This window comes from Lactuca virosa, chromosome 5 (assembly GCF_052849685.1).
Source record: "Lactuca virosa cultivar CGN04683 chromosome 5, Lactuca_virosa_CGN04683_v6, whole genome shotgun sequence".
In the NCBI taxonomy this organism is placed as follows: Eukaryota; Viridiplantae; Streptophyta; class Magnoliopsida; order Asterales; family Asteraceae; genus Lactuca; species Lactuca virosa.
The window spans coordinates 418,468,991-418,613,169 of NC_136430.1; the positions used below are offsets into that span (position 1 = coordinate 418,468,991).

General features: G+C 35.6%; 4 protein-coding genes and 4 long non-coding RNA genes across 9 annotated transcripts; 6 read left to right on the top strand and 2 right to left on the bottom strand.

The window, feature by feature from the left end:
* Window positions 1-14,207: 14,207 nt before the first annotated feature.
* LOC145114048 (putative mitochondrial protein AtMg00820) lies at window positions 14,208-14,540 on the bottom strand. Its single transcript, XM_079050059.1, has one exon. The coding sequence runs from the start codon at window positions 14,538-14,540 to the stop codon at window positions 14,208-14,210; it is 333 nt and encodes a 110-aa protein (XP_078906185.1).
* Window positions 14,541-22,077: 7,537 nt separating this feature from the next.
* LOC145112413 (GATA zinc finger protein) lies at window positions 22,078-24,105 on the top strand. The gene is made up of 3 exons (XM_079048575.1): window positions 22,078-22,946; window positions 23,195-23,363; window positions 23,569-24,105. The coding sequence occupies exons 1-3, from the start codon at window positions 22,218-22,220 to the stop codon at window positions 24,021-24,023; spliced, it is 1,353 nt and encodes a 450-aa protein (XP_078904701.1). The 5' UTR covers window positions 22,078-22,217; the 3' UTR covers window positions 24,024-24,105.
* Window positions 24,106-53,415: 29,310 nt separating this feature from the next.
* Window positions 53,416-55,426, bottom strand: LOC145112416 (Pentatricopeptide repeat (PPR) superfamily protein). The gene has a single exon (XM_079048578.1). It carries the CDS (start codon window positions 55,397-55,399, stop codon window positions 53,519-53,521), a length of 1,881 nt encoding a protein of 626 aa, XP_078904704.1. The 5' UTR covers window positions 55,400-55,426; the 3' UTR covers window positions 53,416-53,518.
* Window positions 55,427-56,881: 1,455 nt separating this feature from the next.
* ABCB29 (ABC2 homolog 12) lies at window positions 56,882-60,135 on the top strand. Its single transcript, XM_079048579.1, has 10 exons — window positions 56,882-57,567; window positions 57,682-57,768; window positions 57,861-57,968; window positions 58,088-58,345; window positions 58,647-58,730; window positions 58,814-59,036; window positions 59,130-59,215; window positions 59,302-59,489; window positions 59,606-59,735; window positions 59,893-60,135. The coding sequence occupies exons 1-10, from the start codon at window positions 57,010-57,012 to the stop codon at window positions 60,043-60,045; spliced, it is 1,875 nt and encodes a 624-aa protein (XP_078904705.1). The 5' UTR covers window positions 56,882-57,009; the 3' UTR covers window positions 60,046-60,135.
* Window positions 60,136-67,232: 7,097 nt separating this feature from the next.
* On the top strand, window positions 67,233-69,794 carry LOC145112206 (uncharacterized). Its single transcript, XR_013710469.1, has 4 exons — window positions 67,233-67,365; window positions 67,437-67,525; window positions 68,229-68,311; window positions 69,377-69,794. It is a non-coding gene; the product is annotated as an uncharacterized LOC145112206 (long non-coding RNA).
* Window positions 69,795-89,199: 19,405 nt separating this feature from the next.
* On the top strand, window positions 89,200-90,976 carry LOC145117052 (uncharacterized). The gene is made up of 3 exons (XR_013712474.1): window positions 89,200-90,134; window positions 90,777-90,864; window positions 90,947-90,976. It is a non-coding gene; the product is annotated as an uncharacterized LOC145117052 (long non-coding RNA).
* Window positions 90,977-91,718: 742 nt separating this feature from the next.
* Window positions 91,719-96,205, top strand: LOC145117051 (uncharacterized). Of its 2 annotated transcripts, XR_013712473.1 has the most exons (4): window positions 91,719-92,273; window positions 93,219-93,282; window positions 93,366-93,423; window positions 95,982-96,205. It is a non-coding gene; the product is annotated as an uncharacterized LOC145117051 (long non-coding RNA). The 2 variants fall into 2 exon arrangements; XR_013712472.1 differs by lacking the exon at window positions 95,982-96,205 and having other exon boundaries at window positions 93,366-93,598.
* Window positions 96,206-96,371: 166 nt separating this feature from the next.
* On the top strand, window positions 96,372-97,368 carry LOC145114505 (uncharacterized). The gene is made up of 4 exons (XR_013711055.1): window positions 96,372-96,626; window positions 96,872-96,919; window positions 97,007-97,068; window positions 97,156-97,368. It is a non-coding gene; the product is annotated as an uncharacterized LOC145114505 (long non-coding RNA).
* The last annotated feature ends 46,811 nt before the right edge of the window (window positions 97,369-144,179 follow it).

Below are 144,179 nucleotides of genomic sequence, written 5' to 3' on the forward strand. Positions count from 1 at the left end.
CGCCTCTACCTCAATGGGAATTACCAAACGAAGTATTGGTCTTGTTACCCCCTTTGTAACTGAATAATCTATGCATGCATTTGTAGTTCGGAAGAATAATCACAACTATTTATGTAATCAAGTTTAATAGTCATTTTTATGTTATAAGGCTACGTGTTATACCCTAATTTAAGCTTTTATTTAATTTCTAACAATAATACATGGTAGAAGTACGGTTTTCCGATATCTATATGAAAAATGGTCATCTTTGGAAAATTTTCAGAAAACATCAACTACCATATTTTGGATCTTACATAGTACGGATTTATGATATCCAAAATTCAAGTGTGATATGTGTATGGAATGCCTTTATTACAAATAAATAAATGAAAAAAGCAACTTAATGGAGTGTGTATAAGAAAGTTATGAAGGTTTAAAGGTGGATCATTTTTCATATATTTCATCAAATAACCTACTTTAGAGCTAAAAATTACGACTTTCTGACATCAAATTTTGAAGTGTGATATGTCAATGAATAGCCTTTGTTACAAAAAATCAATAAAATAGATAAACTCAAATGAAGTTCGTATGATAAAGTTATGAAGTTTCAAAGTCGGCAAAACTGTGACATTTTCATAGGTTGGCACTTGTGAAAATATGAGATTTTAGCAAATATCCATCTGCAAAAAATATGGCTATTTGGATCAATTTGCTAAATTTTTTAGTTAAATCTTTGTAAATGGTTTGTCGGACTAGCATAATTTAATTTTTTTTCTCTTTAATTTTTCGTACATTCCAAAAATAATGATATTTGGTGATCATCATATGATTTGCATGGCGATATTATGAAATCTATATTAATGTTAATTATTACCAAAATCGAACCATTGTTCTATATTTTTGGTAAAATCATCATTCGAGCAAGACATAGTTTCATGTCTACACCTAGCTAGATGTGTTTTGTTAAGCAGTTAAGCTACAATATTTTCATACAGTTTGTTAAAAGGGGCTTCATGTAATGCTACGTATTTAATAGATATGAATCGTCCGTGTCATAAACCAGTTTAACATAAATAAGTAGGATGCAAGCGACACATGTCCTAGATCTATGTTAGATATGGTAAGAGTTAGGAAATGATCATTTTTGTCACATGTGCTACTAAAATACATTCTTGTAAGTTGTAACTACATAGCTTAGCGTTTGGGTCTTATCTTCTAGTCTTCTTGATAAATAAATATTAAATGGAACAACTCATAAAAACACAATATATTATCTCAATACTTAAAAACCATCATGTTTTTTTTAGTTTGTCTATAAAAATCATTTTAGTTATATTTTTGGCCATTGAAATCATTTTATTTTGTGATTTTGTCTAAATTAATGTCTTGTGACCATTTTATGGTCTAAATGTCTAAGATTTTTTTGGTGACTTCTACAAGGTTGTTGTACTAATTTTAAAGGGTGCTCGAATGAAATCATATTTCTATTTTCTGATTTTAATGAAATCAAATTGCCATAAAATAGTGACAGAATTAATTTTAGGCAAACTCAAACATATCATTGTTTTAACGGAAAAAAATATAATATACTGGTTTTCTTTAAGTATAGAGATAATAATTTGGGCTTTTTATAATTTTTCCATAATAAATAAACATATTATCTAATCCTAACAATTAGAAATAGAACATTAAACTTTTCTAACTATATATAAGTTTGATGTGTTATTTTTAAAACTGATAAGAGCACTTGGCTAACGTAGGGTGACAAATCGGGCAGTAATGTCGTGTTTTTGTCTGACACCACCAGTGGCAGAGCTACATGGGGCGTTGGGGTACTACAGCATCCCCAGAAAAATTCTGTTATATATACAGAAAATTTTATTTGTAAACATGTTCTATGTTATTGTACCCTCATCTAAAGAGACTGTACCGTGTTTTTAATGTCCATGATAGGATAACTACATAGAATATATATATATATATATATATATATATATATATATATATATATATATATATATATATATATATATATTGACAATGTTTGTACCCCCATATCAAAATATATGGCTCCACCACTGGACACGACACGACAAAATTTTATCTAACTCGAACATGGCACGACACGATGTTGTGTTTTTCCTAACACGAAAACAAATAAATTTAAAAACAACAAACACGACAAAGATAACATAAAATAACAATTAATTTATTTAATTAATATTTAATCATACATAACACGACAAACACATGCTTAATCGTGTCAATTTTGAGTCGAATTTTGAACACGAACACGACATGACACGACATCGTGTTTTTTACACTTGACATGAACATGAAATTGAATTCCAGTTTCATCCTAATTTCATTTCATATTGTATATTTTTGTCGTGTCGTGTCATCAATTGTCACCATTAGCCTAATGTTATTGCTACTTTTGTGTTTTCTTTATCATCAAGGTCTACGTTTGACCCCTAACACCTCCAATAATATGGATACTCACCAAATGACCATATTTTGTAAACCAATATCATAATTTCTGTTGAAATCAGACAAGATAAATTCCCCAGCATCTTCATTTCTTATATCATTAGAGGATTAAGAAACAGAAGGTTTTTATGTACTTACAACTGAAAACTCACTACACAACCCTAATCTACTCTCACGACTTAACACTATCATCCTAATCTAATCAGACAAACTGATAATACACACCTGAACCAATACTCAAAATAACAAGAGCAAACAATTCTCAAAGATTACAGATGAATATCACACTCAAGAAGCGAGAGAGAAGCGAAAGAAACCCTAAACTATTAACCCTAACTTTGAACTGAAAGATAAGAACTGATTGACCCTTCACTCTCTTTCTTCCTTTATACATCAGTCACATGGATACGGTGTAAACCCGAAGAGAACCGACCCAAGCATATGACCCGCGTGTTTTCCCTGCAGTTACACTTAACAACCAAGAGAATATATTTTGAACACAAAACACCCTTCATCAACAATAACTTTTCATTTCAACCCAATAAATATGAGATTGACTATGTATTATTATTTTCAACATCCCCCCTCAATCGAAATATTTATTTTTATTTCTTAAAAACATCAATAAGACCCATTTTCTTAGATAGAAACTCATGTTGTTTTATATTTAAAGATTTAGTAAGAATACCAGCATTTTGTTCAAAAGAACCAATCTTAACCAGTCTTAAAATTCCATTAGAGATTTTTTCTCTAACAAAATGTAAATTGATTTCAAAATGTTTTGTTCTTTCATGAAATACAGGATTAAGAGCTAACTTAATCGTTGAGTCATTATCACAAAAAAACAGAAACTGGAATAATATTTTTAATTTCCAGTTCAAACAAAATTTGTAAAACCCAAATGATTTCACAAGTAATAGAGCCAAGAGCTTTATACTCAGCTTCAGTAGAAGACCTAGAAACAGTAGGCTGTTTCTTACTCTTCCATGATATTAGACAATTGTTAAAATAAACCATGTAGCCTGATACAGACTTCCTTGTAGTCAAACACTTAACCCAGTCTGCATCAACAAACCCTTTCAATTCAAATTTATCAGATTTAGTTATTGCTACTCCTCTTCCAGGACTACCCTTTAAATATCTTAGTAGCCTGAAAGCAATTTTCAAATGAGATTTTCTAGGTTTGTTCATAAACTGATTAAGTACTTGAACCGCATAAGAAATATCAGGCCTAGTAACAGTAAGATATATAAGCTTACCAATAAGCTTTTGAAACTCTATTTTATTATCCAACAAATCATTTCCTTTATCAGCTTCACCTGTACTTATTATAAAATTTGTTTCTAAAGGTGTATTTACAGGTTTACAACCAAGCATAACATATTCATGCAACAACTCTAAACAATACTTTCTTTGATTTAAGCACAAGCCATTATCAAAATTTACCACTTCTATACCTAGAAAATATTTAAGAGTTCCAAGATCCTTAATCAAAAATTGAGTTTTCATAAAATCCTTAACCTTTTTCAATTCAGTTTCACAATTACCAGTTAATATAATATCATCCACATATGCTAGTAACACAGTTATTGAACCTTCAAATTTCCTAACAAATAGAGAATAATCACTTATACTTTGTTGAAAACCAAACATAAACAAAGATGCACAAAGTTTTTCATTCCATTTTCTAGGAGCTTGCTTTAAACCATATAGTGACTTGGTAAGCTTACAAACCCTAGAATCATTAGCAGAATAATACCCAGGAGGAAGGTACATGTAAACATCCTTTGTGAGATCACCATAGAGAAAAGCATTATTTATATCTAATTGATATAAAGGCCAAGAATTATGTACAAATAACGAAATAACAATGCACACAGTGACAATTTTTTGCAACTGGAGAAAAAGTTTCTTCAAAATCTATTCCCTCTCTTTGATTATAACCTTTAGCAACTAAACGTGCTTTATATCTTTCTACTTCTCCATTTGACTTGTATTTAATTTTGAAAACCCATTTGCAGCCAATTGGTTTTCTATTTTTAGGTAATTTAGTTATTTCCCAAGTATGATTACGATGAAGAGCTTCCATTTCTTCATTCATTGCCTTAACCCAATTCTGATCAGACAAAGCTTCATTGTAATCTTTAGGTTCAATAGACTTATTGAGATTAGAAATAAAACATTTTGTGTCAATATCAAGAAAAGAATAGTTAACTGACCTTTCTATACCATATTTATATTTCCCTTCAACAACATAATCAACAAATTTAACTGGCATATGTGACTCACGCCTAGATCTAGAAGCACCTAAAGACTGCTCTACAGAGGGAATTAAGAGTGAATGACTACTTTCCTTAGACACACCAGAGGAAGAAGGAATAGAACCAGAAGTAGGAGGCACAACTGCCTCGCCACTACGGTTGATAGACTCATTAGAGCTAACATCATCCAGGTCGATGGCTGCACCAACACCATCCAACTGAGATTCTACTCTCAGCTCATCAGGATTAATAGAATCATTTAAGTATTTATTCGTGTCAAAAAAATCATAGGAAAAAGGATCACAAGGGCCAAAGTTATCTAAAGTTTTATCAATAATAGTTGATTTTAACTTGTAAGGAAACACGGACTCATAAAATTTCACATCCCTGGATACATTCACATCCCTGGATACAAAAGAAGTGTTAGTATCCAGACTAAGAAATTTATAAGCCTTTTTATCAGAAGAATATCCTAATAAAACACATTTCTCAGCACGTTCAGAAAATTTATCAGTGACATTTTGTTTAACAGCAAAACAAAGACAACCAAAAACTCTTAAATGATAAAAATGGGAGTTCTTTTAAAAACAAGTTCATAGGGAGATAAGCCATTCAAAACAGAAGTAGGCATCCTATTTATTAAGAACAAAAAAGTTAAAACTGCATCTTCCCAATACTTAACAGGAACTCCCGACTAAAACATAAGAGATCGTGCTACATTAAGAATGTGTCTGTGCTTTCTTTCCACAACTCCATTTTGTTGTGGAGTGTAAGCACAAGACATTTGATGAATGACACCATGTTCGACACAAAAAATTTCATTTGATTATTCACAAACTCAGTACCATTATCTGAACGTACAATCTTAACATTAACACTAAACTGATTTAATAGAATATTCACAAATGACTTAAAACAATCAAAAACTCCACTTTTAGATTTTAAAAGAAAAAGCCAAGTGGCCCTAGTAAATTCATCCACAATAATTAGAAAATACTTAAACCCATCAACTGAAGCAAGTCTATAAGGTCCCCAAACATCTAGGTGAATCAATTCACCTAGTTGAGTTGAATTATGCTGACTATGAGAGAAGGATTCTCTAGTCTGTTTTGCTTTATGACAAACATCACAAGGAGGAAGAGATTCATTTCCAAATTTTAGCTTATCTTTTAAAGTACTTAAAGTCAGGTCGGCTGGATGACCAAGTCTACTATGCCAAGTCAATTTTGAAACACAACACTTAGAATTAGGTATACTAGCTGAATTACCTAAGGGAACATGATCAAGATAATACAATCCCCCAGATTCTCTACCATTATCCACCATCTCCTTTGATAGTGAATCCTGAATTTTACAATTATGCTAAAAAAACAACCTCCCACCCACTGTCCTTACAAAGTTTATGTACAGACTAAAGATTAACATTAAAGTCTGGAACAACAAATACATCAAATAAAGTGAGGTGAGAGGATAACTGAATATTCCCTATTTTTATTTATGGGAGCTGAAGAACCATTAGGATGTTTTACAAGAAGATTAAGTCTAGACACATCCACTGTATCTTGAAGTTGTGACTCAGAGGCTATCATATGTTGATTTGCCCCGGAGTCAACAATCCAACTTTGAAAATTATTAGGATTGACAAAAGATTTACAACATATAAATATAGATGTACCTACCATATTTGCAGTAGCAGATACATCCTCACTAGTAGAGCTTTCACTAATGAGACGAAGAAACTTAGAGTATTGTTCACTTGTAAGATAGTGAGCATCACTACTATGAACAGACTCAGAAGAAGCTACGGTGTTACTATTAGAACCAACAGAAGATGAATTCACAGAAAAGGACTTATTCTGATTAATGTTTTCATTATTTTGTTTAAAATCTTTTGGATAACCAATTAACTTATAACACCTTTATGTTGTATGACCTTTAAGGTTAAAATGTTTACATTGTAACCCCTGATTTCTGAACCTATTTTGACCTTGTCCCCTATTAAAATCATTAACTTTACTATTAAAAACAGAGACATGTGGTTTTGAAGAGATAATAGAACTCAGAGAACCATTCTTTTGAAGAGACTCTTCTCTAGAGAGAATAAAGAAGGCAGTTTTAACATTGGGCAAAGGCTCCATCAAAAGAATGTGACTTTTAACTTGATTATAAACATCATCAAGACCACTCAGAAACTGCATTAGCTTCATCAACTTAGAATGATCACTAAGCTTTCAGTTAAACTAGTTAAACCATCGAACTCTTTCCATAAGAAATCAAGTTTATTATAGTAATCAGAAAGAGAAGAGCCATTTTGTTTTAAGGTGTTAATTTTTTGATGAATATTAAAGATTACAGATCCATCAGCCTTATTATAAGTCTCAAACAATTCATCCCAAATATCTTTAGCTTTATCAGAATATACATGACTAGCATATATAGTTTTAGAAATTGACCCTAATATCCAATTGCAAACAACAGCATTAACACGTTCCCACTTAGAAGCTTTAGAAGTTTCAGTTTTTTCAAGAGTAATAGTACCATCCACAAAATCCAATTTATTTCTAGCCTTAAGACCTCTTGACATAGCACTGCGCCACAAACGTTTCATTACCGGTCAGCTTGATTGTTATAATAGAAGTTACATCATTATCAGAGGGATGAACATATAAAGGGTCATCAAAGTCAACAGGACTATCTTTAGGAGTACCACTCCCCTAAGGTATATCACCAACCATAATGAATCACAAAAGATACAACCAAATCAAATAACAAATAACAGACCAAATCAAATAACAAATAACAGACACATGTGTTGACTTAAAGTCCAGATGGTCACCACAGTATGTCGGGGCCCAAGACAATCAACACAGAGTCAAAAACAGTCAAGAAACAAATTGAGAACACAAACAAATAACTGGTGTACTCAAGACAACCAGGATCTCCAACGTCTACAACTAAAAAAGGAGAATGAAAGGAACAAGAAAACCTCACATTGCAATAGGCAAAAAAAAATGTTTATTGGAGTCGACTCCCTAAATATGTTCCCTTCAAGGGTTTATCGGTGATGAAATCTGACCCCAAGAGGGTTATTTCAGATTAGAGGGATTGATCGATTAACCTTCAGAGTTTTAATCCAAAAATCGCAACAGCAGTACCAAGGAAACCAATCTCGTCAATCTGCAAGATCAACCAAACAACTCGCAGTACCAGGATCTCATAAAACAGATTCGAGTCTAGGGAAAATAACAAATGAAACCCTAAACCTACAGAGGTTCAATCGCATAAAAAAAACTTAAGCGAACAAGAAAGAATACCTTTCACAGATCGTCGAAAACGGAACCACCAAACGATGAACGAACAACAACCGAAGCGTCAGGATCAAGAATCACGAGCCTTACAGCTTTGATACCATGTTGAAATCAGACAAGATAAATTTCCCAACATCTTCATTTCTTATATCATTAGAGGATTAAGAAACAGAAGGTTTTCATGTACTTACAACTGAAAACTCACTACACAACCCTAATCTACTCTCACGAATTAACACTCTCAGCCTAATCTAATCAGACAAACTGATAATACACACCTGAACCAATACTCAAAATAACAAGAGCAAACAATTCTCAAAGATTACAGATGAACATCACACTCAAGAAGCGAGAGAGAAGCGAAAGAAACCCTAAACTATTAACCCTAACTCTGAACTGAAAGATAAGAACCGATCGACCCTTCACTCTCTCTCTTCCTTTATACATCAGTCACATGGATATGGTGTAAACCCGAAGAGAACCGACCCAAGCATCTGACCCGCGTTTTTTCCCTGCAATTACACTTAACAACCAAGAGAATATATTTTGAACACAAAACACCCTTCATCAACAATAACTTTTCATTTCAAACCAATAAATATGAGATTGACTATGTATTATTATTTTCAACAATTTCCATATTTTTCGGACCTAGTTTTCTAAAATAAAACTATTCAAACAAAAATTGATTTTTCATAATATTAGAAATCCCTCATCTTTTTTCAAATTGTATATTCTGACAAAAGTTTTTTTTGAAAATTGTTTTTTTTCTGCATTTTTGAACTATATTATGATTTATAAAATACTTTTTCTCCTTTTTAGTCTATCTACTAGTGCCATTTTTGTGATTTGTAATTCCAATTTTTTTTTAGGAATCCATAAAACAGTTATGTAACGTATCATTGTAGAATGTCATCGACACAACCACGATGGATTTTCATGTCAAAGACATGCAACAGATGGTTCAGAATAACGACCTAGCGAATGGGTGAAACGTTGTTTTAAGCACAGAGTTGTCCAAAATAGAGCCTATCGGGTGACTGATTGATCGCCAAATCCGGTCAAGAAGAGAAAATTAGGCATTATCATGTCTTTAAATTATAACACATGATTTGCAATAATGAAATCTCAAACTAAAGAAAGTCAGTCTTAATGAAAAAGTTGGTCTAAAAAGAGTCACACATGTAGGTTCTCACATATGATTTGGCCAACAATTGGAAGATGACATAAAAGTTAAGAAACAACTAGTTAGCTGGTCTATATTTGTAGATGGTAGAAAAGACAACAAAACAACCAAAGAGTTAGAAATTTATATACACTTCTTAGTTCAATAGCAACTTAGGTGAAAGTGTGTACAAGATTAATATTTCATGTGAGTTGTGACCCTCTAAGAAGTAGCTATTTGTTCCTAGCTTATTTGAATAAATTAAGTCAACAAACGTTCTTTGTAGGGGAACCGTTGTAGAATGTACACATTTGTTTCGAACTGTGATATGTATGTATTAATTTCAATAATTTATTGTGACTTATTATTTATATTATTTGACATTTGTTCTATATAATTTAAGGAATTTGACATCAAATAACACACGAGTTATTATGTAATACTAAATTACATAATCTCAAAATTTTATATATAATAATAAAGTTCCATACATAATACATTTTTCCTAAATAATCTATATCATTGTCCAAAAAATTTGAATAAATTTCTACTACTGATTTGACCACTCATGTGAAATATTAGTCTGAAACACACTTTCACCTGAGTGGGAATCACAGCAAAAATATATAAACATTATTGAGTTTTAGGTATAACATCTTTAGGGACATTGGGAGAGGGCTCGTTATCCAGTCAATTAATAGCAAGAAGGTTCATCATTCAGTAAATGAATAACAAGAGACCTTTCTCTATATGTAATGTCAGCACCAAGTGTGGGCGCATAATATTGAAAACAGTTCGTCTCTAACTTCCATTCCCATTGTTGGTGCAGCTAAATGCATCATGTAATATTCATTAATACCTAAGAGATTGTCTTCATATTTATTGGTTTGATGATCATGTAAACACAAACATCCTGAAATTGTTTATAAACAAAATAGTAATAAAAGGATACATCTTCATCTTTGAACATGAAGAATTTAATAATTCTTATTACTTCCATTCAATCAACCCAAAACGGGTATATAAACGATTACATTAAAGACTTATCTTCTATTCAAAACAGAACGCTAAAAACTAGGCACAAACAAAATAAGATAAATCCTAAACTTATAGGATAAAAGCTAGAGAACGTATAAAGATAAGCTAGACTAATAACACATAAATCTTTTACTCCCCCTCAACTTGGAGTATGAAGGTCTCGAATGCCTAACTTGCCAAGTAAAAATCATAAGTGTTCTTTGCCCAAACCTTTGGTAAAAAGATTTGCAATTTGATTCTTTGTGTCAATATTGCAAGTCTGAATTTCTCTTGATTCCACTCTTTCTCGAACGAAATAGAAATCTATCTCAACATGCTTTGTCCTCTCATGGAAATCTGGGTTATTTTTTTATATGCCTCGCAGCTTGGTTATCACATAATAACGGTGTCAGACCATGTTGTTATGCCTGTAATAGACCTAACAACCAACACATCTATAAAATCTTGCTAATGGTGGTCGCCATTGCCCGATATTCTGCTTCAGCAGAATACTAAGACACCACTGACTGCTTCTTCGTCTTCCAGGAAACTTGTGCTCCTCCAAAAAGTAAAAAGAAACTAGTCCGTGATCATCGCGTATACGTACAGCCAAACCAATCTGCATCGCAGTATGCAACGAGATTTAGACCACCATATTTAGGAATAAAAACTCCTTGTCCTGGTGTCATTTAAGGGTATCTCAACACCCTGACTGCTTCATCCATATGACTTTGTCTAGGATCATGGACAAATTGGCGGAGCATATTAACCGAATAAACGGTATCTGGTCCTGTCGCTTGTAGATAAGTTAATCTTCCAACAAGTCGACGATATTGGCTTGCATCAATGCGAGGACTTTCATCACTTTTATCTAACTTCAGATTTTGTTCCATCGGGAATAAATTAGGTCTACATCCTAGTTGTCCACAATCTTCTAGGATATCAAGGGTATAATTTTGTTGACGAAGAACGATACCTTCACTTGTTCTAGCAACCTCAACACCCAAAAAATACTTCAAATGACCCAAATCTTTAATGTTGAATTATTGATCAAGAAAAGTCGTCATTTCTTCAATTTTTGACACATCGTGTGTGACATCCTCTAATTTTCAGAACTAATTAAAACTTTTCTTTACGCTTTTAAAATCATTTATTTATATTTGCGGAAAATCCCAATACAAAAAATCATTTTAATTACAAATGTTTGTTTCCAAAATGTTAAAACCCTAAGGATGTCATAATCAATACAGATACAAAAGTTACAACATAAATACCTGATGGTCCTGAATACTATTACAGGTTCTCTCTTAATCACTCAACATCCTAATCAAGGTCCACTAGCTTAATCCTTGATACATGTGATACATATAAAATGAGTGGGTCAGGTTGGGAAACCTGGTGAGATACATAGGGATTTCAATCCCACGATATTTATATGATAATATTCCTTAATTATCAGACCCGCAAATCCCACCGTTACCATACTAAATCTATATAGGATTTATTCTTACATATCTATTCCTACCGATCCTCACAGATCCTAGTCCAAGATTATCAGGGAGAAATTATCTCGCCTGATGAACCTTTAAAAGATTGACTACATGGCTACGGGATTCCTTTGTTGGTGTAAGTCATAAAGGCTTACTCGCCGTCATAGTATTTGATGAATATGGTTATCCAATTCATCTACGTCAGTGAGTAATGGGCTCACACTAGCAACGTAATTCACAAGACCGTCTAGAATGATCAAGTGTTGTCACCTACTTTGTGGTGTGACCATACATACCGCTAACAATTGCCTGATTGGGACCCACCATTTCTGGTCATCCCGTACGGAGCTACCGTACATCGACACCTGATAGTGTCATGAAACAGAACTTTACTCTCCGTTCCTAGGTTACGCACATTCTCCTAATGAGACTACCTTATATCAAACTTAATTGAGCTAGGTATATTCCATGAGTCCAAGTTTATCCCCCGACTAGATTACAGTGTTTGTAACTAACTTTTAATACCAACTCTATAATTTGGTGACAATAACCTATCTCTAGTGTATTTATATTCCCTATAGAGCATTAGGTATTATTATTCTTTTATCTTCTCAGCAATGCTACTTTTAATACAATTATATGATATTATCTATTTAATCCTAACATAAAATAGAACCTTATCTGGTTCGCACATAGCACAGTATATACATATATTAACATATAATACAGGCAACAAGCATATAATTCATACACGATTCCCATCATATATTTAATTCTTTAATTTAATACTTGTATTACATCATGTTCATGAAAGGGACTATGCACTCACCTGTCTTAGGTGGGTGACTGGTGATCTGGGAAGAGTTTCGCCTAGGGATGAGCATTTGGACCGGGGAACCGGCCGGAACCGGAACCCGATGGAACCGGTCGGGACGAGACCGAGAAATATTTTGTGGATTTTTGGAACCAGGAACCGGTAGAACTAGCAAAAACCGAAACCGTATGTTGCTATTTCTCGAGGACCGGTTCCAACATTGAAGGCACGACAAGAACCGGGAACCAGTAGAACCGACGATCCGGTTCAGTTCCTATTTTCCACCAAGTTCGGTTACCGGGCCGGTTCTGGTTCGGGGCGGTTCCGGTCGGGCCGGTTTATATTATGACTTGGAATCATTGATAAATCTTATTTATAGGTTCATAATAATGACTTATGACTATAAATATAAGTTACACTGAAAAGACTAGAGTGTAGCTTAATTTATAGAGGTTCTTCCTAACAAAAGTTAGGAAATTGCACGGGCAGAGCTTCTACTCGCTAGCCTACTACTACTTAAGAGGTCGTATGGCTTCGCTGAAGGCTAAAACTAAGTGAAAATGGGCTAGAAGTGAAAGAAATTGAAAGAGAGTGTTTGGGAAGTTGTGGGAGAAAGAATGAGGCTTGGCCCCCTATTTATAGTCGATTTTGGGGTGCAAGGGCATGCAAAAGGGGTGAACGCCGTGCATTTTAAGGTGATGAATCCCCAACCATTTTGTTCCACGTGCCAGGCTCTCCGTGGTCAGCGTTTTCACCTTCTAGATCGCGCGTCGCGCACCGCGTGCTCTACAAAACGCAAATTTTGAAAATTATGTAACTTCTTCATACGAGCTCCGTTTTTGAAGTTCTTTATATCCCCAGAAAGCTGTCGACGAGATCTACAACTTTTTTTAGATTCCATTAGCTAATTCTGATTTTATTTTTAGCCCTTATTTTTATAAGATTTAATGATTTTGCAAAAATCATAACTCTCTCGTACGGACTCCGATTTTGGAGTTTCTTTAACCAAAATTTCTATCTTAAAGATTACTACGATTTTTATTTCGGTGACTTTACCCAAAATTCAATCATTCTCTTCGTATCTTTTGACGTTAATAATTTTTAATTATGCGGTTGATTTTTATATCGTATAAAATTCATATCTCCTTCATATGAACTCAGATTTCTATGAAATTTATATTTTTGGGATCACGTCGACGTATACTCTCAAAATATTATATATATATATATATATATATATATATATATATATATGTGTGTGTGTGTGTGTGTGTGTCGACACACTTATTTTTACGATTTACGGGTCATTCGGCTGTTTTTTCCTATTTTTCCTTAATACGAAACTTGTATTATATAGTCTACAGCGCATACGATTATAGATTATTCTATTCAAGGATTTAATTTTAGTAATTATTACTTATTATGTGTAGCCTGAATTTTCGGGCGTTACATCGTTTCCTTTAATTATCACATCGTCAACATAAATAAGGGCAGCAACGAAGATTTTTCCCTTATTATAAATAAACAACGATGCATCAGCCTTTGATTTCTAGAAACCAAGTCTTGTGAGTGATATGGTGAATTTTGGGTACTAGTTTCGCGACACTTGACGAAGACCATACAGAGATTTTCGCAACATGCAAACTCGTGTGTCTTCTTTGTTTGAGAAGCCATCTGGGATCTTCATATAGACCTCTTATTGAAGGTCTCCATGCAGAAACGCATTGTTCCGTTGATTTGATGCATAACCCAATCTTTCTTTGTGGCAATGGTGAGCAAGGTTCTAACAGTTACCAGCTTTGCAACAGGTGTAAATGTGTCATGATAATTAACACCTTCCATATGCGTAAACCCCTTTGCGACAAGTCGTGATTTGTACATTTCAACCTCACCATTTGGCTTGTCTTTTATCTTGTACACCCACTTTGATCCAATAGCACATTTTCCTTTTGGCAATTCCTCAAGGGTCCACATACCATTGTCTTCAAGAGCTTTAATCTCATTTTTCATAGCCATTATTTAATTTTCATTTTGAATAGCTTGTTTAAAAGACTTTGGTTCTTCATTTGAGCTGATAGCATCAAGAAAAGCTTTATGACTGTCAGCGAACTTATCAGAAGAAATATAATTAGTAAGAAAGTGTACCGTCAAATATGCTTGATGGCTAGTAGGGCGTGTATGGTCTATCGAAGGAGTAAGCTTTACTACAAAATCATTAAACTTCTTCGGTGAGATTTTGGTTCACTTTTCTCTCATGTTGCACGTATGTTCATGATCATGATTTTCTGTGGAGCAAGAGGTTCCGTCGAGACCTGGTGTACCAGTGGTTTCGACTACCATTGGTTCCTCTACATTCCTTTCATCTCCTTCATTTATTTTATGCTCGCTACATTCACCGCCTGTCATTGCTTCTTGGTTTATTTCGATGTTAGGTGACAGTTCAAAAGATGCCAACTCGTCATCTTCTCTATCTGTAACATCCTGATTTCCAAGTATTTTCCAATTTGACCATTGGTTGGTGCTTATTTTGCAAAGTTGGTCCCTAAGGGTCAATTTCGTAATTTTGACCATTGCTTGCGTACGTTGGGCATACTCTGAGTACGTTGGGTGTATGCAGCCAGGGTGTAAACCCTAATTTTAATTATTTCAGCCTCTAACAACATGAAAGTGCCTTCACATGAGCCATCTTCAAATCAACAATTGTACAAATGAGTCTAACATGACATATTATTTTTGTTGGACTCATTTGTATCGACATAAGCAAAAAGGCAATTGATTTGACCACTTTGTTAGATATGGTACCCACAGAGAAGGCAATTTAAGAAGATGGTCCACAAACTACATCTTAGTTGCTTACCCTTGAAATTTTCAATTGAGCAACAATATTAATTTCTTAGCATTCTTGGAAGCTGTGGGAAGACAAGGGGTAGGTTGAAATGAAGAAAACAAAGAAAACAAAAATGGAGAAACAACTCAATAGGAAGGTAGAAGAAGGTTGGAGAAGGAGTTGTGTTGCATCTGATTGGTGAGGCAAGGCGGTGGAAAACAAAAAGTCGTAGAAGGAAGATAATAAGGGAGGTAAGTGCAAATTTTTAAAAATTATGCGGCAAATGTCTAAAAGCCAAAAAAAAAGTTGTGGCACAATTCTAAACCTCAAAAAGAAGGTTGGAGAAGGAGTTTGTTGCATCTGATTGGTGAGACAATGCGGTGGAAAACAAAAAGACGTAGAAGGAAGATAATAAGGGAGGTAAGTGTATAATTTTAAAAATTCTGTTGAAAATGTCTAAAAGCCAAAAAAAAAGTGTCGCAAAATTCTAAACCACAAAAGGTTCCTGTTCAACAACCTTTTGTTAATTGATATATATATATATATATATATATATATATATATATATATATATATAATGAAAAATGAATATAAGAGTCATTTTTGTAATTTATATTTCAATTCACTAATGTTAGGACGTATGATTCAAAGGTATGATACAATTAAAAAAAAAATTGGCTATAAAAACTCTATAGTTGTAACATCCCGGGTTTTCAGGTATTCTCAAATCATTCCTTTGCTTTTAAGTATGTCATTTTGGTCCTTTGATTATAAAGATGTAGCCCTAAGAAGCCCTAGTGGCAAAATGGTAATTTTGGGAGCGAGAGTTGTACGCTGGGCGTACATGTGAGTACGCTGGGCGTACACATATGTACGATGGGAGTACTAATGTCCGGGTGAAACCCTAATTTTTAGGGTTTGAGGAGTATTTAAACACCTTTATGGATCGTTTAGCCTCACCCTTTCAGCCTCCAAGCCCTTGAGTCGTTCTTAGCAAACCCTAACCCCATAAGAGAGTGTTTTGAGCTTTAAGTGTGTTATTTGTGTGCTTAAAGGAGAAGGAAGTGCATCAAGGAGTCTAGAATGGAAAGCAAGCTTGTGGATCTTGGATCATCATCTTCTTGGGAAGCTCCAGATGGTAAAAAGTTGCTACCTTTATGCTTGGTTTGATTAGATCTCATCTTGGTAGCTTTATGATGTTCCTTTGTCCCAAAAAGTCCCATTGTTGTGCATGTTTGGTGTTGGACGTTTTGGGTTGTCCTTTCAGACCCTAGGAAGGGTTCTAAGCCATAAAAATAAGGTCCCTTTAGCTAGTTTTCTCTCCATGCTTCTTATGGAAGGTCTTAATGGATTAAGACCATGTATTAAGGACTTTTTGGACGTCTAAAGTCATAAAGTTGGAGACTTTATGACTCTAAGGTGTATTTGGACCATGGATATGAAGTTTGGGCTTAAGTGCTTAAGCCATTAAGCACTTATTGATGTTTTGGACTCTGCGAGGGTACGCCCCGCGTAGAAGGGAGTACGCCCCGCGTACTTGGTCAACGTACCCGTTTTTCAGTCAATGCGAAGCTTCTGTACGTTGCGCGTACATCCGGAGTACGCCCTACGTACTCGCATGGTTAAGCTGTTTGCGAGTTAACTCGGCTGGGTTGACTCGGTTGGGTTGACCCGACTGGGTTGACTCAGTGGGTTTATGGATTTTGACCAGTTGACCTTGAGTTGACCATGTTTGACCAAGTTTGACATTTAAGGGTATTTTGGGTATTATTGGGTTTTGATGGAATTGGTCACATGGTGGTTGTAGACATTTGAGTTGTGAGATGAGATTCAGAGTCGGGCCTTATCAGTTATATGCTGCTTGTGAGGTGAGTTTTCATCACTGTACTTTCGGGTCAAAGGCACCAAGGTCGGCCCTTTGGTTTGATAACCTGATATTGTTGATATGATGAGTATGGAATTGATATGCATGCTACTCGTGATATGCTAGTCTGGTAGATCTGTAGGACTACATGTGATACTGTTTATTTATCCGAATATGTTATTATCTGTTATATGTCGACATATTGTGTGGGTTGGGTTGAGGTTGTTAGCTCCGTGCTGTAGCCAACAAACCCTGGATCAAGCCAGATATGAGCTGAGGGCCGGGAAGGGCATGCCAGACTCATACTGAGGGCTCATGAGCATTCCAGATACGAGCTGAGGGCCGGGAAAGGCATGCCAGACTCGTACTGAGGGCTTAGTGGTATTCAGTCCGAGGACTGATCAGGCCGGGGAGCAAGCCAGACATAAGCTGTGTGCCCAGGGGGCAAGCCAGACTTATGTTGTGGGCTCGGGGGTAATCCAGTCTGTTAGCTGTGGACCCATTGCATGTTGTTATTATATTTGTGCTATTTGTTATGTATTGGTATTTTGGGGAAACTCTAAGCTTTGGGCTTACAGTTTTGGATTATGTTTCAGGTACCTCAGATGATCGCGGGAATGCGAATGCGTGATCCTGCACCTCCTCATGTTTTGTTTTATGATTTTGGGATTACTCTGATATTGAACTCATTTTGAAAACAATTTGTAAACAAAGATGGTTTTTGGGTTTGTTTAAATGTTTAAATTTTTTATGAATTTTATGGATGTTACAATAGTTTTAAATGATATAAGTGTTTGCATGGTTTGTAAAAAAATAATAAATAAAAAAAAAAAAAAAGAAAGTCAAGAGAATTTCTATAATTTGGATAATATATGTATAATGAAAAAGAATATAAGAAACATTTTTGTAATTTAGATTTCAATTCAATTAAGTTAGGAGGTATGATACAAAAGTACGATACAATTAAAAAAAATAGTAGAAGAAAATGAGCCCCATCATACATACTTATAAAGCTAGCATTTTTTCTTGAATCTCATGCATTTGAAACCCCCATAAAAATTTTCCAACACCTCATGCATTTGAAACCCCCATAAAAATTTGCCAACACCTCATGCATTTGAAACCCCCACACCCTTTCACCTTCAAAGTAATTAATCACACATAATCCTATTCCAAGAAAATCACACACTCTATAAGCTCAACACCTCATGCATTTGAAACCCTCACACCCTTTCACCTTCATTATATATGTAGTTATATTAGTACATTTTTCTTACAAAAAGTCGTCATTTGGTTGAAGATATTATGATTCAAAAGTTTTCATATAGTTGAAGCATTCTTTTTCAAGAAAAACACTTTGATTGCAGGTTAGTGAAGAATTGTTATCAAGTTTCTATGGTTGAATGGTGTTAAATAAAGAAAGAAGATTCAGAAAACGAATATAGGTTGTTTTTTGTTTGAGCATAGTAGACGACTGTTAGTTTTTTCTTTTGATTTAAACGTATATTTATGTAACATTTTTATTTATATATTCAACCACCGAATGTTCTTATTTATTTGATTATAGTTTTTCTATTTTGATTATGTTTATTTTCTATTTTTTTTGTTGGGTTATCCTACACAACATATTTACAAGACAATATTTAAAAAGATAACATAATTTTTAACATTTGATATGTAATTATGATGACTTATCATGATATGTTCTTCATATGAAAGTAATTTATCCATATTACTACGACAAGAATTACATATGACATTTACGAAAATATATATTATATGTGATTTGTTTAACATATATATATATATATATATATATATATATGCACCTATGTATGTTATAAATTTATAATTAAATATATTTATGTTTAATAATTGAATGGATAAAAATAATGCATCAAAATCAATTATTTAGACGAATATAATAATAATAATAATAATAATAATAATAATAATAATAATACACATTTCCAAATAACGTATTCATTTGAAACTCACACTACAATTCAAGAGTTTTCTAATTTATGTATATTTATTAGTTACAACTCAAGAGTTTTTAACTTATGATTATTAATTAGTAATCACTAATAACTTTTTATTTTCCTTTCTTTTATAAGGTTGTAAAGTTTTGCTCGTTAAAAACATTAATGTATTTGAAGAGATTTGCGATTTAAATATGAAAAGTTAATATAAATGTTATAATAAATGTTTTAGTGTTTTTATGTTATTAAAAGTTGTAGTGTTTATTTTTCATATTTTTTATTATTCGTTGTATATATATCTTTTTAATACAAATGTTATAATAGATGTTTTTTTTATTTTTATGTTACTAAAAGTTGTAGTTCATATGTTTGTTCATACATTTTGTTACCCGTTATATATAGATTATCATACGTTTGATATATAATTTACACAATTTTAAACGATTTATAAAATTATCAAATAATTGTATATATCACAATGACTTAAAAATTAAAACTATAATCATCATATCATATCATACTATATTATAAATGAAACATTTTTTCTTTCACCACATTCATTTGAAACTCTCAACTTTTCATATTTCCCTACAATATGCTTAATTTATTAACTTAAATATGCTTTTAGTTGTAAACATTATCATAAATGGAAGAATTTGTGAATTATCAATATGATATACTTAATTTGTTAACTTCAATATATAGTTAAATAAATAACTTACATTAATATATCAAATAAGCTTAAAAATTTAGTGTAAAATTTAAAACCTAAAGTAAAATATTAAATAATGTTTAAAAAAATTCAATATATATTTTTTAACATAGTTAAAAGGAAAACATTAAATATAATAATAATAAAAGAACCTAAATTGATGAATCGAATTAACTAAAAGGTGTCTGAAAACTATATTATAACAATATATTTTTAGGGAAGTGATATTGCCACAGAAACTTTTTATACTTCCACTGGAAAATAATACTGATTGACAATTTTGCCCTTCTTTACTTTAGAGAGAGAAATACCAATGTTTCCCTAAAAAAACACAAGATCTTCAAGCTGATATCAGAATTGGGATTTGACCTACGAAATTCTCACCGTAAAACAAAAAACGAGTATTTTACATAACAGAGCTAACATCACTCAGACGTCAATTCTCGCCCAGGCGTTGAGGTTCAACTGGACGTCGCCGGAGTACAAACATATCCCGGAAACGGACTTGCACTCGAATGGGTAACTCACTAAGTAGGTTGCCGTCTTCGTCATAATAGATTACACCGGAGAAATACAGGGGCTGATATTTATCCCCTATCAGTATCTCCTTCCGTCAGCCCGTCGCCTCCGTGCTCACCTCCTTCTTCTCATGTTCTCTTCATCCGGTGGCGCAACTTGATAGCTTTGTTGCTTATGGAGGAAATTAGTTTCTTCGGCATCCCCAGATAGATCTTTGTATTGTTGTTCAACTTTTTCGAAGCTATAATCGTTTGCTTAGCATAGAGAAGCAGCATAGATGTTATCGATTGCAAAACACCGGTGAACATATGCTTAGCCTTGACATCGTTGGAGCTTGCGTCGTTGTTACCGGGTTTGCTCGCCATGTCGGAGGAAGGGCTGTGATTTGATTCCAATACGAGGAGGATGAGGGAATACATATAGGGAGGTGATATTGTCATTGCAACAAACGAATAAAGAAGGCTACATGGTGGTAAAGTTTGAACCTTAATATGGGAAATACAAAATCAATCAAATCCAATCCTTTTGTCGCCATGGCTGTGACGAAAGGTAGTTTACTGATGTATATTTATGACAAGGTCTCCTTTGCTTTGAGTGATATAAAGTGGTCTTCCAGATATGGGATGCTTATTTGAAAACAGAAGCTACTAAGGTTCATTTGTTTTCAATTCTTAATTTGTATGATCACGCTCTAAAACTCCAAACGATTCCTCCATGGGATGTGAGATTATGGTGGAATACAAAGATGTTTTGAAAATATAATTTTCTTTCAGTAAAAAAATACTATTGTATAGGAGCAGTTATTATCCTGGATTTATGGTGTGCGTTTTGAAAAACTAAAACAGGTTGCTTTCTTTTAAGTAAATAGGGGCAAAACTGTCAATTCATATTTTTTCAGTGGAACTATCAAAAATTGCCGTGGCAATATCACCACCCATATTTTTAACCTGCGCCGCACAACACGCGAGAATTCGTCTAGTAATAAAATAAAGCAAATGTATATAAATCTAAAAGTTGCATATAGGAAGATTCGAACCTGGACTATTATAATAACATGCCGCGTTTAAAAAAAATCTCTTAAAACCAACTCACCTACTAAAACTTTGTTGAATATGTTAACAAAAATTATATATAATATGATACAGAATTAATTTTGGGCCCCAAACCATAACGAGGCCCGGGACCTTCGTCCAACTTACCCATCTACCGCCAGGCTTTTTTGCCAACGTAATTATTATCAGAATTTAAACTATATATATGGTGCTTGAGATAAGGATGTCAAAACCTTAACAAACAAACATGCAAGTAAAAAAAAAAAATTGACAGAATGTGAGTAATATCAGTCTGAAACACTGTTAAGTCCAATTTATATCCGATAGAGTACATCTTTTTTTTTTTTTTTAATATGTTAGTCAAAAATGCTAATGTCTTAAATATTTGAAGTCTTGTCCTATCAGCAAACAACCGATAAGTTTTCCGTTTATTAAAAAAGTAACATTTTTTTAATAACATGATCCAATTTTTGGAGACGCCTCGGGTGATTTTCCAATATTCAATAATAACATTTGGTATTTTTGTGATTATCCTAATTAAATATATATTTAGAAATATAGGTTTAAAAAGTAAAATGGTGATAATCGATGGCAAAATATGACTTTAACCCTCCTCTTTTTGTCCCAATTGAAAAAGGTTTTCGATTTCATGATGTTACAAGAAAATCAGAAACGCTCAATCTCCGATTAGTGTATCTGTCGTCTTCTTCCGACTAACTCCTCCTCCATCACACCAAATGTCAACAGAATCTTCGCCTGATGCTATGTCGCGCTCCGTCGGCGGCACCGAGTACAGCTGGTGCAGAGCCGTTCCCGGCGGCACCGGCGTTACTGCCTTAGCCCTACTCTTCTCCAAACCTCCCAATCTATCGCATCTGCAAGCCTCCATTCAGAAACTCCAAGACTCCCACCCTATCCTCCGTTCAAAACTCCGATCCAATCCCTCCACCAACACTTTCTTGTTGTTCACCCCCTCCGCTTCCACCCCCCTCGAAATCCATACCTCCGATCTTGCCCAATCATACTACCAAGCGCTCGAGCACGAGATGAACACAAACGCCTGGCGCAATCAAGACAATCGGGTTACTGAAAAGGACGTGATGTTCGCGAGCCTTTACAATTTGCCGGATCAGAAATGGGCGGTGGTCCTGCGGTTGCATACGGGTGTGTGTGACCGAACAGCAGCGGCGTTTTTGTTGAGGGAGTTATTGGGGTTAATTGCCGCCGGAGAAGGATGCGTTGACAAGGAATTAGTGAAAGAAGATGGTATGGGTTTGCCGATCGAAGATTGCATACCTGCCGGAAAAGCTAATAAACCGTTTTGGGCTCGTGGGGTTGACATGCTTGGGTACTCCGTGAATTCTTTCAGATTTTCGCATTTGGATTTTAAAGCTACTGGTTTGCCCGATTCGACTCAATATGTGAGGATGCAGATCGGATTAGAAGATACCGAGCAGATTCTTGGGGCAAGTGTTCTTATTTTCAAATCACATTGCTTTAAATTTCATCCTTTTATATCATATCATCCTATAACATATATAACCACTATACTCAATTGGGTATATAGATCTTGAACTTGTTTCTTCCCAATATTAGCTAATCAAAATGATCATCCCAGTTAATAGAACTTTCCAGGTGATCCAAGATCTGCAAATTTGTAATGTCTTCTTCTCAATAATTAATATCAGTTAACTAATGACATGACTTTTTTCAGGGCTGCAAATCAAGAAAGATCAAACTATATGCTGTGTTAACAGCAGCTGCATTTATCGCTTCTCGTGCTTCTAAAAACCTTCCTGATGACAAATGGGAGAAGTATTTACTTGCAACACTCATTGATTGTCGTGCACTTCTTGATCCAGTTCTTAGTGATCATCATATTGGTAAAACACTAAATTGGTAATCTCTTTGATTGTAGAATTGGATGGATAGTATCTATCTTCTCTCCTCTCCATGACATGACATGACAGACTTTGTCATACATTGATATCAGTATCAGTCTCAGTCTAATGCAGGTCAAACACATTGTGTCCTGCATAACAAATAACAAATAATTGGCATTAACTTGAAATTTGTCAAATGATGTAGGATTTTACCATTCTGCCATCTTAAACTCCCATGATGTGAAGGGAGGGGAAGATTTGTGGGATCTAGCAAAAAGAATCTACTCGGCCTTAGAAAATGCAAAGAACAACAATAAGCACTTCACGGACATGGCTGACTTAAACTTCTTGATGTGCAAAGCCATTGACAACCCTGGTTTGACCCCTTCTTCTTCATTGAGAACTTCACTCATTTCTGTATTTGAAGAGCCAATAACTCAAAACTCCAGTCAGTTTCACAAGGACATTGGTTTGCTTGACTGCATTGGTTGTGCTTCTGTTCATGGTGTGAGTCCTTCACTTGCAATCTTTGACACGGTTCGTGATGGTGAATTGGATTGTGCTTGTGTCTATCCATCTCCAACACATTCAAGGGAACAAATGCAAGATTTTGTAGATCAAATGAAGAAAATTCTTTTAGGATCTAATGTTTCTCAATGAAAATTGTTGTAATTCAAATTGCATGTGTACTGTTTTGGATTCGGGTACCCTCATCAATATTCTTGCATGATTTTTTTTTCTATCTTGAGAAGTAGAACAAACATTAGTTGTCCTCATAAGTCATAACTTGCATCCCTTGATATGGTTCTTGCTTATAACATCACATTCAAGGTCTAAAAACCTTCCTAATAATATCTTATACTTAAAGAAGATAAATATATATACCAATTCAACATATTTTATACAAAGTTATGATTAAATAATGGATATTAAAATTACATCTAAAATCTAACTCAAAAATTTCTTTTAAAAAAGTATTTTATATAAGAAAATCCATAAGTCCACTTCTTAAAATTTAAGATCAAAACCGGACCCGGTTCTATTCTGGTTCCAAAATTTTGTAACGAGGTGATTCCACTTATATAGGTTTCAGGTCCAGAGTGGGCGGTGGATGCTCACCCCTATACAAAAGCGTTAGTGTCATTGTATTTGAAGTGTTTGCCATTGGTTTTACTAATTGTACATCTATATATGACGGTTTGCAAAATTGAAGGATCAGACGAGTTGAAAATGGTTAATGTGGTAGGATGTTCGAGATCCCTGTCATAAGGTATAAATGGGGTATAAAGGAGGTAAAGTATTTTGCAATCTACCATAAGGCATATAGACTACTTTGTAGAAAACTTCCAACAAAAAGGAACAAATATACAAAAGCATATAAAGATATAAAAATAAGGGAAATTGACATTGTAGCACAACAAAGTTTTGGCTTTATCCCGGATTGGTCACTAAAGTTTTTTTTTTTTTGCACAATTAGTCTATAACAACCCAAAAACCAGGATACATTTTTCATTTTAAAAACAAGAATTACAATCATCACATTATTCTAAAACCATCACAAAACAATAATGTCAAATCATCAGAGTACAATATCAAAAGTGCGGAAAATAGTGAGGAGTGTATGTTGTGTCATCACGACGGGCCCTTCTCTTTAGTACCAAAAGTACCTGAAAACACAAATATAAACTATAAGCAAAAGCTTAGTAAGTTTCCCCAAAGTACCACATACCAAACATAAATAAGCTAGTGTTATGGGTCAAACCATAGTCTTACAAACAATTTCCTGCCGAATGCCAAATCCCGGTCTTTAATACAGTTGCCAGGGGCCAGATCCTAGTCTTTCACGCAGATGCCAGGGGCCATATCCTGGTCTTTCATACAGTTGTCAGTGGCCAAATCCTGGTCTTTCATACACATTTCTCAAATATAGCTAACACCCTATATCACAAATAATGGGTCAGCCTTGGTGCCTTCAACCCATTGATAAGAAAACTCACCTCAGTCTGCTGATAAATAACTAATTGCTTGGCTACCGAACCGGAAGATCCCACACTGAATATACACAATACCCTAATCAGAGATAGGTTATAAACCATAATCGTGCTCCTAAACCCCAAGTCCAAACTCATAAGATAAAGGCCCATTTACCTTTCCCATAATGGGTCTAATCAACCTTGGCCCTAAAACACAATAATGGACTCTAAGGCCTAAAAGGCCCAACTCAAGCAACTTAAGGCCTACTAACAGAGTTCTGAGGCGCACCTACTCTAAACAAGCCAAAGCCTAAAAACTAGCTAAGGCCCAAAGGTTCAAGGCCCAACCGAAGTCCAAAAGCCCACTGAGAGGGGTACGCTCGGCGTACTCGTCCGCCTGCCAGTATGCGATGCGTACCCCTTGGTACGCTCAGCATACTGAGTTGCTTGCCACCTTAAGCCATTTGGTGCTTAATCCTTACAACCATGCAATACAACTTTAAGATCTCGACCATTATGGAATTCTAAGACGTAAAGTTGGCAACTTTATGCCTTAGCATGTCTTAATGGAACCCAACATCCATTTTTGTCCAACAAAGCTCACATTAAGGACTTAAATTCATGCATGGATTCATATCAACCATCAATATGACATTTTTATGCATCTAGAACATCAAAGGGACTGAGATCTAACACCTCTAACTTCTAGAGTTGCCCAAACTCACAAAAAGAACCCATGGGACCAAATAAACTTATAAACAAGCTCTAAACTCTAACAATCAACATGAATCATCAAGGTAATGACTTTTTACCTTCAAAAGCTTCCAAAGTTGATGAAGACTTTGGATCTAGGAGCTCAACCTCAACAAATGCTTGGTCTCCAAGTTTCTTCTTCTTGAATACACACTAAAATGCCACAAATCACTTCAAAGCTCAACAACACTCAAAGGAGGGTGAACTAGGGTTAGAAGGGACGTAATGAAGAGTGGAGGCTGATGAGGGTGAGTGTCCAAAGGCCATAATGTTGTTTAAATAGGGCTCATGACCTAAAAATTAGAGTTTAGTCTTTGGCTACGTACACCCTGCGTACATTATGTACACCCAACGTATGTGGCTAAGCTCCCCGAGCCAAAAGCGTACATGTACGCTAAGCGTACCTAAATGTACGCCTAGCGTACGAGGGGACCTTTTCGCAAAAATTTTAAACTTCAAGGACCAAAGAGGAAAATACCTGGAATCGAATGTTACATAATCCCTCAAATTTCAAATTACCTGTCAATTATGCCTTTATCCTCAATTTTAAAGGCTTAGCCGGTTCCGACGCTTCGTTGGCAAGGCTGACCTGGAAGCTTCATCCCTCGTGTATGACACGACATCAGGGGCTTATTATATGAAACCCTTAATCGACACACTTCCTTCACCTTTATTCCCGTATTCGAAGCCCCAAAAACCCTAACACAACTCAACCATTATTGCACAATGTCGTCTTCTTCTTCCTACAACTCATCCCTTCCCCACTTTGGTAACGAGGACGAAGTGCAGAAATGCTATTGTGACTTGGAAGCACCGGAAAGGACATTGTAGACGACAAAAAAACCTGCACATCGCTTTTTGAACTGTCCCAACTTACTAGTACTCTCCTATTTGATCAATATTTGTTTATTTCTTTATAATGTGATAAAAGTTAGCTTGGATTTTGGTAACTGTCTTGTATGATTTTACTTTATGATGTTTAGGTTAGTTGAAATCTTGATCAATGATGTTTGGTGACTTGCGGTGATTGATCTGTGAATGTTTTGAGCTGAAATTTGTTAAATTTCTTTGATGTTTGATTTTTAATGTTCGATTTGAGATGTTTGAATATTATTTTCTTTTTGACTTGGATAGATGACTCAAAGGAAGAAATGTAAATTCTTCCATTGGATAGATTCTTGGCTAGAACCAGGATACTACAAGGAGAAGTTGTGTGAGATGAAGTAGGAATTGGAGTCCTTGGAGGGTTTGCTTGTCCAGGCCAAGAACAACAAAAGAGTTGCTCAACTGGAAAGGTTTGTGGCTAATCATGAAGCTACGATTCCAAGGTTGAAGAGGTTGGTTGATGTGGACGGTGTTGCTTTGTATCTGCTTTTTTTGTAGGGTTGGTTTGGTGTGTCATAAAGTTATGGAAGTGATAACATAACTTTTAAGTCTTTTTTATGGTTGGTGTAAAAATTCCAACCAAGATGCATGTCTTTTGTACGGTTGATGTATAATTCCAACCTATATGCATGTCTTTTGTTAGATTATGGTAGTGGGGTCAATGTAAGCTTTTGGATGATTCATTCTAGGTTCATTGGTAGTGTTTTGGTCCTAGAAATCAGTTTGTAATATACTCTTTTATGTAAGTTAATGGAATATGTAGTTGGAAAGTGTAATTGTAAATTTCTTGCCCTTACTATAATGAATAGTGTTGTATAATTTTACCTTATTTTATTTGTGAAAGTGTGTATCAGTATATGGAATATGCAGGAGTGGACCACTATGTTCCCTTTTAATGTGCAAAAATTGAGTAACTTTTAAACAATTGGGACCACATTGTTTTGGTGCATGTACATCATACACAAATATTGTTAATGTAACATAATACCCATTCGTGTTCATGTATGCAATAATTTAGTCAACCAGGTGTCTAACATGATAAAATCATTAGATCTACATTAAAACAACTGTAACGCCCCGATTCTCAGGTATGGATTTAAATAAAAGGTTACTTGGTTTTAAGTCCTACTCGACGAGTTGGTTGCCCTACTCGTCGAGTAGCAGCGGGGTGGGATCGTGTGATTACTGACCTACTCGTCGAGTCCATGAAGGGACTCGACGAGTAGGAGATGGCAGATGAAACCCTAAATCCCGGGGTTTTGCACCCTATTTAAAGGAGCCTCAGCCTCCTTTGGCCTCTTTACAGTCTTTGAGAGCTCAGTGAAACCCTAATTCGTGTGGTACTCTTCTTGGTGTGATTTAAGCCTTGGAAAGAAGGTTGGCTAGGAGGGAAAAGCTTAAAGAGCAAAGGAGTTGAAGCAAGGAAGGTGTGGGAAGCAGAACTTACCTCAGCTAGCATCTTCTGGAGGTATCAAGTTGCAATCTTTACTTCCCTTTCCTTCTAGATCTCTTTTCTTTTGGTTGAGTTTTAGGGTTTTATGGATTTTGAGTTGATTTGGTGAGCTATGGGCTAGATCTGAAGTTGTAACTTCAGATCTGGACCGTTCCTAAGTCCTAGAGTCATAAAGTTGCGGGTTTGGGGGTGATTGAGGCCCTCCTTGTGCATGAAACCCCATTAAGAGCTTAGAATTGCCATTAAGAGCCTTTTTAGTCATGCATACACGTAAAGTTTGCAAATTTACGTGAAAAGCATGCTCTAGAAGCTTGGATCTATAATTTGGAGCCATTGCATGGCTTAAATGAGTCTGTTTGGCTTAAGGACTGAAGGAACTCGGTGAGTCGCAAGGTTGACTCGGCGAGTCGTATGAAGATGGCCTTGAACTCGACGAGTTGGATGAGCAACTCGGCTAGTCCGATGAAGATTGCCATAGACTCGACGGGTTGTATGAACAACTCAGCGAGTCGGATGAGTTTTCCCCAAGTTATGAATGCGTGTGTATCCGTCGTGTTGCCAGTAGGAAACTCAACGGGTGGCTTTAGGGTTCGATCGAAAACCGTTGGAGCTCGACGAGTCACCCCGTTGACTCGGCGAGTGGGAAAGAACTTCAAGGAGCTCGACGAGTAGCTGAGGGTACTCGGCGAGTTAAGGTCAACATGGACTGTTGACCTTGACTGAGGACTTTGACTTTGACCAGGGGTTGTCTAGTTGGCTCATGGAGCACTTTATAAGGTTGAGGACTTTTGAGTATGATTCGTTCTATGGTAATAGGTGGTGGAGTCTTTGGCAAGTGATTCGAGAGTTGGGATTTATCTACCGAGTCGTCATCTGCAAGGTGAGTTATCCTCACTATATCGATAGGGTCTAAGGCACCAAGGTCGGCCCTTTAGTTGTTATCATTGTGGTAAATTACATGTGGATATGATCTGTTAGATCGGAATCAGGTTAGACAGTATGTTATGCTCTTATGATCCGTAGGGATTAATATGTTAGTGACCTGCTAGGTCAGTGCTCTAGTTATGAGTGATTGCTATGTTTGGTGACCAGTGAGATAGATATGTTTGATGATTGTATATGCCAGTATATGTTAGTTATGCGCACATGATTAATTGTTTGTTGTTTGGGTTGAGGCGGTCCTGCTCTGTGCTGAAGGCCAACACACCCTATGAGCGGTCCGGGGAGACTGTAGGCGCACGTGGCGGTCCAGTCATGCCGAAGGCTCGGTATAGATTCAGTTGGACTGTAGGCCCTGTAGGGCGGTCCAGTCAGGCCGATGGCCCAGTATGCATGTTGATCGATTGATTATTACGGATATGGTATTATCAGTGTGGTATTGGTATTTTGGGGGTAGCTCACTAAGCCCTCGGGCTTACAGTTTTCAGTTTATTGTTTCAGGTACTTCAGGAGATCATGGCAAGGCGAAGGCGTGACCGTACCGCTCCTCATCCTTATGATCTGGTTATTGGGACACTCTGATGAATAATGATTGAAAACATTTTTGTAAACAAAGACTATTTGGTTTTGAATTATGATTGAAAAAGTTTAAATTTGGCGTAAAATTTTTGGATGTCACAAGTTGTTATCAGAGCCTTGGTTTGAGTGAATTGGGGGAAACACACGTGTGAACCCAGTCTCAAATCAAGGAAATTTTCGAAATAAATTCTAAAATGGTTTTCAAAATAAAGGATGGAGGATGCAGAGGGTACGATCAGCCGGAGCCTGTAAGTAAACCCCAAAATACCATACAGTTATTATGATATGTTAGAACAACATGTTAATGCTAGGCTAGGGATCTTCAGGAATCGCATGATAGACTTGCCTGATTATATGATGCCTACTAGCCTAGGGTTTCTTGTATATGGAATTGACATCATTATTGTAGTCGTTAGTGTAGGCGCCATGGCTGTGCGTAATCAAGATCTTATAGCCTGAGAATGTTTGATCCAGTCTTCGGATAGGATTGGGTATTCGAAAGTCTATTGGGTCTAGTGTTATGTGCGACTAGCCTGCACCAGCACTGCAGGGGTTGATGAAAGTTTCATGGATGTGTGGGTAGTGAGGAGCTGAGAGATCAGTTGTGGGATGGGCGATGTTTTCCCTAGGAGTAAGGGTTGAGCGCATATTATGTTGATGATAGTGTTAGGGTGTTGTGGTGATACTTGAGACAAATATGGGTAGGTGTGGAAGCTAGTATGGGCCCGTACTACTGAAAACACAGGACCCATACGCGTAGCAAGGAAGTCACAACCCCTAGGGTTTGTGGGTTTTGGTCTCCCGATATTATGTTATTTATCTGATGATTTGAATATATATTTCAGTATGGTGGTGACGAGACGTGTTGCTACTGGATCCGGGTCAGGATCAGGATCAGGATCAGGATCGGGAGACGGAGGGTCAGAGGTGCCGATAGCACCTGAGCCCGTGGTACAGATAGTGACCGAGGAGTTGGATGCCAGGATCCGGGAGATTATGCACGACGAGATTGCTGCAGCGTTCCGAGCGCAGCTGCCAGAGATGTTTGGGTCGATTAAGACCGCGATGTTCGAGTACTTTGATGAGCGATATGCAGCTCTAGTAGAGACAGCTGCCGCTGCAGCCACTTCGGCTGTAACTGCGGCAGGGGTTGGAGGAGGAGCCAACAGGTCTTTCCAGTACCGGGACTTCGATAATACGAAGCCCCCGACGTTTGATGGTACACAGGATGCGATCAGGGCTATGAGGTGGTTATCTGACATGGAGGGATGTTTCTTCACGTGTTCATGTCCTGCTGACTAGAAGGTCAGGTGTGCCCTGAACCTGCTGAGGCTTGGGGCAAAGGACTGGTGGAGATTGACGACAGGGTCGTAAACGAATGATCAGTGAGCTGCTGTTACTTGGGAGCAGTTTCGGGATATGTTCCGCACTCGCTACGTTCCACGTGTTGAGCGGGAGCGGCTTGCTCAGGAGTTTTTGACATTGAGACAGGATGGGGAGTCAGTGATGGAGATCACTCGTATGTTCACGGAGAGGGCTATGTTCTGCCCGGAGTTTGCTTCAAAGCAGTCTCAGATGACTCGTTATCTGAATATGCTCAAGACTGATATTCGACAGTTTGTTGCTACGCAACGTTGTGAGACTCTTTTGGATCTTCAGGAAGCCGTGAGGCGGCGCGAGTTGGAGATAGAGCTGCAGTTGAAGGAGCAGCGTCAGGTTCCGGCACAGTCTCAGCCGGCACCTAAGCGGTCCAAGACCGCTGATACTCGGACCGGGGGTCAGCAGAGCCGCACTTGTGGAAAGTGTGGCAGGGGTCATTCAGGGATTTGTCGAGCAGGAGGTGGTTGCTACAAATGTGGCAAGGAGGGGCACTATGCCAGGGACTGTCGCCAGTCCGCCCTTCCAGCAGATATGAGGATTTGTTATCATTGTCATCAGGTTGGTCACGTGAAGACCAACTGCCCGCAGCTCGTCGCCAAGTCGGCGCAGGGATCCGCACCGGCTACTTTGAGGATTGGGGATGGGAGGCCAGTCAAGGCGGAGCCTCCGAAGGCTCGAGGGCGCGCCTTCCAGCTCACGGCCGAGGAGGCCAAGGCAGCACCGGATGTGGTTGCTGGTATGTTTCTATTTTCTGTTTCAGTCATTTTATCTATGTTGTGCTCATCGTTGGTGCCTGTGTTTTGGTACGTTTTTAGTAAACTCCTTGCCTGCATTGGTTTTATTTGACTCGGGGGCGAGTCAGTCGTTTGTATCTCAGACTTTCAGTAGAGAGTTCAGTGTGTCGGTAGATGAGCTTGAGTGTCCGTTGCGAGTTTCGATCGCCAACGAGCACGAGATTTCTGCTTCGTCAGTTTACCGGGGATGCGAGCTGGAAATTTTCGGGGTATCATTCCCGATAGATTTGATTCCTATTCCCATGGGGGAAGTATGTGTGATCGTAGGGATGGATTGGCTCAGCCGGTTTGGCGCCATGATCGACTGTGAGGGGCAACGAGTAATAGTTCGAACCCCAAGTGGGGGAGAACTGGTGGTATATGGTGAGGGCACCAGAGTACGATCAGGGTTTTGTTCGGCCGCCAGAGCTCGACAGTATATTCAGCACGGATGTGCAAGTTATTTAGCGTGTGTGGTGGACATGCGGGTCAGGGATCAGACTTCGGTTTCAGAGGTCCCGGTGGTTAGAGAGTTTGCTGACGTGTTTCCGGAGGAGTTACCTGGAGTGCCTCTGGAGAGGCAGGTGGAGTTCAGGATTGATCTGGTGCCGGGGGCGGCCCCTATCGCTAAGGCGTCGTACCGACTGGCACCGCCAGAGATGCAGGAGTTGTCATCTCAGCTGCAGGAGCTGCTGGGTAAGCAGTTTATTCGTCCGAGTAGTTCCCCATGGGGAGCACCGATCCTCTTCGTCAGGAATAAGGACGGTTCACACAGGATGTGCATTGACTATAGGGAGTTAAACAAGCTAACGGTGAAGAACCGTTATCCACTCCCAAGGATAGATGATCTTTTTGATCAGCTGCAGGGTGCATCTTGGTTTTCCAAGATCGATTTGAGATCCGGGTATCACCAGGTCAGGGTGAGGGAGGAAGACGTGGAGAAGACCGCGTTTCGGACTCGTTATGGTCATTACGATTTCGTGGTGATGCCGTTTGGGCTCACCAACGCGCCAGCATTATTCATGGATTTGATGAATCGAGTCTGCAGGCCGATGCTCGATCGCTCAGTCATTGTGTTCATAGATGATATCTTGGTGTATTCCAAGACCCAAGAGCAGCACGAGGAGCACCTCAGGGAGCTGCTGGAGGTTCTGCGACGAGAACGGCTGTATGCCAAGTTCTCGAAGTGTGAGTTTTGGTTACGAGAGGTCCAGTTCCTCGGGCATCTCGTTAACCAAGAGGGGATTTTGGTCGACCCGGCCAAAGTCGAGGCGGTTATGCAGTGGGAGATTCTGAAATCTCCCTCCGACATCAGGAGTTTCTTGGGATTAGCAGGGTACTACCGGAGATTTATTCGAGATTTTTCCAAGGTTGCAGTACCCCTCACTCGTCTAACGAGGAAGGGGGTAGATTTCCGGTGGGGGCCCTGAGCAGCAGAGGGCTTTTGAGACCCTCCGGCGATGTTTGTGTGAGGCGCCAGTGTTGACGCTCCCCGAGGGAGTCGAGGATTTCGTAGTATTTTGTGATGCGTCCATCACAGGTCTGGGGGAGGTCCTCATGCAGAGGGGACGGGTGATAGCCTATGCATCACGGCAGCTGAAGCCGCATGAGACGAGATACCCTACACACGATCTTGAGTTGGGAGCGGTGGTTTTCGCTCTCAAGATTTGGACGCATTATCTGTACGGGGTCTGATGTACTATATACACGGATCACAAGAGTTTGAGGCACATCATGGATCAGCCGAACCTGAATATGAGGCAGCGCAGGTGGCTGGATGTAGTCAAAGACTATGATTGCGAGATCCTTTACCATCCTGGTAAAGCGAATGTGGTTGCGGACGCTTTGAGCCTCAAGTCAGCTGGGTCTTCTACCCCGGCAAGGTGTATGAGAATAGCGGTGGATTCCCCGCTAGTGAGCTTGATTAGGGATGCTCAGGTCGAGGGCATGAGACCAGAGAACTGGAGATGGAGCGGATTAAGGGCGAGAACGCCCGATTTGTTCAGGATAGCCGCAGATTATTGACCGGACACGGTCGGGTTTGGGTCCCGATGTTCGGAGGGATCCGGCAGACAGTGATGGAGGAGGCTCATAAGTATCACTTTTCTATACACCCAGGGGCCACCAAGATGTATCGGGATTTGAGTTTGAGCTACTGGTGGCCGTGCATGAAGCGAGAAATCGCTTGGTACGTCGAGAGGTGCTTGACTTGTAGGATGGTCAAGGCCGAGCATCAGAGGCCGCATGGTAAACTGCAGCCCCTGGAGATTCCCATGTGGAAATGGGAACAGATCACGATGGACTTTATTACCAAGTTGCCCAGAACGGCGAAGGGGCTTGATGCTATATGGGTCATCGTGGATCGATTGACCAAGAGTGCCCATTTCTTACCCATACGGGAGAGTTCGTCGGCCAAGAGATTGGCCGATATGTATGTCAGCGAGATTGTCTCTCGCCATGGGGTTCCAGTCTCCATTGTCTCCGATCAGGATGTCAGGTTTACTTCCCGTTTTTGGCAGACGTTCCACGAGGAACTGGGTATGCGGCTGCACTTTAGTACAACTTTCCATCCGTAGACCGATGGTCAGAGCGAGCGGACCATTCAGACCCTCGAGGATATGCTGAGGGCGTGTGTTATTGATTTCGGTGGGAGCTGGGATTCTCACCTACCGCTGGCAGAGTTCGCCTACAACAACAGCTATCATTCCAGTATTGGCGTTGCGCCTTTCGAGCTGTTGTATGGTCGGAAGTGTAGAACTCCAGTCTGCTGGGGTGAGATTGGGCACAGGGTGATGGGATGGACAGAGGTAGTTCTGCAAACTACCGAAAAGATACAGCAGATTAGACAGCGTTTGCAGACCGCTCAGAGTCGGCAGAAGAGTTATGCCGACAGACGCCGATCTGAGTTGGAATTTCAGGTGGGTGACATGGTACTCCTGAAGGTCTCACCCTGGAAGGGTGTGATCCGTTTCAAAAAAGGGGAAAACTGGGTCCCCGTTTTATTGGGTCGTTCAGGATCATTGCCAGGGTTGGCAAGGTGGCTTATAGGCTGGAGCTTCCGGAAGAGCTTAGCCTGATTCATAGCACGTTCCATGTTTCGCAATTGCGGAAGTGTATCACGGACCAGGAGGCAGTGGTATCACTGGACGACATTCAGGTCGATGAGCGCATGAATTATGTGGAGAGGCTGGTGGCCATTTTGGAAAAGAAGAAGAAGATCCTTCGGAACAAGGAAATACCTTTGGTGAAGGTGCAGTGGGAACATCGGAGGGGATCTGAGTGGACATGGGAGCCGGAGGCGGAGATGCGTGAGCATTACCCGACATTGTTTATCCCAAGGGACTTCGAGGGCGAAGTCTAGTTCAAGTGGGGGAGAATTGTAACGCCCCGATTCTCAGGTATGGATTTAAATAAAAGGTTATTTGGTTTTAAGTCCTACTCGACGAGTTGGTTGCCCTACTCGTCGAGTAGCAGCGGGGTGGGATCGCGTGATTAGTGACCTACTCGCCGAGTCCATGAAGGGACTCGACGAGTAGGAGCTGGCAGATGAAACCCTAAATCCCGGGGTTTTGCACCCTATTTAAAGGAGCCTCAGCCTCCTTTGGCCTCTTTACAGTCTTTAAGAGCTCAGTGAAACCCTAATTCGTGTGGTACTCTTCTTGGTGTGATTTAAGCCTTGGAAAGAAGGTTGGCTAGGAGGGAAAAGCTTGAAGAGCAAAGGAGTTGAAGCAAGGAAGGTGTGGGAAGCAGAACTTACCTCAGCTAGCATCTTCTGGAGGTATCAAGTTGCAATATTTACTTCCCTTTCCTTCTATATCTCTTTTCTTTTGGTTGAGTTTTAGGGTTTTATGGATTTTGAGTTGATTTGGTGAGCTATGGGCTAGATCTGAAGTTGTAACTTCAGATCTGGACCGTTCCTAAGTCCTAGAGTCATAAAGTTGCGGGTTTGGGGGTGATTGAGGCCCTCCTTGTGCATGAAACCCCATTAAGAGCTTAGAATTGCCATTAAGAGCCTTTTTAGTCATGCATACACGTAAAGTTTGTAACTTTACGTGAAAAGTATGCTCTAGAAGCTTGGATCTATAATTTGGAGCCATTGCATGGCTTAAATGAGTCTGTTTGGCTTAAGGACTAAAGGAACTCGGCGAGTCGCAAGGTTGACTCGGCGAGTCGTATGAAGATGGCCTTGAACTCGACGAGTTGGATGAGCAACTCGGCGAGTCCGATGAAGATTTCCATAGACTCAACGGGTTGTATGAACAACTCGGCGAGTCGGATGAGTTTTCCCCAAGTTATGAATGCGTGTGTATCCGTCGTGTTGCAAGTAGGAAACTCGACGGGTGGCTTTAGGGTTCGATCGAAAACCGTTGGAGCTCGACGAGTCACCCCGGTGACTCGGCGAGTGGGAAAGAACTTCAAGGAGCTCGGCGAGTAGCTGAGGGTACTCGACGAGTTAAGGTCAACATGGACTGTTGACCTTGACTGAGGACTTTGACTTTGACCAGGGGTTGTCTAGTTGGCTCATGGAGCACTTTATAAGGTTGAGGACTTTTGAGTATGATTCGTTCTATAGTAATAGGTGGTGGAGTCTTTGGCAAGTGATTCGAGAGTTGGGATTTATCTACCGAGTCGTCATCTGCGAGGTGAGTTATCCTCACTATATCGATAGGGTCTAAGGCACCAAGGCCGGCCCTTTAGTTGTTATCGTTGTGGTAAATTACATGTGGATATGATCTGTTAGATCGGAATCAGGTTAGACAGTATGTTATGCTCTTATGATCCGTAGGGATTAATATGTTAGTGACCTGCTAGGTCAGTGCTCTAGTTATGAGTGATTGCTATGTTTGGTGATCAGTGAGATAGATATGTTTGATGATTGTATATGCCAGTATATGTTAGTTATGCGCACATGATTAATTGCTTGTTGCTTAGGTTGAGGCGGTCCTGCTCTGTGCTGAAGGCCAACACACCCTATGAGCGGTCCGTGGAGATTGTAGGCCCACGTGGCGGTCCAGTCATGCCGAAGGCTCGGTATAGATTCAGTTGGACTGTAGGCCCTGTAGGGCGGTCCAGTCAGGCCGATGGCCTAGTATGCATGTTGATCGATTGATTATTACGGATATGGTATTATCAGTGTGGTATTGGTATTTTGGGGGTAGGTCACTAAGCCCTCGGGCTTACAGTTTTCAGTTTATTGTTTCAGGTACTTCAGGAGATCATGGCAAGGCGAAGGCGTGACCGTACCGCTCCTCATCCTTATGATCTGGTTATTGGGACACTCTGATGAATAATGATTGAAAACATTTTTGTAAACAAATACTATTTGGTTTTGAATTATGATTGAAAAAGTTTAAATTTGGCGTAAAATTTTTGGATGTCACAACAACTTTCATAGAAACAAAGTGAAACATTCCAATTTAGGAAATGCACTTTCTTACATGATAAACACCATTTTCCTACAATAAAACAAATTTCATACAAACATTCCAATTTAAACAACCAAGTTTCTTAAATTTAGACTAACAAGTTTCTTAAATGACAAAATATCCAAGTTTCATAAAAGACAACCAACTATGACAACATTACCAAACACCATGCTACTCTATAATAAGAGCTTTTTCCTTTGAATTACCTGGATCACCATCATTACCAACTCTTTTACCCACCTTCAGCTTCAAGATTCGCTTTGACTTTCTTTTCCTCATCCTCTTCAACAAGGCTAAAATGTATGGTACGATTGGGACCTCTGGAGCTTGTCCATTTCCAACATCCTCTTCAACTTGACCCTCCTCTATTGCCTCTTAAACTTGCACGTCCTATAATGCCTCTTCAACTAGCACCTCATATAACAATTTCTCTAAATCCACCTCAGTCTGAACATGTGTTGCTTGTGTTTGAGTAACTTCCACCTCAAATGGGTGACTTGTATTTCTTCCAGGTGTTCTCCTTCAACCTGTATAGCATGGAAAAATATTGGTATTTGATGAATGAAAACCAACAAAACAACTAAAGTAGTTTTAGTGTATTACAATTACTTCCTGGTTCACATTAACATTTTGATTCCTTCTCTTCTTAACATTTAGTTTGTGGGTTAGTCTTCCAACTGAACAAGTTGCTTTATTGTGACCTGGTTGCTTGCAAACATTGCACTTGACCCCCTTTCCACTTTTGGAAACCTTCTTGGTGCCATTATTAACAGTTGAATTCTTTCTCTTCTTTTTTTATGTTATTCCCTTGTTTTCTATGGCATATCTTTTCCTTTTCATAATTGTGTTGGATTAGATGTCTAAGCCCATAACTATAATTGGTATGTTCTTGACCCTAGAGTAGCATGGTCCATTTCGGGTTGCATATCACCAGGACAATTTGATAGGATGGATACTTGGGTAAGAGGTTACTTATGATTTATTAATATATTATAAGTTCTAATATATTAATATGAAATCATATTATTTAATTAGTATTGATTAAGAATTAATTTGGAATTAATTTTGTCATCAAAAGAGACTAATTAAATATATAGGGATTGATTTGGTAAATCAATGATTCTTATAGCATGGGCCAATTGTTATTTAGGATGGGCTAAACAAATATGATAGTCCATGGATGGTCCATGGAGGTTTAACCCATGGAGCCTAAGTAATGTGAAAGGTCATGGTGCATTAGGGTTTGCATGGATGTAACCCTAGTTTTGCCACACTATAAAAGGACTCCATTAGCTCCTAAAATCGGCCTTGAAGTGTTCTTGGAGTTCATAGGAGCCGATTTTGAAGCTAGCAACCTCTCACTCAAGTTCTCCTTTGTCCTAGGTGTGTTGTGAACCGTTTGAGGCATCACACTTGGGGTGCTAAGTTCTTAAAGGCCAAACACAACAAGCTACATCAAGAGGTAATCTTATAACTCATTCTTATGTTGTTTATGTCTATTGTATGCTAGCTGTAGGTTTAATGCTTTGGAAACAATATTGCATGTATAATTAGAGAAAACATAGATCCAAAGCTTTTAGGGTTGTATGTGCACCATAGGATGTTGTAGTATACTAAAACCCAACAGTGGTATCAGAGCTATGGGTTGTTTTCTATTATATTTGATGCATGACTTAATTTTCAAAGTTGAAAAAAATCGATTTTCTGGCCTCTGACTGATGAACTCGCCGAGTCCACTGACTGACTCGACGAGTCCACTGGCTGAATCGACGAGTCCACTTAGTATAAGGTCAACTCGGCGAGTCATGTTCATGTAATCGACGAGTTGATGCTTCTGATGGAAAATTTTCGGGTTTTTTTGGCCTGTTTTGGATTAGGATCATTACCACAAAATGTTTTAGTTCATAAAATTTGATTTTGTTGATATGGTAGTGATCATGCTTATCCAATTAAAAGATAATTGACAAAATTTTCAAGATTTGTATTAGTTTATATGATTAGGCTAATTTTCTTGTAAGTTGTTGATATGAATTGTCTTGTCTTATGAGTTAGTTTAGATCATGATTAAAATTATATGATAATTTTTCCTTGTTAGAATTGATCTAAATGTTCCTTAATGAGATCCATAACTTGTCCTCAAGTTATGGAACATGAAAAGTTTTTCATAAATGTTTTAATAAACTCCATAACTTGTCCTCAAGTTATGGAAAATCAAGAGTCTTTTCATAAAACCAACACTAACTCATAAGTTATGGAAACCAAGAGTTTTGAAAAGTTTCAAAACTTGCCCTCAAGTTTTGGAATTTTTAAAGTCTCACTTTTGAAACATTAATTCCAAACCTATAATTTTAAAAGTTTAAAATTTAACCCTTATACTATTATAATATTATAAGTTTCATAATTTTATATATGTATAAGACAAGTCAGTCTTACCGTTAGTAGGCCTCATTCATGAAGTCGGTCTATAAGGGGGGTATAAGGTTACTGCCTATAAAGTGGCAGTTTAATGGGTGCCCACTCTCACCCACCGCTTCCTTGACTAGTGGAGGGTCGTTAGCCGAACGGGTAGGATAGGACATTAATTTTCATTAAAAGTATAATGATAATTATAAAGTAACTAAACTTTTATTAAATTCTCAATCTTAGTTACTTTAGGAAAAATGTGAATATCGTGCTATCCCATGAAATTGCACTTTGGTCCTTGTTAAGTCGTTAGTGGAGCGTGTGTGGTTAACCGACACACTAATCTGGGACTGACAGTGTGTGGCAAAGGGTAGCTTGATGTTAATCATAGATCAATGGAGCGCGTGTGGTTAACCGGCACATTGATTAGGTGATTTGTAACATTAAGAGTACCAAGCACATTTGCATGGTTATTTACACCTTGTTTGTGATCCTCGGCATCCCAATCACAAACTTGAAGGACACAATCGAGATTTAAACATGCCATTGAAAAGTTCAATGAATCTCAAAGGATCTAGGAATTTCAATCCAATTAAAACTTAATAATCAATTTCGTTTTTCATGGTGGAAATTGGTAAATCGTCATTTACCTACCTTCAAATATTTTACAATTGGATTACGGCATCCCTCTTCCGAATTGTAAAATGTTGTGTTGGGTCCTAGCCTTAATATTTCATTTGGGTGTTATATTAAGGACTTAAATCAACTAACTTGAATTTCTCCCGTTATAGATGTCTAAGTCAGACAACTATGGTCTTCCCGAATATTTTCTTTATAAATATGATATTCGACAAGACGATCAAGGTGAAAGATTAATCCCTTCTTCATGCTATAGTGGTACCTCACTTCCTCCACCTCCTCCAATAATTCTCCCTAGCACACAAGTTCAAAGACTTGAAAAGTTCAAGGTCACTCAAGCCCTATTGGTTAACAAACACCAAGATGGAAGGTCTATGTGTGCACATGTATTGGAGATGAAGTCACACATTGACAGGCTAGGAAAGTTGGGTGTCGTTGTTTCAAGGAAGTTGGTTGTTGACTTGGTTTTTCGATCACTTCCTAAGTCATATAGCGGGTTCTTTAAGGACTACTATATGGGAGATCACGACATGACTCTTATTGATCTAACATATTTTCTTGTTGCTGCTGAATCAGGAATGATTTGGCGTACCGGTAATGTAAATTTGATTGGAAGATCTACTTCCCAAACTTCCATGGAAATTGACAATGGCAACATTGGAAGTCCGGAAAAGATTTCTTTTCCCAATGGAAAGGGATCGGCCATGGTCAAGTCATTTGACCAAATGGTAAAGAGAAAGGCTAAGTCTGAGATAGTCCTGTGTACCATTCCCAAAGAGTCCATATGTTTCTATTGCCAAGAGAAGGGGCATTGGCTGCGAAGCTGCCGCATCTACCTGAAGGACCACAAGGATGGTAAAGTCAAAATGTTTGACTCTGCTTCAGGTAAGTCCACTATCTAACTCTATTAAGTTCTTATTTGGAGATTCTTAATACATGATGTAATGTAATTACATTTTTATGTTTTGTAGGATCAAATGAATGAAAGGAAACTTAGAAGAAGAGTAAGCTGATTATGATCGCGAAGAGATGGATTTCGATCGTATGGTTCGATGATCAGAATTTTGAGCTGCTGCTTAAAAGTTATGATAGATTGCTTAGGAATAGATAACAACATAGTTTTCATTTGTATTTACATTGTAAGGACTAGTATTCCGCACTTTTTAAATAAAGAAAAAATTTAGATTTTTATTTTATTTTAAGTTTCCTTACAATGGCATTTGTGAAAATTGTTGTTTATATGTTTCCATTGATAGCAAATATTGGAAAATGGATTTGATTATTTCGTTTGTGGTAGTGTCAAGATTTACCAAATAAGGAAAGATTCTCATCACCCAAGTTTCAGTTGGATAGAAACTTGGAATCATGCAACTTGTATTGTGTGATGAATGAGAACTTCATCTTTGGTAAATTAAGATTAATTCCTTGTTCACATGTATATGTGAGTCAAGTGAAGGACAAGGGGATTGGGTGCACTTGGTTGTGTGCTAATCAGGTCCACCACAAAGAACGATAAGACTATTCGTTATGATTTACTAAAGTTTAGTAAATATGGTTATGCTTACAGGTTTAAGTGTAATTCTGAAACATTAGAAAAGTTTCAATGTATGGCAGAACGAATAAGAAGAATCAAATTAGACAGAAAGATAAAAGTTTCTCCAATCTGAAAAGATGGGAGAGTACTTTAGTATCGTGTTTTATGATCATCTTAATGATTATGAAAGATCATATCACAATTGATAATCTAAGGACATCTTAGTGCATTTATATGGCTAAGAAGAGGAATCGTGAATTATTGAAATGCTTAAATCAATTAAGGTGAGTCATACTTCGTTCCAAAATCAAGTCTTAGAGTCATACTCCAAGATTAAAACTTGAGTAACATATATTAATAAGGTTTATAACACTCATCAAATATAGAGTAAAATGTTTCTTACTCTTGTACATTTGAAATTGGTAAGTTGTGATGTTTTTGATAAGACAAAGACCAACTAAGACCAATTGTGTGAAGTGTTTGTCTTGATAAGAAACCGCACTAACTCTTGAATATTTGTTTGTCAAGTAATGTTCCTTGACAAAGTGAATCTTATATGTCAAGAGGTCAGTGGGAGTCTTAAGGATCTTGAATAGCTTCAAGAATTAATCAAGAGTAAAACTATTGTTAATCACTAGCACACGACTTGAGGTGTTTTAACCTATCGTGTTGACATATTATTGTTTCTGTGCCCATTCCAGTTAAAGTTGACTATGCATGTGAGTTCTATGAGTGCTCAATTGTTTGCATAACAACTTGGAAGCGATGGTAGGCCCTTGAGCTGCCAGGTGGCAAGAAATTAAGATTGAACAAGTTCAGTCCATATGAGTTTGAATTTGTCATAGACCTTGTCATATGATAATGGTTGGGAATGACAGATTCACATGGATATGAACACATACACCATAAAATCTAAGTGTCATAAGGTTTCTCTCAAATTCATGAAAATGATTGTGAGGAAACGCTTTCACTAAGTAGATTTTAAGGAGATAGCAATTGTGATATTTGCATTCTCAAATTTGATTATGATTACGGCATCCCTCTTCATAGTTCGAATTGTGAGAAATGGAAAAAGGTCTAAACATTTGAGACTTATTGCTGCAAGTTCTAAAATTGTTTAGGCACACATGTGTGCTACCTAAGGAAAAATGTATGAGTTTGAGAAGCTTAGATAAAGGCTTATCAAAGCATCTCGTGTCAGAAATCTGAACGTTGGTAACAAAGTCAATAAGTATTGATTTCTAGAAGTCCAGCTGATTTCTGGTTACATGTCAAAGCTAGTGGGAGCATAAGTGTTATGCTAGTAAGATAATAATTATGATACTAGTGGGAGCATAATAATTATGGCGAGTGTTGCAAGTTAGCAATGTTAGTTATAGAAAACAAAAGTTTCAATTTGCAAAGTTACAGAGTTTGAAAGGTTGTTTTGCTATAATTAAGGGAGAGGAATTTATACTTCATTTCAATTCTAAAAGCTTAGATTGTGAGATTTTGATCAAATTTAGTCAAGGACATATATGAATGTTATGTTGAAAAGATTCGACATAAGGAAATTCTATATATGGAAATGTTATAGCAAGAGACTGGTAAAGTATCCGGTCTTTATGTGAGTCATTATGAATCGTATTCCATATGCTTCGGATATAGGATCGATTACATATGCTATAATATTAATATGTTCTAATTTTCCAAATGCCTATAGCATTAAGAGGGAAAAGGAACTAGAACGAGATATGACTAAAATGGTTAAGCAATTGTCGACGACAATCTGAGGTTTACCAAAGATTGGTTGCTCGTGGACAGTTGGAAGTATATTGTAAATTTTGGAAGGACCATATTGACATACTCTGAGAAGAGGTAACTCTTGTTCATAAGTGATAATCAAAATGGGATTATGGAAATGTTCCATAAGTGGAAGTTAATCATTAAATCTGTGTAAGATTAGAAAACTTAATGCAAGAAGGATGTTCAAAGGAATGTACTTTGAATGTCAGACTTCGTTTCCATAGAATTTCTCTCCATTGGAATACTTTGTAATGTCTGTTTCCAAGTCTCTGTGACTTTTGTGCATAGTCATTACAAGAGGATCAATGCATATAAGTTTAGAATCTAATAGATTTCAGTAAATGGCAAGAATTTGGTATTCTTACATTTATCATAAGGATTTGGAATTGTGAAATAAGCATCATTGAAATGTTGTTAATTGATCTATTTCACAAAGAGAGGACCATAGGTAAACATAGTGTGCATGATTGGAGCATGACATAACTATTGTTTTAACTCAAGTATTAAGTTGATAAATCGAAACATTATACAATGAATAATGTGTAATCAATATGGTGATTAAATAAAAGGTGTTTTATTTATATTCACAAGCTCTGAGACCATATTGGATTCGATTATTCTTGTGTTTCACTTTGCATGTTTTGACTTCCCGAATAACTAGGTTATTCAAACCATCCATAGTCGATCATACTTTGGAAGTAGGTATTGAGGCAAGACTGTCATGAATCTGGCTGTAGATTGTCTAGGTGTTTTAGACATAACACAAGTTTGCTGCAGTGTTCATGAGTACTCCTGGAATAAGATTCGAGTATTGGATTAAATCCACGCTCATTTGAATCACTTCATGGATTTTATCACGAGTGATTGTAAGAAGATAATATCTTATATTCTTGAAACCAAGACATGTGAGTTGTAATTTACAAGTCGGTTGCACATTGACGTATGTAAACGCACCAGTAACTTGGTGTTATAAAACATATTGTTGTGTGTAATTTGATGAGTAAGTACAAGCAAGCATTTGAGTCGAATTTTATCCGTTCCTTTTACCCAATGTGGGATAAAAGCGATATCTGTAGGCCCCTCGATGATTTAGTGATAACACCCTAAGCGCTTGGCCAAGCCTGGACTGATTTGATTTGTTCAATTAGTCAGTTGTCATAAATCGGAAATCGGGAAACAACAGATGGACAGAGAGAATGATTATAATCCATGTCTCAGTCCATATGATATCTTGTAGAATAGAGGAATATATAATCCCTTATCTAATGGACGTGTCATTGACTAGGTCAGAGTTCGACAGCGGCTTTTAAGAGCTACGATTGCTAGTCGGGATTTTGGAGTCGTACTTGCAATAATAGTTATTAGACTTATCCAAGTGGTAGACTGTTGAATTAAATGTCTAAGCCCATAACTATAATTGGTATGTACTTGACCCGAGAGTAGCATGGTCCATTTCGGGATGCATATCACCAGGACAATTTGATAGGATGTATACTTGAGTAAGAGGTTACTTATGATTTATTAATATATTATAAGTTCTAATATATTAATATGAAATCATATTATTTAATTAGTATTGATAAAGAATTAATTTTGAATTAATTTTGTGATCAAAAGAGACTAATTAAATATATAGGGATTGATTTGGTAAATCAATGATTCTTATAGTGTGGGCCAATTGTTATTTAGGATGGGCTAAACCAATATGATAGTCCATGGATGGTCCATAGAGGTTTAACCCATGGAGCCTAAGTAATGTGAAAGGTCATGGTGCATTAGGGTTTGCATGGATGTAACCCTAGTTTTGCCACACTATAAAAGGACTCCCTTAGCTCCTAAAATCGGCCTAAAAGTGTTCTTGGAGTTCATAAGAGCCGATTTTGAAGCTAGCAACCTCTCACTCAAGTTCTCCTTTGTCCTAGGTGTGTTGTGAACCGTTTGAGGCATCACACTTAGGGTGCTAAGTTCTTAAAGGCCAAACACAACAAGCTAAATCAAGAGGTAATCCTATAACTCATTCTTATGTTGTTTATGTCAATTGTATGCTAGCTGTAGGCTTAATGCTTTGGAAACAATATTGCATGTATAATTAGAGAAAAAATAGATCCAAAGCATTTAGGGTTGTATGTGCACCATAGGATGTTGTAGTATACTAAAACCCAACAAATTGATCCTTCAAGCATTATTCTATTCACAGGGGTAAAGGTAGTGTGTATTCAGTTTCTAGCCACATGTTACACCCATTCATCCCTGAAATTCTATACATATATGATTTCATGTAGGTATAGTTACTAAACATCTTGTCCACATATTCATTTGCATTCCTATTGAGATACATTACACTAGCAACATAATAGACACAACCATATCCATTAAGTTTTGATAACCTACATGAGCAAGTTCTATTCTCTAGATTAACCTCATATGCATCTCCAATTCCTCTTACCTCAAACTGATTCAAGCCACTTGGTAGTGCAGTGTAATGCCTCTGTTGAATCTTTAATTTATTGAGTAGCTCTCTTATTTTTGGGCATACTTGATTTCCCGCATGCTTGTCCCTTCAAGTTTAACTTGTATAATCTTCCTATTATATACATTCTTAATTTCTCTAACATTGTGATAATAGGTTTTTTCTAGCATCAACTATGATGGCATTGACACTTTCACACATACCATTCTCTACAACAACACAACATCTTCCAGTTTGGTAAAATGCCAATGACCAAGTCTTTAGGTCTATGTCTATCACATACTTATGAGCATTTGGATTTAACATCTCAAGCTCTTTCATTGCAGTTTTGAATGCTTACTCAGTTGTTGATCTTGCAGCTCTCTAGAATAAATTAATGTAATGGGCACCACTATACCTTTTCTGCAAGTTTTGGTTGATGTGCCTAGCACATTGTTTTTACTCTGTAAAGGGTAGCATCTATTTCATAGCCTCTATCAAAACCTATAACAACAAACATTAACAAGATTATGTACCGAAAAACAAAGCATAGATAATCCATAATTCTATAATAAAAAAAATAGTAAATACATTGTGCTGATATGACATTAAGCTGTAGCCATTTCCTAAATTCAATTGCAAATCATCAATCAGATTATCCAAAAACCACTTCCAATTCTCTTTGTTCTCAACACATACTGTTGCCCATGAAATGGGATAAATATGATTGTTTGCATCTCTGCCAATAGCACATAGTAATTCTACCTTACAAATGCCTTTCAGAAAACAACCATCAAGTCACATTATCCTTTTGCATCCCTCTATCCATCCTTTTTTCACTCCATCAAAGAAAACATAGAGTTTACTAAAGTACTTCTTCCCATCTGGCATGTTGTTGATATCAAGTTTCACAGTAGAACCTAGATTTAATCATCTAATATCTTATCCATATGACCATAACTTTGCATAATTTTATCACACTCATCTTTTATCTATGTAAGATTTGTTTGGTATAATGACTTCCAATCCATGCATATGAAACCAATGAACCTAACTTAAAGTTCCCAGCACAATTATGTTCTAATTTCAAAGATTTTATCTGGACGTTGTCTTCATCACTCATCCATGATACATATAACCTGAAGGTACACTCACCCTTGCAACAACATGCCAACAACCTTTTCCTATCATTTTTAATAAAGCACAATTGGTACCTATTGGCTACGATATAGTTGCACAACATAGTTTTTACTTGAATTGGATCTTTACATCTCATACCAAGTATGGGATTTTTGTTTCTTCCAGTGTGTTTACTCATTAAAAATGGCATGAACTTGACTTGTGGGTTCACTTTCATCCTCATCTTCTACATCATGGTTGGTATCCTCCTACTACCCTTCACTTTCATCCTCATCCTCTGAGTCCCTTCCGACTTTCTGAGTTCCTTCCAACTCCTTGAGTCCCTTCTGACTCCCTCAGTATCTTTCAACCGGTACGGGTCTATTTCACCCCTACAACTAGCATACAATCATATTGGTAAGAGTCATAAAGACAACAAGAAGTAAGTGTCACAAAGACAACTATCATCCTACAACATAATCTAGTGGGTCGGTATTGGTACCTTCGACCCACAAGTACAGTGAAGAGACTCACCTCAATCTGATGATAAACAAATCATACACTCGAGCTGCTGCTACCACGACTCATCACACTGAACATATCCAAAATCAACCTTAATTAATAATCAGGGTAACAACTCATAATCAATGGTCCAAATCATATTCTATCTTACTAAGGATAAAAGACCATTTTACCCTTCCCATACTTAACCCAACTAATAATGACCCAAAACCCATAATGACCCAAGTCCTAAAAATGGACCAAAAGGACTTCGGGGAGTACGCCATGTGTACTTCCCCATTACGCCCAATATATTGGGCTTCAACAGGAAAGGAATTCGGGATAAACCCGTTACGCCATGCGTACCTAGAGGGTAAGCCCGACATACTCCCCTGTTGCCCAAAAAGCACCTTTAAGCTCTTAATGCTTAAAGATCATACGTCCAACTCATATTTCTTAATCTTGGGAAGGTCTTAACTGATAAAGTCGACAACTTTAAGCTTTTGCATGGCTTAATAGATCCCAAAACCAAACCCTAGGTTCATAACTTCACAAAATGACCAACAATTCATGCATCTAGGGGTGTCAAAAAAACCCGAACCCGATTAACCCGACTCAACCCGAACCCGAATAAGGTACTTAGGGTCGGGTTTAATATGGTCAAAATTCTAAATCGGGTCATTCGGGTTAACCCGACATACCCGAATTGCATTTAGAGTCGGGTTTAGGGTTGATTTTTAAAAAAAAATCGGGTTGCGGGTTAACCCGATTAACCCGAATAAGGGGCATACTATAATTTTTTTACATATTGTATCCCCCACATGTGAAGTACAAACACATGTTCTTTGAAATAATAAAATTATTATGCAAGCTTATAATTTTGAGCGTCAGAGATGAAAGAAAGGAAGTTTGTTTTGCCAATTCAACAGTTATTTTGGATATAAACACTTGATTTCAAATTCATTTTGATTTTTGTTGCTAATATTTTAAATTGTTGCTGTGACGTAAATTTTATTATTGAATGTTTCAACAAGTATTTAATATTTAAGTTTTTACCATGTCAATTTATAAACTAAGTAACTAATTACAAATTACTAAAATACAAAAAAATGACATTTTTGATAAATGCTATGTTAACAGAGAGTTCAAAAGCTTATAAAAATTCTTTATATATAAGTCACAGAGAGTTCAAAAGGTAACAAAAATTATGTATATGTAAGTTACAGCAAGTTTATGAACCCACGTTTTTTAGTTTTTTAATTCATTCTATGTACAAAGAGTTTACTTTTTAAAACGTTACATTTTAGGTCCTTATATTTATAAGTTATTTGCTAAAATAAACAAATATTACTTTATTTCTATTTAAACCCGATTAACCCGACTAACCCAACCTGGTTAACCCGAAACCCGTCTAACCCTAACCCGACTAACCCAAACCTTAATAGGGTCGGGTTTAGGGTCAATTTTTTTTAAGAAAAAACCCGATTAACCCGACCCGTTTAACCCGAAACCCAATCGGGTTGACCCGATTAACAGCCCTACATGCATCGGTGGGCTATAACCCTCAAGATCTGATTTTTATGACTTAACAACCTCAGAAATGGCTAGAAATGATGCTCAAGGGTTTTGAAGTAGCTCATACTCACAAAAACCAAAGCCATGGGACCAAAAACACATAAGGATTCACCAACAAACAAGATCTAGCAAATGAACCATCAAGGTGAGAACTTTATACCTCCAAAAGCTTGCAAAGGTGAAGGAAACTCTGGATCTACAAGCTCCAAGCCCAAAAATCCTCAATAGTGTGCTTCTCCTTCTTCCACAATGCTCCAAGAACACTTTTAAGGTTCAAAACGAACTCTAAAAGGTTAGGGTTTCGAAATGACAGAAATGAGGAATGGAGGCTGGTGATAAGGGAGGTATCAAGGGTTATAAGTGTTAGATTATGTGTCTATGCCAATAACTAAATTGGTATATACTTGAATTATTAGCAAAGTCCTTTTGGGTTGCTCTCAAACCTAGTAATTGAATAGGATGACTTCTAGAGAGAGTGGCTGATTTATTGATTTATTATATGATTAATAAATAGCAATAAATGATTTATTAATATATTATGAGAATAATATATTAATTAGAAATAGTATTATTTAATTAAGAAATAGTCAGAAATTAATTATAATTAATTTTAGGATTAATTAGATTAATTAAAAGTACAATTACCTAAGCTGTAAATATTCAGTAGTTGAACAAAAGGGTTCTAGAGCCTTCCCCATAGGAGGTTGACGGTTTTGGGGGAATATTCTAGGGTTTTAAGAATATCCCTTGAGGATAATTAGGAAACCACATAATTACCTGATTTGAAATATTATTATTTTACTCAAGTAAGGATTATCCTGGGTTTTCCTAACAACTATAAATAGGGTCTTACACCCTTCACATTTCGGCCATCACTTCTCTCAAAAGGATAGCCAAAAATATACCTCCCATCTCCTCTCTCTTCAAGTCTCATAGTTGTTAGGGTTTGGGTGTGAACCATCAGAGACACGAGATTTCTGGTGCTTGCTTCCAAGAGCTATTGAAAAAGGATTTGATTAGTTATTTACAACAATAACTAAAAGGTATGTAAACCCGAACCTTTTATGTTTTTTGAAATTAATAGGGTTTCAATAGGGTTCTTTTGATGTTCATAGTTTATAGCTTTCTATAGTGAAAACATAGTTCCAATTAGGTTGCAAGTGAACTTAAGGGTTAAGTTATTTTCCACTACATGATTTTGTAACATATAAAAACCTAACAATAAGACCTTTAAATAGGGTCTTAACCCTAAAAATTAGGGTTTTGGTTCAACGACATTATGCCCTGCGTACGCATGGTACGCCCGTGTACTACATGGAATGGCCACGTCCAACTTCCTTAGCTATGCCATGCGTAGCTGCAATCTACGCTCCGCGTAATGGACCAAAATGCAAACAATTTTATAATTTAAGTCATACATGAAAATACCTGGGACACGGGTGTTACAGATAAGGCTTAAAGGCCTCCCTACTTATGATCGTTTCTTTTTCCTTCTCCCCGTTATGTATCATGGCTCAAAACTCACTTAATATATATATATATATATATATATATATATATATATATATATATATATTCAATTTATCTAACTATTTTACTTTAATTATTATTTTCTCAACCATCTTAATTTTGTTTTCGACATATAATATACCAAAACGAAAGTATCACAAGAAGAATACAAATATATAACAGTTTATCCACTTGAATAATGTTTTGGTTCAAAATCCGTGTTAAAAAATGAGAAAGAAAATCATTTGTTGAAAATTGGTTAAACCAATTTTTCAAACAAAACCTTAAGTAGATGTATATGTTCTCAAAACTTTTCATCATTCTCCTCCCTCCTCCCTATCCCCCTCTACCACTACTCGTTCCCTTAATGTTATTCGGTTTTGGTCCATCTTTCTTGTCACATACCTAATGTTTAGGGGTGCCACCATCCCCCTTACGGCTTTACATCGACCCACGTGCTTTTCCATTCACGATTCCTCTGCTACTAGTCGTTCCATCAAGTTCCCTTGATGTTGCTACTTCAACTTACAACTTATTTGATTTTTGGTCCCTCTTCCTTGGGTTTTGTTAGTGGATAACAAAGTTTTGTCATGGTAAGGGGAGACGACAATGAAGACACAAGAAGAAGTGTTCGTTGTCGTTTTCAACTTCTTGACAAACAAGTTTGTTAATAATAACAAAATAAATAAATGTTAGTAATAAAACGAATATAAATTCCAGTTATTTACCTATTAAAACGAATATAACCGGAAGTCTAGAACCCACTCTTATATATGTGATACAATATCCATAGTGCTTTTGCGCACAATAAACCCTGCAAATTTTCGTTTCATTTCTATCGCATTTCCTTTGTTCCTCTTTACACTCCGCTCCCGAGTTCACTAAAGGAAAGAAAAGAAAAGAAAACGAGAGAAATGAAATTAAAGTAGTCGATCTTCCTTTCCTTTCTCTACGGTTCCTTCTGATTTGGATGATTTTGGAGGATAGTGTGTAGGGAAAATTAACTTGAATATTCTTTTCCTTTCTCTTCCTTTCTCTCCTTAAATGAAACTCGGGAGTAAAGATCTTTCTAAATCTTCCTGCTTCCTTTCCTTTCTCTCGTTGGAGCGGAGTGATAGGGTTTCGCTTTTGCCATGAGCAGATCAGGTCAACGTCCGGATCAAGCATGAAACGTATGCTAATTGCAATACATTTGAGATATCAGTCAACGGAATGGATTGATCATCGTCGTTATTTACAAAATTAGTAAATTAGGGTAAGAAATTTCTTTAGTATTTACAGTCGTACGGGGCTAATATATTATCTAACTCATGCAAATGAAATATCTCCTATTAAACTGGAATTGTTCAATGGTAGTTACCTTTTTGAAGCATTTTAGTTGTCTTCGTGAGAGTTTTCATATCATGTATGGAGCATTAAGTTTTTTTCTTTCCAAGTACATTTTAGCTTGAATATATAGTAATAGTGGACATGAAATATAGAGTTTTACATTCTCACTAACATTATTGTTTTACAGTCAAGCTGAATGCCAATCGGACAGTGATTGGAACATTTGGTGGTTTTGACGAGTTCATGAACCCCGTCATTGGCAATACAGTGGAAGTCAATGGTGAAGAAAAAAATGACATAGGCATGGTGGTAAGTGGATTTTTTTTATCACAAGATTAATGTGGTGTTTTCTTTTGACCTAATAAAAAAATAAATGATTTAATAGAGAAAGTCAAGAGAAAAAGGAATTTTCGCATAAAGATTAATCCTCTTTTTTTTTTTTTTTATTATTATTATAAATTTATCCTCAAATTTATTTTTACCTTCCATTTCCGTAAGTATATGGTCATTTTCTCAAATATATTTTAAACATAATTTACCAAGACAAACATTTTATGGATATGGCATTGGGGAAACAAGGTCTAAACAGTAATTGGCCTTGATAAATTGACGAAAATCTCCCTGCTTTGTTTACGCAAGTCATAAGAGGGAATAGCGTAGCCACTGTTGAAGCACTTGAGCCATTCAGCAGAGCCCAATGACTCCAAAATCTGGTCTTTTGCACAAACGAAAGTTCTTGTCCCATCTTTTTTTAGATGTGACAAAAAATTGTAATTTTATGTAAACTTTGTGGTAATGTCAATGATCAGAATCTACTAAAAGCAATCAGAGTTTGTTTGGTTGGATGGAATGACACGACATGGTAATTGAATGGATCATTACCATTCCACGGTCATGTTTATGTTGAGTTACTTGGGTGGAATGAATGAATTGAATCATTAACTCATGTCGTGTGGTAGGTAAGAAACAAGTAATGGAATGAATATTATTGACAACGACAAAAATATCCATGTAACACAAGATGTATCATTCAATATTATCCTCGAAAGAAATCAAAGTACAATGTTGTAATAGAATGAAACAAAAGTAGGGTGCTATAATACAAAAAATAAATAAAAGTAAATTACTATTGTATAGACCAAGTAACAACCTTACCAATAGTCCTTACACGAACAAACCCCATCTTTAAAATGATGGAAACGAGTCGGATCCCTAACAACAAATCTACGATCCACAACCTTACTAACCAACTTTATAAACAAATGGCAATCTCCACAAACCCGTAAATTCTTTATCACAACAATCTCCTCCCCAATTTCAGTACTCAATAACGCAAACGCAATCGCCAATCTCTCACTATGAACAAACCCATTTTCACCCCTAGATGACACATTCACCAAATCATCAAGTCTATCCAACATCACATATATCTCCTCACTCTCCGGATGATTCATATCACCCGCTATAAATACATGAGCCCGACCTTTATGCTCAAAATAGCTATACCCGGGGCCCTTTCTAAGCCTTCGATCTCTCATCATCACTCGAACCCTTAATATTCCTTCCATGTTATTAACTTCCGTGTATAAATTCGATAACAAAACATAGTAACCGATATTTTTAGGTTCGAGCCTAATCACATGGTCAAAAGCTAACTCGGCTAAGTCAACGTTCTTGTGGATCTTGCAAGCACCCAAAAGAGCTCCCCAAACTGCTCCATCGGGTTCCATTGGCATTGTGTTAATGATGTTGTGAGCATCACCGAGTCGACCCGCCCGGCCCAAAAGATCCACTACACACGAGTAATGTTCTGGGCCCGGGTTTAGCCCGTGATTTACCTTCATTGTATTGAAATAACCTAACCCTAGATCAGTTAATCCAGCGTGACTACACGCGGATAATACACTAACGAAAACCGGCCCGTCGGGCCGGATGTTGGCCCGTATCATCTCGTTAAAAAGATGAACCGCGGTCTCGCCTTGCCCGTGCATTCCGTATCCGCCTATAATCGCGGTCCATGATACTAGATTTTTTTCTGTTAGGGTATCGAAAAGCTCTTGGGCTTTTACTAGGTTTCCACATCTAGCATACATGTTGATTAAAGCGTTGTTCAAGAAAATGTTGTGTTTGTAGCTACTGGTTTGTATTTTCTTTTCTATGTTCATACCGATTCTTTGGGCTCCAAGATGAGCACAAGATGAAAGAACTCCAACGAGTGTTATAGGGTTAGGTTCCATACCTGACGATTCGAATTTTGAGTAGAGTTCCAAAGCTTCTGTGGCGTATCCGTTTTGTGCGTATCCGGAGATCATAGCGTTCCAGGTGGCTAGCTCTTTGACAGGTATGTTATCGAAGAATTTTCTCGCAAGTTCATTTGAATTACATCGAACGTACATTGTAAGCAAGCAATTCCCGACGCAGAAGTCGTTGTCTAGTCCAGATTTAGCCACGAAACAGTGTAGAGATTCAGCGAATTTCAAGTTTCCAGGATCGGTACAACCTGGAATCAGACCTAAAATGGTGACAGCATCAACGCGAACACCCAAAAACCTCATCTGACGAAACAATTCATACCCGGATTGAAACTGATTGTTTCGAGTGTACCCAGAAACCAGAGCATTGTAGCAAACTGTAAGTTTTTGGGAGTGTGGACTTTCGTCGAACAGTTGGCGTGCGTCTTCGATAAAACAACATTTCCCATAGAGAGAAATCAATCCCGTTTGAACGAAGGGTTCTGAGTTACAACCGGTTTTAATGACGTGACTGTGGAGCTGTGTGCCTGAGATTGGGAGAGATAGAACGGCGCAGGACTTGAGAGCAACGGGAAAGGTAAATGCGTTTGGAGAGGCACCGGATCGGAGCATTTGGCGGTAGAGATCGAGGCATTCTTGATAGTTTCCGTTTTTTGTTAGCTCCCGGAGCTGGGTGTTCCATGATGTGCAGGTGCTGTGGGTTCTACTGGCGACGGTGAAACGAAGGTGGTGGGAAAGGAGTTTGTTTGTGGAATGGAGAGCGAAGGACCGTTTGGTCATAGCATGAATCCACCGGGTGCTTTCTGTATATGTTTTTTGTGATATATAGTATATACGCTCGATTTTTTATAAATTTGTAAGCTAATCACTTATACTTATACGTTAAGAAAGCTAATTAATTTTTTTTTTTCATAAATTTGTAGTATTTTATAGAATAATTTATATAATTATGGATATGGTTTATCGTTTTTCTTATTGCCTTTTTTTTGTCCATAAAATAGAAATTGTAATATTTCCACCCTATAATATAATCCATAATACTTTTTGACTTTTTTTTCGAAACCGTGATTTAACTCATATCCATTAAATCCTTGAAAATTACAATGACACCCTCGTCTTTTTCATATTCTTTTTCCAAGAACCTTAAAATGAGAATTCACATAAACGTCCAAACTTAACAGTTAACACTTAAATAATTAAGTCCATTAATATTACAATCATGTACTTTTATCCTTTTCCAAGAACCCGAACATCAAAAGTAAATTTAACCAAAATTCCCAAATCAAACTTTAAATTGAAACAAAATTACTTTTTAATTTGTATATTGATATCAAAAACTCCTTTTACACCTTTTTTTGTCTAACTCAAGCAAAGAATCCATTGTTATTGATCAATCATCTCCAAACACGGAAAATCCTTCTGAATTATCTCCACAGTTTTGTTACAAAAAAAATGCTCCTCTAATCTATGTTTACTCTTCCCTTCTTCTCTTCTTTAGTTTCTTATCCGCGGCCTCTCTACACCTCAATGAATGGAGGTCATAAAAATAATCATTTGTCTTTTGATATGTCTAAATTAGATCATTATTTTTTCTGTACATAGTTGTACTTTAAATAAATAAATACCATATACATTAATGGAAATCCATCTGAAACTTTGTAATAAACAACCATAGAAGAAGAATCCAAATTGTCATGATTCTTTATAAGGCTATACGGAGTGATGGATGGCAATAGGATGACATGGATGACATCCAAGGGAACACCCGTCCCTTAGGCTATGCAGAGTGGCTTCGACAACTAATCGACAATAGTCTACTCAGCACTTGGCACACCGCCCCGCCACTTCAACATGCCCGAGTTCAACATCCCTGTTTGGCGATAAATTGCCAAGCATTCTCCCCATTTGATTTTTGACCAACCAATCACAAAACTTGTTTTATTTTATTTTTTCAATTTTAAAACTCTAAAAATCATACTTTCTAAATTGCAAGAAAATTAAGTGGTGTGGCAAAAGTGAAGTGGCGCCTATATGGCAACAAAAAATATATGACAAGAGTGACATCACTCCCTTTAGCCTTAGGCTTCAGGGAGTGAGAGGTGCTAAGCATGCGCTACACCACATCTGCATTGTGCTAAGGACACGTCAGGAGGAGTTCGCCAAGCAGGCATCAAGACGAGAGTGGAGAAAGAAAGTTAGTTGGTGGGTTGTGATTTGTACCGTGAAGTTGAAGTAGCAGCACACTATGTAGTATGTAGGATCAAGGAAATATTGTTATTTCTTTGAGGCTTTAAAATATCTAAAAACTAGATATTCGGAAAATAAAGTAACATCCGTTACTTTTAGCAGTTTTCCGGCGGGAACACCCAAACCGTTTTTAGTCTTTGCCGATGATTCTTCTAATTCCACCATCATCTTCGTTGCTCAAATTCAAACAGAGAGAATTGAATCGGTTAAATTTGATCAGTACCCGCAAATCACCTTTTACGAACCGTGATCATCTTAAACCCTTCAAATTCAATTCCATATCTTGTTCACTCAAGCTCCCTACTTCACTCGATTCGGTTAAGCCCTACGTCCAATCGGAATGGAAAACGATTGTCAAGGGTTGGATATGCAGCGCCGTTTCGGTTTATTCGTTATCGACCATCGTACCCAAAGTAGGGAAATTCTCTGCCGTGATGAATGTCGAAGGGTTGAGGCAGGAGGGTGTGCTGATTGGGGTTTTGTTTTTGGTTCGGTTGATTTCTAATTACTTGCAGCAGTCTTTACTTTGGGAGGCGTCGCTTCGGTCGGTGTATAAGATGAGGGTTTATGTGTTTGAGAGGGTTTTGCAGAGAGATTTAGGGTTCTTTGAAGGTGGCTCTGGGAAGTCAGTGGGAGATGTTGCTTACAGGATTACTGCCGAGGCTTCAGATGTAGCTGATACCATCTACGCTCTATTGAATGTCAGTACTCAGTATTTCTTTTTCTATTTCTTGATATTTATGCGATTGTGTGCTCGACTGCTTTCTCCATTTTTGAAAGTATACTCTTTTTTTCTTCTTGTTTCTGTATTGTAGACCATTGTACCCAGTACACTGCAACTATTAGCAATGGCAACTCAGATGCTGGTTATTAGCCCTGTTTTGTCCTTAGTTTCTGCCTTGGTAAGTAAAACTGCAAAAGATTCTCTTTGTTTGTTGTTACAGTATCACCTAATTTGCAAAATGAAATTGAAGGGTGCTTGAAATGTTTGAAGGTGATACCATTGATGGCCTTTGTAAATGCATATTTTGGTGAAGAGCTTCGCGAAACATCAAATAAAGCAAATTTCAGCATTGCTGCTATCTCGGCTTATCTGAATGAGGTATACTTCATGGAGTCAAGTAACTACTACTACTTTATCTGATATATATATATATATATATATATATATATATATATATATATATATATATATTAATTGTAAATATTGATTTGGTTTAGGTACTCCCATCAATCCTCTTTGTGAAGGCAAACAATGCAGAACACAATGAGTGTATGAGGTTCAAGAAACTTGCTAATGCTGACCTATATGAACGTTTAAATAAGAAGAGATTAAAGGCCTTGATTCCTCATATTGTACAAGTAACATTTTGTGGGGCTCTACTTCTGATTTTTGTTGGCTCATTGGTGACCTCAAGTGATTTGTCTAATGTGGTTTCGTTCATAACATCATTGGTTTTATTGATTGAGCCAATTCAGGTTGTTCCCTTACCTTTTTCTTATTTCATATTCATACTTTACTTCCATTATGATTTGTGATGTTTACATATTTACTTATTTACGATGCTACTCATCTGTGGAACCCATGAAATGGAATATAAATTGATTTTAGATTGTATGAAGAAATCATTATCCATGTAACCCATTCACCTTCTATTTGCAGTTTGAACACAACTTCTGTCTTTATCGTGCTAATAATTCTCTTTATCATAATGGTGAATTCAGCCTTGAGGAGTTTGTCTAAAAAAATTATGAGTCTGAATTTAAGAAAACCATGCAGGATGTGGGAAAAGCATACAATGAGCTAAAACAAGGAGAGCCTGCCATTGAACGTTTGTTTCAGCTATCGAGTTTTAAGCCCAAGGTAAGTCTTGAGCTTTATGAGCTTGAATTATTAATTACATAAATTTACAAACAATCTTATATGACATGTGATGTGCATAATAGGTTATTGAGGACATAAATGAAGTTGATTTAGAGTCTGTTGCAGGAGAGATAAAATTCAATGAAGTCTCATTCAGATATGGTGATAATCTGAATATGCCTCTCATATTGAACAAGTTGGATCTTCATATCAAAGCTGGAGAAACCGTTGCTCTTGTTGGGCCTTCAGGGGGAGGAAAGACAACCCTTGTCAAGTTGCTTCTTCGCCTCTATGATCCTCTATGTGGTAAAAATCAAAAGTCAAAACCCTCTAAACACTAGTTATTTCTTTTTCTATTTTTTATTGTTATTATTAATGGTGAAATTTTGTTGATAATAGGTTGTATTCTCATCGATAACCATGACATTCGAAACATCTCTTTGGGAAGTTTAAGGACACATGTTGGTTTGGTGACTCAGGACACTGTAAGTACCAGAAAATTAAATTTTAATTATATTTGTGCAAAATGACTATAAAAATTGTTACTATATAACAAATGAATTGGTATCAGACACTGTTTTCAGGGACAATTGCGGAAAATATTGGGTATAGAGATTTGATGAGTAAAATCGATATGGAAAGAGTGAAGAATGCAGCAGAAATTGCAAATGCAGTTGAGTTCATTGAAACACTCTCTCAAGGATATGCAACAAATATCGGGCCTAGAGGCTCACTTTTGAGTGGAGGCCAAAGGCAACGGTAAGTAGGAAATAGCAACCTACTTTCATTTCTTTTTACTTTGAAAAATCTACAATTAGTTGAAGTGAAAGTAGGATGCTATTAATATAATAAGAAAATGAATGAATAAAATGCAGAGTAGCTATTGCTCGGGGTCTGTATCAGAATCCTTCTATTCTTGTTCTTGATGAAGCAACTTCTGGTTTGGATACGAGGTCAGAGATGTTGGTGAGACAAGCATTGCAGAGATTAATGAAAACTCGTACTGTAAGTCCATGCAAATAAGTGATGTCTTGATAAATGACTTAATGGGACTTTCTGTATTAAGTAAATATATATATATATATATATATATATATATATATATATATATATATATATAGATAGGTGAATGATTGGTGGTGTGTATGATGTATGTGTGTAGGTGATTGTGATTGCTCATCGTTTGGAAACTGTTTTAATGGCGGAACGTGTTTTTTCTGTAAAAGAGGGAAAAGTGGAGGAGATATCTCGTTCATCTCTAATGGTTGGTCTTGGTCAGCATGATTCCTTGGCATCAACTGGGCTTTTGATATGAGGAATATGTGTGTCGTAACAAAAGTGTATAACTTTTTTGTGTATATATTTTATTCTTCATTTTGCATTTATAAGAAGTTACTTTCAAATATCATTCCTATCAACTACTCAGAAAATGTTTTTAGGAGTAAATTAGGAGCTAAGGGTTATAAATAAGTCGAGCCAACTCAAGAGATAACCGTGACCGACTCGAAATCGACTTGGTTCGAGTCGAGCTCGAGCTACTTGAGTATAATATCGAGCCAAGCTTGAGTATTGGAATGCTTGGTGTTATACACCCTCTTCAGCCACATTATTTTAGATAGGGTGCAGTTTGGGAAATCAACAAATAAAAAGAATCTTATTAGTGCAAGGGATTTAGGGCATTTTAGGCATTTTATATTATTTAGTTTGTTATGACATACATTATAAAAGGGTAGTTGGAATAGGAGTGAGATATCAAACTCCCACCAAACATGATTTTTGAAAATGAAACCCCTACCAAAAACAGAGTTCTAAAAATCAAAGCCCCATCAGCTCCATCAGAATTGTGATTTTACTCTGGTTGGGGAATCCAAATCCAGAAGAAATAGGTTTACATGGAACGACGTTCTCCAAGGTTTTTGATTTGACGGTCCGTTGTTGGAGTTTTCTAGAGGAAATGAGTGTCGATCTAGCAAGGGAAGAAAATGTAACACCCCTCGTATGTGCCTATTTGAAATAACCTTTGATAAAATCTTTCAAAATAATTTCAGAGTTTTAATTTGTGGAAAAACGATTTTAAAGTTTAATTCAAATATTTTACAGAGTTGAAATGCAAATAACGGTCCCAATTAAAATTTCCAAACATTTAGTGGTTTAATGAAAACATTTCTTGTGAGAATACCACAACTGATATCAAAACAAGGTTTAAGAAAACATTACACACCCAAGGTCTTTTAGATATCCAAAGCTTATGAGTCTCCTAAGTTTCTGACAACATCTATATACTAACCTACAAAATTATTATCAACAAGTGGGTTAGGCTATATGGAGCCTAGTGAGCACGATCACAGGGTTAGACATTATGGACAGTGTATATGAATGAACACTTTGGTTCATACACCAATATACAAACCCATACCTTCTCAAAATAACAAAATCAACATCAAAAGTTAGCTTGAGGGTAAAATATTACATAAGTCAAAATACATTGTCAATTTTGACAAGTCTCATATACTCTATAAGTGAATAAACAATACAAGGTAAATGTACATCAAATAAAAACTTCTCAATAATCAGAACTCAAACAAGATCATATAGATCTAGTAATACTCATACGAGTTACAAAACACTCGGAAACGATTATCTGATCAATAATAAAGTGTACAAAACTTGATACTTTTCCAAATATATAGTTTCAAGAAGAAACAATCCAAATGGATGATACAATGCATGCAACTATCCCAACCCAAGTCAATCTTAAAGTCCAACTCACAACAATCGTCGGATGCGAAAAACTCATGACAGGCTGCCAACTTTTGCACTCACATCCGACAGCAAAATAATGATGGCCGAGTGTGAAGAACGCACTTCAGTTGAAATTGTGAGTCGCCCTTACACCCACAAACAAGGAACTAGGGCCATTCAACCTAGACCACACAAGGGGTGGCGAGCCTTTACTAGTGTATGTGAGGATTATCTAGAAATCTACTCACAAACAAATAACAAACAACAACAAATGTCCATTGGGTACCTGAGACCACAAAGTCACATCCATCCTAGTATGATATGCATGTATGCAACAAGTAAGATGCCAAAATCTCTTTTATCAAAATAATTTTTTTTAGCTTTATATCAACCAAAAGCATTTTTGAAAATATAGTTTCATGAATGCACAAATAATCACATATGGGCAACTAGCAATCAAGTATATGTTAGATAGTTTCAAAACACAAAACCACTAATAAGGGATATGTCCTCTTAGTAACTCACTAAGGATAAGTTTAACAACCCTCCCCTTAACCCCCCCCCCCCCCAATAAATCAATTTCTCAAAATGTGTCCTTAGTTCAGAAAGGATGTCCCCGAATAATAAACTATCATAACAAGAAAACGAATCATATATTTCCAAATAATATACATACGTATAACATTTCACAAAAAGAGAAAACACGGATACTCATTGAGGGGACAAGTGTTCCAAGATAAGTGTACTCACCTTAAGCCCTAAGCTTGCAACACTAAGATCCTTCTTCACTTGAACTATGTCACTTCAAGTACCAAACTTCCCAAATCAATCCCCTAATAACAATGAAATGTGTCAAATGACTAAAATACCCTTCTTTGGGCCAACTTAACATTCTAAACTCAAAATACTCTAAAAATGATCTAAGGTGAATTTAGGATGCCAAAGGAGACCAACGGAGTGATCTAGGCTCAGCACAAAACGATCACAAATATAAAAATGGAACAAACAGGGAATGTGTGGTTACTACTGAACATGAAAACATAAATTTTGCATCGAATTTCTCATTTAGCCAACCAACTTTCACCGAGGCTTCAAAACAAATTCAGTGATCCCAAAAACTTAAAATACTTGTTTAATTACTTCAAGTGACATATTAAAGGATCCCCAAGCGGTTCATATCCTTAAAATAACTTTAAAAGACCTAGACTTTTTATAAAAGTCATTTGAAAGGCTAAAGAGCATCAAAACTTTAAAGTTGAAGGAATCGTTTCAAAAGACAACTTATTTGATTCCACACTTACAATAAATGCTCCAAAACCATCTCATAAAGGAATAAGGATGTTATGGAAACTTAAAGCTTAAGACATAATGAACACCAAATTCCAATCTTCTTATAAATTTTAAAACCATAAATTCTCTCAATTATGACGCTAGATGGATGAATTGCTATACAAATCATAAAGGATGATAGAATGTCATCTAGATATAAAACTAAGATCAATGCATGAATTAAAGTTTGGGACATAGTTCCATAATCGACAATGTTGAAATCCCAAATTTAAAGTGAGGTTTTACTCTAAACTTCATAACCTCACCATGAGACAAGGATTTTTCACATGGATCATAGATTGGAATGAAATACAGAATCTACACATAACATCAAACTCGTATCATTGTTTGAAACCGTAAATGTTGATCCAGAACAGTTTGGGTTTGAAAATACCTAATTCATCACATGGAAACTAAACTTAAACCAAACCCTAGAAATCTCACCATTAGTCATGAATTAACAAATGAGTCATGGATTTGAAGGGACATAAGCAATCTAATCACAAAATCCAAGCTCATATCATTTCTTGGAATCAATAATCTGAATCAATGAACTCTAGAATTGAAAATACCCAAATTCTCACCATTGGGACTAGAACTTGATTCAAACATCATGGAATATCACCATAAGCCAAAAAGTTAACAAATAGATCATTGATTGAAGGGAAATGTACCATCTAACCATAAGCTCAAGCTCATATAATTGCTTGGAGCATCAAATTCAGATTTGAAGATCTAGGGTTTTGGAATAGCATTAAATCTCACAAATCTCCCAACTATTTGTTAGTTGGAGTTTGTAGATAAATCAATGAGTTAAGCCACATCAACAATTTCACAATCACAACCCCATTTAAGCATGAATTCTGATTTCATCATTGGAGGTTAAGGAAACCCATCAAAACAACCACAATCTCACAAATCTCACAGCTATTAGCTTGGGGATGGATTAAGGAATGAAACTACAACATTAATCACATATAAAGAACACAATAGAGTATGATTTTTGAATTTTAAATACCACACAAACCCTAATAAAAATATGAATGTAAACGGATGAAAAACTAACTTTTTATGCAAAATGGTGAGAGGAATTGAGCAAGGTTTCATCCAAGGACTTCAATCTTTAAGACTCCATGGATTTAGTGAAGAAATTTCGAACAAGGAGGTATTTGGAGCAAAAAACGTGTAAGGAAGAAAGTGAGTGAAAATGGGAAGAAGGTATGTTAAAAAGTGAAAGGACAGATCTGAGATGCGCTGAGAACGTGACACGTCGTCCCGAAGAGCGTTTCACGGTGGCTTAAGTTCACAAGGTTGGCAGATTTGGCCCTTCATCCGAAATTCTTTTCAGAAATGGCCCCTAAGCTCACCTAAAACTCACATTAGCTCAAAAACGGTCCTTCCTTATCTTTACATCTACAAAAACGGTCTTAGATGTTTATTTGGTCAAACTCTAGGGTCAAACACATGTTTTCCCAACTTGTCACTTTTGGTCCCTAAACTTTAAAAGTTTTCATTCGACACCCAAATTCTATATCATAATTTATGTATGACTTAGTAACAAGGTAAATTATGGTTATTAATCAAAATCATTTACTTCCATTTATTTATTTCAATTTATTTTATTTTAATTTAAAGAATATGTTTATTTTAACCAAAAAGTTCAAAAACTTGTAGCCCCAAAAACAGGATGTTACAGAAAAGGTATGTAAGATGGGCCCTATTTCAACTAATATGACTATACAAGATAAAAGAAACAATAAAAAGTTTAAAACAAATTCATAAAAAGGCTAAAATGGTCTTTTTAAGTTGATCATGGATGAAAACCACAATCAAATTATAGCCAAAGTATTGTCCGAGTGAAAAAAATTAAATAGGGAGGAAAGTAGCAGGTTACTCCAAACTATAAGGAAGTTTATGTAATTTACTATAACTTATATGATATGTTTTTTTTTAGATTTATTTTATGTTATTATATATATTTTATAATTTGTATGATATAATTTGTTTTAGATTTATTTTATTTTTATTAGTAACACATTTAGGTGATTGGTTGCATAGTTTAAAAATGATAACATACCTAACTGTTGGAATATGATGGTTTTTTACAAACAAACGTAATGGAAGCAAAATCAAAACTTTTGCCATCATATTGCACAAAGATCATAAGTTCATAACTAAATGCAACAAAACTAAAACTCTAAAGAGAGGGTAGAATGATGTATCTTTCTTGTTGAATTAGTTCCTTTATTTTTTTAGATGATTGAAGAGCTTAAACCAGAACCCCTCTAATATGGAAGCACCCCATGACAATGACTAAACAAAATACAACATCCCTTTTCTTTTGTGCTGCCAAAATGGAGCCCAAACAATATTGTTGTGTAGAAGCAGAGTTTCTGGAGCCTATAGAGTATAGAGATGATCTCGACAACACAAAATGTTGGTATGGATGTTAGGACGCCTCAGTCCAAAAATCAAGACATTCCTATCATTGGATCTATGGGAAATGACTAAGTAATGCAACTAGGTCTTCAAAATCAGGATTTGAAGTGAAAATCGAGAGGGATGGAAAGAAAAGAAGGAAGTGAGGCAGTCTTTATAAGGAAAGTTGGTTAAGGTTTTTGTGTCACAATTACTTCTTACATTAGGTATATTTATCCCTTGATTTATGGGACAAACATTGATCAATTTTAATTCAAGATAATTACACTTAAAATCCTAAATTCATTTTAGTTTCTAATTAATTCACAATCTCATGATAAGGTAACAAACTAGTCCTTCTATCTCTCTTTTGTTATCTTAAGCTCAAATTATAATCTTGTATGTAACCAAAAGGACCATGCTATTTATAGAAATATGGCTAACTTGTTGTGATCATGTATATATTTTCAATAATAACTTCCTTATTTTTTGGACAAACCTTTTAAGGAATAATGACACGACCAATGAGTTTGAATTATCTGAAAATATGGTGTAATCGTTAGTTATCTAAGCAAAACAAGGTTCTACAATGTGCTCCTTGATTTGGTGTAGCTCGCAAGACATCCTAAATTATGTAGCTATTGTTCTACAACGTGCTTCCAGGTGCCATCAATGAAAATCTTTAAGAAAATAAGAGGGCAAACCGGAATGGAGGGAGATTCGTCGTCTATAATTGCATACGTTTTTTTTGTGATTCTTTGCATTAGAGAATTAAACGAGGATGCCGGAAATGAGAGTGTGGATTGAAATAGAGGTTGACTCGTGTTTATCAGAGACCGATTGGAAGTAGAACTAGAAAAATAAAAAATGTGGAGTATAAGATGAAGAATTATTTCCTTGAATTTGTAGATTAACATATTTTAAGGCTGGAGAAGAGCATGAAGAAACCTCAGCTTCAACCATGCAAGATCAAATCAAGTCTGATTTACATAAGGGGCGACGTCGACACACAAATTTTATCTTTTAAGAAAAAAAACTCGAAAAAAAAGGTTTCATTCGACAACAAGTTTATATCTTTTTTTAAACAAATGCTCCTAAACCAAAAGCTACTTCAAGCAGCATTTGGGAGATTTTAGCTTTTGGTTTTTATCTAATTTTACACATATAAAAGTTAATAGTTACTTTTGATGAACACTTATGCACAAATAAAATCTATAACTTCTAATTTCCGGCTTTCAGCTTCTACCAATCCGCTACCAACTAGTTTTGCCAAACACATCTAACATAATGTGCATCTATAAAATAATTAAAAAAAATTAATTATTCATATTCAGATTTAAGTGATTGGAGCTCTGAAGACCATGAAACATGGTTAATGGGATTGAGGGGTTAGCATGACTATGAGAATGAATAAATGGGTGGTGAAACATGGTTAATGAGATTGAGGGGTTAGCATGGCTATGAGAAAGAATAAATGGGTGGTGGTGAGGGGACACGAAGGAAGACGAATGAGGGGTGGAGTGAGTTCCATTTATTATTATTTTTTAGTTAAAACCAATTAAAAAAATACTAAATTAAATTAAAAGGGTACAACGTCAATTTACATGTATGAGTGATTAATTACACAAGAAAAATCAAACACACAACTTTATATAAAAACCACTTGAATCATTAGTGAATTCTTTTCCTTTTTTTTCACTTGTGTGAGACATATGACACATGAATCAATACTAATCAATACCTAAATAAAATTAATTTATATTTTTCTCTAGTATATTTAAATTGCACCAAACGAATAAAGCCAAAATAATTTTTTTATGTAAAGCTCATTGATGAATCATATTTATTTATTTATTAACAAAAGTTCAGTTTATTTAATTAATTTAGCAAATCTTCAAGAGATTAGCATAAAACCATGAAAAAAAAAGTATAATTTATTAGACCCTAAAATACCTTCAATCGAAAGTCGAAACAAGGAAACTAGAGATAGTCGGATATAAGGAAATAAAATATGTTACCGTTGCACACATAAACCGCCTTTTGAAACCTACATATACCAGTACCACCATATCAGCGATCAATCTGCACTCCCTTCGATCGTTCTTCTCCAACAGCAAGCTACCCATGATGCGTCTCTTCAACCCATGTATGTCTGTGTTTTGCATATTTTATTTTTCTCTTCTGTCGATTGTCTTGTTCTTGATTCTTCTTTGACAGATTTTTTCGGCGGGTTTTCATTTTTGAAAGGCGAAGGCTCCTTATACAACTTTTTTCCTACTTGAAAATTAGGGTTTTCGAGTTTCTTGGTACGAGTTTCTTGTTTTTCATCATGTTCTTCATTTAGAACAGAGATAATCTTAGAATCTTTTGGTTTTATCAAATTGCAATTATTTTGGTTTGTCGATTATCACGTTCTTGATCTTTCCTAACTTTATTGCTCGACTTTGCAAATGAAGCTCTTACGGTCAGGAATTTCTTTCTTCGATTCTATGTGTTTTTTTTTTTTTTTTTTTTTTTTTTTTTTTTTTTTCCGACTGTTTGTGTGTTCTACACTATTTAGTACCATATTACCATATTCATGCTATGGATTATCAATTATGGAATGTATATTTAGTGTTTCTTTTTGGCTTAATGGGTTAAACACTTAATCTGGTCATGACTGTTTCCTTTTTAACTTAACCTGGAGAGCTATACATGACTGTTTCTTTTTTAGTTTAATCTGGACAGAACATAATGACTTAACTGGTAAAGCCAAATAACCTAAGTTAATGTATTAAGACACTAACTCTTAACATAGTTTAATCTGGACAGAATGACTTGGTGAAATTTTGGGGGGTTTTCTCCTTCTAACTTTTTGGGGTCATGCAATTTCATTTTTAGTATAGTTTCATTTTAACTATAAGAATTCAGACATGTGTATCATAGGGAGGGGGGTTTGATAAAGGGATATGGGTATCACTTATATAACATTTATTTTTCTTCAATGTGTTTCCTTTTTTGGGTTTCCAGTTGATAGATAGTTGGGGAGCATAAGCATGAGAGTTCTCTTCCATTTTGGTGAGATGTTTTCTCAATGTGGATATTCCATTCAAGTAGGTGTCTGATTTCAGCTCTTTCTTTCTCTCTTTTATTGCAGTGCAATGATCCTGTTCTTGGAATTTAAGATTATAATTAACCTTTTGATTGTGAATCTTAAGATCAGCACATCTCTCATCTTTTTCTATGGTTGCTATGATGACACACCAAATGTACATCATCTGTTTACTTAGATTCAGATCTTGTCAACTCTTGCATGCTGGTAAATTACAATTGAGTTAGGTTGTCCTTTCTTATTAGTAACCTTTTGATTTGACCTTAAGCTCACTTGTTTTCCCTTCTTTTTTCGGGTCTCTCTATAAAGTTTTAGGTGCTCACCTATTTATATTTTTTTACTAGTTTCCAGTTTATTATTTTCCCTTTTTGAGTTCTTTCCATGACCTTGTTTATGTTGTTATACATGAGCTATGCAGTAGTATATTTTAATGAGCTTTCACCATTCTGTGCTTGAAATCTATATCATCAACCTTTTGATTGTAAATCCAAAGATTCCTCATGCACAAATTATGTTCTTGTCAACTCTTGCACAGTGGTAAATTTCAATTTAGCTGCTTTGTCTTTTCTTTTTCACCTGATCTTTTCATATCTCTAGGCATCCTATGTATTTATTCATTGCAGACTAGTGAACTTCCATCATTATGTTCTTGAAATCTTCATTTGAATCTGAGCTTTTTATTACAATATTACTATTATAGCGCACTTAATGCATGTATATTTACTCTGATTTGGTTCTTGTCAACTCATAAATGGTGTTAAATTGCAACTGAGATATCCATTAAATCTATGTAAAATGACTATTTTGCCCACATTTTTGTATTTTTACTAATTCTTCTGTACATGAACTCACAACAATGAACTTTGAATCAAATGATCCAGACTTCCATTTCACTTCTCATGAACTGTATCACATTTCTTATTAGGAATCAACTTTATTGATGTTAAATCAACTCTCTTAACGTTTTTTTTTTCTTATTTCAACATGTTTCATGTTTTGGTCTTTTGTATCTTGCTCATATTTGTTGGTTGAATCTTTCTAATCCCTAATGGTATGGGCTTTCCAGGCTATTTGCAGGAAGGACATTATGTTCAAAACAACTCGACTAATAGCCTGAATATGTCCCTCTTGTAGACTATTTTCATGTGTTTAGGTACCACTTTCAGGTATATTATTCATCTTTTTATTTTGTTGGCTAAACTTTTAATTAATGTATTCTGTTGTGGTTTAAAAGATAAAGGGATATCAGTGTCACTTATATGAGTTTTACTTTTGTTCATAAATATTAATTCTCTGATTTGTTGTTTTTACTAGTTTGCAGTTAAGTGGACTGGTTATATCAGTTATATGGAATGTTTATTTAGTGTTTTTATACATTATTGTATATTTCTCTTGTATGTGCATCGATTTAATTTCTTCGAAATCCTTTCATCTTTTTAATATTTTACTGTAATGAGGAAAAGTTCAACTCTGTTGATGATTTTCTTCTGGTTTTCCTTAACGACAAATTAAGCAGCTTTTTATGTTGTTTATTTGCATGGTGAAGCATCCTAAAAATAAAAGTGTAGTGAGCTTTCACCATTCTATATATATAACTAAAAACAATATTATTAACCTTTTGATATTAATATTAAGATCATGTCATTTTTTTCTATAGTTGCTATGATGACACCAAATGTACTTTTTTATTCATTCACTCTACTCATATTCAAAGTCATCCTATCTTTTTATAACAGTGTAATTCACTTTCATGATATACTTGAAATCTAAAATAATTAACCTTTTTTCATTTGAGTGTAAGTTCACTTTGTTTACCCTTCTTTTTCGGGTCCCTCTATAAGCTTTTATGTTCTCACCTTTTTATAGTTTTTACTAGTTTCCACTTTATTATTTTCCCTTTTTGAGTTCTTTCAATGACCTTGTTTATGTAGTTGCACATGAGCTATGCAGTAGTATATTTGCCTTCTTATTTGGAGATGGAAATTGTTCACTTCTCTTGAATGTGTACCAATTTTATTTTTTTGAAACTCTTTTGTTTTTATTTTTTGACTTAATGAGCTTAATGGTTTAACTACTTAATCTGGACAGCTATATATGACTGTTCCTTTTTTAGTTTAATCCAGACAGAATGAATAAAAAAAAAACTTAACTTAATGTATTAAGACGCTAACACTTTCCATATCTGTCTTTTGTTAAAATGTTGAATATCTATTAATTTGTCGGAAATTGAGGGTAAAATTGTCATTTAGTCTCATTTAGATGGTTTAGTCAGTCTAAAAAGGAAACATGCAATATGTATACAACATTTTATCCATACAAACTTCTCTACCCATTCTATGTCTACCTCCACTAGCATGTTCATGTTTTTATACAGTCTTTATGGTGGCTTAGGTTATTTGTGTCTTCTCTTCTGTTATTAACCTTTCTATTTTGAATCATAAGATCATCTGAGCTTTTAATATAGTTGCTATGATGACTAAATGCAGGTATGTTTTACTCATATTTACTTCTCATCAACTTTCTATTTAGACACTCGGTTCATAGCTGTGTAGATTTTTAACCTTTTGAATTTTAATCTCAAGAGAATCTCATTCTTTTTCTACAGTTTCTATGGTGGCAACAGTTGTATGCATCCAAAGATTCTGTTTTTGACAACTTGTGTGTGGTGGTAAATTTGTAATTGAGATGGTTTATCCTTTCTTATTCACCTACTTCTCTTACATCGCCTTTAGATTTTCATTATGAATCTTAATAATAAAATCTAATTTATTTATTATACAGGTGTGCTTGTATATAGTGGAGCAAAATACTGAAAGTTAGCTCTTGTCAACCGATGCTTTTTGGTAAATTGCAGTTTGTGTCTGGTTTGTCCATTCTTATTTTATCCCATGTTAATATATTTTCATTTGCTTAATGACCTTAATTTTCATCTGTCTATTCAACTTGTGTCTTTATTTATCATATTTTGTTTTTTCATCTGTCAATTGCCTTGTTCTTGATTCTTTTTTGATGGATTTTTTCAAAGGGTTTTGATTTTTGAATGGCAGATCTTCCTTATATAATTCTTTCCTACTTGAAAATTAAGGTCATTGAGTTTCTTGTTTTTCATCATGTTCTTCATTTTATACATAGAAGAATCTTTTAATATTTTGGTTTTATCTATTTGTAATTGTTTTTGATAGTCGAAATGTCTATCATAGTGAGGGTTTGATGATTTTATCGGTTTCTTGTTTTGATTTAAGTTTTTTTTTTCTTATTATAAGCATATTTCCTTTGAAAAATCAACCCAATTATAGCACTGCACTTTTTAGTTTTCTTTTTGTTACAACATTAATACTTTCGAATTTTATCTTATCAATGCATTTTACTTTTAAAAATCTATCAATAATAGCATTGTAGCCTCATTTTTTATTTATAATAAGCACATCTTACTTTAAAAAATCAACCAATTTTTAGCATTGCACTTTTCAGTTTTATTTGTGTTAAAACATTGTAACGTTCAAATGTTCTCTTCTCAAGGCATTTTCATTATGTAACAACATTATAACTTTCAAATTATATCTTATCTTGGCATTTTACTTTTAAAAATCTATCATATTTTTCATTATTAAGGCATTTTACTTTGAAGAATTAACCCATTTAGCATCACACTTTTTTTTTGTTTTCTTTCTGTTACAACATTAAAACTTTCAAATGTTTTCTTAACAAAGCATTTCACTTTTTAAAATTTATCATATTTTTCAATATCAAGGCAGTTTTGTTTGAAAAAAATCGCCAGTTATAACATTGTATTTTCATTTTTTTTATAATAAGCACATCTCCCTTAAAAAAATCAGTCCTTTTATAGCATTGCACTGTTCAGTTTTATTTGTGTTAAAAAATTGTAACTTCGAAGTATTTTCTTATCGAGGCATTTTACTTTGAAAAATGTATCTTATTTTTCAACATGAAGGCATTTTATGTTGACAAATCTACCAATTATAGCACTGAATTTTAGTTTTCCCATAAAAAGCACATTTACCTTTGAAAAATCAACCTAATTGTACCTATTAAAATTTCCTTAACAAGCCATTTTACTTTGAAAAATCCAAGCAAAAATTTTCTTTTCAATACAGTTTATTTTGAAAAATCTGCCGATTAGGGTATTGTACTTCCATTATTGTTGTAAGCTCATTTTCTTTTGAAAAATCAACCCAATTACAGCATTGCACTATTCACTTTCTTTATGTTAGAGCATTTTAACTTTCAAAAAATTTCTTATCAAGGCATTTAACTTTTAAAAATCTACCAATTCTTTTTTATTACATTTACTTTTTTATTATCATGATCTTGATGTATGTAATGTGTTTAGGGACTTGTTTTTTTCTCTAGATTATGTTTTTGTGGATGAGCTATTTAGGTAGTATATTATATTCATGCTTTTATACTTTGTCTTCTTATGTGGAGATAGAAGTTAGGTTTTCTTGTCTGGAAACGAGTTTACTTTCTTTTTACTCTAAAAATGTAATCAAGAATTTCAACAACTCTATTGATAACAATCTTTTGGTGACAATGGTGCCTTTTTAGGTTGTTTCATTGTTGTTGAAGCAAAACCAAAAGATAGCTTAATGTTTCCCTTTCTATTTTACAGTTTTACATTTATATATAAAATCAATATAATATCATTTGTTTGATAAAATTTTGGATTTATTCATTCATAGGTGTTTCCGTTTTGACAAGATGTTTTCACCATTATGTTCTTGAAATCTTGATTGTTAAACTTTTAATTATGAATCCTAAGATGATCTGAGCTTTTTTGTTACAATATTAATCCTAAGTAGCACTTAATAATGCATGCATATTTACTCTGATTTGGTCGTGATGCCTTGGTTATTTCATGTCTTATGTGAAAAATGTTGTGTTCAATGTTTTCTTTTTGATCATGATGTGACATGTTTCTTGATGTGATGAGAGATTTTAAAGCTCAAAAGTATGTAATTTTCTATTGAAAGTATATCATTCAACAACATTGACTCAACCTAATTGAGAATTATATATCTGATGCAGAATTGATACCACGTAAAGGCGAAAGAGACCATATCAACCTCTCAAAACTTCCTTTTAAAAAAAATAAAATATAAGGATCCTTTTAAGCCCTTAATCTTATGCTAGTTTTATGGATCCTTGTTACTGTAGGTTAACTAAGAGCAGGATGAGGATAATATGACTTTTAAAGCCCAAGACAGCTTGCAGCAGCTGGTTTGCTTTCATCCAAATTCTAAATTGCTTTCTTAATACATAAAAAACCTCTCTTATAGCTCATTTTCACCTTGATGCTCTTTTTTGATTGACTATTTTAATTTTCCAACCTCTAGTTTGCACTTTGTTTTCGAATATTGACCAAAAATGAATTTTCTTGCATATTTGATTGTTGTAGTTTCATTTTTTTTTGGATATAAGTTAGCTGTTAAATCCATATAGAATGACTATTTTGCCCACATGTTTATATTTTTACTAAAAATGGACAAGAAACTCACGACAATGAACTTTGAAGCATAATTGACTGACTTATCTCCCTCATATTATTAGTATAATGAACTTTCATGATTCTGATAAGCATCAACCACTCCTAGTTTACTCCAGGAAGGGTAAGAGGCCCAAGAGGACCTATGAATTAAGAGTTCAGTCCAGTAGACTGAGGTCTGGGAAGATGATTCTCAGAAAATAATCTTATTGGCTGTTTCTTTGCTTTTGTTAGTGACCTTAGCACTATTTTGATCGTGGGGGTGGTGCATGTGTCCTTAGCCAATGATAGAGCAGTTACAGCTTTTTGTTAAGGATATATTAGCTAGCTTTTGCTTTGTGTTGTTTATGCAGAAATTTGTAAGAAGTTCTTTCTAGAAACAGGAGAAATCCCTCTCTCGAATATGGGGCTTTTGTTATGAATGATCAGTAATCTTTTGGTTCTTTCCTTCGGTTTCTTTGTTCAATTGTGTGTTGGCTGTGAAGAATTCAGTTACAGGAAGGGAGAGCTTATCAACTGGTATCAGAGCAGCTCGTTCCAATGGGAGGAGCATCGAAGGAGGCCGCTGTAGTCAAGAAGGTTGAAGAACAAGTTGGGATTATGCAGATCCAACTTCACTCTCACGGTGGTGATATCCAAGAGATCAAGCAGAGAATGGATATCATCCTTAATGGGCAAGATGAAATGAGGCAGAATCAAGAACAAATTAACAAGACTTTAGCAAAGTTGCTTGAAAAAAATGATGGGACCTCTGGTACTCAAGGTTCTCTCCTTATCACTCCCACCGGGCACCAGCAGAACAAGAACAAAGGCGTGGGAAACGCTGTAGCTGGGGGATCTGGCCAGGGTGATTCCGGCCATGGAGGCTCCGGTCAGGGCGGCGCCAGTCAAGGAGGTTTAGGCTTCAACGGAAGTGGTCTCGTCTTTGGAACCGTCAACCAAAACGAGGGAGGAAGAGGTGGAGGGCGTTATGAATACCGCCATAGGAAGATTGACATGCCTACCTTCGATGGAAACGATCCCGACGGTTGGATCTTGCAAGCTGAGAGATACTTCGCCATCTATCAATTGATCAACGAAGAGAAACCGGAAGCTGCCATCCTTAGTTTGAGCGGGGATGCACTTTCATGGTACCGTTGGTCCGATAAGCAAGAAGCCATCACAACGGTCTGCACTGGAACAAACGGGAACGGCGGCGGAGTACGTGAGGAAGTTTGTCGAGTTAGCGGCACCCCTAGAGGGCGTTAACAATCGCGTCGCCATCGCTACGTTCATCAAAGGGCTTAAGCCCAGAAAGGAATTACTAATGTGGACTCCCCTCGATTTGGGCCGAGCAATGGATCTGGCCCAACAGATAGAAGAAAAGAACTCGTCCGTTAAGAGCACGGGATTCAGCGCTTTGGGGCTCCGAAATGTTTCGTCCACAGGTAACCGCTCCGCTCCAACCCTAATTTCCGGATCTTACCCATCATCCCGCTCCACTGAAATTACCCGAAGGAGTTATGGGGGGGATCGACCTCTCACAGAGGCACAAATCAACGAGAAAAGGGCTCGTGGCCTCTGTTATCGCTGTGACGAGAAGTGGAATAAGAACCATCGATGTAAGTCCCAAGTGAATGTGATCTTGGTAGAAGGAGAAGAAGCGCAGGAGGAAGAAGTAGAGACGGAAGTGATAGACCCTCCTGCTGCCCTCGATTCAACTGAGGTGGGTGGACTCATCGAGGTGTCCCTCAATTCGGTAGCGGGTCTGACCTCACCAAAAACCATGAAGATGCCTGGAAAAATCTTTGACCTAGCCGTGGTAACCCTCATCGATCCCGGTGCAACCCACAACTTCATTTCTTCCCAGATTGTAAAGGAATTGGCATTACTCATCACGGACATAGAACCAACCCTATGGAGTTAGAATGGGAACCGGTGACAGTGAAGAAGGGAGGGGCATTTGCAGAGGGGTGATGCTACAACTGCAAGAGCTTGACATTGTTGGAGAATTTCTACCCTTGAGGCTAGGGAGCTCGGATGTGATACTGGGAATGAAGTGGCTGGAGACATTGGGAACTACACAGACCAATTGGAAGGACCAAACTATGGTATTCACCGTAGGGGATCGACAAGTGAGCCTAAAAGGGGACCCCTCACTGGGAAAGTCTTTAGTATCCCTCAAAGCCATGGAGAGAATGATAAGGAAAGAGAAGACCGGAGTGTTGATTGAGCTCAACAGTACTGAGAGGGGAGAGGAAGCGGCTCGGATGGTTCCAGAATTCTTGGAGACCATTTTGTCCCGATTCCAAGGAATCTTTGACGAACCCACCGGACTGCCACCAAAAAGGCACATTGAGCATCAAATCGTGTTGAAGGAAGGCACCGATCCCGTGAGTGTGAGACCATACAGGTACCCTCACTTTCAAAAGGAAGAAATTGAGAAGATGATTCAAGGAATGCTGATGGCAGGTGTGATTCAACCGTGTAGCAGCCCTTATTCGAGCCCTGTTATCCTTGTAAAAAAAAAGATGGGTCTTGGCGTTTTTATGTCGATTACCGGGCTCTCAACCGGGCTACTGTTCCCGACAAGTTCCCCATTCCCGTTATTGATGAGCTCCTTGATGAATTTGCACGGGTCAGTCATTTTTAGTAAGTTGGAACTTTTTTTTTTTGGGGTATCACCAAATCAGAATTAAGACGGAAGATATCTCGAAAACTGCATTCCGAACACATGACGGCCACTATGAATTTCGGGTAATGCCCTTCGGGCTTACTAACGCCCCTGCAACCTTCCAATCTCTCATGAATGAGATTTTCCGGCCATTTTTACGAAGGTTCATCCTAGTCTTTTTTGACGACATTTTAATATATAGCTCTAGTACCGAAGCCCACGAACAACACCTGATCACAGTTCTGGCTCTACTGGAAAAGCATCAACTCTTTTTGAATAAAAAAAAATGTGAATTTGGACAAAGGCGATTATCATACTTGGGTCATGAGATTTCGGAAGAAGGAGTGGCAGCTGAGAGTTCGAAGGTTCAGGCCATGACCGCCTGGCCCACTCCCAAGAACATCAAGGAACTCAGGGGATTCCTAGGCCTGACAGGGTACTACAGAAAGTTTGTCCAGGGTTATGCTAGAATCGCCTCACCATTGACTGATCAATTAAAAAAAGATCAGTTTGGGTGGAATGAAGTAGCAGAAGAATCCTTCCAGCAGTTGAAGAAAGCTATGACCACAGTACCGGTTCTCGCTATGCCGGATTTCCAAAAAACCTTTGTGGTTGAAACTGATGCTTCGGGGCATGGATTGGGAGCAGTTCTAACCCAAGATAGTCGACCCATAGCGTACTACAGTTCCATATTGGGGGCAAGGGCGAGGCTCAAATCCATTTATGAGAAGGAACTCATGGCAATTGTTAAAGCCATACTAAAATGGAGGGCATACTTGTTAGGCCGGAAGTTCGTTGTACAGACTGATCAACTCAGTCTCAAGTACCTGTTAGAACAGCGGGTGGTGGGTAGTGACTACCAGAAATGGGTCTCAAAACTAATGGGATTTGAGTTCGAGATTCAGTATAGGACGGGAGCAAGTAATCGTGTAGCGGATGCTCTTTCTCGCAAGGGCCTGGATGCAGAGATGCAGAATATGGAGGTTGGGTGTTGGAAACATTGGAACAAACTCAGGGAGGAGATGGCACGGGATGAATTCATAAGTCGAGTGAAGAAGGAGCTGGAAGTCGACTGCAATTCACATCGGGGATTTAGCCTGTACCAGGGAAATCTTTATTACAAGAACAGGTTGGTCGTTCCCGCTAAGTCCCCAGTCATACAAGAAGTAATGGCGGAATTCCACAACTCCCCGGTGGGTGGTCACGCCGGCGAAAGGAAGACCTACCAACGGGCGGCAGCAGAAGTGTATTGGCAAGGCATAAGAAAGGATATCATTGAGTACATTAAAGAATGTCAGGTGTGTCAACAACACAAATCCTTAACCTCATCCCCTGCAGGATTATTGCAACCCATCCAGCTACCAATGCAAGTGTGGGAGGAAGTGACTATGGACTTCATAGAGGGATTACCAAAATCTGAAGGGTGGAATACCATATGGTTGGTGGTGGATCGCTTGAGCAAATATGCTCATTTCATTCCCCTGAAACACCCATTCACAGCTGCTACAGTGGCCCAAAGCTTCATCAAAGAAATTGTCAGACTCCACGGGTTACCCACCTCAATCATCAGTGATCGAGACAAGATCTTTGTCAGTCATTTTTGGATGGAACTGTTCAGGTTGCATGGAATTTCCCTCAAGAAAAGCACAGCGTACCACCCGCAATCGGATGGCCAATCAGAAGTAGTCAATCGATGCCTTGAAACCTATCTTCGTTGCTTTTGTTACAAACCCAAGACTTGGTCCAAATGGCTGGCTTGGGCTGAGTTTTGGTACAATTCCTCCAATCACACATCCACAAAATGCAGCCCATTTAAGGCCTTATATGGCAGGGAGCCACCTCCCATTATTCGATTCGAAGGACAACGTACCACCCTTGATGCCGTTGACATGTTGTTAGAAGATCGTGATGCGATATTGGATGACCTCCGTATGAACTTAATCCGAGCCCAACAGAGAATGACGGTTCAAGCAAACAAGAAGCGGAGGGATGTGGAATATCAGGAGGGAGACATGGTTTATCTCAAGCTGAAGCCTTACCGACAACAAAGCCTGGCTAGGAGGAAGTATGACAAGCTTGCAGCTCGCTACTACGGTCCCTACAGAGTTTGCCAAAGAAATGGGAAAGTTGCATACAAATTGGAATTACCCCCTGAAAGTATGATCCATCCGGTCTTCCATGTTTCCCTGTTAAGATCTGCTTTTGGTGTACCAAACAAACCCACTCAATTGCCAGCCCAACTGTCTGGTGACATGGAACTAATGGTGCAACCAGAAGAACTGAAAGGGGTGAGACTCAAGAAAGGTGGAGATCCAGGCGACAAGGAAGTTTTAATCCAATGGAAGGGGTTAGCTGAATCAGAAGCCACTTGGGAGGATTTCGAGAAGCTAAACCATGCTTTTCCCACTTTTAACCTTGAGGACAAGGTTGAAGTTTGGGTGGCGGGTATTGATAAGCATCAACCACGAGGACCTATGAATTAAGAGTCCAGTCCAGTAGACTGAGGTCTGGGAAGATGATTCTCAGAAAATAATCTTATTGGCTGTTTCTTTGCTTTTGTTAGTGACCTTAGCACTATTTTAATCGTGGGGGTGGTGCATGTGTCCTTAGCCAATGATAGAGCAGTTACAGCTTTTTGTTAAGGATATATTAGCTAGCTTTTGCTTTGTGTTGTTTATGCAGAAATTTGTAAGAAGTTCTGTTGTATGGATACCACTTGCAAACCTTACTCGTTTTGCCTTGCCATATACACAGTCTTCACAGAAATCCAAATCAACAATCTTTTATTGACCAAGTAAACCTCTTCGACTCAATTCTAACATGCCTTGAAAACTCATATGGCCGAGTCGAAGGTGCCAAAGACGGGACTGATCTGGATCAGAAAGAGACTTTGAAACAACAGCATCATCACTCGAAATTGTTTGCCCGTCAAGAAAGTAAAGATCTGAGGTTTTTCGTTTGGCTCTCAGTTTGTCGGAACCGTCTTTGAATACCCTGAGAACTCCACCTTTACCAGCAAACTCGTATCCCTTTTTGTCAAAGGAACTGAGAGATAACAAGTTTCTTCTGAGGTTAGGAACATATCTAACATCCCCCATGGTTCGAATAACTCCGTCAAACATACGGATCCTGACTGAACCATGTCCAAGAACTGGACATGTAGTATTGTTACCCATCAACACATAGCCCTGGTTAACCTTTTCAAATGTGTAAAACCAACTTTTGTTGTGACACATATGAAAAGTACAACCAGAGTCGAGTATCCAATCACCAGTGGAATCCAATTTATCTGAATAAACTGTCAAAAGTTCTCCAATACCTTCAACCTCAGCTACATCGGCTTCACCCGAAGTGCTAGCTTGTTTGCCATTTGCTGCCGTCTTCTCTTTTTCTTTATTCTTCAACTTGAAGCATTCTTCAAGCACATGTCCCTTCTTGTGACGATAGTTGCAAAACTTTCGTTTGCCTTTTGACTTGGATCTGGTTCTGTTGGAAGATTGAGAAGTTCTACTTCTCTCTGTTGTTCTTCCTCTGGCATTCAAACCTTCGGCTTTAGCATCACTTGAACCACCACCAGTAATATGCTTCATCTTCTCTTTGGAATCCAAAGCTGTATAGACTTCATCTAAAACTAGAGTGTCACGGCTATAGATAATAGTATCACGAAAATGGCTATAGGATTCTGGCAACGACGATAATAAGAATAGAGCCAAGTCTTCATCTTCATACTGAACATCCATATTCTCTAAGTTATTTACTAACTCTTTAAATGTGGATATATGTTCAGCTAAAGAGCCTCCTTCAATCATCTTGAGATTGAACAACCGTTGCTTCAAATGCAACTTGTTTGGTAAGCTCTTGGTCATCAACAGTTGCTCCAACTTTAGCCATAAAGAAGCCGCTGACGTTTCTTTTAGAACATCTTGCAAAACATCGTTTGACAAGTGCAAACGAATCTGGGATAAAGCCTTCAGATCTTTCATCTCCTTTTCTTCTTCGGTCCATGTATCGGACATCATATTGAAACCCAAGAGCGCCTTGTGTAAATCCATCTGAATGAGAATGTCTCTCATCTTTACTTACCACAACGGAAATCGGGTGTTACGATCCAGTAGTGGAATATCGTATTTTACCGAAGACATGATTAATTACTTGATAAAATGATCCCAACGAGCTAATATCACAACCTGCTCTGATACCAATTGTTGTAAAATACGACGGATCCAAATTGACTTAAATAATATTAGCTCAATGCGGAATGGGATCAAAAATTATCAAAGCGTAATAATCACAACGTAATACGAATAAAATAAATAGAATAGAGACACAGGAATTTACGTGGAAACCCAAATCGGGAAAAAACCACGTAAATTCCTGTGTCTCTATTCTATTTATTTTATTCGTATTACGTTGTGATTATTACGCTTTGATAATTTTTGATCCCATTCCGCATTGAGCTAATATTATTTAAGTCAATTTGGATCCGTCGTATTTTACAACAATTGGTATCAGAGCCGGTTGTGATATTAGCTCGTTGGGATCATTTTATCAAGTAATTAATCATGTCTTCGGTAAAATACGATATTCCACTACTGGATCGTAACACCCGATTTCCGTTGTGGCAAGTAAAGATGAGAGACATTCTCATTCAGATGGATTTACACAAGGCGTTCTTGGGTTTCAATATGATGCCCGATACATGGACCGAAGAAGAAAAGGAGATGAAAGATCTGAAGGCTTTATCCCAGATTCGTTTGCACTTGTCGTATTTTACAACAACGAAAGGACCACTTGATTATGTTCACTCGGATTTGTGGGGACCGGCTCGAGTTGCTTCAAAAGGTGGAGCTATTTATATGCTCACTATTATTGATGATTTCTCCAGGAAGGTGTGGTCTTTCTTCTTAAAACATAAAAGAGACGTTTTCTCTACCTTCAGAAATTGGAAAGTTCAGGTTGAAAAGCAATCAGGTCTGGTGTTAAAGTATCTTCGTACGGATAATGGACTTGAGTTTTGCTCAGAAGAGTTTAATGTCTATTGTCAAAAGGAAGGCATTACTCGACATCGCACAGTAGTCCATTCACCTCAACAAAATGGTGTAGATGAAAGGATGAATCGCACCATTATGGAGAAGGTCCGGTGTATGCTTTCTAATTCCAAATTGCCAAAGTCTTTTTGGGCGGAGGCTGCTTCGACTGCTTGCTATGTTATCAACCGATCACCGTCACGAGCAATCGAGAAGAAAACTCCGTTTGAGTTATGGTCCGGTAAACCTGCCAATTATTCAGATTTAAAACCATTCGGATGTCCAGCGTATGCACGAGTTGACAATGGGAAGCTAGAACCAAGAGCAATCAAATGCGTTTTTCTTGGGTACAATCAAGGTGTAAAGGGTTACAAGTTGTGGAGCTTTGATTTGAAGAAAATTATCATCTCAAGAGATGTTACTTTTGATGAGTCTGCTATAATTCAACCAGTTGCTGACTCTTCTAAAAGAACAGATGCATCAGATGTATCATCCGAAGCAAATAAAGAGAATGCTCAAATGGAGGTGGAGCTTCCTACTTCACCTACCACTAATCAGAGTACAAATCAGCATCAAGATTCTTCTTCGTCGGATGAGCATGTTGTTGGTGAAGATTCAACACCTTCACAACCACAAGCTACTACTCCAAGCATTGCAAGAGATAGACCGAGAAGACAGATTATTCCTCCGAAGAGGTATGCTGAATCTGATTTGGTTGCCCATGCTTTTATTGTTGCTGATAATATTGAGTCCGCAATGGAGCCTGCGAATTATGACGAGGCTATCAAATCTGAAGACTCAAATGATTGGATGCTCGCTATGCAAAATGAGATGGAATCCTTGCAGCGAAACAGTACTTGGAATTTAGTTCCTATTCCGAAAGGGAAGAGACCAGTTAAATGCAAGTGGGTCTACAAGCTCAAGGAACCTGTCAACCCAAATGATAAACCAAGATACAAAGCTCGGTTAGTAGCTAAAGGCTACAATCAGATTCCTGGTATTGATTACACTGACATTTATTCCCCAGTTGTCAAACATACTTCCATTCGTGTATTGTTGGGGTTGGTTGCTTCTAATGATTTTGAGTTAGAACAACTTGATGTCACTACAGCTTTCCTAAATGGTGAGCTTGAGGAAGAGATTTTTATGCAACAACCTGAAGGTTTTGTAGTTCCTGGAAAGGAGAACTACGTATGCAAGTTGAACAAATCTCTTTATGGCCTCAAGCAGTCTCCTAGACAATGGTACAAGAGGTTCGATTCTTTCATGACCAGTCACAAATTCAGCAGGTGCACCTATGATAGCTGCGTTTATTTCAAGAAAGGTGACAATGGTTCAAAGATCTACTTACTCTTGTACGTGGATGACATGTTGATTGCAGCGAAAGATATGAAGGAGATTCAGAAGTTAAAAGACCAGTTGAAAGCTGAATTTGAAATGAAGGACTTAGGAGCTGCCAAAAAGATTTTAGGTATGGAAATTATTCGTGACAGGAAGTCTAGGATCTTGCATCTTTCTCAGAAAAGTTATATTGAGAAAGTCCTAAGACGCTTCAGTATGCACGAAGCAAAGTCTGTCAACACACCTTTTGCAGCTCATTTCAAGCTATCATCCGCTTTGAGTCCTACTAATGAGACTGATATGGCTTACATGGCACGTGTTCCATACTCTAGTGCTGTTGGATCTTTGATGTATGCTATGATCTGCACGCGCCCTGATTTGGCTTATGCTGTTAGCATGGTTAGTAGATACATGGCGAACCCGGGGAAAGAACACTGGAAAGCAGTACAGTGGATTTTTCGTTATTTACGCGGTACGTCTTCTATGTGTTTACGTTTTGGTAAATCTAACACTGGGGTGTTCGGATATGTTGATTCAGATTATGGCAAAGATTTGGATAAACGAAGATCAATTACAGGGTATGTGTTTACTCTAAATGGTTGTGCTGTTAGTTGGAAAGCCCAGTTACAGTCTACAGTTGCCTGTCTTCTACCGAGGCAGAGTACATGGCGATTACAGAAGCAGTTAAGGAAGATATCTGGTTGAAGGGGTTATTTGGAGAACTCGATGATAGAATAAAGATGACCACAGTTTTCTGTGACAACCAAAGTGCTATCTTCTTGAGTAAAGATCAAATGTTTCATGACCGAACAAAGCATATTGATATTCGTTATCATTTTGTGCGGGATATCAATGAAAAAGGTGATTGTGTTGTGGACAAGATTCATACAGATTATAATCCCGCTGATATGTTCACTAAAAGTCTTCCTATAGCCAAGTTCAAATTATGTTTGGACATGGTGGGTGTTTCTGATCGCAGTTGAGCCTGAAGGCTCGTGGTGGAGGAAGTATTATTTATTTTTCGGAAACAATTTTTTCTCTATATAAAATTTGCAGGTTCTTATGGAAGTTTTAGAGTTTGGTGAGCTATAGGTTTTGACTAATCGTAAAGCATGACTTGCTTAATTTTGATGTCAAGGTGGAGATTGTGGAAAAGTTGCCTCCAAAATTAGCAAGTGGCAAATAGTTCAGGGGTTATTTCAGTAACTTATCATTTACTATTCATAGTTTGACTATGAATAGTAATATATATGTGAATTTGAATAATTGGACGGCACATTTTGGACGCCTACAATTTGACTATGAATAGTAATGTAATGTTTGAACGGCGAACTTTTTGGTCAAATGTTAGGCGCCTAACATTACCTAACATTGCCTACAATTGGACGCACAAAGTTGGACGGCATTTTTTTCCTTTCATATGATATTCTTTTTGGCTATAAATAGCCTGAGCCAGAGAGATTTAAAATAATCATCCAAGTATATATAAAAAAGCATTACATATATATACTGATACACCACCGTGTATTTTAGCTCTCCCACTCTATTTTGTAATCTCTTTCATAATCCCTGTAAACACTGCAAATTATAGTGAATTGTTTCTCGGCTTTCTCCGCCCGTGGTTTTTTCCCGATTTGGGTTTCCACGTAAATTCCTGTATCTCTATTCTATTTATTTTATTCGTATTACGTTGTGATTATTACGCTTTGATAATTTTTGATCCCATTCCGCATTGAGCTAATATTATTTAAGTCAATTTGACCTAAATAATATTATTCGTTTGCAATTGTTGTAAAATACGACGGATCCAAATTGACTTAAATAATATTAGCTCAATGCGGAATGGGATCAAAAATTATCAAAGCGTAATAATCACAACGTAATACGAATAAAATAAATAGAATAGAGACACAGGAATTTACGTGGAAACCCAAATCGGGAAAAAACCACAGGCGGAGAAAGCCGAGAAACAATTCACTATAATTTGCAGTGTTTACAGGGATTATGAAAGAGATTACAAAATAGAGTGGGAGAGCTAAAATACACGGTGGTGTATCAGTATATATATGTAATGCTTTTTTATATATACTTGGATGATTATTTTAAATCTCTCTGGCTCAGGCTATTTATAGCCAAAAAGAATATCATATGAAAGGAAAAAAATGCCGTCCAACTTTGTGCGTCCAATTGTAGGCAATGTTAGGTAATATTAGGCGCCTAACATTTGACCAAAAAGTTCGCCGTTCAAACATTACATTACTATTCATAGTCAAATTGTAGGCGTCCAAAATGTGCCGTCCAATTATTCAAATTCACATATATATTACTATTCATAGTCAAACTATGAATAGTAAATGATAAGTTACTGAAATAACCCCTGAACTATTTGCCACTTGCTAATTTTGGAGGCAACTTTTCCACAAGTTCTTTCTAGAACCAGGAGAAATCCCTCTCTCGAATATGGGGCTTTTGTTATGAATGATCAGTAATCTTTTGGTTCTTTCCTTCGGTTTCTTTGTTCAATTGTGTGTTGGCTGTGAAGAATTCAGTTACAGGAAGGGAGAGCTTATCAGATTCTAAATAATTAAGAATACATTTATTTTCGCTTAATTGATTATATGACTATTTTGAAATCATCTCGTCTTTTTTCTACAGCTGTTATGGTGGCACTATTTCATGGTTGAGCTTAACTTATTGTCAACTCTTCTTGCATGGTTATTTTCTGTACACAAGTTATGCATTATTAATATGATCTTTGATTAAGCTAGGCATCCTGCATTTTTAGAGAAATCTAATGAACTTTCATCATTCTACATTTCTATGCTTGAAGTTATTAACTTTCACAATGGAGCTGGTTTTTTTCTACAGTTTTTGTCAACTCATAAATGGTGTTAAAATTTGAATTGCAATTGAGATAGTTTGTTGTTTCTTATTCACCCACTCTATTTAATTTACTACCATCCTATGAACTTTTTTCATTTTGCACTTAGAAATTTATATCAACAGCCTTACACTAAATTACAAATTTTGTCCCTATTAAATCCATGTAAAATGACTATATTATTAAGTGTAATGAACTTTCACTATTCTACAATTAAAAACAATATTATTAACCTTTAGATTGTAAATATTAAGACCATCTCATTTTTTCTACAGTTGTGATTGTGGCACAAAATGCATGTATGTTTGTTGATTTTTCATTGTCGATTCCATTTTTGTTAATTTTAGTTTTTTTTTTTTTTTTTTTTTTTTCATTGTACCTCAGGAGCAATGCAATTTTTCTTAAGTATTCAGGACATGATGCTAAAATTTAGGGGGCACAAACATGTGACTTACCTGCTCTCTCTGTTCATATCTCTATTTAGTAGTATCTTTTTGCAATTAGAAATTTATATTAATAAAACCTTATAAGACTTGTAAATTACACAAATTTTATAACACTTGTTTTCGGATTGTTTTTCTTGCACTTTTTTCGGATTGTTTTTGCCCATGTAAAATGACTATTTTGCCCACATTTTTATATTTTTACTAACTCTGTTCAAGAACTCAGTCACAACAATGTACTTTCATTTTTTCTTATAATAAGCAAAATTCGTTTAAAAAGTTATGTTTACTAGCATGTTTTTGTTTTTAATTTGATTGGATACAGTCTTTATGGTGGTTTAGGTTATTTGCTCATTCCTTGTACTTTTGATCATTGATAATAACTGATAGTGAGTTTCTGCTATATTCCATTTTGTGCTTGATAATTGTGGATTCCTCTTTAAGAATGTAATCTTTTCTTTGATGCTTCCATTTTTAACCTTTCTATTATGAGTCTTAAGATCATATCACCTCGTTTTTTATAGTTTCTATGATGACTAAATGCATGTATGTTTTACTCATATTTACTTCTCATCAACTCTTTATTCAGACACTCGATTCATAGCAGTGTAGATTATTTATTATATTTAACCTTTTGATTTTAATCTCAAGAGCATCTCGTGTATGTTGGTAAATTGCAATTGAGATGTTTTTTCCTTTCTTATTCACCTACTTGTCTTCCATCCTCTTGAGTTGCTTGGGCTCTTTTTCTTTATTTAATAAAATTTTCCATTATTAACCTTTTCATTATGAATCTTAATAACATCTAATTTATTTATACAGAGTCTATAGTGGAGGAAAACACACATATGTTTACTAAAAGTCAGTTCTTGTCAACTGATGCTTGCTGGTATAAATTGCAGTTTGTCTGGTTTGTCCATTCTTATTTACCCCTATTTTATAGATTTTACATTTTTTTTTCCTTCAAATTAATCTTCTTTAAACGGTTTATGATCTAATCCCATATTAATATATCTTCATTTGCTTAATAACCTTTTAGATTTGTTCATGAGTAAGCAAGCCCAAAAAATGTGTCTTCAACCCATGTCTATGTATTTCATATAAGGCTTTTTGCTTTTAAAAATCTATCATATTTTTCTATATCAAGGCATTTTCTTCTGAAAAGTCAAACCAAACATGACATCATATCTTCATTTTTTTACATAATAAGCACACTTCCCTTTAAAAACTCAACCCATTTATAGCATTGCACTTTTTAGTTTTATTTGTGTTAAAACGTTGTAACTCTCAATGCATTTTACTTTGAAAAATATTCATCTTTTTCTATGGTTGCTATGATGACACACCAAATGTACATCTGTTTACTTAGATTCAGTTCTTGTCAACTCTTGCATGCTGGTAAATTACAATTCAGTTCTTGGAATTTAAGATTATAAGTAACCTTTTGATTTGACCTTAAGTTCACTTTATTTTCCCTTCTTTTTCGGGTCTCTCTATAAAGTTTTATGTGCTCACCTATTTATAGTTTTTACTAGTTTCCAGTTTATTGTTTTCCCTTTTTGAGTTCTTTCCATGACCTTGTTTATGTTGTTATACATGAGCTATGCAGTATATTTGCCTTCTTATCTGGAGATGGAAATTGTTCACTTCTCTTGAATGAGTATCATTTTTCTTGAAATCTTGATTGTTAAACTTTTAATTATGAATGCTAAGATCATTTGTGCTTTTTTCTTCAATTCGTATTGTACTACTTAATGCATGTGGATTTTGTTCTTGTCGATTCATAAATGGTGTTAAATTGCAATTGTGATAGTTTGTTGTTTCTTATTCGTCCACTCTATTCATTTTACTATCATCCTATGAAGCAGTGCAATGAACTTTTATCATTTTGCATTTAGGAATTTATATCAATAACCTTCTAGTTAGTGTTTGATAGCATCTCATTGTTTTTCAAACAATTTTTTTTTTTCAGTCCAATTAATTATGAAGCTTGATAACAACTCATCGTTTTTCTGTGGTTATAAATTATTAACCTTTTGATTATGAATCATGTATGTTTACTCATGTTGAGTTCTTGTTAACTCTTGCATTGTGTTATCCTATCTATTCCATATTAATATATTTTCATTTGTTTAATAACCTTTTGGATTTGTTCATTAGGAAGGTAGCCCATGTTTGTGTTCTTCAACCTTAGGAATCCTATCTAGTTATGTGTCTATGGTGGAACCTAATAATACATGCATTCATGTTTACTTTGATTTGGTTCTTTTCAACTCATTTGTGGTGCTAAATTGAAATTGAGATGTTTGTTGGTTGTTTCTTATTTGTATTATTCGCCCAATCGCATTGCAAATGAATTTTTTTCTATTTTGCACTTGAAATATATATTATTTCACCACTCATCTTTATTTTTTATTATTATTTTTTTATAACTTTTATTATTATTATATAGTGGGTATCCTTAGCATGTTTATTACATTTTGCTTCTAATTAATACATTTTACTTGTTTATCTGTTAAATGACTTGTCCTTATAGAGTTCTTAAGGGGGTAGTAGATGGGGAACTACATGATAATTTGATCTAGAAAATCATAGAAATAACTATTCTATTACTCCACTGTTTTCAAAGTGATACATTGGCATTTTACTTTTAAAAATCTATCGAATTTTTCATTATTAAGGCATTTTTTTCTGAAAAATCTACCTAGAAACTATAGCATTGTACTTTCTTTTTTATATAATAAGCATATTTCCCTGTAAAAAATGACCCCACTTGTATCATTGCACTTTACAGTTTTATTGTGTTAAAAACATTGTAACTTTCAAGTATTTTCTTCTCAAGGCATTTTATTTTGAAAATTATATCATTTTTTTCTTATCAAGGCATTTTACTTTGAAAATTCAACCCATTTATTTTTATGTACTTTGTTATCTCCATTAACTTGTCTATTTTGTGGATATATATATATATATATATATATATATATATATATATATATATATATATACACACACCTTACAGGTGACAGATGGGAGTCTGACTAAATCTAATGATGATGATTTTGAAGTATCCTCGTTTCTATAATGGTCTTTATGCGGTACTCTTAAGTTTTATTTATTTATTTATTTTTTAAATCTTCTATTCCTTTTGACCATGATGCCTTGGTTTTATCTTTTTTCTACAGTTGCTATAGTGGCACCAATTGCACATATATTTAGTTCTATTCCCTAAGGTTCACTTACACAAGAAGGAATAAGACTTAGAGTTGACTACGTTTGCAAATCTTATGTTAGTAATGAGTAACTTTCAACTGATTTGAGGGGCAATTCTGTGATTGTGTGTCTTTTATATACGGAAGAGAGGAGTTAGTTGGAGGTAGGTTTTGATTGTTAGAGAAGTCATTTCCTTAATTGGGAGAGATCTGAATGATAGAAGTTGTAATGCAATCATTCAGCTATATTGGAATAGAATTGAGCCCTAATTCTTGTGTTGTAGATCTAGAGTAGAGCATATAAATATAAATCACCTTTTGATTATAAATCTAAAGATTGCCTCATGCACATATATTATTATGTTCCTGTCAACTCTTGCATGGTGGTAAATTGCAACCGAGATTGATAAGCTTAGGTATGGTGGTGATATTTAAGTGTCTTTGTTTTTATTATACAGTCTTTATAGTGGCTTAGGTTATTTGCGACTTCTCTTCTGTTATTAAGCTCTCTATTTTGAATCATAAGATCATCTGAGCTTTTTATATAGTTGCTATGATGACTAAATGCAGGTATGTTTTACTCATATTTACTTCTCATCAACTCTTTATTCAGACACTCGGTTCATAGCAGTGTCTGTAGATTATTAAAATTTTAGTTTTGAATTTTAAAATCATCTTATTCTTGTTCTACAGTTTCTGTGGTGGCAACAAATGTATGTATGCATCCAAAGATTCGGTTCTTGTCAGCTCATACATATATGGTGGTAAATTGCAATTGAGATGCCTCGGGTCTTTTTTTTTTTTTTTTTTTCATTATTAACCTTTGTCCCATTTCTTTCACACATGTTTATCCTTGATTTTCTTTTAAATTAGTTTGTTTGTGTCCCATGTCAAGAGAGAGGGCTTATTTGAACTTTTACCATTCTATATAACTGAGAATAAATTTATGAAAGCTTTATTATGAATCTTAATATCATCTCATCTTTTTTCTGCTGTTGATATGGTATTCATATTCATAACTAGTCATCGTAGCTCCATGAACCATTAAAATCAGCAATTTCCCTCTTCTTTTAACCTAACTTGGGACTTGTACTCTAAATTTTTAAGAACCATTAAAATCAGTGCACTGTATGATTTCAGAGGAATCGACTAAAGATTGTTAATATTGTTCTTTTTACTCTGTTTGTGTGTGTATGTGTATTTCTGCTTATAGTCTATGAATCAGGAACTGTAGGTTACATGATTATATGAATATGGTGTTTATGTGAATGATGATTTGTGGGTTTACTCAAAGTGTGTGTAAGATGCTTTAATCACTCCTGAAAGTCATGCTTTTAGCCCATTGCCTGATTGGTATGTTGAATTTCAAGAATCTGTCTTTGTTTTAACTTTTTTTTCTCTAATAGGTTATTTGTAAGCTTCTCATGAAGAATAATTTGATAGGAGCAACACACTGGGGAGCACATGTTATTATGTATATAGCAAAAATGCAAGGTTCATTTATATATTTCTTTGTGATAATTAATTCAGTAATGCTCAATGATCAAAATGATTGGTTTCATTTGTTCAAAATCAGGGATTCCTATCCTCCAAAGCATGTTGAGAGGTATTGATGTTTGTATTTGTGGTTCAAGGTTTGGTTTGGGAATATCCCTCAATAGTTGTATTTGCAGGTTAGACTTTATTGTCTTTTTTGTCCCACAAAATGAGTGTTGGATAAAGTTTTAACAAAACATCAAGATAAGTTTCATAAAACCTATATAATAAGCCCATATTTTAAAAACATTATTTTACCTCTTTTTTTTTACTATTAAAGTTTTTGATTTCCATATCTACATATGAATTTCTCAATATAAAGGAATGTCTATACTTATTAAAGTGTGTTTTTTTAACTCAAAAGTCTTGACAAAACTAGTATAATAGCTGGTAAGTTTCATGGTGAAAACTGTTTTTTCATTCACTGAAGATGGTGTCACAGTTCATTAGTAGACTTGGATGAAAGTTTATCTTATGATAAATGCAATAAATGACAATGTACTTTCATTATTTGTTTATTATAGCATCATAATTTGATAAGCCCCAACTAATCTTAGAGTGTAGGGGTAGAATGGTCTTTTTGGTATTTTGGCTGTTTTGTTTTGTGGGAGCACTAACTTTGTCCCAGGTCTGTTTTTATGGGACCACTCTCTTGAGTCATGTCTAGTATATATATTCCCTTCAGGAGGTTTTTGTTTAGGAGCGAAGAATTGATTTGAATAGAACTTTGTTCTTTCTTGGTATCATTATCTTAATATTATCATAGTTTGATTATCAGTTCAAGAATGTATCAGGGCCTATCATACTTTCATTTCTTTCTATTACAACATGGCACTTTGAAATACTTACCCAGTTATAGCAATATCATACAAATACAAAACAATGTTTACTGTTATTATAATAAGGCATATTTTTCAAAGTATAATGTCCTACTAATAAGAAAAATATCAATGCTTTAATTGGGTAGTTTTTTCGTAAGACAAAGCTTTAATAAGAAATAAAACTGAAAATACAGTGTTATGAACTTATAATCGAAGGAAATGAAGTTAAGATGCTACAATACACAAGTTTCATGAAAGCATTTAGCTATTTCTTGCATTTAGCTATTTTACAATACCAATGATCTTGATTAAACTTATTCCAGTTTTTGTTTCTTGTTATACAACCTTAATGTGATGGTTTAGGTTGTTTGCTCTTTCCTCTTCCTTTTGATCATTTATAATACATCAATCAGCATTGTTAGTTTCTCCTCCTCTGCTGTTCTGTTGGTGATTTCAGATTTATTCATTGTACCTCAAGAGTCAAGAACAATGCAATTTTTCTTAAATATTCAGGACATAATGCTAGAATTTAAGGGGCACATATAGGTGACTTCTCTTCTTCTATTAATTAATGATTTCTATACTTACTGTGGGGTCTTTCCTTTTTTGTATCCTTACCCATGCATGGTTGTAAAGTTAAATTTCACTTTTCGGCCCCTCTATTATTTGTTTTATTATGTGCTTTAACTAAGTTGTAGTTTTTACTATCTTTTTAAATAAATGATTTTGTAGCGCTTAAAACTAAGTGTAGGGTCTAATGTTTTGTTTTTAATAAGGCTTTAGTGTAAATATGTTAAAGTGCCTTGTTGACTTTTGTCTTCAACTTGGAGAGACATATATAATAAATATACTAGGTTTATATTCTTCCTAAGTTTTGCTTTAGCTTCCGCATTGGCATAACATAATCATGTTTTTATTTATACACCGGCTTCTTAACTGTTTGTTTGTATTTCATAACCTTTTGATTTTTAATCTCAAGAGCATCTTGTGAATGAATGCTGGCTGGTAAATTGCAATTGAGATAGATGGTTTGTCCTTTCTTATTTCTTTAGTTAATGACTTTTTCTTTTATTAACCTTTTCATTATGAATCTTAATTACATCTAATTTATTTATACATTTGCTATAGTCGAGTGTAAAACTGTCATTCAGACAGACGGTTTATTCAGTCTAAAAATTATGTATACATCATTTTATCCATACAAACATCTTTACCCATTCAACCACTTTACTTTTACAGAACTTGGTGCAGTTATGTTTACTTTGGCCAATGTGTATTCTATGTCTACCTCTGTTAGCATGTTTACTTGGGTTTTTTTATTAAAAAAATGACTTCTCTTCCATTATTAATCTTAAGATCATCACAGCCTTTTTATATAGTTGCTATGATGTTTTACTCATTTTTATCCTTGTATCTTTTTAAGACAGCAGTGTAGTAGATTCTTAACCTTTTGAATTTTAATGTTTAGAGCATCTCATTCTTTTTCTACAGTTTCTATGCACATCCAAAGATTCTGTTGTTGTCAACTCGTGTATGGTGGTAAATTGCAATTGAGGTGGTTTATCCTTTCTTATTCACCTACTACTTCTCTTACATCGCATGGGGTCTTTTTTCATTATGAATCTTATTATTATACAGGTGCTATAGTCGAGCAAAGTGCTGAATGTCAGCTCTTGTCAACCATACTTGGTTGGTGGTAAATTGCAGTTTGTCTTGTTTGTCCATTCTTATTTACCCCCTTTATTCATATTCATGTACATCCTTTCCATTTTTTTTTTCCTGTAAAATTAATCTTCTTTTGAATGGCTTATCTATCCCATGTTCATATGTTTTCATTAAAAAGCAAGCCCAAAAACTGTCTATTCAACCAACTCATGTCTGTGTTTATCATATTTTGTTTTTTCATCTGTCAATGATTTATTTGAAGGGTTTTGATTTTTGAATGGCAGAGGTTCATTCTTTCCTAGTTGAAAATTAAGGTCATTGGGTTTCTTGTTTTTCATCATATTCTTCAGAGATAATCTTTTAATCTTTTGGTTTTATTTGTTTGTAATTGTTTTTCATGATCCTACTCTTTGTTCTTTTTAAGTTCAATGTTTGACTCTCTTGGTCAATCATTTAGAACAAAGAAGAATCATAGTGAATTTTTGGGGGGCTTTCTCCTTGTATCTTTTTAAGTTACTTTTATGTACTTTGCTCTAGGAGTACAAATGAAGGGACATTTATTTATCTTCAATGTTATAGGTACAACTAAGGATCATCATCTCACTTATAGGCAATTTTTGATAACCCTTTGAATTTATACAACACATCCATGAATAACTTTAACTTTTCTTTATGTTTGGTTCCTGTATTTTGAAAATTCTACCAATTATGGCATTGTACTTTTCTGTATATAATAAGCATATTTCCCTTTAAAAAAAATATCCCCTTTGTAGCTTTGCGCTTTTCAGTTTTATTGGTGTTAAACATTGTAACTTTCTTCTCAAGGCATTTTATTTTGAAAAACATATCATTTTTTTTTTCTAGTCAAGGCATGTTACTTTGAAAAATCAACCCATTGTTAGCATGACACTTTTTTTTGTTTTCTTTCTGTTATAACATTAAAACCTTCAAATGTTTCCTTAAACATGTATCATATTTTACTATATCAAGTCATTTTCTTTTGAAAAATCAACCAAATATAACATTTTGTCTTCATTTTTAATATAATAAGCACATTTCCTTTTAAAAAAATGAACCCATTAGCATTGCACTTTTCAGTTTTATTTGTGTTAAAATGCTGTAACTTTCAAGTATTTTCTTATCAAGGCATTTTAATTTTGAAAACTATTATCATTTTTTTTCATAACAAGGCATTTTACTTTGAAAAACCAACCCATTTATAACATCGTACTTTTTAGTTTTCTTTCTGTTACAACGTACAACATTATAACTTTCAAATTTTATCATGTTTTTCAAAATGAAGGCATTTATATTGACAACTCTACCAATTATAGCCTTGTGTTTTCAGTTTTCCTATAAAAAGCAAGTCCCTTTAAAAAATCAACCAGTCCGTAGCATTTGACTTTTTCAGTCTCCCTTTTTTTTTTTTTATTAAATAGCATTATACTTACTAAAGATAAAAGTTAAGTTTTCTTGTCTGGACATGAGTTTACTTTCTTGGAACTTGTTTCTTTCTTGTCAAGGCATTTTATTTTGAAAAGTATATCATTTATTCTTATCAAGGCATCTTACTTTGAAAAATCTATCATATATTTCAATTTATGTTGACAAATCTACCTGTTATAGCATTGCATAATGAAGCAAATTGATTGTAGCATTTCAAATTCAGTTTTCTTTATGTAAGAGCATTTTAACTTAATTTTTTTTTCTTATTAAGGCATTTAACTTTTATAAATCTAGCAATTCTTTTTTATCGCATTTACTTACTTCTCTTTAGAGGTATAAGGTATGTAAAGTTTTGTGAATAAATATTTTTTCTATTCTAATTATCATGGTTTTGATTGATGTATGGAATGTATGTTCGGGGTCCTAGAATATGTTTTTGTAGATGAGATATTTAGGTAGTTGAAATTCTTAATTACAATAATAGATTAAAAAGAAAGAAGTTGGGTTTACGAGTTTACTTTCTTTCTTTCTTTTTAATCTATTATTGTAATTAAGAATTTCAACTACTCTATTCATAACAATCTTTTGGTAAAAGAAACATGTCTTATGCATACAACATTTTATCCATATATAACATCTTTACCCATTCAGCCACTCTACCTTACCAGAACATAGCATGTTTAGGTTTTTAATAAGTTACATTATTTATGGTGGTGTTATTGATTTGGCTTCGTTTCTATACAGTAGTCTTTATGGTGGTTATCTGCTCTTTCTTCTTCCATTTGATCATTGATGATAACTGACAGTGAATTTATGCTATATATATATATATATATATATATATATATATATATATATATATATATATATATATATTTTGTGTATAATAAATGTGCCATTTCTTTCACACATGTATGTCTATCCTAGGGTTTGATGATTTTCTTTTAAAATAGTTTGTTTTGCATCTCGTGTCATAAAGAGAGTTTTTGTTTATAGCTTGATTAAACTGTTGTAGTTTTTGTTTCTTGTAAAATTACTAGTGTGATAGTGTGATTCACAATTGTGTAATCTTCTTTACCTCTAGAAACATTGTTCAATTGTGTATTTTTCTTAATAACTTGTAATTTATTTATTATAATACAGGTGTGCTATAGTGGAGGAAAATACAGTAACCATGGTTCATCTCATCTCATATGACACGAGATCCCTTTTGAGAATAATAATAATTTAGCAGAAAGTATGTTAGGAGTGACATTAATTCCATATCTCCTGAAGCCACTCACTTTATACAACACCTAACCTTATATTATAAATGTGGTGGTTTAGGTTTTGTTCTTCTTTTTGATCATGTATAATACTGATAGTGTGATGCCTTATTAATTTCTCTGCCCATTTGCTATATTTTTTTGTTCCCTGCTTCATAATTGTTGATTATATTGCACTTAGAATCTAATCTGCATAAACAAACATGAGACTCCTCTTCCATTATGTTTGAGATAATTAATGATTTCTATACTTGTGTGTTTTCTTTAAGACTGAAGTGAAGTGAGGAGTAGAAAAAATGTATATGTTCTTTTTTGATGCTTGGTTTTTAATTATCCCAATTTTTTTTCTTCATAAAACTAATTTTTTAAACGGCTTATGATGTAATCCCATGTTCATATAACTTTATTTGATTGATAACCTTTGGATTTGTTCATTAGGAAGCAAGCCCAAGAAATGATTTTCATTTTTGTCTTTTGAATGGCAGAGGTTCCTTATATCCATCCATCCTACTTCAAAATTAAGGTCATTTAGCTTTTTGGTTATTGGCTTCTTCATTTTATACAGAAATAATCGTTTGGTCTTTTTATTTGTAATTATTTTAATAGTTCTTTGTTCTTTTTGAGTTTGTTGTTTGAGTTTCTTGGTCAATCATTTCGAACAAAGAAGAATCATAGTGAATTTTTGGGGGGTTTTCTCTTTCTATCTTTTTAAGTTATTTTTAAGTTATCTCCACTAACTTGTTTGTTTTGTGGATATTTACGTTGCAGGAGTCTAACTAATGATGATGATTTTGAAGTATCTTTGTTTCTATAATGGTACTTTTAAGTCTTTTTTTACTTCAAATTCCTTTTGGTTATTAACCTTTTGTATCGATCCTAAATAGTTTTATCGTTTTTCTACAGTTGCTATGGTGGCACCAATTGCACATATCATAGGTTTATCCTAAACACTTGTTTGTATGGTGGTAAATTTCAATTGAATGTTATGAACTTTCTCTTCATTTTGTACTTGAACATATATAGATTATTCAACTTTCATATTTTTTCTGCAGTTGCTATAATAGGTCCCAAAGTCCATGCATGTCTACTCAACTCAGACTCCATTCTTGTCATGGTGGTAAATTGCAAATAAGCTTGTTTGCTTTTTCATATTCACCTTCTATTCGGCATCCTGCATATTTAATGAGCTTTCACCATTCTGTGCTTGAAATCTATATAATTAACCCTTTGATTGTAAATCTAAAGAAAGCTTTTGAGGCTAATGTCAAGACACTCACTCTTGTTTAAAATTATGGCCTGATTTCTCTCTTGTAGACTAGTTCATTAATAATTTACTATGGTGCAACTCTCTTTATTTTGCACTTGGAATTCAGATTTTTAAAACTTTCAGCTTTTTTCTGTAGTTTCTATAGAGGGCACTCAGATTCCATTCTTTTTTGACTCTTGCATGGGGTGGGAAAGACGAACTATTTGTGTTGTAGGTTGGGATGGATAGAAATGAGTTGAAAGCGAAAAGATGATTTGGCGCCTAGGTGGCAAGTGGATCGGGAGAATCACTCCCTCCGCCTTAAGTTACTTTGAAATATCATTATTCGGAATACGTTTACATGTTCTTTAGGGATCTATTAAAAGTCGGCTATCTATGTTAGATAGTGTGATTTATATTTATAATAAGGAGGCTATCTAAATGTGATATATATATATATATATATATATATATATATATATATATATGGGAAAAGTGAATATACCCTTAAGGGTATATAAGACTAGGTACCCACACATTCAAACTACGTAGTTTTGATAATTTGTTTACTTGAAAAAAAAACAATTTTCTAAAACAAAATAACTACGTTTCCTTATTCACTGATACCATCGAACTCGATTTATCCTTGATTTTCGAATGATTCTATGATCATCGATTGTGAAAAAGATCGACTACACCAAAAACGATTTCATAGAAATCGCAAATCACAGAAAAAGACAACTACACCAATAAATCGATCTCACACACTCAATTCACAGAAAACGATTTCATAAAAAACGATTTTCACAGACTGAATTCATAGAAATTGGGTTCGAAATGGTCTCGAAAATATAAACCCCCAACGTTTCTTCTGAATTACATACAACAAGATATTGGGTTCGATCACAAATGTTTGAATTCAAAGAAATCCCCTGTTTTTTGGTTAAGAGTACTTCCAAATAATTTATCTAAAACTTATTTATCAGACATTGATAGCATTTTTGAAGTGTTTCTAAATTTTAATATTTGTGATCACTATTTGTAGACTTCTCTGAAATTTTTATGGTGACATTGTTGTTTTTAGAGCTTAACATTACGCCTGGTTACCAATTTTTATGAAAGGTAAAATATCCAATGTATTTGATTTTTTTTTAGTTTTTCATTCTTGGGTTAAAAATGTAACCTTGCTGCAATTGTGAGTTAAAAACAAAAGTATGCTGTCATTTTGGGTTAAAAATGTAAATTTCTTGCAATTGTGGGTTAAAAACGAAAGTATGCTGTCATTTTGGGTTAAAATGAAACTTTTCTACAATTTTGGCTTAAAAGTGAGAGTAAGTTGTAATTTTGGGTTAAAACGGAACTTTTATGCAATTATGGGTTAATAATGAAAGTATGCTGTTATTTTGGGTTAAAAATGCAATTATTCTGCAATTGTGGGTTAAAAAATAACAGTAGGCTGTCAATTTTGTGTTAAAAATGAAAGTATAATGCTATTATGGTTATGAGTTAAAAGTAAATGTAGGATGATGTTATGTGTTAAAATGTAAAAGTAGCATGATGTTCATGTCCATGATTATGGTTAGCGTTGTTTTAATCTACACATAAGTTTAATGGTTTTTCACATTATTGGACCATTTTGCCCCTGTCCCAAAGATGGTATGTAATCCTCAAGAACTTAAGGTTAGGGAAGTTCAAGTCACATAAATAATAGGACCAAAAGCAAAGAATCTCAATTGCTAATTTTGACTAAAAATGATAAGTACATTACTATTTTGAATAAGTATGAAAAGTGGGTTGCTATTTCAGCTTACTCCAAAAAAATATACTTTTGTTCTATACATTTTCTATCAATATATACATGGTCCATTCACTATACAACAACCCAAACTTTTTCTAGAGTTCCTACAATTCTATCAATTCTTCAAGTATTTCCATCAATTCTTCAGCAAAGAATCTCAATAACAATCTTAACCCTTCATTCCTTTGATAATTTTCTTTCTTTCCTGTAAAGGGAAAGGAAAAATTGTAAATTTATAGTTATTAATGTGAAATAAATGAAGAAAAGTAACACTATTGGAAAACCTGGGCATTGCTATGCTTTATGCGAAAAATCCCAATCTTGGATCCATCTTTTGTATGAATCCATCAATTTCTACAATGTGAATCAATCAAGTCATTCACAATGTCATGTGATGGTTAAGAACAAACTGTACCTTTTAGAGCAATTGGCATGTTCAGAACCCATAACTTTAGGATAGAGTTCAAGCTTTTAGAGCAATTTTGCCTCTTTTATCATCATACATCAGACTCCATTAAAAAATAAAAAAATTTTTATTTTGACATAAATGCCCTCATCAAGTCATCATCTTTATCATTGATTTCACACAAGAAAACCAAACAATGGCCAAATGGAATTGTATTATTATTAAAAAATTCAACGGGTTATAGCATTGAACTAGAGACCAAATTTAGCTTACCACTAATAAGTATCAAATTATACGATCAAAATAGCATCATTAAATGTATTTCAGCATTGATTGATTTGCAATAAGAAACAAATAGGCATACTGGGATAAAACCAAGTCACTCAAATCAACAACCTCCTTAAGCTTTCTTCCACAGGTTCACGTTGTCATCTGTTCATCGTGAACATGCTTTCACTAGTCAGACATGGCCAAAAAATAATCTAAAATTATTGGAAACTGAACCATATTGACAAAAAGTTCACCAAGGCATTTAATCAAACACATGGTGTACAATCCCATAAACATTTATCTGAAATAAGATGAATATACAAAAATCACCAGATATAAACCTGCTATCGATTAAACATCTCAATGTAAAAAGATAAAATCGAAACACGTGATTAACCATAAAAAATTAAGAAAATTAGATGATACAAAAACCTCGTCGAAACACAACAATCAGCAATGTATCATCATCGAATCTGTCTCTGAGTTCTCTCAATTTAGATGCGATAAGGTAAGAGTAAGAAAAATTAACTTAAAACGACGTTGAACCCAGATCCTTGTCAATTGCGATTTCGCTAAATTCCCTTAATTGAATTCTGATTTTATTGAAATAGTTTTTGAAGAATTCTCATTTTCATGTTTTTTTTTGATGAATTACTCATCCCGTCGTCTGATGCAACTATCCGGTGAAGATAGAGAAGGGAGGAGGAAAAAGGGGTGGTGGTGACGGTTGGGAACGTCGGTGGGTACAGGTTGTGGAATATTCTGAGCTTTCCAGTCGTTTTTTTATAGGGATATATACACTAAAGTCCCAATATTTTCATCGATTTGATAAGAAAGTCTTAAACTTTATTTTTTTGACAGTAAAGTCCAAATTACCGGCAGTTTTTGACACTTTTACCCTTTTTTCCGGTTAGCCGGTAATTAGGACTTTTTTGTCAAAAAAATAAAGTTTAGGACTTTCTTGTCAAATCGTCAATTAGGACTTTACTGTCAAAAATATAAAGTTTAGGACATTCTTGTCAAATCGTTGAAAATATTGGGACTTTAGTGTATTTTTGTAACCCAAGAACTTTTAATTGTGACTTTTGTTGCAGCACCACTGTTTTTCTTACCATCATCATCTTTACCCTGACACAATCACGATCAGTAGAAACATATGCAAAAGAGAGAGCGAGAAATGGTGAAAAGACTTGTAAAACTTTCTTCTTGCTTCGCCGCCAAATCTTGAACTAAAAAGTGGGGATAGATTATACAAACATAAAAAGCCAACATAACCCTGGTTCTTTCTTTCTTTCTTGATTATCTCCATTTTTTCAATGTCGGTTTGTTGAGATTAAAAAAACGATTTAACAAAAAGCAAACATTAAGGATTTCAATAGGATCTAGTTGACTAGAGAATGTTTCAATAACTCTTATGCTTAAAGAGTATCATACCATTAAATTTCTAACAAAAAAAGGGATATATACACTAAAGTCCCAATATTTTCAACGATTTGACAAGAAAGTCCTAAACTTTATTTTTTGACAGTAAAGTCATAATTGACGATTTGACAAGAAAGTCCTAAACTATTTTTTTTGACAAAAAAGTCCTAATTACCGGCTAACCGGAAAAAAAGGGTAAAAGTGTCAAAAACTGACGGTAATTTGGACTTTACTGTCAAAAAAATAAAGTTTAGGACTTTCTTGTCAAATCGATGAAAATATTGGGACTTTAGTGTATATATCCCTTTTTTTATAAGTTAAAACGACACGGTTTTAATTTATGGGTACCTAGTCTTATATACCCATAAGGGTATATTCACTTTTCCATATATATATATATATATATATATATATATATATATATATATATATATATATATAGAGAGAGAGAGAGAGAGATAGGTTCAGGTGTTTAAAGTAAGTATTGTGTTATTGTATGCATAAATGTGGGCCAATCAAAATTAAATAATTAAATGAATAAATAAGGGTAATTTAGTCATTTGTTTAATAACTTCCAAAAATAATCCCTATAATCATGGTATCTCTCCAGTGTAAATCTCGTTCCCCTCTTTATCTAAAAACCGATTCTGAAAGCAAGTAGCCTCGCTGCCTTCCCCTTTCTTCTTTTCCTTTAGTCTCGTCGACCCGGAGACTTCTCCCTCCTCGTGATCTGAAATCGTCGGATACCTCCCTCGGTCCCTCTTTTGGCCTGCGACGAGAAAGGAACCAAGAACCGCACCGCTGTCTTGGTGCTTTCTTCGTGACTACCTTCGTTTGTTCCTCGTCTCTCGATTAGACGAAAGGTCGAACCCCCCCAATCGAAGTGGTTTTCTATTTCTCCTCCAGCTGCGAACCAACATAAGAAGCGTATGGTCGTTGCCTTCGACCTTGCTGCTGTTTCCTTTAGCCCTAGTTGCTGCCTGCGACGAGTAGGAAATCACAAGGGCCGCCGGAGATAGACTGTGACGCCCTTTTGCATCACTGATTAACCACCATCGAGACGTCACTCAACGCCTTCGTGTTCATTCGTATCTGCCATCGTTCGTTCGTTCGTATTCCCTATCCAATTGCCCGATCAAACGAGAACACGGGGGATAAAGCCCTAAATTAGTTTAAGTTTGGGACAATAAATAAAAATGGTCCCTCCATGAAAATCCTTTTCATAAAAGCCCAAATCCCTTTTAAATTCCTTTAAATTCCTTATCAATCGACTTTTTTCTGAAAGAGGAGGTTACTTAGCATATTGTTTGTGTTTAGCAATGACAGCACTGAATATATGCACTTGATATTTGGAGCAGCACTTTAATTGGATTTGACCAAATGAAGGGTAAAAAGGGAAAATGAAGGGTAAAAAGGGAAAAGAGTAATTACCAATGAGCAAGAGGGGTAAAAAAATGGTATCATTTCATATAAAATTTACTTGTTCTTATATGATAAAAATCAATTTGTTTCTGTAGATGATTCAATGGATGATATTGGTGAGATTCCAATTCTATTGGAATGGAATCACGAATTCCAATTCTGTTGGAATGGAATCATGAATTCTAATTCTGTTGGAATGGAGTATGGATATTTTCTCACTAATTTATGCATGTTCTACAATTCTTGGTTATTGGTTTTGGTGCAATTCACAGGTCCACATATTTTTCCAAAGGAATTTAGTTTTTTATTTTTCATTTGCTAATGCATTATTGGAATATAAACTACAATTTGGTTTTGTTTTCACAGAAGTTGATGCTTGAAGAATGGACCACAAAGTTGAAAGTGATTCTAACCAACATTATTCTTTTAGAATGTATTAGTGTCGTTGTTAGATTTTGATGTTCTCTTTTCCGTTTTGAAAGTTTTTTTAGTTTTATTATTTAAAAATAAATGTAATTTTTAGCAATTGTTACATGTATTCTATAAGAATGAATGTAATTTTTGTTTTAATTCTTCAATTGATGGTTCGAGAATTTTGTTATTCTACAAGAAATTTTTAAAGTTATGATCAAGAAATATGTTCAAGAATATTTTTATTATTTTATGGTTCAAGAATATTTTTATTTTTGAACATACTCAAACATATTCTGTCAAAATGTCCGAACTAAAAACCTTATAATTTGTAAAATCGGATTTTTAAAATTAATAGAATCTTTGATCCCTTAAAATATGCAAATTTCCTTTATTAAATCTATGTTAACTGACTAAAATACCATTCTAGTTAAATTAGATGATATTTTTCAATTATATTTAATTAAACAATATGTATTAATCACTTTCTTAAAATAAGTAAAATGATTGGCTCACATTTATGCATACAATAGCACAATAATTACTTTGAATAGAATAACCTAAGCCTATATATATATATATATATATATATATATATATATATATATATATATATATATATATATATATATATATATATATATATATCTTTTTCAATTGAATAAGATACAAGGTTTGATTTGGTATCAGAGCCAAGTTCATTTGCCGCCAACAACCCTAAATCGGCGACATCAATACATCACTATCTCAATTTCTTTTTCCGATCAAAACATAGCCGCTATTGTTGCTTTTACTGCTGCTGCTTAGAAAACAACCCACAATACCCGCAAATTCGCCTTCACTCTCTCTTACTAACTATGGTTTCTGGAAGGAAATGTTTGAACTATTCCTAATCACCAAATCACTTGGATGGCACCATCATCAAATGTCCGAAACAAAAAGCTACCACATTAGATGCAACAACTACTGTTATCTAGTTATCCTCGTTGGGTTTCCAATGATGCACATGTATGAATGATAATTATTTCTACCATCTCTGAAATATATTTCCAACATGTTCAAGGTACGGCTTCTAGAGATTTGTGGTTTTCGTTAGAACGTACGTATGCACCAAACTCTGCTTCCTGTGAATACACATTATGACACAGTTACTTCATATAGAGATGAAAAGTGATGAAACTCCGCTGAAGGACAAGGATCTTGTTATGCTTACAATCTCATGTCTATGAGATGAATACAATGGTTTAAAGTCGAATATTCTAGCTTGCCATCCACCGATCACTTTCAACGACCTGGATGGTCTTTCATTTGACCACGATTACATGATCAACAGATGAACCACATTACCTATTGTTGCATCACCACAACTGTTTGCTGCTGCTAGTGGAGGTACTCCATCTAACTCCTTACCTTATATAACAACCATTCATTCTCAACTTAACAACTTGAATATGCTAGCCTCTCAGTTAGGATATAAACTAAATCCTATTGGCTCCAACAACACACAATCACAGGCTAATTATGCATCTTGACCATCAAATAACCGAAACAACTGTCGAGGAAACTTCCGTTGCAACTCACGAGGTCAATATTCTAATTGAGGTCGTGACAATAACCCTCCCAATCGATAATTTTAATGGGCTTCAACTCAGAATACCATGTATGGTCATTGTAACCAATGTGGTCGGGGTGTGCAAAAAAAAAACCACAAGCCGAAAAAAACCAAAAAACCAAAAAACCGAGGGTTTGGTTTTTGTTTTTAGAAAAACCGATTTTTTAGTTTTGGTTTGGTTTTTCTATATCTAGAAACCGAAAAACCCCGGACCGAACCGAAATACACAAAATGACGTTGTTCTATATATAAATATCACACCATTAGAAAAGTAATACATAAAATAATAAAAATTAATATTCTATGGTGTAGGTGAAGTGTGTATATGATGGGAGAGGTTAGAGACTTAAAAGTCTAAAAATATTCAAATCATCTCATATGGATTGATAGATTCAAAAGCCAAGATTTTTTGATACTATAAAATGAAAGAAAATAGTTAACTCAACCATCCCACGATGATTATTTGTAAATAAGAACGTATAAAAAATAGGCACTATCTTTTGTTTTTTAATTATTTTACAGTAAATATGTTTGAGCTTTTAAAATCCAGTGAGCCGAGTCTAATAATTTAACTGAAAAAACAAAAATATAATGTAACATCCCAAAAATCAAGACAAAAATTTTGTTTTTAAGACCATTCCAAAATCCATAAATTACACCAAAACATAGTTTCCAAAACAATAAGCATGAATCAGGGTATCCCAAATTCATAAGTCAACAAAAATCCAGGTTGATGTGTACAATCACGCTTTTGCCTTGCTCTTGTCCACCCTCTGATGTACTTGAAACCATAAAATCAAACTGTAAGTCAAAGCTTAGTGAGTTTCCCCTAAAGTACCACACACAAAAACATAATACAATGCACACAACCAAGCTTGTAACACTAGGCTGGACCACCATCGAGCCTTCAGCTACTAGCTGGACCGCTCCCGAGCCTACAACATAAGTTAGACCGCTCCCTTAGGCCTATAGTATCAACTGGACCGCCAAGCTATCTTCTCTTTCATCACAAAGCAGGACCTCCTCAACCCCACAACACAATAAAATGTCGACATATACAACTCTAACAATAGCTAGCAAGTACAGGTAATCATACATGAATTGGGTATCGGGTAAATCGGGTATCAGGTTAATTTTTTCGGGTATTCGGGTAACCCGATTTTTTTTTCAGGTCGGGTATTGGGTACTTTTGTTGGGTCTCGGGTATACCTGAATTATTTTAAAAATTTCTTTTTTTTTCTCTCGTAGAGCTTATACTCTTTACCAGGTATTTGATCACGCTTAAACTAACTATCATTATTATAAAACATAAAACATGAATCTCTTTTATTATGGCACCAACAATATTAAAAGCATTTGTTTATATGTCACCATGTTCTTTAAACTTAATTGTTTTCTAGATTATAGTTTTTATTGCAACTAACAAACTCATTATCTTGACGAAAATTCAGAACATGGCAAAACTTATGGCTACAATTATCTTAAACATTTTAAACTTTTAAACTAAGATTTTTAATTATTTGTTTTTTAACATCTTATTAGATTAGATTAAGCTGTTAAAAGATTACTTGATATCTACAGTATTATTGACTAAAAAATCTCAATGTTCAAAGTTTGAATAACTTCATTTATGCCTCGTTTGTTTATATAAACAAGACTAATAATGCACGACATATTTATTTCATTAAATTTATTTTCAGGCGCCATTAAAAAAAATTATATATTTCGGGTAATACCTGAATTACTCAAACCCGACCCAATACCCGAATTAGCCAAACCCGAAATACCCGAACCAAATTCGGGTAATCTTTCTAACATGAAAAATCCGAATTACCCGACCCGAATTACCCGAAACCCAAAAAAATTACCCGATCAACACGCCTCATGTCGTGACCATCTAGTGGTCACGTCGTAACCTAATAAGACAAGATAATCGGGTTGTTCCATTCTCACGTCGTGAACTAGAAGTGCTCACGTCGTGAGAAGCGCTCTGAAAATCTTGATGCAATAAGCTCTTAATCTTTTTAGACAAGCAACCAAAACTTCCAGAATGTCTTATCTACTTCAGAACAACATAAAGATCGTGGATATTTGGACATGCATGTCCAATGCATGTCCTAAACACAAGCTAGGGCACAAAAGGAAGAAATGGTATTAGAAGCTCATGCAAGAGTCTCAAAACCTAACCATACTTCATATAAAACACTTATATCATCAAAGGGGCACTGAAGATCTATAAAGTTGGCAACTTTATGGACCCTAAACACTATATCAACCTAGACATGAAAGATAATGCATACAAACCTAGATGTAAGATGATTAACTCAATAAGCATTGAACTTGGAAACTCACAAGGGTACAGAAGGTATGAAGATGAATGATGGTGAGGCTTGAATGCTGAGATGGTGTGTTAGATGTTCTTCCTCTTCTTCTTCTTTGCTAAAAACACCACAAAAGAGCTCAAAATCAACTATGGGGTGATATGGTTTCAAGGGGGAGTATTAGGAGGTGATGGAGGCTGATGGTGGGGTAACCTAGCCCCCACTTCCTTTAAATATGGAATAAATCCCCTAGAATTAGGGTTTGCCTCACAACCATATCTCATGTCGTGATCCATAAGGGCTCACGTCGTGAGTCTTAAGGGTATGCACGATTATTCCAATTGGGCTCACGTCGTGACACCTAAGTGTTCACGTCGTGACTAGGGTTTAATATTTAAGAATTTAATCAGAAATTCCAAAATGGTGCTTACCTGGAACTAGGTGTTACAAATAAAACCGAAAAAACAGAAACCGATGGTTTGGTTTTTTCAAAATATAAAACCGAATTTTTTGGTTCAGTTTTGGTTTTGGTTTTGGTTTCAGTGTCCAAATCAACCTATTAACTCTCATGGGTCCATCCCTCAAGCTAATCTTGCATGATGTTCATATTATGGATCCACATCAGTAGCTACATGGTTTCCTGACACCGATGCTAATAGTCATGTCACCTCTGGCTTATCAAATCTCGAAAACTCCAACACATACCATGGTAATTATTCACTCTATGTTAGTGACAGTAATCCTCTTCCTATCTTTCATATTGGATCATCAAAAATCTTCTCACCCAATAAAACTTTTAATCTTACAAATATTTTTTATATTCTTGAGATTCAAAAGAATCTATTATCTGTTAAACAATTTTGTCATGATAATGATGTTTACTTTAAATTTTACTACCCTGCTTTCAGGTCAAAGTGATAATGGGTTCTACTCGCTCCGTCTCCCTCAACTAAAGCCCATTCATAAGCTTGATTTCACAGCAACCAAAGATTCATCCGCTATTTGGCATCAACGTCTTAGTCATCCACATCAACGTGTTTTTAGTTTCGTTATTTCTAGTTGTTCTTTACCAGTTTCTACAAAACTCAACTCTTCGCTATGTACTTCTTGTCAATTGGGCAAGTCCTCCAAACTTTCATTCCATAACTCTTCTTTTCGTAGCAATAAAATTTTGGATTTGGTATATTGTGATGTTTGGGGCCCTTCCCCTATAGTTTCTTTTGATGGTTGCAGTCTTGTAGATTCTTTCTCTTGTGTGTTGATCATCATTCTCGGTACATGTGGTTTTATGCTCTGGTGCATAAATTTGATGTTTATTCCACATTTACAAATTTCACTAAAATGGTTGAACATCAATTCAACACCAAACTGAAAAATGTACAAACCAATTGGGGAAGTGAATTCCGTTCTCTCACTCATTTCTTCACAAATCTTGGCATCATTCATCGACACACCTATCCTCATACTAGTGAACAAAATGGGATTGTTGAGTATTGTCATCGCCATGTTGTGGAAACTGGTATTTCCCGTCTTGACCAATCCCATCCCCCACAATGCTTTTGGCAATTTTCCTTTGAAACTGTCGTTTATCTGATAAACCGTTTACCGTCCAGAATTTCATCGAACAAATCCCCTTTTCAACAAGTTTATAACTGAAAACCTGATTATTCATTTCTTCGTGTTTTCGGTGGTTAATGTTTTCCATATCTTCCTCCCTATAACCGCCACAAGCTTGATTTTGGTTCTACTCCATGTGTTTTCTTTGGTTATAGTCCTATACATCATGGTTATCACTATTTTGACCCTCAAACCAAACGTATATACATTGCTCGACATGTTCGTTTCAACGAAAATGTTTTCCCATTTCACTATCCTCCATTATCTTCGGCCACCCCCTCACCTAATCCACATACTTCTGTCTTTCCTACACGACCTCCAACAGTGGATCCTAATCCCATCCCCACCGATCAAACACACTCTACCATTACTTCACTTACTGCCTCTACAACACAATCACCATCACCATCACTATCACCTCCGCCTCCTCCTAGGTCTTGGCCCCTTAATTCGCATAAAAAACGTGAACACACCTTTCCATTTGATCCATATGCTTATACCTTCTCTCGCGCTTCTCCTTCATTAACCAAAACCACTTCATTTACTGTTGCTAACAAATCTCTGAGGTGACGTCTTGCCATGGATGAGGAATTTTAGCACTTCAAAATAATGGAACATGGTCTCTAGTCCCTTATGTTAAAAATACTAACCTCGTTGATTGTAATTAGGTGTACATGCTAAAGACAGATGCACAGGGCAATGTCACTCGTTACAAGGCAAGCCTTGTCGCCAAAGGTTTCCATCAACAACCGGGGTTAACTATCATGAGACATTCAACCCTGTTGTGACATCCTCATTTAAAAAGCCATTTTAAAACTTTTTATTTATGATTATTTAAAACAGAGTTTATTTTTAAATGTGGAATTTGTCCCATAAAAGTATTTTCGAAGATATGTTTTCCATTGATTTTTAAAACTTTGGGTTGTCATAACTGATACAAGAAACATAAGCATAAACATGCTTTACATTATCTTAGACTAGTAGTCTACATCTCCTTGAATCTCTCATCATTCATGTATCTTTATATAGCTACCTATAATACAAAGAAGCTAAGTGGGTCAGGTTGGGAAACTTGGTGAGAACATAGGGTTTTCAACCCATAATAATATAGTTAATATGTTTAATTATCAAACAATTAACCCGATTATCCATCCCCGTTTTCTTCTTTATTCTTCCCTAATGATTTGTTCTAAGGGTCATCTTAGTTATCATTGCTGACAATGTTGTTTAAAGGATTTTTCCGCAATAAACGTCAGTAGGTTTCTTTCTATATTCACTCCTAAGGATCTGTCCTAATGATTATTTGAATCATTGTTGCTGACAATACTATTACAAGGATTTCACCGTAATATGTGTCAATATGAAATAGAGTACATCAAATAGGCACAAAGTTTATCACCTACAAGTTATAAACCTGTCTGTGTTCCACGAGACTGTCATCAAATAGTCTGGTGGTCGTCACCTATACTCTGTTAGATTACTACATCGCTTAGTACAATAGTACTAGTAAGTTAAGGACTTTTGTTATTATTTCCATCTCTCATCATCCATCTCCCTCATTATTCTATTCTTCCCTCCTTACCCATCACTAGCCAATATATTACAGGTGAGAAAATACATATACAGTAAATTGTATAAAAATCATCTTATAATATTTCATCTAACACAAAACATTTTTTGTACATAAGCACATATAGAATTTAATTATCCAAATACCCCATGTTTATGTGTAAGATGAAAGTAATTATGCACTCACTTGATCAAAGTGGATGCCACGGAATTTGGGCAAAACTTCGCCTTGATACTTTAGCTTTTCCTATGACGTGACATAGGTTCATATTACTAAGTCTTATTCTTTATATTCCAGATGACTAATGATAGTCTAGAATCCTCACTAATACCAATGTCTACATTAAGATCTATCAAGTAAGGAATAACCATGTAAGATCATATCGGAGGTAGGGTATGTTTGGTATACACAATATACTGTTTGGAAATCTCACTTTAAACATCTCATTAAATCCAACCTAGACATCATCCCCGCAAGTAGATCAATCAGTATAATGACTTTATCAGTGATAAATCTTAATTATAGGTTGATATATAATAATGACTATGACTATAATTAAACTTTACACTTGAATAAAATAAGTGTAGCTTAACTTATAGAGCTTTTAGCGAAAACCGAGAATTATACGGGAGAAAATCTGATCCGGGAGCTTCTATTTAACGAATATCTGACACCGTAGGGATTTGCTGAAGTGGTCAGGATCTAGAGAGTAAAGGGCTAAAGATCCGAGAGAATTCTAGAGAGAATCCAGATGAAAGGGGTGAGAAATGAGGCTACAAAACGCAGTTTATATAGGGCTGAAAAGAAGAAGCGTGTCGCGCACTTTGTTGGGGGGCACCGAGCAAATTTTTAGGGCACTGACGTGGCCTTGTCTGAGTGGTGACACGTGTCGAAATCCTATGGTGGGTCAGAAGCGCGCCGCGCCTCTTGTATGTGTGCAAGATTGCGTGCAGGAAATTCTGATTTCTTTAAAAATTCATATATTCTTCAAATGAACTTCGTTTTTGACGTATTTTATATCCACGCGTAGCTATCGACGAGATCTATAACTTTCATTTACACTTCGTCGGTTAATTTTGACTTTATTTTTAAAGTTATAATTTTAATAGGCTTAGACTGTTAAAGTCTGTATAAAAATCATAAATTCCTCATGATATATGTTCTTGAATGTATTTATATCGACTCATAGGTAATGACGAGATATTCAACTCTCGTGTAAATTGTTTTCCCTAACAATCGACCGATTTTAATTTCGGTTTATGTGTCACATACCGTTGCACTGAAACTTCTGAAAATAATAACTTCATCTCATTAAGTCAGATTTGGACGTTCTCTATATGCACGCTCTCGGTTTAACGAATACTATGACCTTCATTTAGATTACTTAGGCTAATAAGCAATCTATCAAAAACTCACTTTTTACGATACGCAGAGTCGTGCCGGTTTAATCGCGAAACTTCAAAGAAGCATAACTTCTTCATATGAAGTCGGATTTCGTCGTTCTTTATATGTACGGAATTTTTGTCACATATACTACAACTTTATTCAAGATTATTTACCCTAAATAATCTTCTATCAAAAAGTCATTTTATCGCTTATTTGTCTAGCTAGCCCGAATCTGCAGGCGTACTTGTCATCAAATCAACTAACATTTGGGTTATTTTCTCTCTTGTCGTGACCAATTAATGGGATATATGACAGTTAGATGCCAAAAACGCGTTACATGGTGACTTACAAGAAACTTTTTACATGAAACAGACTCTTGGCTTCGTTGATCCGACTAAACCGAACCATGTGTGTCTTTTGCACAAGTCTCTCTATGGGCTTAAAAAAGTTCCACGGGCGTGTTTTACTCGACTATCCTGGGTTCCACTTCAACTTAGGTTTTCAGGATCCAAAACTGATTCATCCCATGTTTATTCTCAACGGTGGCATTCCTGCTTATGTCCTCGTTTATGTGGACGATATTATCATCACCGGTAACAACCAAGCAGCTATTAGTAGCATTATCAGTCATTTAAGCTCCACTTTTTCCATTAAAGATCTTGGTCAACTTCACTATTTCGTGGGCATTAAGGTTATTCATCATCAGCAAAATCTTGTACTCAACGGAAATATATCCTCGAGAATCTTCACCTATCCAGTCTCTCTGACTGAAGCTAGCTTGCTCTCCGAATATTGCCTTTAGTGTCAACAGGTTGTCAATTTATGCATGCTCCAACAGAAAACCATTGGTTTGCTGTTAAACGCATTGTGCGTTATTTGAAGGTCAAAACTAATTTTGGTTTCTTGATTCACCACCAGTCAAGCTCCTCTCTACAGGCTTTCACATATACTCATTGACAAGATTTAGCCTCGTCACCTGTTCTGGCCTATTCTGATTCTGATTGGGCTAGCTGCCTAGTTGATTGTCGATCTATCTAGGATCAAATCTTCTCTCCTGGACTACTCGTAAACAAAATATGGTTCCATGGTCTTCAATCGAATCATACAATGCACTTGCCAATACCATTGCAAATTTGATTTGGTTGAAAGCTCTTGCGTGAGCTTGGCATATTAGTTACATCTACTCATGTTCTTTAGTTTGACAACCTAGGAGTTACATATCTCTCAACCAAACCTGTATTTCATGCGCGTACTAAACATGTTGAAGTCGATTTCCACTTTGTTCATGACCAGGTAGCGAGAGGCCAAGTAAATGTTCAATTCATATCTACGAGTGATCAAATTGTTGATGTCTTTACAAAACCTTTATCCTCTCAGAGATTTCAGTTCGTACAGTCCAAGTTGCAGGTCGTTCCCCGCCCTCAACTTGTGGGGGAATGTCAGATTGTGTGATTTATATTTATAATAAGTAGATGTTATCTAAATGTAATATTATATATATATATATATATATATATATATATATATATATATATATATATATATATATGAGAGCGTTCAATCGAGAACATTTCTTATCGCGAGAACATTTGAGAACAAATTTGGACTACATAATTTTTTTAATTAAAATTATAATACTCATATAAATCAAAAAATAGTTACAAAAAATTAAAAAACCCACTAACTAACCCCACTCACCACCCAACCAACACCACCCACCACCACCACCCGCAACCACCACCGGCCACCACCACCAATCACTAACCAACACCACCTACCACCACCCACCCCCATCACCACCCACCACCACCACCCACCACCACCCGCCACCACCATCACCACCCATCACCATCACCATCCAACCACCACCACCACCTGCCACCACCACCCATCACCACCGCCTGCCACCACCACCCACAACCACTACATACCACCCATCACCACCAACCGCCACCACCACCCACCACCACCACCCATCACTACCCACCACCAAAAACCACCACCCACCACCACCACCCATCACTAACCACCACCACCAACCACCACTCACTACCCACCACCACCACTACCACCACCAACCACTACCCGCCACCACCATCACCACCCACCTCCACCACCCATCACCACCGCCTGCCACCACCACCCACAACCCTTACCTACCACCATCACCACCACCCGCCACCACCACCCACCACCACCACCCGCCATTATCCACCACCCACCACTATCCACCACCACCAACCACCACCCACCACCACCACCCATCACTAACCACCACCACCCATCACCGACCACCCATCACTACCCACCACCCACCGCCACCACTACCACCACCAACCACCACCCGCCACCACCATCACCGCCCACCACCACCACCCATCACCCACCCACCACAACTATCACCCACCACCACCACTACCACCAACCACCACCCGCCACCCACCCATCACCCATTACTACCCACCACCACCACCAACCACCCATCACCCACCACCACCCGCCATCACCACCACCCACCCACCGCAACCACCACCACCACCAACCATCACCCGTCACCACCCACCATCATCACCACCCAACCATCACCACCCGCCACCACCACCCACCTTCACCACCCACACCTACCCACTACCCATCACTATCGCCACCACTTGCAACCACCTACCCACCCACCACCACCCATCACCACCACCCCGCCTCCACCACCCGCCGCCACCACCCCCAACCCTACCTACAAAGATTTGTTATTGTGTTTTTGATTAATTAGTTTTTCTCATGTATATAATCACATGTGATTATATGTATCGAGTCACATGTGATTATATGTATCGAATCATATATGATTTATATGTTATTAAATACATATAATCACATGTGATTAAATACACGTGAAAAACTAGTGAATCGAGAATGAAAAAATGAATATTGTCCACGTAAATCATATGTGATTAGATACATATAATTACACGTGATTATATGTATTTAATAAAATATTATTTACATGGGTCGTATTTATTTTCGTGTTTTCGATTTAATAATTGGCATCGTGTATTAAATCACATGTGATTATATGTATTTAATCACATATGATTTACATGGACAATATTTGTTTTCACGTGTTGATTCAATAGTTGTTCTTGTGTATTTATCACATGTGATTATATTTATTTAATCACATATGATTCGTATGGAAAATATTTATTCTTGCGTCGATTCAATAATTGTTCTAATATAGTTAATCACATGTGATGATATGTATTTAATCACATATGATTTATGTGGACAAGATTCATTATTTCTTTCTCAATTCAATAGTTGTACTCATCTACTTAATCACATGTGATTATATGTATCAAATCGCATATGATTTATATTGATAATATTCATCATTCAATATTTTTTCTTATGTATTTAATCATATGTGATTGTATGTATTAATCACATATGATTAATGTGGAAAAAGAAAAACTATTTAATCAAAAACGTGAAAATGAATATTGTGTACAGAAATTATATGTGACTAAATGTACAAGAACAACTATTGAACAAGAACGTGAAAATGAATATTGTCCATATAAATCATATCTAATTAGATACATATAATCTCATGTAATTAAGCACACAAGAACGACAACTGAATCGAGAACGCAAAAATAAATTTTTTCCACATAAATTCTATGTGATTAGATACATATAATCACATGTGATTATATACATTTAATCACATATGATATATATGGACAATATTTATCTTTGTGTTCTCGATTCAATAGTTGTTCTTGTGTATATAATCATATGTGATTATATGTATCTAATCACATATGATTTATATAGACATCATTATTTTTTATCTGTATAAATCATATGTGATTAGATACATATAATCATATATGATTATATGTATTTAATCACATATGGTTACAGTGGACAAAGAACAATTATTGAATCGAGAATATGACAATGATTCTCATCCACATAAATCATATATGATTGGATACATATAATCACATGTGATTATATGTATTTAATCAGATATGATTTATGTAGACAATATTTATTTTTGCGGTTTCGACTGAATAATTTCTTTTGTGTAATTAATCACATGTGATTATATGCATATAATCGCATATGATTTGAGGTGGACAATATTCATTTTTTCGTTCTCGATTCAATAGTTGTGCTCATGTACTTAATCACATACGATTATACATATAATCACATTGATAAAATACATGACAACAACTATTAAAAGAAAAAATGAATTATGTCCACATAAATCATATGTGATTAGATTCATATAATCACATGTGATTATATGTATTTAATCACATATGATTAATTTGGATAAAGCTTTGTTTTCGCGTTCTTGGTTCAATATTTGTTATCGTGTATATAATTACATGTCATTGTATGTATCTAATCACATATGATTTAAATAGACAACATTTGTTTTTTCCAAATAAAATCATATGTGATTAGAAACATATAATCACATCTGATTAAATGTATTTAATCACATATGATTAAAGTGGAAAAAAACAATTATTGAATCGAGAACGCGAAAAATAATCTTAGCCACATAAATCATATGTGATTAGATACACATAATCACATGTTATTAGGGTATCTGTGAACAATAACATAAAACAAGTAATGCCTACATAATAAGAGAGTCAGTACTCACCTCCTTGATCTTGAAAATTAGCTAGCATGAGCAAGATGGATCATTTCCTTTCCGAGAACCTACACAAAAACTATAACATTATTTAGCTTGTGTTTGTTTTATTAATCTTATAAAACTTATGTACATTTTTCCTAATTTTCTATTTGATTGTAGTCCTCTGTTTGGGATATGTTTTCTTACCTTTCAACCCATTATTAAATTTTGATAAAATTATATTGGTAAATTTCCCGCTTTTATCTTTTCATAAATATAAAGATCTCATTCTAATGATTTTTGGCTTATTTTATATTAAATTTACAAGTTGGTAACTTTTAGCTATCACTTTCTGGACCACTCAACACTCTTGGAAAAAACTGTATCAATCTACTAAGAATTACATCAGTACCTTTATCTTCTGGAAACTATACATCCGTATCTAACTATAGGCTTTGGAATTTTGGCATTTGGAGTTCTGATGAATTTATTATGATTTTTTGAAGACAGTGCATGAAATCTGTGACAGCATGGACCAGCCTGAGAAGATTGCCAATTTTACCCCACAAGGAGTTGGAATTTCGAAATGTGGTTCAAAGTTTGAAGAAAGTAGACACACTAAGATTGCCAGAAAACTAAGTCTCATGATTTGTAGATTTTCGTATTGACTTGCACGGATTTTAGAAGTTGGAGGACAGATTTGGGAAAATTGATCATAATATCTTCTATCACTTTTAACATGATTGTTAAAAAATGTAATGCCTACATAATAGGAGAGTTAGTGTAACTCACTTCCTTGATCTTGAAAATTAGCTAGCATGATCAATATGGATCCTTTCCTTCCCGAGAACCTACACAAAAATTATAACATTATTTAGTTTGTGTTTGTTGTATTAATCTTATAAAACTTATGTACATATTTCCTTATTTTCTCTTTGATTGTAGTCCTCTTTTTGGGATATGTTTTCTTAGATATCAACCCATTATTAAATTTTGATAAAATTATAATGGTAAAGTTACCCCTTTTATCTTTTCAGAAATATAAAGATCTCATTCTAATGATTTTTGGCTTATTTTATATTAAATTTACAAGTTGGTAACTTTTAGCTGTCACTTTCTGGACCACTCAACACTCTTGGAATAAACTATATCAATCTACTAAGAATTACATCAATCCCTTTATATGTTGGAAACTATACATCCATATCTAACTATAGGATTTGGAATTTTGGCATTTTGAGTTCTGATGAATTTATTATGACTTTTTGAAGACAGTGCAGGAAATCTGTGACAGCATGAACCAGCCTGAGAAGATTGCCAATTTTACCCCTCAAGGATTTGGGAATTCGAAATGTGATTCAAAGTTTGAAGAAAGTAGACACACTAAGATTTCTAGAAAACTAAGTCTCATGATTTTTATATGTTCGTATTGACTTGCACGGATTTTAGAAGTTGGAGGACAGATTTGGGAAAATTGATCATAATATCTTCTAAATCATTTTTGGTGTTCTATTAAGAAATTAATGGTTAAGCCTTAAGTTTATCACTTTTAACATAATTGTTGGTTACTTATTAGGATATAGAGATGTGATATTCAATTTAACCTAAGGGCCTTAATGTTTGGCTTAATGAGGGTTCAAAGTTAAGGATTTTCAAATAAAATGTCACTTTTACACTTATTAGGGTTAAGTTGCTAACTTAACCCATTAAGCTCTTTAAGTCACCTATGTCTTAGTTGTAGAAGACATGTTATAATAATTTTCAGTTCTACTGCCTTATAAAAGTAAAATAAGTAATGTTAACAACAAGGTTTGTATTTAGATCTTAATAACAAATATGTTTCTTTGTGATCAAACACCTGGTGGGTGCTATTTGTTTCACCAGGTGAGACACCAATTTCTTAAACATCAATATGATATGAACAAGGAATGAAACTATTTATTTACCAAAATTGTGTTTGCTATAAAATCACCTTGATTTTTATAGGTTGCAAGAACATCATCTGTGATCTTAAGAGTTTTTTGAGCAAATAAACCTTCAGAACCACTTGGTAATATGCACAACAAAATTAATTTTGATATGTATTTAATTATCATTTGCAAATGATTTGTACATGTTTCATGGAAGCGACGAATAATCAAACAATCAAAAACTGCAAACACAAACCGTCAAATCCTTGATCTGCTGATTCGATCCAGAAAATTATCAGGTTATAAGAACTACATTACATGAAGTACATATATAGAAGTAATAAGAACAAGGTAAACGAAGAGAATTGGGCTGTAAAATGGAAACCTAAAGGCAGGGAGGAAGCTCCGGCTGATAAAGCGGAAGGAGGTGGTGTTGGGCGGGGGGAGATTGGAGTGGGGTGTCGGTTGTTTTGTGAGTGAAAAGCAAATAACAGAGAATCTTTATGTTAAATTTCATTAAAACTTAAATGACGTCTTCCGTATTTCTTAAAATTGTTCTCAAATGTTCTCAAACTAAATAAATGTTCTCATTTGAACATATATATATATATATATATATATATATATATATATATATATATATATATATATATATATATATATATATATATATATATATATGGGAAAAGTGAATATGTGGATGTTATGTATCTAAGCTTATGTATAGAACCTTTTAAATGACGTAGTTTTAAACAAAACAAATACAATTTCATTTTCTCTTAATTTTGTTTTAATATAATACCATTGAATTGAGTTAAATTACGGAATGAAAAGGATTAATTATATATCTTTTTATTGCAAAACATCATTGAAGTTTATAGGGAAAGTAAAAAATCAACACTTTTAACGAATATAACTTAAACGTTTTGTCCTTCAATTGAAAAATTATATCAAATGATTTGTGAAAAGCTTAATTGAGTTATTGCATGTTCTTCTTTTAACTTTTATTCTATTAGTTTTCATTTAAATTTTAGTGGAGCTGATTAAAAGGTCATATGACCTTTAATGCTTTAAATTCTTAGACACGATGAAGAAAAAACATAAATTCGATCGGTTTTGTAAGTCACACGATTAAGCAAGAATAGTAAATGAGATATCATGATTAGTTTGGATATATATGGATCAAAACTACATAGTTTGGAGAGTTCTATATATAAGCTTAGGTACATAACAGTCACATATTCCCTAAGCCCTATATATATATAATATATATATATATATATATATATATATATATATATATATATATATATATAGGCTTAGGTTATTTTCTTTTTACTAACTATTGTGTGCCAGAATGCACAGATCTGGACCACCGGATGGAATAGAATCAAATGTCATGATGTGAGGGTCTATGATATTACAATAAGGTAACATGTACCATATAATCACACAAATTTCAACATAAGGGCATTTTAGTCAATTAACCTATCTTAAAAAAGGAAATTTTCGGATTTTTAGAGATAATTAATTCCTTTATTTTTAAAAATCTGAATATTTTAAATTAATTCAAATTTAAAAATCCGATTTTATTCTGTCAGAATGACAGAATGCCAACCATAAACTAGTAAATATATTTTCGATTTTATTTTTGCAGAATATATTTCCAATGCAGATATTTTTGATAATTAACCTGATTTAAGAATTATAGATTATTATTCATATACATCCAAGTTGGGTCTATGAATTTATTCTTAATACACATCCGAAATAAAATACAAATTCATACATATTCTTACAGACTAATATCCTTATGCATTTTAATATATTTATACATATTCTAACAGAATATCATCAAAAATGAATAAAATTCTTAAAAAATAGAATTCTTGAATATAACATTATTGAACGAATACACTTCATCTTCTTCAGTGGTCCATATAATCCAATTGATCTTCGCATATATACTTGTTGTTGAACTCGATTCCAAATATTTCTCTTGTATGATCAATATTGAATTCCTTCTCCATGAAATTCTAAAAGAATAAGATACATTACTCGTTAGTATCACCGGTTAAACAAAAATACTTGTTGTTAACAAACATTCTCAAAAGACATTCTAACAGAATGCATATATATATAAATAAATTCTAACAGGATATATTACAAAATGCACTTAAATCATAGTTTTTTTTCTATATGCATAAACATTCTAAAGCATGTATAAATGTATTTTGTCAGAATTACTAGCAACACATGTTTTATGTAATATTTATATTCTCATAGAATGAACATGTGTTTGCATTCTAATATGAAAAAAAAATCTCCAGCTTAACCCTTTTCATGCAAATTCTGACAGAATGCCAGCTTAACCCTTTTCATCAAAGACTAATGACATGTACCACTACAGTTAGAATAATTCTTAAACAGGGCAATTGACACATTCTTTTTTGAACAATATAACCAAATTCTTAAATAATGGTGAACAATATGTTATGTACTCTTATAGATATAATATGTTTCTTTATTTAGAAAATAAAAAAGAAGAGTTCATTGAGGCATTTCATCGAACGGTGTATGAGCATACAAAATATGCAAATTTAGTAAGAACAAAAATTATCGTTGCTTTTTCTAACATTGGAAAATCAGGGGGACTTTGCCCTACTTTGAATTCAAAGTTTTCCACTAAAACAAGATTGGAATATAACATCATCTAAAATTCAAAAGAAATTATCTAAAAAAATATTAATAAGGATTAGAGAAAATATGCAAATGAGTTCACAATGGATACAACTTTTTGCCTAAGAAAAATGGTTGCTTTCAAAGGATTTTTCAACACCACATTAAGTCATCGACAATTGCAACAAAAAAATTCAGTTACACGTCATAACAAGAGAACAAAGACTAGATAGGGAAAAGAGAGACATTACAGTGGATTTAGAACCCCTCTCCTGTACTCTTCCATCAGGCGTAATCGTGTACTCTTCCACCAGGCGTAATCGATATGTGGAACCTAACCCTAGTACTGGAAAACATCCCTTTAATGGACTTCTTAGACTGAAATATGTGAATGATGGCAGCAAGAGGAACTGCCACCGCTTTTGATGTCAGAGCGGATGTAGTTGATTGAGGGTTAGGGAGCCAGAGGAGACGGTAGGTGGTCAAAATGAGAAGACCGGACTTGAAAATCAGCAAATTGGGGTTTTCTTCATTGACTAAGTCGACGGTGGGTTGTAAGGAGGACTCGACCTCGCCAGGCTGAAGAACTTGGCGACCGCTACCGGTGGTTTCCGCCGGCAGCAACTAGTTTCCGACCATCTTCAATTAAACAGTCGGTCTTCAATTGAGGTGAGGCTACAAATTTTTGAGGTCGATCGTTTGAATATAAAGAGGGGAGAAGACTAGGTTTTAGGAAGTTAATGAATTACCATAATTAAATATACAAAGATTACTATAATACCCTTACATGATTTATTTAATGATTTATTATTTTCTCAATTCTCATTGGTGCATACATGCACACAATAGTTGCTAGAAACATTTGAACCTATATATATATATATATATATATATATATATATATATATATATATATATATATATATATATATATATGAGGTTTGATTATCTATGAACATGGAAATGATTAGCTATTCGTATTTGGTAAAACTTTACCAAACTCATTAATTGTATCAAATGACAACGAGTTTTATTATTTTAATAGGCAATGTATTTTTTTTTTCTTTTTTAACCATAATATGATAAGCAATTGAATTTTTCTAACGAGTTTTTTTATTGTGGTTGTAAATAATGATAAAATGGCGAGCAAGTTAAGTATTTTTGGAAACGGCAAATACATTAAATAAAGCCATACAATTAGCAAGTAACTAAAACGTGGGCCAATATAAGGTCAAAATACATGAAAATTAACAGAAACAAAATGGAGAAATACTCCAATCAATCCACCTGCCACATTGTTTATGACCCCTATACTTATACCACGAGTATGAATGTGAGATTATATCATCCACAATCTTTGCTGGGGCTGTATTCATACCTTTAAACACCTTGGAGTTTCTTGCTATCCAAATATACCACACCATGCAATAAAAGATTAAGTTGACTATCTTCCTTTTTTTTGGGGACAGTTACCCCAAGAGGCAGCGAAGTCAAGATAATCCTTCATGTTGGAGAATTGTCTGTTGGGAATTGCACACCATTTAAGTATCCATTCTCTTGTTTCCTTCGCAACTTTGAAGTGAATAAAAAGGTGCTCCACAGTTTCTGATTCAGACTCACATAATGGGCAAAGATTGGATTGGTCAATATAGAAAATTGTCCACAGAAAATTGTCGGTTATTTATTTACACTAAAAAGAAATGAGTAACCGCTCAAATAGGATATATAGTATATACCGACCGAATTATTAGAATGACTTGTAATTTGGTAATCGGGTCATGGATGTACTAGATCGACCAGATTAATAAAAAGTAATGAGATCGATGAAGAAAGTACACTGAGAGACAATAATACTTTCACAAAGCACAATCAGAAACTTATTTTGATTAAGAGTGTGTTTTCACACAGAGTAATTGATTACAATCATTAGGTGCCTTGTACGACATGTATACTAGGTGATGTGATAAAATCAAATCCCTATATTTTAGAAAATGATCTGAGCAGATTGTACAAACTTGATCTAAATCACAAAGATGCCAAATCTAGCATTCTATCACAAGAAAACTATTACACGCTGACTCTATCAACCTCCAACATAGACACACATTGAAGTCATCAATTTATGAAATACTTGACGATCATCAAATTAATAGGTTCCACCTAACATGTTCCTTGCCACAATTTTTTTTTTTTTTTTTTTTTGTAAAAATAAATATAGAATATGAATATCCTGATCAATAATGAATTTAGTTTTTTTTTCTTCAGAAAAACAAATATAACATTTTTTTATTCTAAAAACATGGTATACATGCCATAATAGCAAATTTTGCATTGTAAATAAAGTATAAATTGTGTTGCTTGTTTCTCTTTTAATGTTTTATATTTCAGGAAAAAAAACAAATGTATCAAAGTTTATCGTTTTTATGTTCTAAATGATATACATATCCTTATTCTAATAAATGAATATGTTTATTCTCCTATTGACAAGTGTTTTATTATTAGAGCTCCTTATTAATATTATATGTCACCTATCATGAGACTTGTCAACCTATTAATTATCAATTTTAAATTTTAAATTTTAAATTTCCCACTCTAATTACATTAAATTAATAATTAATTCTCCATTTAAAATTTTTTCACTCTAATTATATTAAATTAATAACATTATATTAAAAATTAAAATAAAATTAACACATATTATAAGGTGATATAACTTCACATATTTATTTAAATTAACAATTATAATTTTATATAACTAAAAAAATATCTCTTAAGTAATAATTTATTTAAAATAGTTGATTAACAATTTTGATTTTTTAATATGAAAGTTTAATTAATTTTATAACCGTGGTTCTCACGGGTTATAAACTAGTCCTCCCTAATAAATGAAAATAATTTTGCCACTTGTCAATCTCTCATCAATTTTGACATTTATCATTTTATGATATTTTTTAAATAAATAATATCTACATGTCAATTTATGAGTTTTTTCAATTTTTAAAATTAAAAAACCACATAATATTTTTACTTATATATGTAAAGTATTAAATGTAATAAATATGATAGTAAATTGTAATTAATATGTTTGTTTATTCCTTATTTTAAAATTTTATTTTAAAAATTACTTATTATTTAAATTTTAATATTTAATCAACCCGTATAATATACGGGTCTTACACCTTGTCAATATAAAAATACGAACTTTACACAAACAAACGATTTTTTTTTCTTTTTAATGTTGTTCATTAACAAATTCGAGCTTTAATTTTTTTTTTGAAAATAAATAAATTTACCGAACTTTTATCATTTTTGTGCCGATTTAAAAATAATATCTTTATCGGTATAATTATAAATTTTTTTTTGTTCTTACTTAGAAAGTTTGTATTCGACATATTACCCTTTGAATTTGAAAGAACGTTTCCAGATACTAAAGTTAATTTTATGTACCTTCTAAAAAGTGGTTTATTGTGAATTCACGATGTATGATACGTGTTTGTGGTGATTATTTTGCTGTATTTTCGAGAGATCGTGGTTTTGTGGTGACATGCTCAATAGCTCTAAAAAGAACCTAAGTATCTATGTATTTGAAAAGAAAAAAAATTGATGTCTCATCTCAGATACTTTATAATGTTTAATTTCCGAAGAATTCTTCTGCTTGAGATTTTCTGATTTCGAGTCTTGCTAAAACAAAAACACACATAACTACAAAAAAATCCATGGATAATCTTTACCCATGGGTTCACCGACGATTTTTTACCAATTTAGTGGACGGAGAAAGACACCAGTAATCCAATACAAAATGTCTACAAAGAACTTCGAAACCAACTAATCAGCCACATAATTGTCATGGATTAGCAACTAATATTCACTGCACACAGGGTGTGTTCGGCACGCGTTTGAGAGTTTTTAACTTCTAGCGCGAGAAAACGCTCCGTTTTAAACATAAAGTCGTGTTTGGCACTACAAGCTTCCAACGTTTAGTTTAAATAAAACACTCCAAATCCAAATGCTACTTCACGTAGCATTTAACAAAACGCTACCAGGTAGAAGATACCCGCTACCAGCTATTTTTGCCGAACACGCCCATAGTTGTTTTACCCAAAGGATTAGGACGTTGCTGGTGCTATTTTGAAAGACCCCATTCATACTTAACATTATTACTCCAAACATGCTACATGCATATTCATAAAAATATATTACATATATGAATTTTGTTACAAAAGACTGGATACAAACCGACTAACGGGGTTTTTACAAAGTTTTATATATTACATAATTTCCCAGGAATTTATACACAAAATACAAAAGCTATAATATTATCTATTCTACATCTTCTAACAGTACATAACTATACTAGATGTTTATCACCTGCAATAAGTAAACACTGTGAGGGATAAGCGGGTGACGCTTAGTGAGTTCAATAACAGTTACAATATAACGTTGCCATATATATATATATATATATATATATATATATATATATATATATATATATATATATATATATATATATGACAGAAGAAAAGGGGGACAAAGAACAACAAAGGCAGATGAGTATCATATGACAGCTTTCCATATCAACGAATAATCTGATTCAAATATTTATAATCAATGAAATACAACAATTTCAACATGATATACATCAATAAAACTTTAGCCCATGTGGCATAGAAAAGAAACGATTCCTGAATTAACATTTTGCTAGCAATTTACAGGCTTTCAGCCCTACCTAGCCTTCTGCCAATGCCAAAGTGATGTTTAATCATTCACTTCATGGTCAAAGGCTACATACCAATACCCAAGTGATGCTTAGTCATTCACTTCGTGGTCAAAGGTATAGCTCATTATCATAATAACACGGGAAAGCACATTGCACATATAACACATAACATACAATTGTCCCTATATTGAACTCACCGTGAAATAACCAAATGATAAAATGATAATCTGGGCAGCACTTCGCCTCTAAAAATGACTTTCTTTGACGAAACAGGGGATTCTAGTTGAAAACCGGGCCTTGCGCGGGCAGAGTTTCAACTTGAAAATATTATTTTCTCGGGACTTTGGGGCTTCGGGACTTGCTTTGGGTGTCGGGGATGTTTCCTAGGCTTCGGGGGGTGTTAGGGTAATTTGAGAGAGATTAAAGGGTGTGGAAGTGTTAAAATTGTAGACAAAATTCGGAAGGTCTCGCTTTCTATTTATAGTACCCGAGGGCTCGCATTACGCTGGGCTTAATTCTCCGGTACGCAGGGCGTACTGCCTCGTAGACTTCTTCGCTGGGCGTAACTTCGTACGCTGGGCGTACGAAGTGGATCAGCTCAGACGCGTCAAGGCTACAACAAGTGGCACTCATGCGAAAGAGTAGGGAGGGTGACGGACTCCGGAGCACTTACACGAGTACGCTGGGCGTACTCCTTCGGACCAGCCTCGAAGTTTGTGCCCAAAACTTCAAAAATTCGTATCTTTCGCATACGAGCTCCATTTTTGACGTTCTTTATATGCACACGTAAGTAAAATTATGCTCCACAACTTTCGTTTAGACCCCGTCGGCTAATTTTGACTTCATTTTTAAAGTTATATTTTTAACAGACCGGGACTTGAAAAGTCCGTTAAAAATTCATAACTTCTTCATCCGACGTCCGTTTTCGTCTGTCTTTTTACCGTTGTACTACTATTGACGAGATATTCGATTCTCGTTTAGGTTGTGTCGGCTAAAAATCACTCGATCTTTATTTCGAGTTTCGGGTTGTGTTCTGCTATGCCGAATTCTAGAAAAACCATAACTTCCTCATACGAAGTCAGATTTGGACGTTCTTTTTATGAAAATTCTCGGTTTAACGAATACTACGACTTTCATTTAGATTAATAAGGCTAAAAAGTAGTTTATCATAAACTCACTTTTTATGTCATATGGCGTCGTGCCGGTTCTGTCGCGAAACTTCAATAAGTCATAACTTCTTCGTTATAACTCGGATTTCGATGAGGTTTTCGCATAAATGTTTCTAACGAGATAATCTACAACTTTCAATAACATCATTTTTAATTATTTCCAACTTTATATTTTCGTTAATTTCAATATTTGACTTTTGATTGGAATCTCATAAGACTTCCAATACTTCCCGAATGATTCTAAACATAGTTTTATTTCAAATCTCATAAAACTATCTTGTTAGAACTCATTGCTCAAAACCATATACCATTTAATATTATTCATTTTAAAAACACGATAACTGAACGTGTACGTTACAAATACCTCTTCCTTTTGAGGATTTCGTCCCCGAAATCACAACGATTTAAACAAATGGGGATATTTCGTTCTTATCTCATTCTTACTTTCCCAAGTATAATTTGGGCCTCGATGGTGTTTCCACTTAATAAGCACTAACTCTACTTCTTTATTACGTAGATCAACCGTTCTCTCGTTTATAATCTCTTCGGGCTCTTCTACATATCTTAATTTATTATCCAGTTTCACCTGGGATAACGGAACTGTTTCATCATATATGCTCAAACATTTACGCAGATAACTCACATGAAACACATTATGAATACCTGCCAAATCTTCAGGCAATTTCCAAGCGGTATGCTTGTTTACCAATTCTCTAGAGATTTTGAAAAGTTCAACAATTCTAGGACTCAATTTCCTTTCTTCCCAAATCGCATAATGTCTTTCCATGGAGATACCTTCAATATTAAGAATCCATCCACCTGGAGTTCTATAGGTCGTCTTCTCTTTTCTGCATAGGACTTTTGTCGATCCTGGGCCACTTTTATTCTTTCTTGTACAATTTGAATCTTATCAGTGGTGTCTTGAATCATTTCTGGACCACCAAGGACTTTCTGTCCTACAACACGCCAACATAATGGAGTACGACATTTATGCCCACATAGTGCTTCATATACCTTCAGTATATTTTCTACTGTTTGTATTATTCCCTCCGTCTGATCATCTGTTTGGGGATAATAAGCTGTGCTGAGAGTGACACGAGATCCCAATTCACATTGCATACTTGCCCGAGAATGAGAAGTGAAGCTACTATCATGATCGGAAGTAATCTTTAACGGCACACCATGTCTCGCAACAGTTTCATCCAAGCATACTTGTACGTATTTCTCCATTGGAGCTGTTTCACGCATGGCAAGAAAATGTGCACTCTTAGTTAGTCGGTCGACAATTACCCAAATGCTATCATTTTGTCTAGCAGTCTTTGGCAATTGGAGTAGCACTAGACATAAAATCAGTTCAGAATTCTTTTTGCCTATCCGGGGGAAGTCCAGGCAAATCATTAGGAAAACATCAGGATATTCATTTAACAACGTGAACATCATTTACAGTTTTCTTCCCCTCTTTTGAGATATCAACCGTATAGGCTAGATAAGTAGAATACCCCTTCGATATAAGTTTACGAGTTTTTAGGAAAGATATTATTTTTAAAATTTTAAGTCTTTGTTTACAGTAGACATAAAATAGAATCCTTCCCTTCGATAGGGATGCATACCATATTTTTGTAACACAGGAGTTCTGTGCGGTTCTTTGACAACCAATTCATGCCGGGAATAATTTCAAAGTTGGGCAAGGAGATAGGAATCAGGTTAGCAAGAAAACTATAACCTTCAATTTCTATGACACAATCTCTATAGATTTTATCAGCAAGTAAAGATACACTTCCCGCGGTATCTACATGAAATGATTGGGCGAATGTATAACAAGCAATTTCAAAAGAACGCGCAATTTCATGAGACATAAAAAAAATCTGAGGCATCAGAATCAAATAAGATGTGAGCAGGTCTAGAGTTGACGAGAAATGAACCAGTCACAACTTTCGGGTCCCCGTGTGCCTCCTCTATGGTAATCTGAAATCTACGGCCTTTAACTAAACGAATGTCAAACTCTTCAAACTTCTTAATTGATGGTCGTGCTCAAATCTGCACTCGCTCTTCATTCTCTATTGGACCTTTGGTCTTAATTTCCAAGTTAAAAACTCAATTCTCATTGCAGACTCCTGCTCCTTCTTAAATTTGATTTATAGACTCAACCCAAGATAAGGTCTTCACTTATGCTACAACAACAATTCGAATGGTCATATTCTAATGACCTTTGATTTCATAATGCAAAAGACACATAACGAATCATACCCTTATTTCTATTAGTCAAACACTATCATAGAAGAAACCTTCCTTCATGTTCTAATATGATATATCATCTTCATAGCTAGTAGCATTTCTAGCTAATGGTTGCTTAATCCTTTAATGAAGGCTGTTATACTTTGATCGACTACGTCGACCATTTCCTTCTTCAATCTTCCGACTGAAGTTTTGTCGCTTCACAAGACATGGTTCTCTGAACCAATCAATTCACTTCGCAGATCTATATTAGTCGGACTCGATTCTTTATGACCACTAAGGTATGAATTAAATTTATTTTCTTAGTCATCACCGAAACGAAGGTAATGACATACTCGAACAAAAACGGAATCAATTACTAGCTTCTTGGTAACCTTGTGACTTTTCCAGATCCAAGTGTGAGTCCTGTGCTTCCAGTAGCATAGGCCTCTACTACTATTCACACCTACTCATACTCGTCCTAAGTACTGTCCCGTATTTCCCAAGTCACCATACAAAAGTTTTCACAAGGCAACTTATCACACCTGAGTGTGTTTAAACAAGTATATAAAACAATTTCTCTTAGATTCAACTAGGGATTTTGCATTTCTATCAAACATATCTTGGATTTCTTAAATTCACCTTCTAGAATCCTTTTTACGCATATGTTCGATCTAGCATATCCTAATACTTTTCGTAGGTCGATAGGAATTTTACTTCCAAATTCTTCATATAAATTCTTTCTCGGGTAGTGTCTACTCTGCAAGACCCACTATACCAGAATTTACGCTAGTAGTGTGGAAACAAACAGTCTCCAACTACCTGTATCATTTTCTAACTCATGCAAGTCTCCATGCACATTTATTCATTTCATTATCCTTTCATGACATCGTCATTCCTTTATATGAGAAAATTTTCTTCTCATAGGTGTATCTTTTAAGTCTACTTCATAGGAATCTATCCTAGGAAGTCTGCATTTTAACTGCATCTCAACATATTCTACTAGCTTCGACTTGGTTCTCTGTCATTCCTAACAGCAATATCTCTTCTCATACAACACTATGAGTGTATATCTTCTTCAATTATATACTCTACCTTACTCTAACTAGTAAGTCATTCAGCCTTTCACAACCATCCTAATCATGTATGTTAAAGTCGGCTTAACACACTATGGAACTTTCATAAGGATGTGATAGAAGTCAATTGTCACTCGGTATTATTAAATACTAAGTCTGAGCATCTTGTATAGGGTTATATATCATCTCTTACCATACTACTCGAACTGCATACTACATCACAATGTTAGGCAAGGTCTTGTCCTATTGATTCTGAAAACTTTGTTAGCCTTTCCTTTGATCTTCATTGAATTCTTCTAAATCTTTCACAACATAAATTTCGACATTGTCGAAGTATTTATCACCATTTTCATCTCTTCTAACTATGTAAGCAATCATTGCTTCAATCTGGTCAGCGGTGGAACAACTTCATGGATTACACTAAAACATTCATCTCATCCGAATGTACTTTGAACACACAACATTCCTCCAAAGGTGTTATTATTTCATCAAACATAGTTTGAATGTACAACACCACTCTATAGGTATTAATACACTATTTACAGTATCACTTGATAGGTTTTATTTTACGATATCTCTCGACCGTTTATTTATGAAGTTATCGATGTCAACTGTTGTAAGTCTCCTTATCACCTTGAAAAGTTTCATGCCGATGGAATAGAAGAAACAGAAACAGTTCTATCGACACATGGATGCTTCGGAAGAGAAAGAGAGACACCACGTATCTCCAAGTCGTGCTCGCGCTTTCGGGTATTTTATTTATCTTTTAGCACATATTAGCATATAAGGCATCTCCCTTAAAGTATGCTAGTGCACACTATAGCAAGTGAGGTATTCAACCTAAAGTATACTAGGCACACATCGTACCATCATTACTTAGCAATTCAAGTTTAAGCCTAGAAATCCTTACAATTCCTAGTTCGCTTAAACTAATGCTCTAAAATTTTTGAAGTACCTTAGTACTTTAAAATATTAAGATTTATCATTATCCAATACTCTACTTAATTCTTTCCTATGGTTTGTATCCATATACTCCTAATGACTCCGTTAATATTTTGAACTTTCGACGGTTTAAGTCTAAATACCAATATGTGGTATTTAGTTCACTTAAACTACTGTTTTGATACCATGACTCAAAGACCCCTTTCATACTTAACATTATTACTCCAAACATGCTACATGCATATTCATAAAAATATTTTACATATATGATTTTTGTTACAAAAGACTGGATACAAACCGAATAACGAGGTTTTTACAAAGTTTTATATATTACATAATTTCCCAGGAATTTATACACAAAATACAAAAGCTATAATATTATCTATTCTACATCTTCTAACAGTACATAACTATACTGGATGCTTATCACCTGCAATAAGTAAACACTGAGAGGGATAAGCGGGTGACGCTTAGTGAGTTCAATAACAGTTACAATATAACGTTATCCCATATATATATATATATATATATATATATATATATATATATATATATATATCAATATGACAGAAGCAAAGGGGGACAAAGAACAACAAAGGCAGATGAGTATCATATGACAACTTTCCATATCAACGAATAATCTGATTCAAAGATTTACAATCAATGAAATACAACAACTTCAACATGATATACATCAATAAGACTTTAGCCCATGTGGCATAGAAAAGAAACGATTTCTGAATTAACATTTTGCTAGCAATTTACGCGCTTTCAGCCCCACCTAGCCTTCTGCCAATGCCAAAGTGATGCTTAATCATTCACTTCATGGTCAAAGGCTACATACCAATACCCAAGTGATGCTTAGTCATTCACTTTGTGGTCAAAGGTATAGCTCATTATCATAATAACACGGGAAAGCACATTGCACATATAACACATAACATACAATTGTCCCTATATTGAACTCACCGTGAAATAACCGAATGATAAAATGATAATTTGGGCAGCACTTCGCCTCTAAAAATGACTTTCTTTTAAAAAACCGGGGATTTTAGGTTAAAACCAGGCCTTGCGCGGGCAGAGTTTCAACTTGAAAAGATTATTTTCTCGGGATCTTCGGGGCTTTGGGACTTGCTTCGGGTGTCGGGGATGTTTCCTAGGCTTCGGGGGGTGTAAGGGTAATTTGAGAGAGAGTAAAGGGTGTGAAAGTGTTAAAATTGTAAGCAAAATTCAGAAGGTCTCGCTTTCTATTTATAGTACCCGAGGGCTCGCATTACGCTCGGCGTAATTCTCCGGTACGCGGGGCGTACTGCCTCGCAGACTTCTTCGCTGGGCGTAACTTCGTACGTTGGGCGTACGAACTGGATCAGCTCGGACGCGTCAAGGCTACGACACGTGGCAGTCATGCGAAAGAGTAGGGAAGGGTGACGGACGCCGGAGCACTTACACGAGTACGCTGGGCGTACTCCTTCGGACCAGCCTCGAAGATTGTGCCCAAAACTTCAAAAATTCGTATCTTGAGCATACGAGCTCCGTTTTTGACGTTATTTATATGCACGCGTAAGTAAAATTTTTCTCTACTACTTTCGTTTAGACTCCGTCGGCTAATTTTGACTTCATTTTTAAAGTTATATTTTTAACAGGCCGGGACAGGAAAAGTCCGTTAAAAGTTCATAACTTCTTCATTCGACGTCCGTTTTCGTCTGTCTTTTTACCGTTGTACTACTATTGATGAGATCTTCGATTATCGTTTAAGTTGTGTCGGCTAAAATTCACTCGATATTTATTTTGAGTTTCGGGCTGTGTATAGTTATGCCAAATCTTAGAAAAATCATAACTTCCTCATACGAAGTCAGATTTGGACGTTCTTTTTATGAAAATTCTCTGTTTAACGAATACTACGACTTTCATTTAGATTAATAAGGCTAAAAAGTAGTTTATCGTAAACTCACTTTTTACGTCATATGGCGTCGTGTCGGTTCTGTCGCGAAACTTCAATACGTCATAACTTATTCGTTATAACTCGGATTTTGATGAGGTTTTAGTCTAAATGTTTCTAACGAGATAATCTACAACTTTCAATAACATCATTTTTAATTATTTCCAACTTTATATTTTCGTTAATTTTAATATTTGACTTTTGATTGGAATCTCATAAGACTTTCAATACTTCCCGAATGATTCTAAGCATAGTTTTACTTCAAATCTCATAAAACTATCTTGTTAGAACTCATTGCTCAAAACCATATACTATTTAATATTGTTCATTTTAAAAACACGATAATTGAACGTGTATGTTACATATTTGTTGTAATGTATGTTTGAACCTGAATTTGACTTGTGTTTGAATTTTTTTGAAGAATGCATGATCAGGAAGTAAACTTGAAGTTTATGGAGTGATCCGGGAATACCACGTGGTGGGAGTATCAATGATCTTAAAACACCAAATTGCCATATACTGAAAGACCGAGAAATTTATGAAAGGTTGCAAAAGAAAGTGAAAGAGGCTTAAAATTTTTGAGTCTCTAAATCCCTAAGAAGTTTTGTTTTAACAAAAAAGAATCAAGTTTGAGCTCTAAGAAACCGATAGATCAATCTTTTGCAATAATGGAGAGAAATGCAATTGATTTGAAAATTGTGAGGGCCTTATGTGCTAATGGGATTCCATTTAATGTTTTGCGGAATCCTCAATTTCATGACATGGTAAACGCATTAAGAAAAACACCTGAAGGTTATAAAGCGCCATTGTAACACCCGTTTCAGGTACAAATTTAATTTTAAAATTGCAATATTGTTTTAGGTAGCCACGGCGTGGTGGAGCCTCACCACGGCGTGACATTACTTTTGGGTCGCGGGTTTCCATGGACCACCATGACATGGTCATGAAGTACCATGGCGTGGCAGCCAGTTTTGGTGAAACCCTAATCCTTTGGGATTTAAGCCCTATTTAAAGGACTTTATGGCTAGGCTTTCGAGGTCATTCAGCCTCCGTCACCCCCTCAAGCACTAAAACCCTAACCCTAGCCTCCGTAACTCTTGAAAGTTCATTATTCATACTTTTTTGGCATATTTGAAGGAGAAGGAAGCCCTTGGTGAGGATTATCATCTTGCAAGCAACATATTCATCTTCTAGCTTCTCTTCTAGACTTGGGTGAGTGTTCAAGACTCAATATTTTCCTTGATAGGTTGTTAAATCTTGGATTTTAGTCCTTTTTCTTCATGTTTGGAGGGTTTTGGAAGATGAGATCTCATAAAGCTTGCAACTTTATGAATCTTCAGGGCATTTAGAGCATTTAACTCTTTGGATTTGAAGTAGACTTGAGTTTTGAGGCTTTGAATAGATTCCTGGCCCTTTTTACCCTTGTTTTTCCCTAAAAATGGAAAGAACATGCACTGGACATGCATGTCCCTAAAGCTATGATTTTTATGGTCCAGAAGGTGTTGGAAACCCATCTGGAAACTTTGAAGAAGTAACTCTAAGGATTAAGTGCTTAATGAGTGGAATGTGATTTATGCTTCCATTAAGAACTTAGGGCTTTGGATCTTGACTTATTGGCAAGGTTTAAAGGATAAAGTTGGAAACTTTATCCATCTAGGTTATGGTTTGGACCTAGTTGGAGCTTGGGAACTCCTGGAATGGGTTGGAAATCAGCTTAAGGAATTAAGTCTTGCTGATTGATCCCCACAGCGTGGCGGAGCCTCACCACAATGTGATGGTTGGGCTGAGCACGCCTGTTTTGTCGTATTGCGACCACGGCGTGGCCATGGATGGCCACGACATGGCGGTCAGTTGTAGGTTGACTTTGACCCAAGTTTGACTTATGGGCATTTTGGGTATTTTAATTAGTAGTTGAGCTTAAGTGATTGTGATTGTATAGGTGGTTGGTAGAGTCAACATTTGGAGCAGTGATCTGTGTAACTATTTCTTCAGACTGAGATGTGAGTTTTCCTCATTGTACTCATGCGTCGAAGCACCAACGCCGACATACTAGGTTCCGTATCCTGGTAATAGGATGGTGTTATGCTAGTATATAACTGGTTAGTAGTATGTATAACTCTCTGTATTTGCTGGTTCTGTGTTTATGTCTACTTGTTACATATGTCGACATATTGTGGTTGTGTTGAGGCGGTCCTGCTTTGTGCTGAATGCCAAGATACTCGGGGTGGTCCGGATAGGCTGTAGGCCCTGGGAGGCGGTCGAGTCATGTCGAAGGCCCGTAGAGTGGTCCAGATAGGCTGTAGGCCCTGCGAGGCGGTCCAGTCAGGATGAAGGCTCATTTTTGCATGTTATTGTTTCTTATGTTGTGTGATGGTACTTTGGGGGAACTCACTAAGCTTTGTCTTACGGTTTCAATTTATTGTTTCAGGTACTCCAGATGATCATGGGAAAACGAAGGTTTGATCGAGCACATCTTCCTATTTTCATGATATTGGATTTTGGGACACTCTGATATAATTTTACTTTTAAAGCAGTGGCTTTTTGTGACATCCCCATTTTCACGGCCAGAAAAGACCGATTTTGTTTATGCTTTATAAAAATCAGAGTACTTCTTTTAATAAAAATGTTGCGGAATTTGTTCCCAGAAAAACATGATAAATGCGTTATCAAAGCATTTCCGAAGAAATGTATTTTTATTCATTTTAAAACATTGGGATGTCATCGTCAATACAGGAACATAAGCATAAACAGAACTTACATTTATTTACACTAGTGATCTACATCTCTTTTAAATCTCTCAGTGCAAAGTTGCTTCGTATCGACACCTGTGATACAAATAAGCTGGAGTGGGTCAGGTTGGGAAACCTGATGAGTACATAGGGATTTCAATCCCACAATGTTATATCATATATAATTTAGAACACAAAATATACAATTTCCCCATATATATATATATATATATATATATATATATATATATATATTAATATATATATATATATATATATATATATATATATACATATATATATATATATATATATATATATATATATATATAATCAACTCTTACCCCACCCCGTTAATCCTCACAACGAGACTATCCATACTCTCGGACCTTAAGTTTTACCTCTTACCTAATCCATACTCTCGGATCTAATCCATGCTCTCGGATAAATAATTGTGTCCATTCCATACTCTCGGGTTAGGGACAATTGGTCTATGTCTAAATCCATACTCCCGGATTAATGACGGATTCTGTGTCCTGCCCATACTCCCGGACTGAGGACAACTGACTATGTCTTAATCCATACTCCCGAACTAAGGACAACTGACTATGTCTTAATCCATACTCTCGGATTAATGACAGTTGACTATGTCCAATCCATACTCTCAGACTAGGGACAATGACTATGTCTAATCCGTGCTCCTGGATCAATGACATATACTAAAGTTCTACTCTCTAAGTATAACTCACTTGTACTCATAAGAAAATACTACCCAATGTTCCTCATAATTAATTTAGGTTTACTCTTTATCCTAAATTATCATATATAATCAGGTATGTTCTTTAACACGTATTTCAGGCAACATCAATTAACTCGCACATAAACATATAATTAATACTTCAATAAATACTTGTATTAAAATCATGTTCATGAAAGGGACTATGCACTCACCTGATTAGGTGGTGACTCGGCACTCGGACAACGCTTCGTTACTCTCAAAACAATTTCCTCGACAAAACCTAGTATCAAAACCACTAGGGTTTAGTCTAACGTTAACCGTGACTAATTAATAGTCTAGCTATTATTATTATTATATAAGCGTGACACAATACTTTTCACCCACTATATACAGACGAGGCCAGACATGGAACACCGGTGGGCAGGATCATTTTGGCATTAAAGCACTTCTGAAATCCAGCAACCCAAGCGGCCCTCCAAACCGGAACCCCCGTACCGCGAGTGGTTAAAAGATACTATAACGACACTTATATAACTCATAATAATAGCCCAAATATTTATTATAAGGTCCTAATAACATTACTATATTAAAACATGAGCTATACTAAAGATAGGTTGGGCGCAGCTCACTTACAACGGTTTTTTCTCAAAACCGGGTTTCGCTGGAGCAGCGTTCCCGAGTCGAAAGGATCTTCTTCTCGGAGCCGTTGGGCGCTCCGGGGCTTCTGCCTCGTGCTAGGGAGGTTCCCTAGACTTTTCGGGGGGTTTCGGGGCTAGAGAGAAGTTCTAGAGAGAGGGAAGTGAAGGGAGGTGTGAGAATGAATGGAGGGGGGGCATCTCTATTTATAGGAGGCTGGAGGGTCACTCACGTCGTGAGTTTCTTGATTCTCACGTCGTGAGCCAGCTGTATACAGCCAGGCACAGCCTGGTGCTGACACGTGGCATCGCACACAGGGTGGAAATCAGCCGATTTTCAAAAATTCATAACTTTCGCATACGAGCTCCATTTTCGACGTTCTTTTTTCCAACGCGTAGGTAAAATCAAGATCTACAACTTTCATTTAGACTCCGTTTGCTAATTCTCGACCGATCTTAAATTTAACAGTAGGAGGCGTTTAGACTGTTAAATGACCGTGAAGAATTCGTAACTCCTTCATACGGACTCTGTTTTCGTCTGTCTTTTACCGTTGAGTTCATATTAATGAGATCTTCAACTCTCGTTTAGGTCGCGTAAGCCAAAAACCGCTCGAACTAAAATTCGAGTTTCGGGCTGTACATTGCTAAGCCAAATCTTAGAAAATTCATAACTTCCTCATACGAAGTCAGATTTGGGCGTTCTTTTTTTGTATGTTCTCGGTTTAACATATACTACAACTTTCGTTTAGATCGCTAAGGCTAAAAGTCACTCCATCGTAAATTTACTATTTACGCTTCCCGGTGTCGTGCCGGTTTTGCCGCGAAACTTCGACGGACCATAACTTCTTCGTTATAACTTGGATTTCGGCATTCTTTATATGTACGGAAACCTTGAGACATATTCTACAACTTGGTTAAGATTATTTATTCTAAATAATCTTTTTCCGAAAAGTCGTTTTCGACATTTATTGCCTCTAAATTGACTAGCCCGGATCTACGGGCGTTACAATTATCTCCCCCTTAGGATGATTACGTCCCGGAATCATCAACGAAATAGGATTGTATAATGACTCCATACGTTATCTCTTCATCCTAGGTAATAACCGTAACTTCTATGTTGCTTCGAACGAGTATCTAACTCTTGGATTCCTTGACTGCAGGCGGTGCTTGAACTTGCACCTGCTCGTTAGACTCCAAACTATGACATTCGAGTCACAATCTCGATCCTTGATGGAGACTCGTTCTTCTTCTTAACAAACTATTTGATTTCCACAATAGACCGATGGGTCATGTTATAATGACCTCTCATCGTATGTTGCAATGCTTAGACTCAAGTCTCTTAGAGCCAAATTCCAGAATAGACTATACCTTCCTTCATGTTCTAATGTGATATAATCACATTTTAACACGTAGCATTTCTAGCTACCAATTTCCTTAACAACGAGCATGATACTTCTATTGATCGCTTTGATTTCAACCTTCTGGTTTAAGTTGGATGCTACATCAAACTTAGTTTTCTAAACCATGTAACATACTCGTCTTAGTCTGACTCAATTAGACATGACCACTAGGGTCGAAATAACAATCGTTTTCTTAATCATTACCGAAACAATGGTAATGACATACATGAACAAAATGAAATCAATTACTAGTTTCTTGGTAACCTTGTGACTTTCCCTGATCCAAGTGTGAGTCCTGTGCTTCCGGTAGTATAGGCCTCTACTACCATTCACACCTACTCATACTCGTCCCAAGTATTGTCTCGCAGTTTTTCCAAGTCATTATACCAGAAAATCACATAACAGTTTAACACATCACATAACAAAACGAAGGTTTTATATTATTTCTTGAAACGATTACATAGGTGTTCAAGTTCACCCTAGACTAGGCCTCTACTAGGCTACATCATATGATACTATCCACATGGCCACTGTATTAATCAATCTTCAGATATTAAGTCCTCACTCTTGATTCCTTGCATCATCGTCAAGGATCATCTGGAATGCTCTCGCCTTTGGTTTTGGCGGCACATTTGGTTTTGCAGCTTCTTCTCTCCTTGGGCAGTGTTGCTTGAAGTGTCCTTCTTCACCACACTTAAAGCAGACTTCTTTCTTGGTTGTGCATTCACTGGCGTAATGACCAGTCTTCCCGCATTTGAAGCATGTCATCTCTTTAGAGCATCTGCCAATGTGCTTCCTTCTACACTTGTCACACCATTGTGTTCCTTCTCCAGACTTTGAGAATTTTCTCTTCTCGTCGGACCTTGTGGATCCTTCAAGCTTTCTCTTATCGCCAACTTCAACCTTGCTGGCGGCTCTTTCCTTGACCATATCTTCCACAGACTTGGCAGCCCAGATAGTTGCCTCTAGAGTGGGTGCCTGACGTACCGGCACCGCATATTCCCAGGGAAGTCCCTTCGCGTACTTGTCGACTTTTGTCAGCTCGTCTGGGACAAGGCGCAAAGCAAACTCCATTTTGTCCGTGAAGTTGTTGGTGTATTCATCGATGGACATGCTTCCTTTCTTTAAAGTTAGGAATTGGTTCTCCAGCTCGAGCAGGTTTTGGGCTGAGCAATACTTGCGCTTGAAATGCACCAAAAACTTTGTCCATGTCAGCTGCAGGGGCTCATTGGGGCTTAAGGTCTTCCCCAGGGTGTTCCACCAACGAACAGCGCCTCCCCGGAACTGGCGCACTGCGAATGTGGTCTGTAGTTTGCCTCTGCAACCACACGTCATGAAAGCCAACTCCATCTCTGAGATCCAATCCATAACTCCGATCGGATCTTCCTTCCCGGTGAAAGTTGATGGCTTGCAAGTTAGAAAGTCCTTGTACTTGCATCCATTCCTCTCGACTCCGTCGTCTTGGTTGTTCCTCCTAATTACCGGTGTATCATCTTGACCAACGGTCCTGCTGTAGTTTCCCTCCTCAGACTGCCCGTCACTCAGCTCGGGCTGTTCAACAGGCATCGTGGGCTCATCCCGATTATGTTGAAGTAATCGCATTGTTTCCTCCATTTGACGATCCAACATTGCCTGGATCATCGCTTGCACTCCGACCATTGTGATTGGTTCAGGAGCGGCTACCACCACGGGTATTTGCTCAACCACTGGTGGTTGATTCCTGTTCCCATTCGCGTTCCCGGCTCCACTACGGGTTCTTGCCATTTCGATCTATACACCCATTTAAACGTTTGATGTGTAATGACGAGAATTAAGATAGGCAAGATTTTATTGACGTTTGACGTATAAATCTCCCTATTACTCCGAAAAGTTATATGCCAGTTCTAATACCGTATTTAAACGTTTAGAAACCTGAACACATAAAGTTTCTTGATCCGGTCGGCAACAGACCATAGATCCGATCATATAATGTATATCATAAATCATTTAGCACATAAAAGCATGTTAGGCATTTTCCCTAAATAAGCTAGTGCTTGTGTCTATTCAGGTGTATTACCTAAATTTTATTAGACACATTCCTCACAATCATTGCTTAGCATTCTAAGTTTAAGTCTAGAAATAAATCCTTATTCCTAGTTCGCTTAAACTAATGCTCTGATACCAACTGTGACATCCCCATTTTCACGACCAGAAAAGGCCGATTTTGTTTATGCTTTATAAAAATCAAAGTACTTCTTTTAATAAAAATGTTGCGGAATTTGTTTCCAGAAAAACATGATAAATGCGTTATCAAAGCATTTCCAAGAAATGTATTTTTATTCATTTTAAAACATTGGGATGTCATCGTCAATACAGGAACATAAGCATAAACAGAACTTACATTTATTTACACTAGTGATCTACATCTCTTTTAAATCTCTCAGTGCAAAGTTGCTTCGTATCGACACCTGTGATACAAATAAGCTGGAGTGGGTCAGGTTGGGAAACCTGGTGAGTACATAGGGATTTCAATCCCACAATGTTATATCATATATAATTTAAAACACAAAATATACAATTTCCCCATATATATATAATCAAATCTTACCCCACCCCGTTAATCCTCATAACGAGACTATCCATACTCTCGGACCTTAAATTTTACCTCTTACCTAATCCATACTCTCAGATTTAATCCATGCTCTCGGATAAATAATTGTGCCCATTCCATACTCTTGGGTTAGGGACAATTGGTCTATGTCTAAATCCATACTCCCGGATTAATGACAGATTCTGTGTCCTGCCCATACTCCCGGACTGAGGACAACTGACTATGTCTTAATCCATACTCCCGGACTAAGGACAACTGACTATGTCTTAATCCATACTCTCGGATTAATGACAGTTGACTATGTCCAATCCATACTCTCAGACTAGGGACAATGACTATGTCTAATCCGTGCTCCTGGATCAATGACATATACTAAAGTTCTACTCTCTAAGTATAACTCACTTGTACTCATAAGAAAATACTACCCAATGTTCCTCATAATTAATTTAGGTTTACTCTTTATCATAAATTATCATATATAATCAGGTATGTTCTTTAACACGTATTTCAGGCAACATCAATTAACTCGCACATAAACATATAATTAATACTTCAATAAATACTTGTATTAAAATCATGTTCATGAAAGGGACTATGCACTCACCTGATTAGGTGGTGACTCGGCACTCGGACAGCGCTTCGTTAATCTCAAAACAATTTCCTCGACAAAACCTAGTATCAAAACCACTAGGGTTTAGTCTAACGTTAACCGCGACTAATTGATAGTCTAGCTATTATTATTATTATATAAACGTGACACAATACTTTTTCACCCACTATATACAGACGAGGCCAGACATGGAACACCGGTGGGCAGGATCATTTTGGCATTAAAGCACTTTTGAAATCCAGCAACCCAAGCGGTCCTCCAAACCGGAACCCCCGTACCACGAGTGGTTAAAAGATACTATAATGACACTTATATAACTCATAATAATAGCCCAAATATTTATTATAAGGTCCTAATAACATTACTATATTAAAAACATGAGCTATACTAAAGATAGGTTGGGTGCAGCTCACTTACAACGGGTTTTTCTCAAAACCGGGCTTCGCTGGAGCAGCATTCCCGAGCCAAAAGGCTCTTCTTCTCGGAGCCGTTGGGCGCTCCGGGGCTTCCGCCTCGTGCTAGGGAGGTTCCCTAGGCTTTTCGGGGGGTTTCGGGGCTAGAGAGAAGTGCTAGAGAGAGGGGGAAGTGAAGGGAGGTGTGAGAATGAATGGAGGGGGGCATCTCTATTTATAGGAGGCTGGAGGGTCACTCACGTCGTGAGTTTCTTGATTCTCATGTCGTGAGCCAGCTGTATACAGCCAGGCACAGCCTGGTGCTGACACGTGGCATTGCACACAGGGTGGAAATCAGCCGATTTTCAAAAATTCATAACTTTCGCATACGAGCACCGTTTTCGACGTTTTTTTTCCAACGCGTAGGTAAAATCAAGATCTACAACTTTCGTTTAGACTCCGTCGGCTAATTCTCGACCGATCTTAAATTTAACAGTAGGAGGCGTTTAGACTGTTAAATGACCGCAAAGAATTCGTAACTCCTTCATACGGACTCTGTTTTCGTCTGTCTTTTTACCGTTGAGTTCCTATTAATGAGATCTTCAACTCTCATTGAGGTCGCGTAAGCCAAAAACCGCTTGAACTAAAATTCGAGTTTCGGGCTGTACACTGCTAAGCCAAATCTTAGAAAATTCATAACTTCCTCATACGAAGTCAGATTTGGGCGTTCTTTTTTTGTATGTTCTCGGTTTAACATATACTACAACTTTTATTTAGATCTCTAAGGCTAAAAGTCGCTCCATCGTAAATTTACTATTTACGCTTCCCGGTGCCGTGCCGGTTTTACCACGAAACTTCGACGGGGCATAACTTCTTCGTTATAACTCGGAATTCGGCGTTCTTTATATGTACGGAAACCTTAAGACATATTCTACAACTTGGTTAAGATTATTTATTCTAAATAATCTTTTGCCGAAAAGTCGTTTTCGACACTTATTGCCTCTAAATTGACTAGCCCGGATCTACGGGCGTTACACTTTTCTTATAAACAATTATGGATAATGGGTTGTTTTTAAAAATTAAAATTTTTGTGATTTTTGCAGTGTTACAACCATCAATTGAGAAAGCAAGAACTGTTTTACTAGACCGATGTGTCAGAGATGTTGAGAAAGACTTCACACCGTTTAAAGATACTTGGTATTCACATGCTATTTATATCTTATCTGATGGGTGGTCAAACATAAAACATAAACCATTGCTCAATTTTCTTGCTGTAAAAAGTCGAGGTTCTATGTTTATGTATGCCACTGATTTTTCTGGAGTGCAAAGAATTGGTAAAGCAATTGCTCAATTTCTAAGCTAAGTGATTGATTCTGTCTGCCCAAGTAATGTTCTCAGTGTTGTGACGGACAATGTCGTCAATTGTAAAGTTGCTGAAAAGGAAGTGAAAAAGGTGTACAATCATATTTTTTGGTCGCCATGTTGTGTTCATACCTTAAACCTGATTTTTAAATATTTTGCAAGCGAGTTTATTTGGTTACAGGACACATATAAAAAGGAAAAAACGATTGTCAAATATTTTCTGAATCATGGACAAACTTTGTCCATTTTTAGAGAGACTTCAAAGTTGGAGCTTTTGAAGGTTGCAAAAACCCGATTTGCTTCTCACTACATTTTGTTGAAGAGGTTATTCACTTGTAGAGAGGCACTATCTACAACAACTGCTCGTAATTCATGGAGAGATCGGGTGAAACATGACGATGAACACACTAGAACAATTGGACAACTTGTTGTTAATCATATAAGATATGATGACTTTTGTTTCGAAGTTGAAAATATTTTATGCATCACGAATCTAATTTATCGATTGATCAAATTTTGTGATGGTGAAGGCCCAAAAATGGGCGAAATTTATGAAAAGATGGATAATATGTTGGGGGAAATACAAGATGTGATGAAGGAAAATATGTATGCATCGTGTCTCTATTGATATTCCGACCACCGGTTGGAGTTTTTCCGGCTCCTTTTCCCGTAATCAGTTGTTGTCACAATTGGTCAATGTCGTCCCTAAACGTGACGCTGCTAATGGTTTTTTTTTGAAAAAACATATTATTTATGATCTTAGTTTGTATATATTATAAAAGTGCAAATTTGATAAAAATACAGAAATAAATACATACCACTTTACATAAAA

What these genes read in the sequence shown, in the direction of transcription:
- LOC145114048 (XM_079050059.1), bottom strand. Translation starts at nt 14,540, where the DNA reads ATGGCTATGAAAAATGAGATTAAAGCTCTTGAAGACAATGGTATGTGG.
- LOC145112413 (XM_079048575.1), top strand. Translation starts at nt 22,218, where the DNA reads ATGTCAACAGAATCTTCGCCTGATGCTATGTCGCGCTCCGTCGGCGGC. An exon ending in ATACCGAGCAGATTCTTGGG is followed by an intron (nt 22,947 to 23,194) that starts GCAAGTGTTCTT and finishes GACTTTTTTCAG; the next exon opens with GGCTGCAAATCAAGAAAGAT. An exon ending in TCTTAGTGATCATCATATTG is followed by an intron (nt 23,364 to 23,568) that starts GTAAAACACTAA and finishes CAAATGATGTAG; the next exon opens with GATTTTACCATTCTGCCATC.
- LOC145112416 (XM_079048578.1), bottom strand. Translation starts at nt 55,399, where the DNA reads ATGACCAAACGGTCCTTCGCTCTCCATTCCACAAACAAACTCCTTTCC.
- ABCB29 (XM_079048579.1), top strand. Translation starts at nt 57,010, where the DNA reads ATGATTCTTCTAATTCCACCATCATCTTCGTTGCTCAAATTCAAACAG. An exon ending in CCATCTACGCTCTATTGAAT is followed by an intron (nt 57,568 to 57,681) that starts GTCAGTACTCAG and finishes TCTGTATTGTAG; the next exon opens with ACCATTGTACCCAGTACACT. An exon ending in CCTCTATGATCCTCTATGTG is followed by an intron (nt 59,037 to 59,129) that starts GTAAAAATCAAA and finishes TGTTGATAATAG; the next exon opens with GTTGTATTCTCATCGATAAC.